The 144,179-nt window shown below is 33.8% G+C and overlaps 1 protein-coding gene across 1 annotated transcript; it reads right to left on the bottom strand.

The window, feature by feature from the left end:
• Positions 1 to 34,030: 34,030 nt before the first annotated feature.
• Positions 34,031 to 135,382, bottom strand: LOC114338213 (uncharacterized). Its single transcript, XM_050641346.1, has 2 exons — positions 135,225 to 135,382; positions 34,031 to 37,299 (listed from the first exon to the last, which is right to left on the bottom strand). The coding sequence occupies exons 1-2, from the start codon at positions 135,237 to 135,239 to the stop codon at positions 34,207 to 34,209; spliced, it is 3,108 nt and encodes a 1,035-aa protein (XP_050497303.1). The 5' UTR covers positions 135,240 to 135,382; the 3' UTR covers positions 34,031 to 34,206.
• Positions 135,383 to 144,179: the final 8,797 nt, after the last annotated feature.

Here is a 144,179-nt window from a genome sequence, read left to right as displayed (position 1 = left end):
GGAAAATACCGTTGACTTTTTTCAGTAATACAATAAATAAATAATTATTTAAAAGCAACAATACAAAATAGGACATAATAAGAGCAAATAAATGAAGAAATGACCATATACATAAGAAACACTTATTATTGATTTATCGAATATTTGGTCAGTTTTGATTGATTTGTTTAAAGAACAGACTTCCAGAGTGATCTATATAGATCCTTCTTCTTCTTAAGGTGCCGAGACCACTTGTCGATCGTTGGCTCTCATGTTGCCCAACATACCCAGCTAACCAGATGACGAGAAATGATGTCACCGAGACGTCATTTTTAGGTCACTTTTCGTCATCTTGGTCACACATCACAATATGACGTTAAAAAGACGTCATTTTGATGATGTTTGTACGACGTCACATTTTTACGTCACAGTGACGTCCCTGTTTGGTGATTTTTGTTCCCGTATAAGTTAGGAGCAGATGTATATTTGTTAGCATCTGGTTGACTTAAAATCTCTGCCAATTATATGCTTCACGTTTAATGCCGTTTTAAAGTTTCAGGAATATTTGAACGATATATTAACAACCATGTCTGCTGTGTATTTTGGAAAAGATGTTTGATGTTTCCTTTCCAAAGTCTATGCCTAGATAAAAAAGTATAGATAATTTTCTATATAAGGCATATTAGGAACTAAAATATAGTTTCTCGTATTGTGGTAGATGACGCTTTTAGTCGATTTTTAAATATAGCGGGCAATAGGCAATCTCGTTGAAGATTGCAGCGCCATTGCGTATTTAACTCGAACCTTTCAAATAGACATTAATACATAACCTTACATTTCCTTATTTCCGTTGGCTTAAAATAAAATCGTGTTTGTTTTTATTCAGTTATGGCAAAAAAATCTAATTATTATTGTTGTGTGCCTGAATGTGATTCTTGGATAAAGCGTGATAGTAATTTATCGTTTCATTCTATCCTAAAAAGGATAAATAAGACAGAGTTTTATTCAATGGCACTCTACTTAACAAACGAAACTTATGGAAATACCTTCTAAAAATGGGAAAAGAGCCTAGTCCGTATATGAAAGTGTGCAGTTTACACTTTAAAAATGAAGATTACTTTAAGGGTATGTTTATGTATTATATAAAGTAGCTATTATTAACAGATAAATATTTATATTTTAGGAGAAAACTTGTCCAAACTGAGAAGATTGAAAAGATGTGCTATACTCACTTGTAAGTTGCCAAAAGGAGTCAACATATTGTCAAAAGAACTCCCCACTAACTCTACCCACTGAACAACCAAGTATTCCAGATGTTGATGTTCACAATAAAACAAATGAACCATCAGAGGAAGAAATTTTATGTGTTGATGCACTATTGCAATTAAGCGATGGAATAGTAAAGTCTTTTAAAGACTTTCAAGTTCAAGTCAACACTCCAAAAGTGGTTACATTATCAGATATAATAAAGTCAGATACCATGCTATGCAGTTTTACAGGATTGCAGAATTTCCAATTACTGGATGGTATAGTGTCATCAGTTAATTTAGTGTATAAAGGCATTAGAAGTCATAGACTAAGTGTAAGACAGCGAATAATACTAACAAACATTTGTAAAATTGAAGTTGGATTTAAGTTGAGGCAAAAAGAAAAAGACAACGGAAACAGTTTTCAAGTAGTAGCCGTGATGGGGATACTTCAGTGGTGAAACGTCCACCTCTATTAAAAATTAAAAAAGTTGCTGGTGAGTCTACACTAGTTAAACAATTCAAATAAATAATTATTTTTCTTTATACAGCAAGATCTCCATCAGTTAAAGAACCTCAAAACACATGTCAAAAAGCAGCAGCACCTCAAGAACTTCAAAACACACGTCAATAATTGGTCAATCCGTCTATACAGATAGATGCTAAAGGTAAAATGTACTTAATACAAGTTTATCATTGTTGTGATAACACATATTTTTTAGCATATCAGACACTATTGCAAAAGCTCACTGGTATTCAACAGCAAAATACCCAGATCCTAGCTCTGTTGGAAGAAAATAAAAACTGTACAGCAATAAATGGGGATAGTTTTCCAGATTTTCCAGTTACAATTCCCATAACATCAGATGAAGATCTTTCAGTTTTAGAGCTTTTTTTAGAAAATCACGCAAATGTTGTAGTAAGTTATGAAAAAAAAGAGTTTATTAATAGATAAAACTTCCACCCATATATTTTTTAGATCTGTTTTTTGACAAGAATTGGAGGTGAAACTGTAGTTGTCAAGACTAATAGGATTTTGAAATATATATAGCCTATAGCTTTTATGGAAAGCGTGATAAAAAGGAGTTTCGGAAACTAAAGCTTTTCAGTGTTATAAGAGGTATGTATACTTGATATTTTTTGAGTTGGTAAACATATTTTTAATTTTGTTGTGAGCTAACAAGACAGTATATCTGTGTCAGTAGTATTCACCGAAACTTTAACAGGTTGTGAGTCTCTAACAGCTGGTTAAATTGCAATTTTGACTGATCGATATAACCAGAATTACAATTTCGATATATAGAATGGTCGAAATTGTAATTCAACCAGTTGTTAGAAACTTAACAAACTGTTAAGGTTTTGATGAATATGGCCGTATGTGAAGTATCAAATGTGTAAATTTCCAATAACTAGATATTATGTACTTGAGAGGAAATGATATTTGTGTTTAGTCCCAAACTGCATAAAATATAAGGTGTATTAATTTCTAAATAAAACTATTTTTATGCAAAATATATTATTTAAGTTTGTTCTCTTTTAAGATTCAGTTAAGCAAGTATTTAAAACTGCTACCGATTATGAAATAGAGAAAGCGACTAACGTGTGGTTGAAACATGCTCCACAGAAGAGAGCCCAAAACAAAACTATTTAAAACTATTTAGTTTTTTAAAAATGCATTAGAATTACATTTTTGTTTTTTAAACTATTTTAGTAAAATTTAAGTTTGTTAAATACTTATTTAAAATATTCTTATTTTATTTTTATTCATTTATTACTTAAAATATTTGGTAACTATTTCCAAGTTATTTCACAATGTTCAAGAAAATAAATTTAAAAAACAAAGTGGGCAAGAGAGAGTATTACAGAAGAGTTTCTAAACAGGTTTCTGCAGAAATGAGGGACATTTTTTGTAACAGTAAAAGTATGGAAAAAAACAGTCAGACAATAATATTTTCTCAAACTGTATTAATGAAATAACCTGTAATGACATACATGACATACTGGATGCTGATTGTGAACAGAATATTGATGATCTGGAAAATAGCCATAATGACTATATGGAAAAAGTTGATGATTGTGCAGATTTAGACAACTTAGAGGATCATGAATGTACTGATACTGATGTTAATAAGTTTAATGACCTAAATATTGAACTAAAAGGTGAGCTACTACTGAAAATATTCCACAGTCTTCTGTAACAAAATTACTTAATATATTAAAACCTTTCCATAAACATCTACCACTAGACTGTCGGACTTTGCTTAAAACTCCGAGAACAGTAAATACAATAGCATTGCACAATGGAGAGTATGTTCATTTTAATATAAAGGACACTTTACTAAATATATATTCCAAATGTCAACTTCTGACTAATATTTTAGAATTATCTGTTAATATAGATGGTTAACCTTTATTTAATAGTTCCAGTAAGCAATTTTGGCCAATATTATGAGCACTTTCTTTTACTTCATGTTGGAATATTTATTTTATGTTCATCTTTTTTTGGAAACAAATTTGGATATGATTTGGTCAATAACTCATTGTCAATTTTTGTATCACATGCTATAAAAATATATGGAGCTGAGTTTGCAGTATATAATGTTCACATTTTGTCGCACCTTGCTGATGACTCTAAAATGTATGGTGAATTAGATTCATTTTCGGCATTTCCATTCGAAAACTTTTTGGGTCATTTAAAAAAAATGATAAGGTCTCCAACAAAACCTCTTCAACAGGCTTACTGTCGATTAATTGAATCAAATAATCATTTAAAAATAAATTCGGGAACAAAAAAAATACAATGTTCGTATGAACATTTCTCATGTCTCCGTTTACATTTTGATAAAGATTATAAAGAATTTAAAAAAATTACATTAGATGGGTTACAGTTGACTATTCATCCCTATTCCTATTCGGATTGTTATGTTTTAACCAACAATGGCTTGGTTGTTCAAATTCTGAATATTCTAGATAAACAATCTGATATTTATTTTGTTGGAAAAGTATTTGAAAATTATGATTCTTTGTACAGTTATCCTTTTGATTCAAAAGAGTTGAATATATATGTAGTAAATAAACTTTCTACAATCTACAATACAATATTGGTTTCTACATGAAATTGTGACAAAATGTATGCTGTTTCCAAAGGAGGGTACAGATAGTTCTGTATCTTTTCCTTTATTACATTCATATATTACATTTAAATAAAATACAGGAAGTTAAGTAATAAATGAATAAAAGTTAATTTTAGCAATATAGATTTGGTTTTTATGGTAATAGGGATCTACATTTTATGTATGTATTTGACAAAAGCAATTGTATATTTTTTTTAGTCTATATATTATAGTAATCTATACAATATAAAAACTGTTGTATGTCATCTATTACTTGTGACCATATTGTAAACTGGCCTCAAAATCCAAGGCTATTTACATTTTTCGAAAAGCAACCTACACTACAAATTTTATTTAACTAACTCTGGACTTTATGACCAGTTTACAATATCTGGTCACAAGTAATAGATGACGTACAACGGTTATTGTATTGCATAGATTTATAGTTATATTTTAATGCAATGTTGTTTTTGTTTTTATATTTTTTATTACTAATAAAATAAATAATTATATATTATTCCACTGTTTTATTATTTAATTTACAGACACGAATTACAAGGACTTAAAAAAAAGTTAAGCCACGTGCAATTTAAGGTATGTCTTAAAAGGCGATAACTCATATATTATTTGTTATCTTAAGTGCACACTTGGTCGCACGTTTTACAAGTGAGCTAAACCAGTATATTTATAGGTATTCTACAGCGCCAAATCTGAATGAAGTTACAGTACTGACCTATCAATGACCAATTTTTAACCCCAGACATTTCCGTCTGTGCCGTGAAATAGACGTCATTATCACGTTACTACGCCGTCAGAGGATGACGGATTAATAACGTCAATTGCTGACGTCACTGGGCTGTGACTTTTTCACGTAATAAAGACGTCATAATTACGTCAGTTGCTGACGTCAGTCTCAGGGCTGCTTTATCCATTAGGCAATATAGGCAGCTGCCTAGGGCGGCAAATTGTGAGAGGGCGGCACAGGGGCGTCATACAATACATTATATATGATGTAATGATAAAAAAAATGAAAGTATTTTTTGTAAATTTCAGTCATTTTCAGTTTCGGGGGGGGGGGCAACGGGCAACTGCCTCCCCTAACCCTATCAAATGACGCCCCTGGGGCGGCAAAAATACTGTACAAAAAATATTTGTATTTAAAAATTAAAATCGAATACCAAATAAATATGTATATTCATCATTCATCCATCAATGAAATAGAAGTGGGCATTCGTTTTTAAATAAAAGAAATTGCATTCATATCAAAAATAAAACAAACATATAGCATTATGTTATCTTAAACATAACACTATTCATCCAAAAAAACGGAAGTCATAAATTTAGTGATTATTGGGCCGCCAAAAGCTCGGCAAACACGATGATTGACTGAACACAGCAATATTGCACATTTGCAGAAACTAAAGATTAAGTAGGAATCGAGTTAGAGTTGGGATTTTCAAACTGTATTATTACAAGTACATAACATTACATTCGTGTCGTCGCACTGATATACTCCAGCCAGGGAAATACGCAAGAAATAGACCATGTTCGGGACAATGAAATATCAAGGTAGCTGACTTTTTTAGTTATTGTTGACTTGACCTATAAGATGAAAACCTACATGTTTCCTGCCTAGAGTTCGTGTTTTTTAATTATTAAGAATTTAGTGCAATCAACGCGATTTTTTTCATTTTTTGCACTCAATTAAAAAGCTAAATAGTTGACATAAAATTACAAAATTTATTTTTTTAGAACATTGAAAAACCTTCAAAATGACGATTTCGAAATTTAAAAAGTTAATTTGTTGCTTCGTAAATTGCAAAATAACTGAAAATCGTTATTTATTGGGGTATTGGGGTACATAATAAACAACCAATACTTGAGACCAATCCATTAGTTAGTTTAAAAGTTAGGTATTCTATTTGTTTATCCCAGAGACCTTTGTTTTGCAATAACAAATGACAGAAAATAATGAAGATGCGTATGCCAAATGAAAGTAGAAAAGTGATACTATCAAAATGTATTAAGAAAAGATAAAAAATTATCTAATGTAGTAAAAAATATTAGTTTATAAACATTTACAATAACATTAAAAATTTTGTCCGTAGAAAACATCTCCTTAGATAGGTATTCGGAAAGATGATATTTTACTCGAATTTAAAAAAAAAAATTTTTCTCTGATTCTGGCTTTGGTTTAGAACTAGAACCTTTAGCCACGTAATTGTATAACTTATCACTAAGTCAGGGGAGTAATGTGTAGTGTGTCTGTTGAGTAAATGTCTTGTTACTTTGCAAAGTCGGCGTCATGGTCTTTGCAAAGAGACGCTAATTGTTTCCGAACGTCTGCGGTCCCTCCGGTGAGTACCGATCCCACAAGGACAGAAACTATCTTCCATTTATTAATTTATAATAAATGAAAAATTTCTGCCCCTGGTAGGATTCGAACTCCCGACCTTTCGTTTCAAAGGTATTTTTTAAAAATGTAGTTCAAATGATGACTATTCATAATAAGTGAAGGGGGAGCTTCTGCGTTGATTGCACTAAATTGTTAATAATTAAAAAACGAACGCGAACTTTAGGCAGGAAACATGTAGGTTTTCATCCTATAGGTCAACAATTAAAACAGTTGTCAGCTACCTCGCGGGAGCCGAAAAATGCACGAGTTCAAAAACTAAAAAAGCAACTTGAAACTACTACCATTTTCTATATCTTGGGATCTACTCATTCTTCTTTCAATTTGTATGTACTTTTGTGTACATTACAAATATGCAATTTGTCTAGACAATTATTAATTAATAAACAGTCTAATTTTTTTAAACAATTTTTGAAAAAATAATCTTTTCTCAAAAATCCATTTTTGGTAATGATACTATCATTATTAATCATAGAAAAAGTTAAGGTATATTTTAATGAATAAATTTAATAAATTATTTTCAATAAATTATTATGTAATAAAAATAATTTATTTATTAAAATATACTTTAACTTTTTCTATGATCATTAATGATATGATTAAGAAAATAGATATTTGGAAAAAAATAATTTTTTCAAGGAATGTTTAAACAAAGTTAACCCTTTATTAATTAATACATTTATAATAAAATTGCATATTTATGTAATCTATGTAGAAATTACATACAAATTAAATTGTTAATAATTAAAAAACGGAGGTGTACTCTAGACAGGACACGGGTAGGTTTTCTTCCTATAGGGCTACAATAACTAAAAAAGTAGTCAGCTATAGTCGGTTCGCTAAACTCAGACACAACTGGCTAGTTATTTTAGTACGTATTTTTTTTGCCAAAATTGACAAAATTACTAACTATTTAGTAATTATTAACTATTTAGTAATTATTTTTTGCCAATTTTACTAAATTGGCAAAGTTAGGTACAAAAATCACTAGCTAGTTGTGTCTGAGTTTAGCGAACGGACTATACCTGAATATTTCAGTTATTATGAAAATGATGTAACAGTGTGAAACAGCTTCAGTGAAATAACAGTTAAAAAATAACGGCTACTGTTATCGCAACACATTCCTATCCTATATTTACACTAAAGTCCTTTTACCCTATGACGGCCGATATGTAATTAAGATATGATCAGTGGACCTCAAACAGTGGGGCGTTAATATTTAATTCCGATTGCTTGAAAAGTAAAAATATTTAATTTCCTGTATTTTATGTTCGGTGATAATATTGGATTTTACTATATCAAAATAAAATGATTACAATATGTATATACAGGGCGTGTTAAAAAAAGTGGGGAGGAATATTTCGATTACTCGAAATTATTTGTCGACATCAAATGTTCATGAAGGTCTCTATAAGTCTCTATTTTGAGTAGAGTGAAAATTATACGAATGGTTTTGCATGCAGTAAAATTGGAAAATACTTGCCAAGTTGCTGGTATGTCCAAATTTGAATAAAATACATCCAAGACTTTAGTTTCTGCAGACACTGTATTAAATATAACCTTGAAACAAATTGGTACTAAATCACTTCCGAGTTTTCAACAAAACAAAAGGTTTAAACATGTGTAGTCCAGTAATTAATACCAAAGCTATTGAGAGTACGCAGTCCAGTAATTAGACCGAAGGTACTTTATCGTTTAACTAAAACACACCGCAAAGTCCGAATTGAATTCCTGAAACATTTCTTTTTAGCAAACGATATTTTTATTTCACCACCAAGCATTTTACAGGGTTGAGGAAGGGTGTTAGAGTACACTGAACTGTGGGAACAAACCTTTGAAATGTTGTGTTGGCAGCAGTGAGTGACAAGTTTCTGTCCTTTGTAAGAACTGTCATGTCATATAGTAATATTGTCAAAATAAATGTATGGCGTCTTTTTATAATAGTAATATGTAACATTACGCTTGATGTAAAATAAAGAATTTTTTTAATACATTTCCAAACAATACATTCCTTATTTAAGGGACCGTTCAAGTATTACGTAACGCAGGTTGGGGTAGGGTCAAAAATCTTCAAAAATTGCGTTACTTAGGGGGAAGGGGGGTCAAAAATCTTCAAAAATCGCGTTACGTAATACTTGAACGCTCCCTAAATAAAAAATTCTGCTTGCATTTTTTTTTTCGCAAAAATGGTACATTTTTGAAGGGCGGCTACTAGAGAATTGCCTAGGGCGGCAATTGACCTAAACGCGGCCCTGGCAGTCTAGTCATCAGATGACGTACTTGTGACGTAATTTTGACGTCATCTGGTTAGCTCGGTATTAACAATCATTGCCTTATTTACAGCCACACGAAACAGTTCAGTGCTAATTTTCCCAAACCATTAACGTATGTTCTTAAGCCAAGAAGTTGTACGGCGACCAACACTTTTTCCCCAGTATTTTACCTTGCATGGCAAGGTGAAGTGTGTCATATTTTTCTGGGTGACGCATTATATGACCAAAGTATTCCAATGTAGTTCTCAACTTTTGTTCAAACGTTGCAAAACCCTTTCGTTTGTGACTCTTTCTACCCAACTGATCTTCATAATACGGCGGTAGACCCACATCTCAAATGTTTCTAGGTTTTTTAAAACCGATTGTGTCAGGGTACATGCTTCAATCCAGTAAAGTAATGGTGGGAATATATAACATCCAACCATTCTTATGCGAAGTTCCAAATTGAGATCATGACTGCACAGGATTTTCTTAAATTTCATAAAGCTTGGTCATGCTTTGACAATTCTACTTTTTATTTCTGTACTAGGGTTCCAGCTTTCATTAATATGAGTATCCAGATATACAAGATAACTTACGCGTTCAATTGAATCATTACCAGTTGTTACGTTATTGTTATTATTGTTTACGGCTGCCTGTTTAATAACCCTAACCACACAAAACATTCCAGGAATGTACTATCAAAGTTCTATTAATGTTTGAATATCCTGGACATTCAAGTAACATTCGGTGAACAGCTGATTAAATTATTGGTGGAATGTTACCACAAGACATTCTATGAACATACTACCAATGTCCTATATTTTACGTGAGGCCATTTACTATTCAATTTGCGTTCATTTTCAAATTTGCCGCGCGTATTCTATGTAAGTACACACACCGACTATATCCAGGGAATGTCTAAAAAATATACTGTGAATGTCCAAAGAATATTAGTAGACATTCATGGAATGTTCCAACAAGACATTCAAGGAATGTTTAAAATGCTGACACAGCAACGAGAAAACAAATTGGAAGTCTAGGAAACTGAACATTAATAAACCTTGCTTACGCTTTCGCCTCTTGAAGGTTGGGCTGCTCCTTTTTTTTGTTGGGGAGCTGGAAGTGGGGAAGAGTAATGTCAACTGCAAGTTGGGAGGATTTTTTGTTTTGGACTGACAAATCAACACAAGCTTACGCAAGGAGAAAAGCAACTTGGATGTTACCAGCTATACATTGGAAATAGTTGTTGAGTCAGCGTTTTTGGCTTGCAGCTTAATATTATCTCTAATATCTAAGAGCAGTTTCTTCTAGGACGTCGTAATACTTATTCAGGAAGTTCATTGTCAGTCCACTGTAGAAGCTTGGCTCGGGAGGAATGGAACTTTTTTTCCCTATCCCACCTCGTAGAATCGCCACTGGTACTAAGACATAATAATACAGTGTACAATTTCTCTAAAGTGTCATTATTAGTTATATCAAAGAATACTCCATCCAACAAGAAGCAAAAGTACCTGTCGGCTCCTTTGATATTCAGGGGACAGAAATATCCGTCAGAGAATGCTAGGGGTAATACTTCGCACCACACTGAGAAAAGTAATGAAGAATTCGTTCAAAACAGTAGGAAATTTGAGTTACACTGAGAAACAAAGTAATAATTAAAACTATAGTGTTTTTAAGTTGATCTATTTAATATGAATTGTATTTTTTATGTATAATTTAATATAACCCATATATCAATTTTGTACTGATAAGTAAAAAGGTTTTAAGTTAAAAATATCGATTTTGACTAAGTTTTGTAAACTTATATAAACGTGATGAATTTTTAATGCTTAGTTTAATTTAATAGTTAATTTCAAAATAGAGATTAAAATTTCTATCGATTTCTATTACATTTTTTCGTACTGGAAAACTTGTCAAAATAGATATTTTTGACCCAAGACCTTTTAACTTAGTACAGAATTATACTTTCAAATTTTCTATTAACTTTGTCTTATGTTGACAACTTTTTTGCTTCCTTTTGAGAAATTTCTTTGAATGTCTCTTGACCTCCAACACCACCATATTCTCGCTGCACGAGGAAACTCTGCGGCTGAGGCTAGAATGACTTTATTCACCTTCGATTTCTTTCTGTGTATCTGAGGTTTCTGGAAACTCTGGTTGTACTGTACCAAATTCAACTTGCCTGGATATATAACAATTATTCCATCACATCTAGCATCTAATACCTGGGAATTAATCTATCAGCTGACAACAATATCGAAGAAGAGGTAAAAGAACAAATCATTAAAGCCAATAGAACGGCCCGATGCTTAAATGACACAATTTGGAAAAACAAACACGTAAGAGTGCAAACAAAGACCCCAATAAGTCAGTTATTAGGCCGTTATGACTTATACGGCCGAAACAAGACCAGATACAAGCAAAGCACACAGACATCTGGAGACCAACGAAATGAAGATCTTAAGAAGGATTGCTGGAAAAGGACTACAGGACAGGGTAAGAAGTGAGGAAATCAGAAGCATATATGTGGGGTAGACAATATAAATACCTGGGTAAAGAACAGAAAAGAAGAGTGGACTCAACATATAAGCAGGATGTTTTAATCAAGGATAGTAAGAATAGCCAGGGACATGTCACTGTTAGGCAGAAGAAGTATAGGACGCCCAAGGAAAAGCTGTAATGACAATTTAAGGACAGAATGAAATGCACCGTTGAAGAAAAACAGGCAGTACTGCCTATATGAAACAAAGAAGATATCAGATCTAGCATCTAGCCACCTTAACCTGTTTCTTATTTTGTTTCCAATAGGATACACACCTAATTTTATCGTATATACTGATTCCTAACATTATCTTTTTTAGTTATTCGCTAGTTCTAGTTATTAATAACTGCGGGTTTAATACGGAACTTAACCTAACCCTAATGAAGCTCTGCTTTCACACAAAATTTTCCAGTTTCAGCTGCATATTAGCTTCTCTCTAATTGTTACCGTCTGACACAAATCTTATGCCACTCTCACATATGCAGCTGACACTCCGTTCCTACTTCGTACCAATAGGTTTCTGGTAACTTTGCTATATGCCTTCTCAAGATTAATAAACACTATGTGCAAGTCTTTCTCTTCCACTCGTAAGTGTTTCCCTCAGCTGACATAAAATAAAAATTGATGTTGTGGACCTGCCTTGCATAAATTCAAAATTACTTTTATTTCTAGAACCGTACACACTAAAGTTTGTTAGATTTCAAATGTATTACGATGACGAAAACTTATTTTGAATAGGGTGCTAAGACAAATACTTAATGATCTGAACAAAATTAGTAAATGTTTGTTAACTGGAAATAAAATAATACTATTGCAAATTACATAAAACACTAATAAAATAGCTATGTTTAAATTGTTTTTATTCTTTATTAAAAATCTGGGAATAAATAATTTTAATAGATAGGTACGTAGATATATGAAATCACATAAATGTTTGAAAATGAATCACATAATGTTTCTCTCATTGCCCTACGATCGTTTACCTGCTACGATTTCTCGGTACTGAAAAGAGAATTATTTGTTCACGATCTAGTGGGGCATCCCAGTACGAACTACGAACCACACAAGAAAATCCACCTTTGCGTGTAGCCATCACAATGAGAGTTTATTTTAACAATAGATATATTTAATAGTATTATCCTTTTTTCTACAATAAGAAAAGATTAAACAACACAATAATAATTATACAAATACATTCACATTATTTGTTAGGTTCAACAAACCGTTGTTAGGGGTTAGGTTGAGAAATAAGAAATAATACATGAAACATTGCGGATCGTACATGCGCAAAGACGTTTGGATCCTGAAACCTGAAATAGTCGATGCTTTCGCTTCTTGTTGGATGGAGTATTCTTTGGTTATATTTACAGAGACTTAAATTGACCATTTCTATATAGATGGCGCCAGTCGCCATACTGAATGTACTGTGTCTTTTTTATGTGACTTTTTTCTGAAACATTTTTACTTATTGCCGTAAAGATGTGGCTTATCAATTTATTGAAAATACAAATACAGAAAACCTTGAAGATTCCCATTCAATGCATTTCTTGTTCACCACTTATTCATACTCTTTTCATAAACCTAGTTAGTTTACATTACATTATTAATCTTCTTAATCTGGACCTGCGCCTTCTTATGGGAGTATTTACTATCTATTTATTTTCGTATTAGCGATCAAACATAATTTGCTTGAATGTTGATATTTACATTTATGATTTTTTTATTAGTACCAGAACATTTTTTTATCTCTTTTAAAAATGCAATTTGTGAAGTAGTACCCTGTAGTAATAATGGTAGAATATGGTGTATTTAACCCGTATAAGATTTCTTTAGTTAATATTCTACAGTTTCCGCCGATGTCCTAGAGAGGTCGCTCCATACATTCTATTTTTTATTTAAACTTATATCTACAATGTAGTAAGTTTTACCTACCTCAATGATCACTGTTCACCTATATACCTAGGTGAAGAAATAAAGCACTAAAATCGGCCTTCCCTCCGAAAAAAAAAACGACAAGACGGATCTTAATATTATTTCTTTTTTCATTCGATTCGTGAATGCGCCAGGAAACTTTGTGGCCCCGAGCCATGATATAATATTGGAAAACTGCATACAAAAAAATGCATTCTTAAAGTGCATCTCAAACAGACAATAAAAAAAAATCAGAACTCGTCAATTATCGGCGGAAATGAGTTAAGTTTTGTTACTCGGGCGTTTTTGGGGTCGATGAAAACGAATATGACGTTGAAAGTGATTTCCGGAATACCTGGTGCCCAGGGTACCTACTGTTTACCTCGTCTTGTGGAGTTTTCGGCAAATTCATTAAAACATTAGTCAAAAATCATTACCCGGGGTTTTTGTGGGGTCCCAAACGACCAATATGATATCGCAAGTAATTTCCGGAGTACCTGGTGCCCAGGGTACCTACTGTTTACCTTGTCTTGTGCAGTTCTTGGCAAAAAATTTATTAAAATAGTCAAAATTTATTACTAGGGGGTTTTGTGTCGCTGACGACGAATATGACATCGGAAGTCATCTACGGAGTACCTGGTACCCAGGGTACCTACTGTTTACCTCGTTTTCTGCAGTTTTCAGCAAATGTATTAAAAAATTAGTCAAAATTCATTACTTGGGGGGTTTTTGGGGTCTCTTTCGACGAATATGACATTGGAAATGATCTCCGGAGTACCTGGTGCTCAGGGTACCTAGTTCTTCTGTAATGATAGTAATGATAGTAATGATTTTTGGCTAATTTTTTAATGAATTTGCCGAAAACTCCAGAAGAAGTAAGTCCCCTGAGCACCAGGTATTCTGGAGATCACTTCTGATGTCATATTCGTCGTTAGCGACCCAAAACTCCTAAGTAATAATTTTTGACGATTTTTTTAACAATTTTTTTGACGAAAACTCCACAAGACGAGGTAAACAGTAGGTACCCTGAGCACTAGGTACACCGGAGGCCACTTTCGACGTCATATTAGTTTTCAGCGACCCCAAAAACCCCCCGAGTAATAAAATTAAACACATTTTCGCCGATAATTGACGAGTTCTGAATTTTTTTTATTGTCTGTTTGAGATGCACTTTAAGAATGCATTTTTTTGTTGTAATTTTTCAATATTATATCATGGCTCGGGGTCACAAAGTTTCACGGCGCATTCACAAATCGAATGCCAAAAGAATTATTAAGATCCGCCTTGTCTTTTTTTTAGGAGGTTCAGTGCTTTATTTCTTCTCCTTCAATGATGTTTTTAGTCACTCTAATGGTATGTGGAGGTCCATTATCATGCATGAAAATTAAATTTTCTTCTGTTTCACCTCTCCAGAGCCTAACTACAGGTTATTAACATAGCTGTGAGCAGCTAAAGTTGATTAGATGGAAATTATAGGAGTTTTTTTACGGATAACAATTCCTCTCCAGAACATTACACTTCCCCTTTTATATTTGTGAACAGATCTGACAGTTTTCGTTCTTGCTTGTCTTCCTCAACATCTAAGTACACGATTTTGTGGGTGATCTGATTTTGCACAAATCCTGACTTTTTCTGAAAATAGCACATTTTGTAAATTCTCAATGTTCCATATTTGGTGGTGAAGACACCAATTTAGGCGATCAATCTTGTATTGCCTGGATAACTCGAGAACCCATAACTGTCTCCTGCTGTATACCTCTTGGCACGAACTCTTCTTCTTATCCTTTCAACTAAAACAGTTACACCTGTAGCTCTTAATATTTCTTTTTGCATTCGATTCGTGAATGCGCCAGGAAACTTTGTGGCCCCGAGCCATGATATAATATTGAAAAACTGCATACAAAAATGCATTCTTAAAGTGCATCTCAAACAGACAATAAAAAAAATTCAGAACTCGTCAATTATCGGCGGAAATGAGTTCAATTTTGTTACTCGGGGGGTTTTTGGGGTCGATTAAAACGAATATGACGTCGAAAGTGATTTCCGGAATACCTGGTGCTCAGGGTACCTACTGTTTACCTCGTCTTGTGGAGTTTTCGGCAAATTCATTAAAACATTAGTCAAAAATCATTACCCAGGGTTGTTGTGGGGTCGCAAACGACGAATATGACATCAGAAGTAATTTCCGGAGTACCTGGTGTCCAGGGTACCTACTGTTTACCTTGTCTTGTGCAGTTCTTGGCAAAAAATTTATTAAAACATTACCTAGTCAATAATTATTACTCGGGGGTTTTTGTGTCGCTGACGACGAATATGACAATTCGGAAGACATCTACGGAGTACCTGGTACCCAGGGTACCTACTGTTTACCTCGTTTTCTGGAGTTTTTGGCAAATTTATTAAAAAATTAGTCAAAAGTCATTACTGGGGGATTTTGGAGTCTCTTTCGACGAATATGACATCGGAAATGATCTCCGGAGTACCTGGTGCTCAGGGTACCTACTTCTTCTGGAGTTTTCGGCAAATTCATTAAAAAATTAGCCAAAAATCATTACTTGGGGTTTTTGGGTCGCTAACGACGAAGATGACATCGGAAGTGATCTACGGAGTACCTGGTACCCAGAGTAGCTACTGTTTACCTCGTCTTCTAGAGTTTTCGGCAACTTCATTAAGAAATTATTCAAAAATCATTAGTCACGAGATAAACAGTAGGTAACCTGGGCACCAGGTACTCCGGAGGTGACTTCCGATGTCATATTCGTCATCAGAGACCCCAAAAACCCCCGAGTAATGAATTTTGACTAATGTTTTAATGAATTTGCCGAAACTCCAGAAAACGAGGTAAACAGTAGGTACCCTGGGTACCAGGTACTCTGTAGATCACTTTCGATGTCATATTCGTCGTAAGCGACCCAAAAAACCCCCCGTAATGATTTTTGGCTAATTTTTTAATGAATTTGCCGAAAACTTCAGAAGAGGTAGGTACCCTGAGCATCAGGTATTCCGGAGATTACTTATGATGTCATATTCGTCGTTAGCGACCCCAAAAACCCCAGAGTAATTATTTTTGACCATTTTTTTAACCATTTTTTTGACGAGAACTCCACAAGACGAGGTAAAGGGTAGGTACCCTGGGCACCAGGTACACCGGAGGGCACCTTCGACATCATATTAGTTTTCAGCGACCCCAAAAACCACAGAGTAATAAAATTGAACACATTTCCGCCGATAATTGACGAGTTCTGAATTTTTTTATTGTCTGTTTGAGATGCACTTTAAGAATTCATTTTTTGTATGCAGTTTTTCATATTATATCATGGCTCGGGGTCACAAAGTTTCACGGCGCATTCGCAAATCGAATGCCAAAAAATTATTAAGATCCGGCCTTAATTCCGATCCGATATCCGATATCCGAGATCCGATAATTAGATCCGATATTAAGCGGCTTTTGGAGCTGCAGGTGAGAAATGGTTGGGTGTCTTTCAGCTGATTGGACAATTAAACGATTGTGGCGAGCTGTTATTACTTTTCGGCGACTTTTCCTTGCTTTATTTTTGAGCGTTCCTAGTTCCTGTTACCTAGCATAGGTTTTGGACAGAACGCCCTTTGTTACTCCTAGCTCTGCAGTTATGTCCCTCTGATAAAATTACTTGCTCCACAAGACCAATAATCTTACGCGTTGTAAGTTCTATAACCCCACGTGAGGCATATTCTCATTTTTGAACGCAAAAGTTAGTTTATTTATTTTTGTTCAATTTGCAACTCAAGCAAATAACCTATACCGTACCGAGCTGTACTATCTGATTGTCTTGTCAATTTGTTTATATTCAATAAAAACCTTTCTTCGCAACACTAACAAGTTTTTTTCAAAAGAAATAAATATTGCTTTGAAATACATAGAGATTCCATATAAGTTTGGTTGTGTGTATATATCCAAATAGACTAAATTTTAATAAGTATGAGTATTGCTTACATGCAACTTTCAAGTTTTTCTTTGTCCAGGTCCAGGTTTTTACACATATAGATACTGTGTTTATTCATGTTGAAGTGTGGTCTAAAGACCTACACTTTCTATATTTTTCCACAAGTCGGCTGCCCCAAGTAGAAACACTGTATATCCATTTTTTTCAAAATCGCTTTTATTGCATTTTTGGATATGGGGTGTTATTATCTACCATTTACGAAGAAAAAAAAATAAAAAAATTTGCAGAACCACAATTTATGGTTGCTATGAAACACTGTATATCACATTCCAACTTCACTTTACCAATTTAAAACACATTATATCCATATTCCCAAGTATAAACACTGTATATACGGGATATACAGTGTTTTTATTTAGTTTTGGGATTTACAGCGATTTACCGTGGAAATCATAGAGTTTACATTCGCCAAAACTCAATACTGTCGATATCATCAAAATTACATTTATGTTGTTTATATATTCTCTAAGACCGTTGCACAGTGGTTCCAAATGCTGAAAACGTGGTCATGAGGCGAAGAAAAAAGTCCGTATCTAGGGATTTTCATGTTTACAGTTGTTTTTTCATACTATCGTAAAGTCGTAATACGCAGGTATAAGGATCAGACTGGATGTATTGTGGTTCACAGCTCAGGAACAAGTGAGCCATGTCCGAGGTTATTTTGGCCGGCAGAGAAAGTCTAAAAGAACGCTTATATTGAAAACGCTAACGTTTTGTGGTTTATGTATCAATTTTATCGCTATAAAGCAGATTCTTCTTTTTTAAGTATGTAGTAATGTAAGATGTAAGTTAACTTAAGTTTTAGTAACAATAAATGCCTTAAATTTGTTACTACATAAATAGTGAAAATATACTTGAAATAATCAAAATTTTGTAAAGATACATTCAAAAAGTACAAAATTCTGCATAATTCTGCGACTAATGTTTATTAGTCTTAAAATATATTGTAAGAAGATACAGAATCACTTTGGTTTAGCTGCCTATAATTGCCTATGCATTTCTGGCAGTTGTTTGAATACAAAAGTAGAAAATGACGCATATTACATGATTCTGGCGATTGTGGAGTATTTATGGGTGGTTGTACATAAGTAATAGGTTCTGAATATTCTACTTTATAATCAAAATGTATTTGTGATCAGCAATTTTAAAAACCACTTATAATATAAATTTTTAAACACATATGCATTTAAAATAAAATTTTCGAAATTCTTTCGGCTATATTTAATCCGCCATTTTGTTTTAATAAAAAGTAATTTTAGATTTGTAATCAACGACCTTAAATTACCAAATTTTGACAAAAAAATTTGCGTTTTGATTGATACTTTCAATTTTTTTCCGCCATGTTGGATCCGCCATTTTGTTTTTCAGAAAAAATAATGTCAGTTTCGTAATCAGCGATGCCAAAAACCCTTAAGAACGAAAGTAATTCCGAAATGTATAAACAATATACGCTTTTAAAGGTTCATGACCACGTTTTCGGCATTTGGAACCACTGTGCGTTGGTTGAAGTTGCAATCATTACACATTTTTTAGTGGTTTGTTAGTTTGTGTTAAGTGAAGTACAAAAATTTGTCTGCATATTATAAATATGAATAAAAATCGAAGAATTCAGTTAATACTAGATATGTGTCGAAATCTGGACAACAATGACTGGGGAGAATCATCCACAAATGATACTCAAAGGTAAACGATTTTTTTATAGATAATATAGAACTTTTTATTCTTCTTCTTCTTCTTCTTCTTCCTCTTCTTTTACTTCTTGGAGATCATTCGATCTGTTTATCTGCCTGTGGCAGCTTCAGAATGAAGCATCATAAATAAAACTAAAAATAAAACTAACATAAAACTACATATCATAATTTATGGGCCATTCCACGAACATACGACTATTTTGGATTACTTCAACTAATATTTTACTGCGCAACATAACAAGTACCAAAGTAAATGGCGCTAATGATTATTCCAATAAACAACAATGTAATTTGCAATTTACTTTCGTTCTTCTTATTTTGCACAGTAAAATGTTTGTTGTCGAAGTAATCCAAAACAGGCGTATGTTCGTGGAATAGGGTATAGAACTTTATTCTCATTATTGTTTTGGTTTTAGGGAGGAGCAATCTATTTATACCAAAGCTGATAGCAATAATGGATACCCTCAAGAGATTGATGAAATGCTTAGACGTGATTTGGAGGTTTCATCTTCAGAAGGGGATAGTGATGATAGCATTACCGACCCACATTACCAACCTGACTCGAAGCCTGGAAACGTGAGTGATCATTCAGATTCGACATCTGAAAGCATACTTACTGAACGCCAAAGCATACCTACTGAACGCCAAAGCATACCTACTGAACGCCAAGTCACTAAGAAAAGGAGACAAATGTCAGCTATAGAAAAAAGTAGAGATAACAAAAATAAACATCCCATTTTGCCTAGATGCCAGTGCCGGTTTATGCACTGGGCGCTTGGGGCGGGCGCCCAGGGGCCCGGGCCCCGGAGGGGCCCGTACGGACCCCTTCCTTTTACTAATAAAAAAAAGTAAAGTCCGCTAAATAATCTACTTATTTTCCAAAATAGAAAAAAAACGACCAAATACCTACGATTTCGAAATGGTCTGATTTTAAGACATGACTTTATAAAAACTGCGAACTTTTAAACCAAAAAGTGATTTCTTAGAACGTTATAAAAACATGTTTGAAGATGTAGAAAAAGCTTATTATAGAAGATTAAATAAAAGCAACTTTTATAGAGGAAAACCCAATGGAGGCAAAGAAAAGAGAGATTGGCTAATATACGGCGCAAGTGTTAAAGCTGTTTATTGTTACCCATGCAAATTATTTTCAATTGAAAAAATAGTTTAACTGAGTTTGGATGGACCTACTGGAAACATTTGAATATTTTGCTCAAATCTCACGAAGAAAGTAAATTTCATCTGAACTCTATGGTTACATTAATCATTGATTGGAGTTATAGACGCTGTCTTGAAAGAGCAAGTAAAATGCGAAGCTAACTATTGGATAAACGTCCTAAGAAGAGTTGTTGTCACTACTAAATGACTTGCTTCTCAAGGACTAGCTTTCCGTTGATGCAATGAGGATTTAACGAGTTATCATAAAGGAAATTACAGTTGTCTTGTATACTTGGCTAAATTTGACTACTTCTTAGCTGAGCATTTACAACGGAATGCGAATAAATGAAAAGGTTCAGTTAGCTATCTGTCTCACCAAATTTGCAATGAATTTTTGGAAGTAATGAAATCAAAGCTTGTAGAAACTTTTGACGCTGTAAATGCTTTAGTTAAAAACTAGGGATCCATCAAACCTATTTTTTCCAGTTAAGCAATAACAGAGACGAAAAGACAAAGACACTGCAGAATAAAATCTTTGAGACAGCTCTATTGACACTGATTTTGACAAAAACTTTGGAACGAGTTAATGCAAAAGCAATACGTGATCGTGAAGAAACTGTGGACTTAAACGTGTCAATTGGAGTAGAAATAATGGCTAATGACAATCTATTTTGAAATTTGTTGGAGACGTAAGAAATATGTCAAGCGAAATTGAACTAGAAGCCAAAAATATTTTTTTTCGAAGACGAGGATATATGCTACAAAGATGTTACATCAGCTGTTAGATGATTTTCTACGGTAGATAAAGAAGCAGTCAAGACGTGAATTAATACTTTATATGTGAAATATAAAAGAATATGTTGATGAAACCAAAAAGAACTTGCATAATGGAATTACCCATTCTATAACATTATGCCAAAATTAAATAAACATTTATAAAATTTGGTATCATCCAGGATGTAAATATTGTACCTAAAGGTAACATTTCCCAATATTTTACCTTTACTGCGAGTTTATTTCACGATACCAATTTCTAATGCATCAGGCGAGCGGTCTTTTTCGGCTTTAAAAAGAATAAAAATATATTTAACGCCAAATTTGGGTCAAGAAAATCTAGACGCATATCACTATTGTATTATAGTAAATGAAGACCTAGAGCAACTGAATTGTGATAGTATCATCTGACAGATTGCTAATGCCTAATTAAGCAAAAAAGTGATCTAATTTTTGTCATATGTATTTTTTAGAATATATTTTTTTGTTTGCCATGTGTTGTTTTGTGTAACTTTCTATTTTTTTTATACATTTTTAAATGTATTTTTTGGAATATTTTTACGTTTGCTATTCTTCTTGTTTGCTAAAAATTGTGTATGGATTTTACGGGTATAAATACATGAATGTGCTTTCTTGTAAAAAAATCTGACAACGAATAGCAATTAAGGGGCCCCCAAATATTCAGCGCCCAGGGCCCGAAGTTAGGTTAAACCGGCACTGCTAGATGCACTGCCAAGTGTAAGAAGTCTTGCTCTCAATTCAGCGACGAATGCCGAGCAGATATTTGGAATGCATATTGGGACGCAGATTATACAACTCGAAGGATCTGGCTTGCAAAATGTGTTTCATTCAGACCTGCTTTCCGTAGAAGAGTTCCAGTAGCTGCTAATAATGTGTATAAGAAAAATGAAACAAGGGTATTTTATTTAGCTAAGAAGGATAACACCGAATTTCTGCCAGTATGCAAGCTATTTTTACTCAATACATTTGGTTATACCAGTGATTCGGTTATCAATGAATTAGCATATGCTATCAAAAAGGAGCCGCTTAATGCATATGTAAAGGAAAATCGAGGTAAGAAATCCAGTAACGTCTGTAACAGGGACATTATAGTAAACCATATAAACTCTTATAATCCCTGCGTGAGTCATTACCGCCGAAAAAATGCTCCTTTCACTAGATATTTGCCTTCAAATTTATCAGTTGCTTCAATGTTTAATGACTTCAAATTAAAGCACCCAGGTATATGTCAAATTGAAACTTACGGCTTAGCACCCAGGTATATGTCAAAGCAAATGGATTCATGCTCTGACTGTTTAGAGTACAAAAATTTTGTAGAAGCAAGCAGCACAGGCATAGAAAACTCGGTCGAATCTTCTACTAAAAAAGCTCAATGGGAGGCACACAAAAAGAAAGCAGATGATGCTAACAGATATTACAAAATTGATGCAGAATTACCAGAAACTAATAAAACTAAGTATTTTTCTTTTGACTTGCAAAAAGTATTATTGTTACCAATGATGCCACGAAACAAAGATGTCTTTTTTACAAGTCGTTTAGTTGTTTTTAATGGTCTTCGCTTCTTTAAAAAAGAAATCAAGTTCCAACTATTCAGTGGTTTGGCATGAAGTATTTGGCGGTCGTGATGCATCTAACATCATCGATGCAATATATGCTTTAATTAAAGAAGAGCGTGATACGAACAATTTTGTTTTTTGGGCAGATAATTGCACTGCCCAAAATAAAAACTGGTATTTGTTTACTGCATTAGCGATTATGGTAAATAATGATACCCATACCTCTCATGTAAACAACATAACATTCAAGTATCTTACCAAAGGTCATACACACATGACTGCAGATGGTGTTCATGGCAACATTGAGAAACAAATTAAAAAAGCACGAGATGTATTTGACTTTCAAGATTTATTGTCTGTTATAAGACAATCACGAAAAAATTTAAATGTACTTCAAGTACAAACTTCATTCCAATGGCCAAAAAAAAGAAACGGCAGCATCGAAAGGGAGATGAAAATGATCCTATGAAAACATTTTTAATAAATCCCATAGTAGAAGATAACTTTTCACGAGGCTCTAGCTCCCTTAAATTCAAAACCAACTTCGAAGATGAAAACTATCAGGAGCTTGAATTCCTGCAAGTCAGGTTCGTGGTGTCAAATTTTCCACAAAGCACCAACGTACGAGGTGTTCGTAAAAGCAAAAAAGATGAAATAATACAGAAACTTATTCCTTTGATGCCTGAGAACAGAAGATCCTTTTGGCTTAATTTGTCGGTCGCTGAGACAGCAGTGGACGATCTCCTCCATAATCGTGGATTGCAGCAATTACAGGACAATGGCCATTAAAATGTTTTTAAACCAATTATTTTATACGTATATTTGTTAAATTAACGTGAATAAAGTATAATTTGTAGTACTTAGTATCTTTGCAAATTGGAATATTTTATTTTATATTTTTAGGTTTCCCAAATAAAAACACTGTATGTGTTCAAAACCTAGTCAGGGCATAAAATACAGACATAAAAATATTTGCTAAAAAACAAGAGTATTTTATGCTATATTAATGTGTATTCACTTTTATTTTAAACAAAATAGAAATTTGAAAAGCAGAGCCCTTCACGTTTCCTGCTCTGGTGAACAATTTTCGAATTGGCGCTTACAGTGTTTCTACTTGGGACAGCCGAAGTTTCCTTATACCTATCAATATGAAAATTTGTGGAAGGACATATATTCATATTCTTCCCTGTCCTGTGCAATAACAATTTGACCATTTACATAATGCAGTGTGTAGAGTGTAGAGTATTATCGTACTATCGATAGTCCCATTCTCTTACCTTTCTGTTTCTACTATACCAGCGCCTCATCAATGTATATGTTGAATAATACTGGAGATACACAGCATCCCCATTGACCAGGAAGCCTTCCTATGTTTTATTTCACAATTTAATTTTGTAGTTAGAGTTTCTATACCATTCTTTCCACCCATGCTCTGAAATCGTCAATACAAACCAAAAGGAAGAATAGATAAATGTCGGGTTTAATGCAAGAGTCTAAACCCTGAAATGAACAAGAAGAGAACAAGGATTTAAATATATATCATATACCGAGACTGTATTTATGATGAGCTAATATTACAAAAAACTTTCGAATAGAATAGATCAGGATTCCTGTGGTTCATAGACTTACAAACAGATTTGACACAATTCAGTTGGAGGAGGTTTTCGAATTCCTGCGTGACGCATAACACAAAAGCACAATACACTCCTTTTTTCGTCTACTTCCTGTGAAATAAGGATTGTTCATCTGTGAGTGTTTTTCTGCTGTGATTTTACTAGATTGCCTGCAATCTTAGTCTTAGTATTTTTATGAGAGATATGTCTTTATCCCCAGATATCTGTCTGTCAGTGTCTGTATTTGTAGTATATCTCTTAGTTGTACCGCCTGCTCCAAATATTGTTTTCACATATACCACCGAATATTCCTCTCGGGATTTTTCGTTCAAATATGAGTAAGAAGATTTCGCCTGTCTTGTTTCCAGATCCATATGTCATAATGATAATATAGGGGTTTTGTATGTTGTTATTTTTGTCTTCAAGCTTAAGCTCATACTTTTTATGTGCTTGCACAGCCCAAAAAGTAATTGTTTTTGCAGAATTCTCCCGCGTTTGGTATCTTTCGTTATGGAGTTCTCATTGGTCATCAGGGAGCCTAAGTAGGTTTGTGAATTTGTCCAGCACTTTAAAGTTAGAGTTATTAACAGTGAATTGGGAACCAATGTTTTTTCGCTCTGTTATTGGGTGTTGATGCAATCATTTTGGATTTTTGTTATATACTTGTAGGCCTATATTTTTGAGGGATTTAAGAAAGTGGTTTATATTTCTTCTAGGTTGTCTGTTTTACGAGCAATTAGGTCTCGACTAGATCATCTGCATAGGCCCTTATTTGTCAGGATTTGTTAAAAATATTTCCTCTGTTGTCTCTTCTGGCGTCTCTAATCGCCTTTTCCAAGATTAGATGATAAAGAAGACACGCCATCGCATATCCCCGTCGCAGTCCGACATACGTTTCAAACGCTTTGGTAAAAGTTCAAATTTCTTTATTTGTAACTTTCTTAAAGCTTTTAAATTTGAGAATACAAATACTATGACAACATAAATATAAGTTTATGCAAAGGTGTTTAAAACCAAATTTCCAAAATTGCGATTTCGACCACAGCGTTCAAATAATAGTGTTTGTGACAAGCTGAATTGTAAAATTGATGCATCTAACAGAAATCATGATCTAAATTCAAACAAGATGTTATTCGAACATCATCACAGGAAGACAGAAAAGGCAATGAATATTTTAAAAGAACACATGGTAATTTCCCAATGACCTACAGAAAGTGTTATTTTGCCAACGTTAGTGCATTCGGACATGTTTTATAAAAGATAGCTTTCATGTTATAACTAATATGTCCATGTGTGCAATACCAGCAAAACGATAATGTGCATGTGCATGTGGCATGAACGTATCGCACCCAGGTGAATTAATGCAATAATTTCATGTTTACTTTAAGTTTTTAACACGCATAATTTAAAAATAAATTATCAATATAGAGTCAGGGGTGGCCAAGCTCCTTGATAGCCAGAGCCACTTTTCATAAGTTAAAATTTTTCGCGAGCCGCAATTATTAAAAACGTATTCAAAAAGTATGTAAAGAAGGTATGTACAATGTTTTTTAACAGAACTTTTATTTATTGAAAACAGAAATAAAATTACGAAATATTAAAACTTAATTACATTTTTGTTTTCCTTATTCTTCTTCTCGGTGTCCTTATGCCCAATAAGAGAGTCGAACTTTGCTATCACCTATCCATCTTTTACCCATTTCTTTCACGCCTTCCGACCTTCTTCCCATTTCCTTTACCTGTTGCGCTGTTTTCCGTCTCTTGGTTCCGATTTCTTGGATTTTTTCCATCTACCTCTTTCTAGGTCTGCTCCTTCTTCTTTTCCCCTGTATCTTGGTATCTGTCACCTTCTTTACTAGTCTGTTCTCGTTCATTCCAGTTATATGTCCAAACCAATTCAGGTTTCGTATTTAATTTTTTTTTCTCTGTTGGTCCCTGTCTTAGCATGTTTCTAATGTTCTCGTTCCTTTCCCTGTCCAACATTTGTTTTCCTTCTTTTGGTAATTCTTTAAAATTTGGTGAATAATTTGTGGTCGCACTTCTCAGTAATTCTTTCAGCTTCTGGTTAGTTAATACTGATATGGCCCATATGGAATTAAATGGCCCATATGGAATTAAATGATCCATACAAGTTCGTTATTTATAATATGGAAATAATTCGACAAGCATCCTTTTTAAATTACAGTATGTACTTCGATTTTGGTGCAAATTTCCAAAATTCGGTAATCGGCGTCGACTTATAGTTTTATTTTCGAGCTTGATCTTCTTGCGTCTCTATTAATTTTAATTCAATAGTCATATATTGGTAATACATACAAAAATTCACCTTATGGACTATGTATATTTCAAACGAATTCAGAAAAAAATGAAGAGACGTTTTAAAATATTTTAAGCCTTGAAATAAATTTTGGACTTCGGTCAATATTCCTTCTGGTTTTTTTATTTACTCGTTAAGTTTTTCTAGTTTAATATTGTAACAAATTTTTTTAAGTCGAGTAAAATGATTAAATATACAAATCGGTCTGGAGTGGGTTGATTACTGACTTTTATGTCACGCCACTTTTAATATTGTTTCGCGCAGTTTTCGAATTGTTATATCACTCTTAGCTTGGATGGAAATGAAATTTGTTACAAAGTTGCATTTGGTCTTTCATATTTGTTGTCAGTAATTTAAAAGACATTCTGAAACACATATAGAACGATAATAATTTTTTCAAATAATAACACAAAATTGAAAACGATCTCAAGTACATTTATCGAAAGCCACAAGCAATTCTTCAAAGAGCCGCATGTGGCTCGCGAGCCGCAGTTTGGCCACCCCTGAATAAAGAGCGACAATTAGGTCGGATAAAACTAAAACCGTGTGATGATATTTATGTTATGTAACTATTGTAATACTTAAAAGCACACAACATACATTCGTTGTGTTCAGTCGCAGTTTTGGCCCTGCGATAGTGACTTCGGACTTAAGAGGGGCTATGGTTTGAAAATTTCCAAATTTTCGATTTTTTGTTTTAAATGAAAGTACATAACTTCAAGAATACTCTCTGAATATTTCAGATTAATCTGAGCAAAATTACCAAAAATACAGCATGTTATGTTGAATATCCCTACCTTCGAATTACTTTGCAGCAGCTTCATGCCAGCGCGCTTGAGCATAGTGATAAATGTTCAGCAGTTATTCCCCTTCTCTTTTGTAAAATACACCGCGATTCAAAAACATATTCCGGTGTGCATCACTTTACGATTTGACGGACAAAAATAGATTAAAAAAAAAGTTGTCAAAACTTTTAAAGTCTTCTTTAAAGAAAAAATTCAAATAAATTATTTTTGAATTTTTTGTTGTACATCATCCAATGACCAGTTCTGATGTCTACCACAAAATCCATTTTTTGAGGTGTCTTTGAATTGTATTGAATATGTTTGTTTAATTTAAAATTAAAATATTTCTACCGTAATTTCAAAAAAAATCACAAAAATGCACTATACTAAATTTACAATCAAGATGCAGCAGAAATAAACAAACCAAGACACGTTAAATGCTACTATTAGGAGCACTCCCGAATCATAATAATTCACAATGTATATACATTGTAAATCCCAAATCATGATTTCCAAAGTTTTTACATTGTAAATTATGATTCGGGAGTGCTCCTAGTAGCATTTAACGTGTCTTGGTTTGTTTATTTCTACTGCATCTTGATTGTAAATTTAGTATAGAAAGACTGATTTCAAACCATACCCCCTCCTTAACGGAAAACGTAAAAAATATTTCAAGCTTTTATTCCAAATGAACTTAAGAATATAATACTATCTTCAACGCATAATAAAAAATGTTAGGTTGCGGAAATGGAAAAAACCAATTCTATGAATTCGAGTTTATGGCTGATGTTTTCTTCTTCTTCAGGTGCCATTTCCGCTATTGAGGTTGGCAATCATCATAGCTATTTTAATTTTTGAGGCAGTAGCTCTAAATCTAAATAGTTGTTTTGACCTGTATTTAAACCATTCTCTCAGGTTCTTCAGCCATGAAATTCGTCTTCTTCTGATGCTTCTTTTTCCATCGATCTTTCCTCTCATTATGAGTCGCAGAATGCCATACTTCTCGCCCCGCATCACATGCCCGAGATACTGTAGCTTTCTTTCTTTAATTGCAAGTTCAACTTCCTTCTCTTTACCTATTCTTCTCAGTACTTCATTGTTCGTAACTCTATCTTCCAAGGAAACCTTAATAATTCTTTTATAGGTCCACATTTCAAAGGCGTTAAGGCTCTCATTATCTCTAGATTTAACGTCCGTGATTCCACTCCATAGTATAGTACACTGTATACGTAACATTTTGTTAGGCGTACTTTAAGAGCCAATGTTAAATCTTTGCTACATAGGACCTTTTTCATTTTGATAAAATTAGAACGCGCTTTTTCGATTCTGACTCTGATTTCTGCAGTGTAGTAAATTTTTTGTTATACTTAAGTAGTGTTCCTAAGTAAGTGTACTGTTTACTCTTTCGATCTGCTGGCCCTCTACTATCAAGATTTCTCATAGTAGAGGGCTGATTCTTTAATCAACATAAAAACATTGAATGCTTTGAGAGTGTCTGTAATAAAATATAGTGCCGATTTAAATGATGGTGTTAATAAAATTACTAGGAATTTTATAGATTACTCTTTCACCCTGAAGTGACCTGGCTTTCTAAAGGATTATGTTTGACAAGATTTTATTTACCTTTTGGAAGGGTTTTACAGTTTTTGGATACTAAAGATCACTACTTGAAATAAAAGTTAATCAGATTGAAACCACGCATTTCTCTTTCCCTAATCCTGGAAAATTGGCCAAATAATAATGATGCTGAATCCTGGGAAAAAACCAGAACTAAATTCGTACATGTGTATTAGTTTATTTCCAATTCTGTCAAAACTACTAAAGAAAGAAAGTCAAAACTACAAAGGAACATGGCCCCGTGGAGGAGATTCATCGTGTGGTAGAAAAATCAGGAATGATCTAGAAGACAAAAGATACTGTAGTGCAGACTTTCAAAACATAAGCAAGGCGCTTCATAAAATATGGCCTGAGCCTGAAGCCTTACTTTACAAAATAAAACAAAACTTACCAAACCCCTTCTATGAAATGAACAAAACTTATCTGGGTATGTGAAACTTTAAAGTCAAAATAAATACAACCGAAATAAATACTCTCCGAAAGCCAACCCTACATATCTCTGCAGGAGTACCACAAACCACAAGGAGGCATACCACAACGCTTTACCAAAATGTATGATAATATCGAAAACTCAAAGAAACAACGAGAATCTCTTCATATACGGAACCAATGTCGAACGAGTAGACGAATACGCATATGTTGGAACAATGCTCAACTCTAAAAATGATTAATTCCAGGATATCAAATTCAGAATAAAAAGGGCTAGTGCAAATTTTAACAAAATGAGAGTATTCTACACAAGACATTAGAGTTGGAGCTAAGAGTTAGGTTGGCTAGTTGCTAAATTTACTTGACTTTGTTTTATGGAGTGGAAGCATGGACCTTGCATGTGGCATCAGTGCAAAAACTGGAATCATTCGAGCTGTGGGTGTATAGAAGAATTCTGAAATTATCGTGGACAGAACACATCACAAACAAAGAGGTTCTTAGAAAGATGAACAAATAAATGGAAATCTTAAAAATACAATCAAAACAATAAAATTGAAATATCTCGGACGTGTTACATGTGAAGAGAGATACAACTTGCTCCAATTAATTGTGCAGGGAAAATTTTAAGGAAAAAGAAGCATAGGTAGATGTAGAGTGTCGATGCTGCACAACCTGAGAGAATGGTACGGATTTACGTCAAATGAACTTTTCAGAGCAGCTGTATCTACAGTCCAAAGAGCTACGATAATTGCTGATCTCCGTCGCGCAGATGGCACTTGAAGAAAAAGAAGACCTGCAACCAAATCAACGCTAGTTGCAACCTATGATGATGGCACTATTATTATGCCACCACATACCAGACCTTAGCTGCCTCTAGAGGCTTACAAATCGCTCTCCCCAAAATTCAAAACTGGTTACACCTTTGGCGTAAGACAGCAAATGTTCAATCTGTTCATGTAACGTTTGCTATGAAACAACGTGACTATCCACCAGTCAGACTTAATGGACTTCAGATTCAACGCTCCGACCACGTTAAATACCTAGGGATACATCTGGACCACATATTAACATAGCAGATGTACATCTTTGCTAAAAGGAAACAATTGGGTCTGAAACTAAAACAGTATTATTGCCTTATTGGAAGAAAATCACAACTAACACTAAAAAACAAACACCTCCTATGCAAAACAGTCATAACACCGATTTGGACTTATGGTATCCAATTGTGAGGCATCGCCAGTAACTCCAATATAAACATCCTTATAAGGTACCAAAACAAGATACATACTACGCATATTAGTGAACGTGCCATGATATGTTTATACACAATAGCATAATTCGTAGCGATCTTAATTTCTCAGCGTTAAAAAGTGATAAAAAAGTTTAGTGTATCCTATCGGGAACAAGTACAATCACACCCAAACAAACTATCAAGTGATCTAATAAGCTTACCAGGAGAAAGTAAAAGACTGAAGAATCAAGCTATCTGACTTACCTACTAGGTTTTAGCTTTAATTAGGGTGGTAAAGTATTTTTTAGGTTAAGGCAAATATTCTTTTTGACGTTTGAAAGGTGAGTACTCAATGAAATACTGCGTAAAAGTTATTTTAAAATATTTAACAATAAAACACTGAAAACGTTTGTTTTCTCAAGTAACGGTCGAATCCATCAATTATTTAAAATATTTGCCTAATTCATAAATTAAGTAAACTGAGAGTCACTAGAGACACCTAATTTCAATATAGATAGATTGTGTGGATAAGTTTTCAAAACAAATTGGGAAGCACTTCTGGTGCCACTCCTATCGGAGATTGAAAATCATCAAAGTTATCCTGATCTTGTTTACAGCTGATCTAAAGAGTTCATTAGTGGTGCAGCCAAACCACTCTCTCAAATTCCGCAACAATGAGATTCTTCTACGGTCTGGATTCCGTTTTCGTTCTATTTTTCCTTGCATTATATTTTGAAGTAATTCGTATTTATGTCCTCTCATCAGGTGAACCAAATATTCGAGTTTTCTTCGTTTTATCGTTAACAAAATTTCTGGGTCTGTTCCTATCTTTCGTATTACTTCAAAGTGTGTGACTCCTTAAACTCAACTTATCTTCAGCATTCAACGGTAGCACCACATTTCGAAACTTGCAATATTTTTTATGTTGCTCTGTTTGAGAGTCCAGGCCTCTACACCGTTTAATAGCGTGGCAAATACGTAGACTCTTAGCATTCTTAATCGTAGAGGGATGAGTATTGAGTATATCTCTGTTGCAGAAGAATTTTCTCATCCTTATGAAGGTGGTCCTGGCAATTCGGATACGTCTTATTATTTCATTGTTTAGGTCTCCAGTTTCGTTTATTAAAGTTCCCAAGTATTTGTAACTTGATGATACTTTTTCAATTTGAATGCCGTTTATACTAATATGTACTGGTTGTGTCATATTTTTACTGAAGACCATATACTTGGTTTTTTTGATATTGATATTTATGCCATAATTATTGTTGCAGGGAACATTTATGTTTGTAAGTAATCCTTGTAATTCTTCTAGTCTTCTTGCAACTAGTACAGTGTCGTCCGCGTATCGAATATTATTTACAACCACTCCATTGATTACGATTCCTTCGTTTGCTTGCAAAAGGGCTTTCTGGCAAATGCTTTCACTATATACATTAAATAGCAGTGGTGACAAAATGTATCCCTGTCGTACTCCTCTACGTATTTCTATTGCTTGTGATGTTTCATTTTCTATTTTGATGTTAGTTTTCTGATTCCAATATAGATTGAGAATTATTCGCAGATCTTTATCATCTATTTCCTTTCTCTCAGGAATGTCTCAGCTTATCATGGCGTATTCTGTCAAACGCTTTTTCAAAATCGATAAAACATGCATGTACTTCTTGATTAACCTCTAAAAGTGGCATTTTAGGCATCTTTGTGTAAGAACATTCAAACCGAAGAGAGTTTGTCGAGCACCTAGTCCTTTTCTGAATCCCAGCTGTGTATTACTAATATCTGACTCCAACTTTTGATAAACTCGGTTTTGAATGATTTTCAGAAATATGATAGAAATATAAAATCAATGTATAATGCTCGATTTCGTGATGCTCTGGGAACACGGGAGGCCCTTTTTCCTGTGAAAGTGCTATTCCAGATATGCAGGGATGTAAATTGTAACATATACGTATGCTTTATAGATTACCAGAAAGCATTTGACAGAGTAAAACATGACAAATTATTAATTCTAATGCAAGAAATTGGAATTGACAACAAAGATCTAAGAATTATCAGAAACATTTATTACAATCAAACGGCCAAAATCAAAATAGAAGACCAGTTAACTGATAAACTTGCAATAGAACGAAGAGTACGACAGGGCTGTATTTTATCTCCACTACTATTCAATATTTACTCTGAATGGATATTTAAGGAATCTTTAGCTGATTGTGCGAAAGGAGTATTAATAAATGGTGAATGGTTGAATAACATTAGATATGCCGATGACACCATAGTTTTTGTCGATAATCTGAATGATTTACAGATATTAACAAATCGTATAACAGAAGTCAGCAACAGATACGGACTAGCTCTTAACATAAAGAAGACCAAATTTATGACAATTAGTAAAAAACCAATATTAAACGCTCAACTTACAGTCAACCAACAGAATATCGAAAGAGTTGAGCAATATACATATCTGGGTACGAATTTAAATAGCCAATGGGACCACTCAACAGAGATTAAACAGCGAATAATAAAAGTGAAAGCAGCATACGTTAGAATGAGACCCATTTTCAACAGTCGACACATATCATTAAAAACAAAATACCGTCTGTTGAAATGCTACATATTCACAGTTCTTGTCTACGGAATGGAAGCGTGGACAATAACTGTTGCATCTATGAATCGGCTCGAAGCTTTCGAAATATGGTGTTATAGGCGCACCTTACGTATATCCTGGGTTGACCGAATTACTAATGTGGAAGTCCTGCGTAGAATGGGGAAAGAGTGAGAAATTCTCATAACCATCAAAACAAGAAAATTAGAATATCTAGGACATGTAATGAGAAATCAAGAACGTTACGGCCTTCTCCAACTGATTCTCCAAGGGAAGGTAAATGGTAAAAGAGGACCGGGAAGAAGACGCATTTCCTGGCTTCAAAATTTATGAAAGTGGTATAACATCACTACCACTGAACTGTTCCGCGCTGCGGTCAAGATAGCCATGATGATCGCCAACATCCGGAACGGATAGGCACTTTAAGAAGAAGAATGTATAGGCTACCAAAAACACATTTCAGGGTAGCTAATACGTTTTTTTTGTTTAAATAGACTTGAGCAGGAGGACATTATGGAAACTAAAAATATAAGTAAGTAGTCTCGATTTTAACGAGAATCAACATCTTTTGTCAAATTTTTGATTGGTAAATTCGTTGAAAAACGTTTTTAATTATCTCCAAACTCGATTTTCGTTTTTCTTAGTCATATTAAAATTAATTGAGATGATCTCCCCTTGCCTTTCACAATATAGCATTATTTCTTTAAAAGAACTTCACTTCCTACTCGGAATATGAAAGTTGTAATATTACAAATAATGTACTCAACACTAATCCCTAAAATATAAAACTTATGAATAAAAGTTAAATATATCTTTATTTAAACAATCTAAATTAAAATAAATAAATATTCGTACAATAAATTACTACTTTTTAAGATCGTACAATACTATTTTTCAACAACTACGCCATTTTTTTCAGTCACATTGACACATCAATATTTTTGAGCAATTATCCAAAATAAAAACTATATTTTAAATTTGAACCGTTTCACTTTCTTTTGATTCTTCCTTTAGTTCACCTACACTTGCTTCTTGTGTTTCTTTTTTTAGTCTTTGGTTATTACTGAAATAGAGGGCTATTCTGCTGTTATCAAACACTGGTGTTTCGGGTTCTGTGTCTGATACTTCATTAGTTTCAATCGGCTTAGGTTCACTAATCAGTTGGTTGTCATCTGTAGCAGTAATAATGTACTGATTAGGAGACGAGTATTGTATTTCGGTATCTGGTTCGGTATCTTCATTGGTGGGTACAGAGTAATGTATACCTTCTTCTGCTAGTTCAGAAGTCTTCACTATTTCATCTTTAGCCAATTGTGTTCCCTGTCTAATTTCATCATCTGTAAGCTGCTCGACTACCGATGAGATAGTATCGTTAGTAACAAATTGTTGCTGTTCCAAACTTTTTTGCAGCTGAATAATGGGTTGCCCAGCATTGGATCCTTTAGGTTGTTCAATGGCAGCTAAAATGGACTGTAAGAGACCATCGTTAAGAACTTGTCCGTGTGGTACTTGAGCTTGACTTCCGTCAGAAGACTGAATTTGTAGAGTGTAACTACCTAGACTACCTTGTAAGGGTATGTTATTAAAATCGATACTTTCTGATTGAATTAATTCACTGTTTGGTCCAAAGCTAGCTGCTACGCTCTTACCGTAAGTTTTTCCTTGTGCATCTTGAGATTCATGTTCAAGTGAATTGGCTCTTATTTCAGTGTTTACTTTCTGACTCTGAGATATTGTTAAATCTGGAACTCCATATACAGGTTTAATTCCTATCTGCGCTTGGGGAACAGGTAATGATTCGGGAGCTCCATAAGTTGTAGTGACAGATGAACTACCATGTCCAGTACCAATATTTGTGGTCAAAGATGAAAGCGCAGCGGTATAACTATTTGCAGAAGGCACTCCATATGATAAAGATGGCAAGGACTGTGACTTGCAATCATAAGGGCCATTATAATTAGTTTGTCCTTGTCCTCCACTTGTTAAATCGATAGTAATACCTGGATGACTGTAGTCGAGAGATACTATTTCATTACCACCACTGAATTGGCTTGAACCATGTGATTGACTTGAACTGTATAAATTGCCACCTTGCAATTGACCTGTTTGATGTTGATTATAAGATCCATCAACTATGTTTAATGGTGCATGATAGCTCGTGGTGCCAGAAGACGTTCCATGGTTAACATTCTGGTATGAGATTGCAGAGTGGCCGTTTGATCCAAAGGTGTTAGTCAGAAAACCTGCATTGGAATGTTTGGGTGGTCCTAATTTTGGACCTGAAAATAGAGGAGTTCCATAAGAACCACTAGGAGCACCATAAATACCACTGGGGGGAATTAAGCCGATTCCAGAAGATGAAAAGGATAATCCTTTGTATCCACTGCCTCTATGGGAGCTGAAAGAACCATGAGAATGCTGGGAGGAGCCAAATGACGTACTATAAGAATGTCCTGAAGCATAAGAATTGCCAGATTGTACTGGTGGTTTGTATGAGCCAGAGGGTTGACCTCCCAAGATAGTGGCTGCTCCATTAGGGAATATTTCGTATCCTATACTCTTTACAGTGTTGACGTTTTGACCGTTTAGTCCAAGAGCTGAAAAGCCTATATTAACATTGGATTGATGATCGTGATGTGATAGGTCATGTTGTCCATGCCCATGGGCTTCTTCACCAGATGCGCTTACAACACCCCCTGATCCTGTTACTGTATTTAAAGGAGCACCATACGAATCGCTAAGCGCTTTTTGGGGTGGAGGTCCGTATGAGCTTTCTAATTCGAGATTTGCTACCGATGCGTGGGAATTAGACTGATGTTCGATATGTGTATTAATTGGTGGTGGTGAAAGATCCTTATTGTAGGACAAGTCAGTCTCAATGTGTTGATCTCCAGCTGGTGCTCCATATACTGGAGTAGGCTTTCTAGAAATTAGTCCTGGTATAGGTTGCCAACCATCATATTTAATATCTGGGGGTGTTGGAGGAGCTGGAGCTCCAGGATGTGGAGGTTGTGGATGTGAAGAGGGTTGAGGAGGTCCATATTGAGGTTTAGGACCTCCCAAAATATCATTATCAGGTACACCATATTGCGTAGAAATCAGATTAACACCTCCATGATTGGTATGACCAACATTCGGCACTCCGTATTGACTAGAAATTACTCCTGATAAGTCTATTTCCAATTTTGGTACTCCGTACTTATTGTTTAGACCACCACCGCCGCCAAATGAACCTTCATTAGAAATAATATTATTACCATTATAACTTGAAGTAAATTTAATGGGATTGTAATTATCTTTAAAGTATCCTACGGGTGGTCCATAAGTACCAAACGGCTTAGAGGGATATTTTGGGCCTCCAAAGTTTTTATATGGAGGTTTAAATCCAAATTTAACGTTTGATGGTATTGGTTTTCCTGGTGGGCCGTATTGGAACCTTGGAGGACCATATTGAGGCTTTGGTCTTCCCGGACCAAAGGAAGGACGTGGAGGTCCAAATGTATTGATAGGAGGTCCAAAATTATTGTTTATTGGTCCGTGGCTTACACTTGGTGGACCATATGTACTAATCGGAGGACCAGGTGGGATAAAGTTGTTATTTGGAGGACCGTAACTGTTACTTGGTGGCAAGAAATTCACTTTAGGTGGTCCGTAAGTGTTTCCTAAAGGTGATAAACCGAAACCAAGAGAAGGCAATGCTATAGTAGGTGGAATGTCTGGAGGAGGCGCAGGATAAACGACATTATTAGCAGATCCATCAGGAACTCCATACACAGGTATAGGAAGGTTTGGGTTACTCGGTTCTACTGGTAAATACGAGTCCCCTGGAACTCCTCCTGGTAATGGCACTCCATATTTATCACCGAGTGAAGCTTCTCTTCTATTTCCACTTTCTTCTGAAGCTTCTGCTACGGAATCTACAACTTCTATTGTAGAACTTGATTTATTAGCGTCGGTCGTTTCTGCAGAAGATTCGTTTTGTTTTTCTACTTTCAACGGATTATTGTTCACTACAGCAGCAACTTGTTGCCATGTTATAAACATGCATATAATAGCAACAGATATCTGAAACAGAAAATAATTATATTATTTACCACTCTAGAAAAAAATTGTTTTAATATGTAACATTAAAATAAAAATTCTTTTGCGAATATAATACATGTTTATATGTTTATACATAATAATTTTGCTTTAAAACGAAAACTAGAGACGTCTTATATTTCAATTCATTCAGAGAGTACCATAAACACCCTAACCGGTTTCAAGGTCCTAAGCTATTCAATATATTACAAGCCGCAAAGGAAAGCATAGGGGTCAGAAAAATTAACCTGAATGCAACAAAAATACCAAAGCCTTGGTTCAATATTGAAATAAGAGATCTAGCGTATGAGAAGAGAAAAGCATACCTACAAAGCACTAACAAAACACCAAACAATTACCAACAATACAGAGACACAAGAAATTACATCAATTCTAAGATAAGAAATATTAAAAGGGAATATTGGACACGCTTTATCAAAGAAATGGAACACGATTTGTAAGGGGCGCAAAGAAAAGTTTGGAAAATACTAAAAAATAGGAAAAAACCCCTTAACGAATATAGAAGTTTAAATAAAATAGAAGCAGTACAATGGACCGCCTATATAGAAGAACTATATAAGGAAGATACTATAATACCTGAAGAAGAGGAAGAAACAGGAAATGAAGACTAATCCAACATAGACACAAAACTAGAAATTACAAAAGAAGAAATAAGGAATAACATACGTAAACTAAAAAAAAAGAAAAGCACCAGGGCCCGATAGGATACCAAATGAACTCCTGAAATACGGAGGAGAAACCTTAATCGAAAACATAGAGATCCTCTTTCAAGAAATAATATGTAGCCAGCGTGAACCAGACCAGTGGAGGACGAGTATAACAATACCTATACACAAGAGAGAAAACAGCAAAGACCCTAGCAACTACTGTACCATCACCTTTCTGAGCACAACTCTTAAACTCTTAACAAAAATACTTGCCAATAAAATAAATGAAGAATACACAATTAGTGAGGAACAACAAGGTTTTCGGAAAAATAGGTCCACACCACAATAGACGTCATATTCATAGCCAGACAAATTGCTGAGAAACCACTGGAATATAATAAACCTGCATTTATGTGCTTTATAGATCTGACTAAAGCCTTCGATTGTGTAAGATTGGAAGATGTGCTAAGATTGCTAAAGGAGAAAAATCAGCCCAACAAGATGATAAGGATAATTAAAGATATTAATACGAAGAACAAAACCAGAATAAAAGTCGACAATGAACTAACATCGGAAGTAGAAATTAACTCGGGAATCAGACAAGGGGATAGTTTGAGCCCATTGCTTTATAATTTATTCATGGTCAAAATCATAGAAAACGTTAAAGTTACTGGAAAAGGATATAAGATGGCGGAAAAACAAATAGAAATCCTCTGTTATGCTGACGACGCAATCTTAATCTCCGATAACGAGGATAACCTACAGCGAATGGCACAAACTTTCAATACAGTGGCGAAGAACTACAACATGAAAATATCAACAGCTAAGACAAAATCCCTGGTAGTGTCAACGGAACCCATAAGAGGCAAATTAGTAATTAACAACGAACTAATTGAACAAGTCTCGAAATTCCAATATCTGGGAATCGAAATATGTAGTTATGGAGATGTTAAAGAGAGCGTCCGAAAGAGCAAGCAAATAAAGCCAATTACTTGTCAGGATGTCTAAGGGATGTCATCTGGAAAACAAAGATATGACGCTGGAAGGGAAAGTACGCATATACAAATCATGTGTAAGACCGATCATGACGTACGCGATAAAAACAAGATGTGACACAGCAGAAACCAAGAGGATACTGAGAGCATCAGAAATGAGAACGTTGAGGTCAATAACTGGGAAAACACTGAGAGACAGAATACCGAACGACAGAATAAGAGATCTCTGTAACATACAAGATATAATACGGTGGGGAAGACAGAGACGACGAGAGTGGAATCAGCATGTGACAGGAATGGACAGCAAGAGAATAGCCCGTATAGCCAGGGATTCGAAGCCAACAGGCAAGAGACCAATAGGAAGGGCCTTTAAAAGGTGGCGAGATAGCTGGCAGTCAACATCACAGCTACGAATACAAGCTCAAAATCGGTAAGGAATAGGCCAAGAGGCCTATTATAAGAAGAAGAAGAAGAAGAAGAAGAAGAAGAAGAAGAAGCTATCACCATCAGAGAGTGTATATTTTATGACTTTCTCTACATGAACAAAAACCAATCCGACTGCTAGTACCAAACTACACCAAATTACAACAAGCTAAAGTTTTACTTCAATAAAATTAAAAATAATATTAAAATAAAACTTTTATTAATTTCAATTTTCTGGTAACGCCTTCGCGGTTTTGCAAACCATGCGAATGCTGAGACAAATAAGGCTAGGAGAGATCTAAGAATTGCATCTCACTTCCTGCCTGCTCAGCGTGGCAAAAATTCCAACGAAATTTCGAGGAAAGTACGTGGTACCAAGTTTTCGTTGGAATTTTTGCCACGCTGAGCAGGCAGGAAGTGAGATGCAATTCTTAGATCTCCCCTAGCCTTCTTTACCTCAGCATTAGTATCGTTTGCAAATTATAGAAACCGTAGAGGCGTTACCAGAAAATTTGTCTCAATAAAAGTTTTATTTTAATATTACCTTTAATTTTATTGAAGTAAAACTTTCGCTTTTCTTCACATATGTTTATACGTTTGCGTAGTGTTTATGTGAGGTTTTTGTTTGTATTTGGAAGAGTGTGGGTATATGTGTAGTGCTTAATCAAAAACAACTATTTTTTGGATTTTTCATCTTATTTAAAATCGTGCGTCGATGAAAAGGGTCATGAAAGGTAAATTGAGAAGGGGACGTTTAAGAAATGGTTAAATACATGTTAATAGTTTCTACAAAGAGCAGGTGATAGCAAAATAAAGAAAGATTTCCGGTTATGGACTTTTAAGTCTGGCAGTACTATATATATTATGAATTTTCAGTCTTCCAGTCCTGACCCTCTGGAGGGAGTGTAGTGGTCACCGTGATGTCATGTATTGTCCGTCTTTGAAGATATCTGTCTCTTGTCATTTCTTTTTACTCATACGTAGGTCTTCCATCCATTCTGTTCCAGATGCATCTTGTTGGGAAATTTCCTCATGATCTTCAGTCTTTCCATGTTTTCTGTGTCAAATTTCATTACACAACTAAAGTATTTATATTGTTGGAGATGGACTTTGTTGGAGAGTCGGTCAATCATGGTTATGTGTGTATGATTGTCATGTAGTCTATCCACTATCATGATCTTTACCTTTGATATGTTTAACTGCTGACTGTATATTTGACTTTTGTTTCCAACTAGTCATGTGATACCAATAAATTATTCTTGACTACAGTGGAACTTCGATTAGTCGGATTGATCGGGACCGCGGCCGATTCGTGTTATTGAAAATCCGGGTTAACCGGAGAATATGGTAAAATTTATTTAAATAAATATAAATAATAAACAAATACACATTATAATTGCAAAACCATGAAATAGATATGCACAGTACATCTAAATTACGTACAGTTGTATACAGTATTTTTTATTTCTTGGTAAAAAACTAAAAAAGTCAAAGTGAGAAAATGTTTGTTTTGTCTGATGAAAATCGGTCCGGGTTAGCCGGAATTCCGAGTTATCGGAGGCCAACTTATCGGGGTTCCACTGTATTTGCAAGAAGAGCTGTATCATCTGCAAAACGTAGGTTGTTTATTTTTCGGTCATTTATTGAGAGTCATTTATCTTGTAAAAGGTATATTTAAAATCCCTAAAAAGGGCTATATCACAACCAAACGTTTACGGAATTAATATTCCATCATCAGTGTTATCACAGGTTTACATGATTTAAGCCACCAAAATATACCTACGGGTAAAAACCCTTGAGTTGTTTTTAAACAGTTGAGGTTACATTATATTATCTGATTTTAAAGGATGTTAAAAATATTTCCGGCATCACGTGACATCAACCATATTGGTTGGAAAATTTGTAGGTATGACCTTACATGGCAGAGGTTAGGTGACAACTCAGTTGTTCAGTTGTCACCTAAACTCTGCCATGTAAGGTCCTACCTACAAATTTTCCAAACAATATGGTTGATGTCATGTGATTCCAGGGGTTAATCTGGAAATATTTTAACATCCTTTAAAATCGGATAATATAATATAACCTCAACTGTTTAAAAACAACTCAAAGGTTTACAGGTTTATATTTTGGTGGCTTAAAGCATGTAAACCTGTGATAACACTGATGATGGAATAGTGATTCCGAAAACGTTTTGTTGTGATATAGCCCTTTTTAGGCCTATTTAAATATACCTTTTACAAGATAAGGTTTTTATTTTTTTTATATTTATTGAGATGCCTTTTTTCACATTTTACAAACGCTCTTGTTATAATATGCTCCCCATATACATATGTTAAATAATTGTGGGCGCAGTATACATCCTTGTCTGATACCTTGTTCTTAATGAAATTCATTTGAGAAGGTGGCAAGTACCTTAACTCTTCCAGTAGTGTGTTCATATACTTCAGGTATAAACGAAATTGAGTGTTTGGGTACGCGTACTTCTTATAGGTTATGTAATAAATGTTTCCATTTGACCCTGTCCAACGCTTTACGATTACCTATAAAACAAATGTATTGTGGGATATTGAACTCCCTAGATTTTTCTATTATTTGTCTTATGTTCGAAGGTGTTCTCGAGTAACTCTACCTTTGGTTAATCCAGTTTGCTCTTGGATCTACAAAATCTACTCTACTAGCTGCAAATTTAATAAGTATTTATAAACGTAGGAGTACCAAACTGTGATTCCAAAGCAAACAAGTATTTGCATCCCGCTTAATTTTAAGAATCTACTATTTGCTGCATATGTCGTGGTATTGGGACATTTCTTGCATGAGTTAGGGTTTGCTCACTACGGAGAGCAATGAATTGTATCCTCGCTCCGACCCTTGCTCCCTGGTATTTATATTCGTGAATTCTCGCATTTAAAATATGTAATGTATTTATTTTACATAGCGATCGAAACTATATTATCGATCGCTATGTAAATAAATACATTATTTTAAATGCGAGAATTCACGAATATAAATACCAGGGATCAAGGGGCGGAGCGAGGATACAATCCATTGCTCTCCGTAGTGAGCACAAATTTAGTCTGGGTTATCATTGATGTAGTCAACGCTTTGTTGGTTTTCGTTCCAGTTGCTAATTACTAGTAAGCATTAAATCTAGTTTTGCCCAAAGGTACTTTACTACACTCAACAAATTTAGATTTCTGGTACTTTTCATGGTTTTTGTCTTATTAGGGCTTATTTTAAGCCATACATTTAGGTTCATTCTGTAACTATACAGTGGCGGATCCAGAATTTTTTTATTTGGGGGGGTCATCGGTCTTGAGGGTGATTTAATTACTTCTCTCTGATGCAAGGTCACTTAGTCTTACCGACCCTAGTATAAGGTGGTTTACAATTATGGGGGGGGGTCATGACCCCCGTGACACCCCTCTGGATCCGCCAGTGTAACTATAGTCAGAACGTTGTATTTCTGACTGCGCCATTAAATTGATCATAGACTTAGTTTATCAAGTCACCTACATGCTTAGCTTAAATATAACTGATTTGAACACGACCTTGGTAAGACTAGAATAAAACAACCTATTGAAATGGGAATATAAGCAAAAGGATACATTAAAAGAAGAAAAAACGAAGGTTGTGCACATACTAAATGCAAGATATAGCTCAAAACTAAAAGAATTCTTGGTAAATTAAATAATAATAATAATATGTTATGGCATTTTTGCCGGGGAGATCCTTTCTAATTGTTTCGGCGCCAATTATATCTTTAACCCTGTTTCAAGTAACTAGTGTCGGGGGACCGACGGCTTAACGTGCTCTCCAAGACACGGTGAGACGGCTCGTATCATTTTTAGAAATGAAAAATTGGATGTCTTTGGCAGGGCTCGAACCCACGTGCACTGGCGTATGAGGCTAGCGATTATGCCGTGTCGCTACGGCCGCTCACGGTATATTAAAAAAAAAGTCTTAAGAAGATAGACCTGGATCCCGCGTACCATAAAAAAGTTTATTTATAGCAAGCTGAAAACTTGTTAATAGCTTAACGGTGTCTAGTCGGACACACTTTGATGTATGGGAACACTGTAACAGGGGAAGTTTTAATTGTGGAACGGATCATCCTGACAAGTTTATGATTGTGAAAACTAGCAGGTTGTTTTTAAGTTTATTCAATAGCAAACTTTATAGAATATATGATAAAATGTTTGTCCGACAACTACGTTGGGCGTTGGGCATTACGAGGAGTCTCATTGAGAGTTTAATGAAAGGCCTATTTCATACATTACGACTTCGGTCGTGATGACAAACGGTCGTAACGACAATTTGTCGTACATTCCATTAGTCCAATACAACAATGTACGGAGCCTTTCACACAAGACGATCACGACTAACTGTCGTGCCGTTGCTCTTCGGCTGTCGTCCGGCCGTGTCGTGCCGTACTATCAGTGAACCACGGGCATAAAGCAGTGCTTCCATACTTAACGACAGTTAGTCGTGTAGTACTAGTGAATCCAGTGGCACGTACCTGCATAATGGCAGACAATATAGATGGGGAATTTTTACCTACATAGATACAATACATAGGTAAGCATCTGGTTGGTACTATTTTATTGTGAGGACAAAAATTTCAGAATTAACAATGTTTATGAGTTTTTCAAAGTGCCGAGGAATAGACCCTATTATACAATGCATTATTATCAATGTACCCTATTATAAAAATTAAATCATAAATGTTTCATCGGGAATATCTAAAATTTCTTGTTAATATTTTAAAGATTCTTTTATAGCACAGTTTAGTGTCCAGTGACATAAACGTAGATGAAAATTGAGCCCTATAACAATAATTATTGTTCACCAATTTAATTGTATTTATTGACAAAATAGGTATATATTTTTTATACAACATATTATTGCTACTGAACTGGGACAACAAAAATGAGACAGCAATCCTTAAAGCAAGCATTTAATTTAATAAGCAGGGATTACCAAAGATGAGCAGGGCGAACAAAAACAAAATTTATGTAATTTAATGTTTTGTATTTTGATAACTTTTATGAAGAAAAGTTTGGAAGTACACCTCAAGAAAGGCTGAGCGAAATAAATGACATGGGTGAACAATTAAGAAAGATTTTAAGAAAAGAACTGGTAGAAGCAATACGAAAATTAAAGGTAGGTAAAGCTTCAGGGGAGGATGAAATTGCACCAGAAATGATCAAATACTTAAGAGAGAAAGGGAAAGACTGGCTGTGGACAATATACAAAGATGCATGGAAGGAAAAAAGGATCCCAAAAGATTGGGAAAACAATTTAATACTACCAATATATAAGAAGGGCGAGGAAACTCTTTGTCACTGACATGCGTAAATAATTAAAAAATTGATTTTGGTCATTCCTTAAATCTCCAAAAAGTGTATGATATAAACCTACTTCTTCTCTTCTTCCATTGATTGGATGCACCCAATGTAGGCGATTACGTCTCTGTCTTTTTTTACGGCGATAAATTAACCATAAAGCCAAAATTTTTGCCCGATTCATTCTACGCCTTGTGCTCTCTACGACAATAAGATGAATACTGTCGTGAAGTGTGAAAGTCCGATGAGCACGACGAACGGTCGTACGACTATTTGTCGTGACGACCAAAATCGTAAAGTATGAAAGAGGCGTAGGGTAACAAACCAATTAGAAGTTCTGTCCGACAAAATACATGGGACGTTTTCGTAGTTTGACGTTCGAAACCTGTAACCTGTTCCACAAATTAAACTTCCCCTGTTCCAGTGTTCCCGTACATCAAGGTTTGTCTGACTAGACGTCGTTAAGCTATTAACAAATGTTCAGCCTGCTATTAACAAACTTTTTTTGTGCGCGGGATCCAGGCCTAAGAACTAATTCAAAAAATTTCTAACCAACTTTAGATATCAAAATAATTAATATTGAGTAATTGATCAAAAGAAAAGTGAAAAAGAATGAGTGTTACATTTAATTTATACAATTAAATTTAAATTCGATAAATGCTCGTTTAATTTATTTAATACTTGGTCTAGAAACAACCAAGTAATTAATAAATAACTCACTATAATGTTCATATTATATGGTTACGTAAATACATTTTATGGAGGTGAAACGGTGTATTAAAATATTTATTTTGTGATGTAATAATCATTACCTTTGTATAAATTTGCTAAAATTTTTGTATAAAGCGTTGTTCTATTTTACTCAGTAATTATATTACACGATTCCAAAAACTGGCAAATGATGGCGATCAGGAAAAAAATATTTCTAATATTGGGGATCCATCAACAGTAAAGCATAAATTGCATATGAAATAATTGTATTTAAATAATAATATGGCTAACAGTGTATTGTTCTCCAGTACTCCAGTGTATTGTTAGCAGAACAACAATGCACTGGAGACCAAGAAAAGAAGCATATATTATCGAAGTAGAGATCGAAGTAAAATGGATCGACAAAATTGAATGCAAACAGCATAAAACAGAAATATATGGAAAAGACAGAGGAATACCTATATCCAGCAGTGGATAGATCCGGGTTGAATGATAATGAAGGCTATCATGAAAGAACACACAGAGAGCAATATAGAAAATAGGAAAGCAAGAATTGTTACTAAGTTGGGGACCTGGTATATCAAAACACCAACTAGAAATTGACTTCGTAAAGTTAAATTTAGATTTCTTAGCTTTAAGCAAAATAAGAAAGAAAGGCAAAGGAGAAACAGAACTAGAAAATGGACATTTGATATGACACAGGGGAGTTAATGAATAATAAAGAGCAACAGGAGGTGCAGGTTGTATAATACATGCCAATAAAAGAAAATTATTGCGGAAATAGGAAGCTATATCAGAAGGAATAATGATAGTATAAATTAAATATTATAATGAGTTAAAAAGAGATTAATCATAGTTCATGAACCAAATGAGGATGAAAAGCGTAACAAAAAGAATGTTCCTAGGAAGACATAGGAAATTGGAAATAAAAACAAAAATGACCAAAGGAATGCATGGAAAAGAAACGCGAAGAGATAATAAACAAAAAAAAAAAAAGAATGTGTGTTTACTTTGTACGCACGTAAGAAGTTATACTTCTATTATATGATTTCAATGAAATAAATATAGGTACTTAAAACAGTTTATTTGTATTAAAAAAAAAAAAGAATAACAATCGTCCGTCCGTGTTCGGATTCGAACCCGGCACCTCCGCGTTACGAAGTCGAATGCTCTACTTACAACCCATCAGAGTTTTGTTTTGACGGCTGATCGGACGTAATTACAAACGACGGTGACAAATAGATCAAGTGAAGTATATAATTTTTGTAAAAATGTTTAATACTTATTATCTTATTCCCAGGAAGACAAATCCAAAGACACAAAAATTATAATAAATAAATATATTTACTAAAAACACTAATATATTCTTTTTAGACCTTAATAACGCTGATATATACCTAACTTGGATGATTTAGCAACTAACAACATAATGTCTGTGTGCGCATGCGCCGAGGTTTATAAAATTTCACTCTCGATCGTAAAGAAGTATAACTTCAAAAACAAGGAAATAATAAACATATATTATAGAGAAAAAGATTGGTCATAAAACAAACATGAAATTAAACATAAAGACATACACAAATATACAAAGCAGCAAAAAACAGAAACGAACCATCAATAATAGACTATTGTGTGGTGAGCGCTAATAAATGAAATAGAGTACAAGACACAAAGGTAAAAAGAGTGGTAGAGATTGGAAGCGACTAGTACTTGGTAATCATGACACTTAAAAGAATAGAAGAAATGAAAGAAAATAGGAGAAGAAAGGTAAATGAAAAAATAAATGGCTATAAGCTAAAAGAAGAAAGATACAGGAAATATACCAGGAAAAATTATATAACATTTTAAAGTATACTTAGAGGGAAATGGGAGCATCTGAAAAAAACATAATAATAGCAGCACAAGAAGCATAAGGCAAGACAAAAGGCAAATATAACCATAAGAAGAACCGAATTGTTGACAGAGGAGATACAATCAAAAATATATAGAAAAAAATTATAGTTGAAGAGATACTTATTCATAAAATGGCCCGAGGATTATGAAACTTACAAGAAAACATGGAAGGAAGTCAAAATAACACTCAAAGAAGCCAAAGAGAGTTCATGGGAGGAATTTGGGCAAAAATCAAGGACAGGGAAAATCAAAAAATTTTCTATGCACACTGAAATCAACTAACACAAAAGGGGGTATACACACCGACGAATATAAAAGATAAAAACGAAAATATACTAACAGAAGATGAAAAAACAATGGAAAGTTGGCGAGAATACTAAAGAGTTAACATACATGGATACGGAAAACCTAGATGAAGAAAAAGGTACAAACAAAGAGCAATATTATAGAACCCATAAAAAGAAAGCAGTTAGAGAAGGCAATTAGAAGACCTAAACATTAACAGAGAGACAAAAATAAAAACTATGGAAATGAGTTTTCTGAGAAAAAATAGAAAAAGAATAGAAAAAATCAGATACAAAACAATTATAAAAAACCTACAAATATAACTCATAAACGATAAAATCGCACAACGAGAACTCAGATGGTACGGGCATGTATGTGGAATGTCGGAAGGACGTACAAAACGAGAGCAAGGAACAAACCAAGAGCAAGATGGATAGAGGGTGTCACGAAGGAAGTTTTGAAGAGGGATTTAGTATCTATGGGAAGAAATACGACATCGAATACATGCCAGGAAAATGGAGACAAATATGCATAGCTCAACTAAAACCTCCTTACACCTAAAGGTAGAAAGATTTCGGATTAAGTAAGTAAATAATTAGAATCAATAGTATATGAATAAGACAAAATGTATGATTATTAGTAAACAACGATATAAGCAGGTCCAAATATTGACCCCGTATGGTCATGTTATACCGGGTGTCCACTTATATTTTCCCCCATTTTAACTGCCTATAACTTCTAAACGGCTCAAGATAGAAATATGCGGTTTTCGCTGAAATGTTTTACTTTAGTAAAAGTTTTGTCTGAATGGATTAAATTTTTTATATCGCTTTCAAATACGAAAAAAATGGCGGATTTTTGAAAAAAACGTTGTTGACTTTTTTTAAATGGAACACCCAGTATATTTTTCTGTAAATTGAAAGAAAGGTCATTCACCTATCCACCGATATAGCGTTTTTCAAAATCGGTTGTCAAATCATTGAGTAATTAATTTTTAAAATGAGAGGTGCAACGTGGATATCACATACCTAAATAATATAACTAAAAATGATATTGTTATGTGATTTCCACATTGCATCTCTCATTTTAAAAATTAATTGCTCAGTCATTTGAAAACCGATTTTAAAAAAATTTATATCGCTGAATAGGTAAATGACTGTTTTTTTCAAGTTACAAAAAAATGTACTGGGTGTTTTAATAAAAAGAGTCAACAAAGTTTTTTTTTCAAAAATCCGCCATTTTTTACTTATAAGCGATATAAAAAATAGTCATTTGCCTAAAAAATTGAAAAACCGGTCCTTTACCTATCCAGCGATATAAAAACTTTTAAAATCGGTTGTGAAATGACTGAGCTATTAATTTTTAAAATGAGAGATGCAATGTGGAAATCTCATAACATAATATCAATTTGCTCAGTTATGTTATTTAGTTATGTGATATCCACGTTGCACCTCTCATTTTAAAAATTAATTATTCAGTGATTTGACAACCGATTTGGAAAAACTTTATATCGCTGGATAGGTGAATGACCTTTCTTTCAATTTACAGAAAAATATACTGGGTGTTCCATTAAAAAAAAATCAACAACGTTTTTTTCAAAAATCCGCCATTTTCTTTTTCGTATTTGAAAGCGACATAAAAAATTCAATCCATTGAGACAAAACTTTTACTAAGATAAAACATTTCAGCGAAAACCGCATATTTCTATCTTGAGCCGTTTAGAAGTTATAGGCAGTTAAAATGGGGGAAAATATAAGTGGACACCCGGTATTATACAGGATTGCGAAAAAGTCTGGCAACACGTTATTTTCTCGGAAATCGCTAAAACGATTTTTATAGATTTTGGTGGGTAAGGGTCTTTTATTGCGGAAGATATCATAGTGGTAATTACATTGTTGTCAAATATTCAGTTTTTCTGGAAATCTACTGAACTTTCTTATTTCAAATTGAACACCCTGTATATTTTTTAAGTTTTGAAATCCTTAAGAGATACTGATTACTTTTCATATGATATTCCCTATACCTTAATTCCATAATTTTGGAGTTATTGCTACATTTATTAAAAATAATTTTAAACAATTTATAAAAATCAATTTTTTCGGCCCGGGTAGATATTATTTTAGGTTCTTTAGACCATTGGGAACAAAAAAGGTCTGTCGTAATTTTTCTCTCAAATTAATCGTTTTCGAGTTATAAACAATTTAAAACTGAAAAAAACGAAAAACGACGATCGTCAAGGTTCAAAAACACAAGTAAAAAAAATAATTTTTGAAATTACAAAGTACTCAAATTCAAGATCAAACCTTCTTCTATCAGATACCTATAATAATTGTTGGCACGTTTTATTCTAAAATATTGTTTTTTTTTAATTATTACTGAAGCGCATATGAGAGAACGGGCGATCGGGCTGCATTAACAACTAAAAAATAATATTTTAGAATAAAAAAAGACCAAATTTCTCATTTGTAACTGATAAAATAAGGCTTAAACTTGAATTTAGGCACTTTGTAGTTTCAAAAAAAATATTATTTACTTGTGTTTTTGAACCTAGAAAATAGTCATTTTTCAATTTTTTTCAATTTTAAATTGTTTATAATTCGGAAACGATTAACTTTAGAGGAAAATTACAAAAGACCTTTTTTATTCAAAATGCTCCAATGAACCTAAAATAATATCTACCTGGGCCAAAAAAGTTGATTTTTATAAATTGTTTAAAAAATTTTTTTTAATAAATGTACCAATAACTCCGATATTATGGCATTTTGGTATAGGGAATATCATATGAAAAAAATCAATATCCATTAGCAATTCCAAGACGTAAAAGATATACAGGGTGGTCCGTTTGAAATAAGAAAGTTCATTAGATTTCCAGAAAAACGGAAGATTTGACAACAATGTAATTACCACTATAATATCGGTCGTAGTAAAAGACCCTCACCCACCAAAATCCATAAAAATCATTCTAGCGGTTTCCGAGAAATTACCGTGTTGCCAGACTTTCTCGCAACTCTGTATATAATATTTATATTGTATAATATATGCCAACATATAATAAAATATTATATATTGCAAGCTTATAGCCTTACGTGACTTACGGAAAGAAGAAGAAGACATGTAGATTACAGTTCCTTTGGCAATAGCCAGGGTATTAATTTGATATAGACATAGTATTATGCAACGAGCATTTAATGATGGTAATTATGATGCGAGTAGGACGGATACGACAGGAGCCGAAAAGCGGCGAGTTTTGTATAGAATCAGAGCATGATAATGATAATTAAATGCAAGTTGTATACACGATTTTTTCTATTATCATTCACAACAAAAAATATAATCAATTGATTTATTTTGTAACACAAACAAATTAAGTAGTTAATTTGCCGCAATAATTTGCAATTAAATTTTCGATATCCCTATTTGACATTGCTCATTGCGCATGTGTCACCTTCACGACAGAACGTCATCTCGCGATTCTATTGGTTAAAAATCTGTATCGTAATGAAAATATGTATCATAATAGCTTTGTTCGCGGAGCCGATCACTGACCAGTCCACGACAAAATCGCATGCGCACAAAATAAGAAATACATTAAGGCCCGGCCTTTTCACCACCTCCGGATAACTAGTTATCGAGAAGTTTATCTGACAGATTATAATGTAATCTGTCAGACTAACTAGTTATCCGGAGGTGAACAGACTGGAATTAAAGTGCGCATGCGATTTTGTCGTGGACTAGTCAGTGATTGGCTCTACGAACAAAGCTAATAAAGCCCATTATTACAGGTATTGAAATTATAATTGATGGATTAAGCCGGCCACTCACGGTACTGTGGCGTCGTTCAATTTTGTCGAATTCGACTAATTAGCAAAAATTTTGATCGCGTGTGTGACCGTGCATCCAACAAAATCGTACAATTTGACCATATGCAGCGCTCACGCTACTAATTAAATCAATTCAAGTAAAATTGGGTTAATATTACCCCTCCGTGAGAAGCCCATAATCGAATTAGAACGTCTTTTTACCATAAGAGGGCTTTCGTGCCCACGTTGTCGATGTGATCGATTTTCGATACAGGCAGTAGGTCAGATAGCCCGCCATTTATACGTAGTGGTATTTTATACTTGTGGACGAATCTGGGAAAATATGGCATAGAAGTTAAATATTCTACATAAACATCATTGAACAAACAACAGAAAAGTTACCAGTAAATCTCTAGAGGGTATTTGAGAAGCCGATTGATATAAGATAATATAAATATATACCACGTGGAATTTGCCGTGAGGGAGTTAGTTTCACTACGTATCATATCCCAGGTAATATAATTAAATTATTTATTCTTATAACATCGCTTTTGGAATACATATACATCATTTTTTTGTGTCACCAAACATAGTAAAATCGTAGTTTCATGTCCTTCTATCATTTAACTTACATTTTTTGTATGACATAGCCGGTAGTTTTTGTATCATTTTTTTTAAGTACAATACAAAGTGCTAGTTTTGAGAAATGGTACAGACGCGCAAGCGCGAAAATATCTTGAAGTGACACTGACTAAATTGACAAGTTTGACAAGGCATAACCCAGTGGCGTAGCGTAGTGGGGGCAGCAGGGGCGGCCCGTCCCGGGCAGCACATTTTAGGGGGCGGCAAAATTTAACAATAAATAATAAAAATATTTTGTAAATATTTGAACCATTTTATATTTTTATCGCAACTACAAATTCGGACCGATTAAAAGGAGCACGGAATTTTTCATTACTTATTTTGTGACGAATTCGGGAAATTCTCCTTCTTTTAATGATAGTTTGTAGCAACTGGCAACAACGTCTATACTGACTTGACATAAGATTGTGCGCTCAGAAAGTAAATGCTTTGCAGAAATTCGTGAGCGTATTCAACAGCTACAGAATTTAACGGATAAGTTAGCTTATCTAACGCCGGCTATATTATTAGATCCAGACAAAACTGAATGTAATTTAGACTACGCATCTGACAAAATTGACAAGCAGGATTTCAAGCTGGAAAGACTTCTACTGCGGACTTTCGTTGCTGCTACAGGCAACGGCAAAAAATTGATTAATGCAGACTCACTTAAATTTTGAATTATTTAAATTTATTGTTAAATCCAAGCAGGAAGATACTCTGTCCAATATTTTAATAATGTTCCGAATATTTTTCACAGTTGCTATAAGCAATTCCAGTCTGTGAGAGAAGTTTTTCAAGATTGAAATTGATTAAAAAATATTTAAGATGGACAATGAGTATTCTAAGATTAACTAATTTGGCTATTTTGTCTAATGAGCAAGAGGTGTGTGAGGCGATAGATATTGACGGTGTAATAAAAGACTTTGCTCTTACAAAAAGTAGACGTATAAATTTTTAATTGAAGACGGAAATCTTGTTTTTATTTCTAACAAATAATCATATTACTTTTCAATAAAAATAAAAATATAACATTATAGTATCGTTCAGTTCTAATTAAAAATTGATTTTATTTAATCTTGCCGATCTTCAAGGTGTACCTAATCTTAAGTGATAGGTACCTAAGTTATGTCAATGGATCTAATTGGTTAAAGTAAAAGAATTTTTATAATAATAGACGTGATTGTTAAACTAAGATATACGTTGTTTATGTAAAACCTAACCTGTATAATGCAAAATAATGATGACTGTTCTCTCCGAAAAATTCTCTATAATTAATGTATGTAATGTATAGTATACTTATATTAAATTAAAATACCTAAATAAGAGGGCGGCATAATTGTCTTCCGCCCCGGGCAGCCGACACTCACGCTACGCCAATGGCATAACCTAATGTTTATTAACACTAATATTTATTAGTACTATTACCTAATTAGCACTATTACCTAGTGTTTATTGACAGTAATGTTCTGTTTGGGTCCAGTGGGGGTGGATGTAAGCTGTCGCAATTATTATACGGAGAGGGCCTAAATTTCTCAAATATTTATTGCTATAGCCACATTTTATTTTTGGAATAGTTTGGATAGCAATAGGATAACTCATACACCATTACCTAACCTTACAGGCACTAGCATAGCAGCCGTTTTGCTCTCTTCCCAACAGACTTCCAAATTCGCTGGATTTTGGTAGCGCCTTGAAGGAACACCCTTATAGGACTTTCTTGTAGAACCATCTGTTGGATAAGTTAAGCTTGTTTTTTTATCTATATAAATATATTGATTCTTGCCCTCATGTATTTAGAACCCATGTAAGCTTTTATATGCATATGATAAGTACCTATACTACATATAGTTTTTTGTAATTAATAAGCGAGTTTTGATTAACAAGCTGATATTTTAAACAGAACAAACCAGGTAATGGTAAATAATAATAAAGTAAATTAATCTAAAATTTTGTTAAGGGAAGGGGTCATTATTTGTAGAGGTTTTAAATAAAGTGAAAAAGTTGTATGTTAGGAATTTTCAAATAATATTTGTATAAAGAGCATCTGACCGTACTCATTTCTCTCGATAGCTTTGTATATCTCCCAGTGTCTGTGCGTAAGTATAGTATTTACACACAGACCTGGCATTTAGTTAGTTTGAATACCTGTCAGTCCTATTGATTATTGGATTACGTAACTAACCTTAGTGTTAAGACCCTTTAGCTTTTTTACTGACTTTGATTTTGTTTTCTCTAGTACCTTTTTGCTTTGCGCAGTAGCAGTGATATTTTATTTGTTAGTGGCTGTCAGGTCGTATTCTACTTTAACACCATTCACTGCTACTGTTAATCAATTTTGTATAGTATGTCAAGTATTGATATAGAGTATATGTTGTTGAAATAAATAAGAATATATTTGTTGTTACTATTTTTTTGCTTTTATTTCAGTTCCTACTAACAGTAAATATAGCAGGACAAGGTAATTATTGATTTTTTTTTTATTTCCGGAAATGGTATCAAGTGTCATTTATTTAGTTTATTTCTTTTCGTTCGTTACTTTAAAAACCTCGAGCAAATTTCTCGTACTTCTGTCTCGAGTTGACGCCCATATTCTTCTTCTTTACTTATCGTACTTTTCATATCCTGTTATTTCCAGTGGTCTCTTCTAGTCGCATTGACTTTTGTATTACAAAGGTCTCATTTTCTCGCTTGTTTATATCATATCATTATCTAATATCTTTGTTTTCACATTTCAAAGCCAATATTCAGTGTAACAAAGCTAGCCCGAATCGTCACTTGAGAGTTTGTGTCTCTCCGTCAGTTTTAATTGGTTCCTCTGAGCTAAGCCGTTCTTAAGTAGTATCTTCCAGCACTTTCTTCCAATTTTTCCCATTTCTTCAGTTTACCTCTTCAAAATCCCAATATCCAGAGTATTGGGTTACACACAGACAGACTGTCCTCTCTGCTGCAGTACTCTGTTTGTGGCCAAATTGTACGATTTTGTTGGATGCACTGTCACACACGATCAAAATTTTTGCCAACTAGTCTAATTCGACGAAATTGAATGACGCCGCAGTACCGTGAGTGGGCCGGCTTTAAAGTAAAGGGCGCGTCCAAAGTCCACGTTGGTTTCCGAAGTCAGCGCTGAGCCCGTGTGCAAATAATCCTTCATATTTAGACGGAGCTGCCCAAAGTGCACCTGCGAGCTGCTATTAGACCCGGCGCAAATTGAACCTAAGCCAGACACAACCTGCGCCGGACCCGTTCATTTATTTTTCTAGCTTGCTGCATATTAACACAAGAATCTACAGGTCGAGCAAGTCTCGTAAATTTCACGATTGCGAGCCACGCTTCACGCAACCGTGTTTGCGTACTTGTGTTTCGAGTTGCGTGGTCGTGCGGAGTTATATTTACCAAATTTAAATATAATCGTTTCTACTGATTCATAATAATTCATAACCCATATAGGTATACTATTCTCAATATGGCTACTGGGTGTAAAAGATAAATCTTATTCTATCTGTTCTTCATGAGTTTTAGATAATTTTAGTTTTATTTCTTTGTAATTTTGTGTTGTACAAAGATTAATTTAACATTTTCTCTGGAAGTATTAATTTAGAAAGATAATATGCTTCATTGGTGTTGTGTTTTGAAGTGTGAAATGCAAAGTAATTGTGATAAAGTCAAGATAAAGTTCACTTTTAAACTGAACTAAATAAGGTATCTGAGAGACAACAATGGTTAAATGCAATACAATGTACAGGTTTTACTAGCGAAATGAAAATTTTCCTGTCCTGTCTGCTGTAATCATTTTATATCTGGTAAGTTACAATTACAACAGTAACGATTTTTGAAGATGTTAACATTTTAATCTTATAGGAAAATAGGAAAACCAGCCGACTTAATCGAAAATAACAATCTCCAGATTGGGTTCCTTCAATAAATATGGGCTATAAACACAATGAAATAAGTTCCCCAAAATCTAAAATGGAGTGGTATCAAAGTAGAATTAAAGGAAAAAATATTCATATTGAAATTATTTATAAGGCACTGGACTGTCTTAAATTCTACAATAATACTAGGTGGGTAAATGATTTTAGACATTTTTCATTAAGAGTACATTAAGATTAAGTAGATTTTCATTCAGTAGATTTAAGACTTGTTTACACGGGTAGAGTAATGATGCAAGTACTTGATAGAGTAGAGTAACTCTACCTGTAAAAATGCTCAGCACAGTAGAATAGCTGGTAGAGTGTATAGTTGGAGTTAAAGTAGAGTGACTAGCAACCTATGGCAAAGTAACTACTCTATGACCACCACTACTGCCAAAATGTCTACTCGGCTGCACACTCTATCCATGGAATACGCTCAATTATGGCAGAATAGAGTAGGTAGGAGAGTACATGGGGGCGCTGTCATTCTAGCTGGAATTGTGTTTTGTGTAAATAGTGAAAATGAAGTTCACCGAAGATGAAACTTTAAAACTTGTAGAGCTATAATACGGCGAATACCAGTGTTTATGGAATTTAGGTAGTGTATACTACAGAAATAAAAGTTTGCAGCAAGCTGTGGAGGATGAAATCGTCGAAAGAATGGCAAAGGGGTCTTTGGAGTAAACGAGCTTAAGCAAAAAATTAAGAATTTAAGGTGCACTTATAATCAAGAGTGTTTAAAAATACAAAAATCGGTTTCACTATACTAGCATCAGTACTATACTTGTACTCTCCTCATGTGAATGGTATCAAGCCATTTTTGGTAGAGTACTACCGCTACTCTACTCTCCTCAAAACTCTACCCATGTAAACAAGTCTTTAGAAACAGTGGAAAATGAGGTAGCTAGTAGAGTAGTAGTAGAGTAAAATATACTGGTTTAGCAAATTACAATGTTTTAAGTTAATACAGTAGCGATCAACAGGTAGCCAAAACGTGTTCCAAGATTGCCACTGTAATTTTGAATATTTTTTCGAGGTATTTGGCACACGTATTCGTAAAATAATAAATAATGGCGGTACAGAGCCCAATTTGAAAAATATATTAATATGTGGAAATTACTCTGTAATTATACAATATTTAAAAAACGAGCCTGTACCGCCATTAAGAAGAACAAAAAATACACTTTCTTCAAATAAACTTTTTTATCCGATGCCTAGATTTTGTGTAATTTTGGAACTACTAATGAAATAAAAAAATTTAGTAGTTCCCAAATAACACAAAATCGGATAAAAAAGTTGTATTTGAAGAAAGTGTATTTTTTTGTTCTTCTTAATGGCGGTACAAGCTCGTTTTTTTATATTGTATTTAATTACAGAGTAATTTCCACATATTAATATATTTTTCAAATTGGGCTCTGTACCACCATTCTTTATTATATTAAGAATATGTGTGCCAAATATCTCGAAAAAATATTCAAAATTACAGCCGCAATCTTGGAACACATTTTCGCTACCTGTTGATCGATACTGTTTCCTCTTAAGATAGTTTTAATAGTTATTTATGATATAAGTATTAAAAGTACAATTTTAAGACGCGCATGTGAAAGTTAACTTGAAAAAATAATTTTATTAATGTTTTGACTTCCACATCAGATGTCATTGTCAAAATACAAAATATTCATTATTATTAGGTTTATTCTAGCAAACAGTCAAACTAGTCAAAAACCGTCAGCAAACAGTTGGTCAGTAAAAGAACATAATACAGTCACCAGTGTGATCCCCTCTACTCGCGCTGGTCCACTATTCGCTGATGGTTTCAAACTGTTTGAAACTGATGCTAGAACAAACCTATTATTATTATGCATATCATTATCTGTAAATAATATTTCTTCTGATTGTTAATTGTAAAGGATAGAAAAATTACCATTTATTTTATTTTTTTTTAGAATCAGCTGAGAGAAGTGGTCTACAAAAAACCAGGAAGGAAACGGAATATGTGGCTACGAAAGGCAAAAGAAAGGTTTACAAAGCAAATGTGACACATTTTTTTGAAATATTTAGGAATATCAGTAAATTGCATTAAAAAAATGTATGAAAAGATTTTGTTCAATAAAAATGTTTATATTTATCAAGGATGTATTATTTGGTATGGCCACATATCGTCAGTGATGTAATAATACATCCTATCTGTTTTTTTTTTCATGAGTTTTGTAAGAGAGACTAAAAACTTGTCTTAGGGTCACCTCCTGTTTTCATGTGATATTTTTTGACTTGTTTTGTAGTAAATTAAACTATCTATGAACTACAAAACAAGTCAAAACTTACATTTGAACACAGGAGGTGACCTTAAAACATGTTTTTCCATCTCTCATACAAAACTCATGAAAAAACAGATAGGAGGTATTGTCACATCAGCAAGGATGTACAGTGATGAGTGCCCTAATAACCGGCAAAATATGGGCAACATATTTAGTTGTGAGATAAAAAGAAATGAAACTAGTCGAGCTGGGAAATTTAGCGAAATTAACCTTTAAATTTACGTTATATTGATCCCACCTTTACACATATCGGAGGAGTATGTCAACTAAAACTGTCACTGTGACAGTGGTAGTTTCCAAACTCGTCTGATACGTCTGAAGGTGGTACACAATCAATACAATCTAAATGTATAAGTTAATATCGCTAAATTTCCCAGCTCGACTAGTTTCATGTCTTTTTATCTCACTACTTAATACATCTTTTGTGCTATTTTGCCGGTTATTAGAGCGCTCATCACTGTATTTCTGGTATATCCAGGGAATGTCTACAAAATATATTTTGAATGTCCAGAGAACATTTGTGGACATTCATGGAATGTTCCAATAAGAAATTCAGGTAATGTTTAAAATGCTGACACAGGATTTTCCTGGGATGTTCAGGGAACATGTTTTCGGGGATATTCCAGGAATTTTTCAATGTCTGTGTACCTTCTATGGACCTGTATGGAATATTTTGGTGTTATTACCGCCGCACTCCACTTGCGATTTGTAATCAGGAAGATTGAACACGACATTGTTTCAAATACAAGTCAATCCATTTGTGACTAAATAATCATGGATTGACTTCTATTTGAAAGAATGTGTTCAATCTTCACAACTACAAATCGCAAGTGGAGTCTGGCGCTTAGGGCTACTTCCTCTTTGGTATTATGTATTATACTACAGAAATCAGGAACTTTCCTTCTAAATATATGTATGCATCTTGGCCATCAAACATATTCTTCGAAACATTTTTTTAAGGGGTTACATAGGTCTTGTGGGTAAAAAGTGACTTTTTAAAAAAACTATATCTCCAAAACTGAAATTTATTTTTATTTATAATTGAACATGTAAAAGTATAGTACTTAAGGTAGTCTCAAAAAAAGTTTCAGCCAAAAATATTCATTTTTGTAGAGTTTAATTTTTTTTGCGTTGGCAGCATAACTAAGTCCAGTCTCATCTGAAATCAAAAAGTTTCTTGTAGTTTATACCTCTGGCTAGAATATGAACGAAGGAATTAAAAAAAATGAAATTTGAAGATTTTACATAAGTTTAAACACATTTTTGACCCCAATTTTTCTCATTTTTAAAGTAGTTTTTTTTATAAAACAAAAATGACCTCATCTAATAAAAAATCCTTTGTTCATTCACTAGCCAGAGGTATAAACTACAAGAAACTTTGATTTCAGATGAGACTGGACTTGTTATGCTGCTCACCGCAAAAAAGGGCTGTTGTCGAAAAATTGCAGTCAACTCTACAAAAATGAATATTTTTGGCTGAAATTTTTTTGAGAGTACTATACTTTTACATGTTTCAATTATAAATAAAAATAATTTTTAGTTTCCAAGATATAATTTTTTTAAAGAGTCACTTTTTTACCTGCAAGACAACAACTTGTTGATTTCAAATTGTAACAGTTGTTTTGCAAAGTATGCTGTTCTCTTGTATTTTCTGTGTTATCTTCATCATACAATTACTTCATCTAAAAATTTTCTGCGAAAAAAAATAAACCAAAAGTTTAACCACCTTCACACCACAGAATCAAGTTACACAAATTTTCAAACACCTCACCTGACACAGCGTCTCAAGTACGATTGCGCGAATTGGTAAATATAACTCCGCACGAGGCACGACCACGCAACTCGAAACACAAGTACGCAAACACGGTTGCGTGAAGCGTGGCTCGCAATCGTGAAATTTACGAGACTTGCTCGACCTGTAGATTCTTGTCATATTAACACAACCCAACCCAACCGTTGTCTATCGACGTGGCGAATAGAGACGGGCAAAATCAGTGCGGACATGTAACGGTTACTTTTGATACCGGTTCTCAGTGGTACTGAGTACAAATACTGATTACAAAATACTGATGTATCTGATCCTTGTACTGAATTGAGTAGGTAACTTAAAATCGGTATTTCCGTACTTGTAACTAGTAACGTTTTAAAAATATCTTACACGTCCCTAGTAGTCGTAGCGGTATCAATTTCGAAAATATCGAATTTGATCATAAGCGGGTGCATAAAAAGATATCTTACACTGAGTATTTTATTTTTGTACATAATACCTACATATTTAAAATAATCTCTCCCCTACTGCTCGGTCATAACTCATATTCCTCAATTTACTGCTCGGATCACAATCATTTACAATTACTGCAGGATCGCAATTATTTACAATTACTACAGGTCATAATTAATAATCCCTCCGCTACTGATCGGTCATAAAAAATAACACTACAGACTGCATATTTCGTTTTTAATTTTTAAGCATAAAAAATGAAGTATGTAATAAACAAAAATGTTATATGCCGCCAAGTTGAATTTGATGGTAATACGATATTTTTATCGATCATGGTTTTAAGTAACATGAATAATTTTTCACCTTATTTTTCTAATAATGCATTTCTATAATAATTCTAATAATTTTCTAATGTTTTTGTAAAGGCATAACTTTGATTATTAATTTTGTATCGCCGCTTATTTAGTCTACCAAAAGTTATCAGAATTTAATGAAAAAGACAACGCAGTTTTCAGTCGGGGTGTTGACTATGCTAATATTTTTATTTATCATAATAAATTGTACTTAGGTACCATCCGTATTCATTTCAGATAAGTCCATCTCGCAAACAAAAACAAGTTAAAATGAACATCTGGCGGTGAGTCACGCGTCCCACGGCCAAGAAAACTGTACGGCTAGTGATATGAGTCGAGAATATTTCCAAGCGAATATTCGCGAACATTGGAAAGTTTCCGAGAATATTCGCCTATAAAAAATGGAAATATTCCCCTGACCGCGAATATTCCCGGAAACTTTCAATGGAAAATTCTCGAGAATATTTCCGGGAAGTTTCAAGAATGTTTCCGAGAACTTTCCATAATATTCCCGAGAACTTTTGAGAATATTTCCAAGAGCCTTTTGGACATAAGAATAAGTGAGTAATTTGAATTTACATGGAAGTAGCGCTATATAATTCACACGTCCGGCGAACCTATACCACTGCCAAGTACAAAAGGAACATTGTTTTGAACATTACCTTCATTATTTTTATACTAAAATGCCTAAAGTTATACTAAAATTAAAATAAAGATGCACTAGAAATAAACAAACCAATACACGTTGAATATTACGAGTAGTCTCGAATCATGATTTAAAATGTATAAACTTTGCAAATCATGATTTGGGATTTACAATATATATACATTGTAAATCATGATTTGGGAGTCCTCGCCGAACATTCAATTTTATTTATTGTGATTGTATATAGTGTTATATTTCTATTTGATATGAAAATTAAATTTTGATAATTATAAACAGAATTCAATTTAATATAAAATATTTTCAATTTTCTCAACCACGGGCATATAAATTTAGAACAACCTGTATACAACAAATTGTTATATTTAATTTTAAGAAGTGATTAAACGAAACTCGGGACAATGCGCTTAAAATAAAACTCAAGTGAAATCGATAATAGGTCATTATCGTTGTTCGCGGAAGGTTCGATCATTAGCCGATGCTAAATAAGACTTAGTGGAAATAGAGAATAGGTCATTAAATTTTGTAAATAATAGAAAGTAATTTTAGAATGGGAATTAACTATTTTTTTGGAAATCCATTAAGCATATTTAGAAAGATTAAAAATGGGTTTTGAGGAATACTGCGAATGAGAGTTGGGGGTGGAAGGTTGATTTGTGAATCTGGAAGGGATATTTAGAAAGTAGGTGAATGACTGAAAAGAGAGAGCAGAATGTTTTGAGCTGTCGAGAAGTGAAGTCCAGTAGTAGACGGTAGTGTACGGAGAGTGAGAAAGCCGGTGTAGTTCCGTGAGTGTGGAGTATCTATCGTGGAACGAGAGGTAGGCCAGGTTGAGAGTAAAAGAACCTCCTTGAGCCAAGAGTGTCCCGGTAGCTGATTGCAGTTTCGAAAAAAGTAGAATACAGCATCACGACAGAAGCAGGTACGAGAGCTATACGAGCTAGTTTTCAAAGGAGAACATTACTGAAAGCCAGGACGAGGGTTTTTGATCGCAGCCAAGGATAGCAGGAAACGGGTCTTGTGTGAAGACATCCTCAGTTCACCAGAAAAAGGTCAGTCTCATTTGTTTGGACATGAATGTATGGGTTTTTCGTATTAAATACCACATTATAAATTGAAGAACATAATAAATAATATCAGAAAAGCTTCATCAAACTTAAATAGAATTGTTGCTAATAAATCCTAATAGTTAAATGTTAATAAAAACTTTCAATTGGAAACCAAAAGGAAATAAGATTCCCATTTGTAAATGTTATGTTTAAGAAAAATAAGATCTAGCAAATATTAAGCAGTGATTGCCATTTACATAAAATAAACAATATTTTGATTATAATTGTAACCCATATGTGTGTATTATTTTACTCTTTTCTTTCCTATCCCGATTAGGAACCATTGAGAAATACTTAGAAGCCACGAGAGTAAGTAATTAATTTTATAATTCGCCCTGAGATTGAAAACATATTGATATGTGATCTGGTAAATTAATTAGATTATTATTAATACATTGATTAAATTAAATGACATATAAGAATATTATCTCATATCAATAATCAAGATCACATCAATAGGTATAAGGCATGGGAATATTTTAAAAGAGAAATAATAAAAAAAGAAAAAATTCAAAACTACAATAAAGTTATACTATCATTAAAGCTTCCTGTAAAAACTGGATGGAGTTCAATTCTTAATTGTATAAATAACATACAAAACTCTCTGGATGATGAAATATTTTGGATAAAGTTGTAAAAAGTAGCAGTTGTGCTAACGACAATTGTGAAATGGATTAGACTTTATTGGAAGGCAATATGTGTAAAATATCTCAGGTTGTCGAGGCATTTAAGGATACAGAAAATATTTTTACCCAGAATATTCCATTACTTCCAATCAATAAGTCTGAGGAAAAGGAATGCTTATCTAAATTAGAAAAAAGAAAAAAATGACAGTGAAGCCTGTGCACTATGCTTGATTCTTCTTTAACAGGAGCCTCACTGGTGAAGAGCATATATTAGCTATGCAGTCTATAGACAAGATATTAACCAATCATCCCAAGTCTGTTGACAAAAAAGAAAACATTTGTACAGAACTAACAAAGTACTGTGCAAAAGCAGACCTTTGGTCAATGGATTTTATTGTGCTTTCAGCACGATCAGTAGATTGTTATACAATCCTGTGACAAGGAATGTGTACCAAAACTTCTTTGGCAATTTAGACAAAGATTTGACAAAGATTTGGCAACTACAATACTGGGGTTACCAGCTTCCTACGCTGAAACAGATCGTAGTTATAGCACATACTCTTTCATACATAATAAAAGGAGAAATATATTGACTATAGATACAGCAGGGAAGTTAATAGCTCATAATGAAAAACTCACTAAAGATCATAAACATGGAAAAATGGTATGTGATGAGAGTCTTTCTATAACTCAACTGTTGGAAGCAGGGCAAGACTCTAAGTCCATATCAGAAAATGAAAGATTAAGCGAGACGGAGAGAGACTCTTCATTATATTCTCTTCATAATACAGAGTCCAGCTTGTGTGAAGACAATTTCGTTGACTCACAAGACTAGACTCTTACTTATTTATATATTTTATAATTATAATTCCTTAGAATTTTGTAGTGTCTTTTATTATTACATATCTGTTAAGAAAAGAGTTCCTGCTTTGATACTATATAGGAATACAGATTACCTGAAGTAAGTTCCTATATAATCAATTTTGGTTTGGTTATTGTATGTTATCTTTTTTATTTTAATATATTTTTAAATAAAATACCTTTTTTATTTTTAATTATAACGACCAATAACAAATTATCAGAGTATTTTTTTAAATTAAGTTAAATTTAAAAATTTTGGACATTTAATGTTTAACAGATTTTTTCTGTAGTCGTAATACCACAACAATAAGTAAAGCTAACTACTGATTTGTATAATTTATTAAAATACTTTTAATAAAAATGCAATATTTCCATAAGTTTCCGAAAGTTTCCAATATTCCCGGAAAGTTTCCGGAAACTTTCCGGCGTTTGAATCTTCCCGGAAATTTTACATCACTATGTACGGTGATGACAAACGTTCCCCAGTGAGACCTGCGAACGAATGCACTGATAGTAGGATGCGCAAAACTGTCTACGCAGTTAGCCGGTGCAGGTTGTGTCTCGCTTAGGTTCAATTTGCGCCGGGCCTTAGGATTATTCGCACACGGACTCAGCTTTTTGACTCGGAAGCCAGGGTGCGTGCACTATGGACCCGCCCTAAGAGTAGAAAAACAAACTATTTACTTTAAAATAACAAAAATATTATTAAGATTAAATTATGTTTGTAATAATGTGTGTAAAAATTTTCCGTATCTTTACAAATGTGTCAGTCAGCTTTACGTACGACCAGTCGTGTATTAATAATGGTTTTACAATCAGTAGAACATAAAATTACTTATCGCTTTACTTGTAAATCAAAATAGAACCTGTCATAAACAAAGGTGCTACTCTCTAGTCAAATTCTTCACCACTTAAAGGTTATTATCCATAAATTCAAATTTCCTTTTCCAGCACACGTTCGAAAGTCTTAAAAATAATAAACGTTATTCTTTTATCGGTATAGAAAGTAAACAAAATTGCTTGGTTGTTCTACATCAAGACTCTTAAGGAGTTGCACATACGTGGATTAGTGAAAATATGTACGTATTTATTATCTCGTATAGTATAGGTACAGCATTGGTGTTCTTCTTTCATTTATTAAAGAGTTTTACTTCAATCATAATTATTATTAGACGATAAAGTAAATTTTACTGCCGTCAGTATATTATTTTTTGGTCCAAAATATTTAGTCCAAAATATAATCGCTCATATTACCCGTATGCGCGCCAATGGTAAATATTAAATTCTTACTTGTATGTCAAAAAATATACGATAAATACGTCTTAAAACCCACCAAATTTCATTTGCATATCTCATGCGGTTTTAAAGCAATAAATAAATCGTGAGTTTGTAAGAAAAATTTCAACACCCTCCATCTCAGAAACGAAGCATTTGCGGACATAGGTTTATAAAGCAAACTGTCATTATTTTTTCATGTACAATTGAAACGCCTTGAAGTTTGCAACACTTGTTTAAAAACACCCTGTATTCATGAAAAACATGGGTAATTGTTAAAATACCTAACTTTTTTATGGTCCAACATAAGCGAATGAATAAAAAAAAACAATCTTGAGAAAACATGAATCTATAGCTGGGTTTTAATTTGAGTATTTTATAAATGCTAGAATATTCCACAGGTTAATGCGAAGTTTGAGAAAAAAACACAGTGTCATTGGTACACCCGGTATACAATGAAAATTTACCCGTTTAGTAACAATAATATTACAACGATATTGATAATGAATAAGGCTATAAAATATTAAAAAATCACTTAAATCGGACAAGAGGTTTAGGAAATTCGAGACATCAAAAATGACCCATTTTTAAGGTGTCCGGTTAATTTTGCACCCCAGTGTATAATAATGGTGTGGAAAAAAATTGAGTATGTTGAAAGCTTTTTTGGTTTCTTGATAATAATTTTGAACACTGGTTCATTTTGCGATAGGTAGGTTGCTAACCTCGCGTATCAACCATCCACTTTTATCCGGCCTTGAGACCGGCTGTCATAGCTACCAAGCTACTCAATCTACCCGATAGTCATCCCAAGCAGTGCAAAGAACAGAAAAGAAGAGTGGAATCAACACATAAGCAGGATTTCTGAGTCAAGGATAGTAAGAATAGCCACGGACAAGTCACCGTTAGGCAGAAGAATCATAGGAAACGATGGAATGGCAATTTAGGGACATAATGAAAGGCACCGTTGAAGAAAAACAGGTAGTACTGCCTATATAAAAGAAAAAGAAGAAGAAGATAAAATTTTGCTGTGTATTTATTAACTGTTTTAAAATTGGCCCAAACTCATAACTTTGGACAAGGAATAATATTTTATTAATTATTTTACATTTTGTTTATATTTGAAATATTTCACACCCAAGAGGGCAGCATCAACACAAACAAAAATAAAAGTCGAAGGACTACATACGGAATCCACGGAATACTTATACAGAAAAATAATATCAGAGAAGATTGCTGAGAATGGAATATTAGAAAACGATAACATCGATGAAAGCTGGCAAAAACTTAAAGATAACATAATCAACGCTGCAACAGAATCACTTGGAGAGAGAAAAGTAACGAATACTCACATATTAAAGAAGAAAACCCCGTGGTTTAGAGAGAAAGTTAAGATAAAATGTGAAGAAAAGAAGAAAGCCTTTTTACAATAGAGAACGAAACAAACACAACAGGCATACAACCACTACAAACGAACCAGAAACGAAACGAATAATTTAGTGAGGCAAATAAAAGGGAGCACTGGCAGAGTTTCTCAAAATAGATGAAACACGACTTCTACGGAACACAAAAAGAAGTATGGAGAATGATCAGAGGGCAAAGAAAGGAGATGAACGAATTAATAAAAGCGAAACACATTTAGAAGGAAACATGGGCAGAGTACTTCCGATCTCTATTTGCTAAAGGCGACGATAATGAACCAACAACACCTGAAGTTACAACAAACGAAGAAATAAACATCGAGGAGGGAGAGGTAAAGGAAGCATTAAGAAAATTAAAAAATAGAAAATCTCCAGGAGATGACAGAATATCGACCGAACTCCTAAAGTACGGAGGACAAGATCTAACTAAACAACTATTAAAACTAATACAAAAAATAATAGAACAAAACAGAATACCACAAGAATGGAGATCAATCATCCTAATACCTCTCTTCAAAAAAGAAGACAAATCGGACCCGGAGAATTACATAGGAATTAACTTATTAAACACAACATTAAAATTAACAACCAAAGTGATAACAAAAAAATTGAATGAAATTATAACCTTAGCAGAAGAACAACAAGGTTTTAGGTCGGGAAGGTCATGCACTGACGCTATATTTATAATGAGGCAAGTTCAAGAGAAATCGTTGGAATACAACAAACCGGCTTATTTATGTTTCGTGGACTTTAAGAAAGCATTTGACAGGGTCACATTAAAGGACGTTATCTATTTGTTACACTCGAGAGAGGTACCTCTAGGAATAATTAAAACGATCGAAAACAACTACCAGAACAACACAATAAAAGTAAAAGTGGACGATGAATTAACTGACCCAATAGAAGCCAACAATGGGATAAGACAGGGGGATTCATTGAGTCCTTTATTGTTCAACCTGACCATGGACGAAATAATAAAAAAAGTAAAAACTACAAAAGGATACCAAATGGGAGAAAAACAACTGAAAATAATCTGCTATGCGGACGATGCAATACTAATCTCTCAAAGTGAAGATGATTCACAACGTATGCTGCACCAATTCAACATAATCGCCAGAAAATTTAACACGTTAATTTTGCTTCCAAAAGACAAAATGCATGGTTATAACAGCAGATCCAATAAGATGTAAATTGGAGCTGGAAGGGTAGATAATAGAACAAGTGATGGTGTTTAAATAACTACGCATCACACTATCTAGCTACGTAAGGCTCGAAACAGAAGTGGAAGATCAAGTGAATAGAGCAAACAGAGCCGCAGGTTGCCTGAATGACACAATACGGAGAAATAAAAATATCGGAAAAGAAATGAAAGGCAGAATTTACAAAACAGTCATCAGACCAATAATGACATACGCGGCAGAAACACGACCCGACACAGAGAGGACAAAAGATTGCTCGAAATAGCGAAGATGAAAGCCCTTCGAGAAATCGATGGTAAGACTCTATGGCAGCAGTACGCAACCCTGGGGTCGCGACCCCATGTGGGGTCGCAAAAGATCTTTATGGGGTCATCAAAAAAGTCAACAAGGTCCTTTACTTATCGAATTTTATTAAGGTTTATGCGTAAAATATAACCTCTCTTTACTTACACAATTACACGATGTCCTTGAAACGGAGAGAATTCAAAATAATTACGACTGTACGTCCTGTCCAGTCCCGGCGGAGGAGATTACTCCAACGTGTATTTGATCTCAAAGATGAAATCAGAATTGTTCTATTTGAAAGGGAACCAAAGCTAGCGGAATATTTCTTGAATGAAAATTCAAGGCAAGGTAGCTGGCAATAATTGGCTATCTTCGGACATTTTTGATAAACAATGATTTAAATCAATCGTTGCAAGGAAAGAGTACAAATGTATTGATTTTGGCTAACAAAATAAAAGCTTTTTGTAGGAAAATAAGTTTGTGGATATATGAAATCAGTGCTGAAAACTACGAGATGTTTGCATGTTTGGAGAAATTTTCTGAAGAAAACAATATAAAGCTCGAAGAAGAAATTAAAACCAAAATCATCATGCATCTTACAAAACTTAAGCAAGACTTAGTAATACGATTCCCAGATACATCGCACGGCGACCAATGGATAATTAATCCATTCACTTGTGATCTTAACACTGTGAAGATGAACTTAAAAGAAAAGGAGCAGCTGATCGATTTATTGTCCGATGAAAGCCTTCGATCTATTTTCAAAACCACGGATCTATCCAAGTTCTGGATAATGATGGAAAAGGAATATCCACTGTTATACAAAACATATCTGCTGAAATTGCTGCGATTCGCATCTACATACCTGTGCGAGACAGCTTTCTACACATTGACTGCTATAAAAACAAAATATCGCTCCAGACTTAACATAGAACCTGATTTGAGGGTGTCTCTTTCTGATAATATATCACCAAGAATTAATATACTGACTGCACGTGTGCAAGCACAAGGTTCACATTAGTTTGTAAACTTAGGTATATGTACCTATTTTTTTAAAATAAAATGTTAAAATAATTGTTTGTCTCATTTAATGCCATCATAAATATTATGTTAAATGCATAGTTTGCTCTAATATTACTTTCCAAAATAAATAAACTCTTCAACATAATTTACGAAATAAAAACAGCTAAGTACAACATGGATGATAATTCAAGTTTCCTTAATTTCGTCCTCAACCAACCTTTGCACTTGTTAATTTAGTGATTTTTTTCTGGGGTCGCTCATAACTCTTTCTTTAATTTTGGGGTCGCAATATAAAAAAGGTTGCAGACCGCTGCTCTATGGGACAGCTAGAAGTACAGATATACGACGGAGATTCAAGGTGTGTAAGATTAATAACTGGCTAAGAAACAGAAGAAAAGAATGAAATGACCACATAAGCCGAATGACAACAAATAGGATAGTCAGGACAGCGAGAGACGGTTCCCCAATAGGAAGACGATCAGTGGCAAGACCACGGAAACGATGGAACGACAACTTACTAGAGGCACATTGAAAAAACAGACAGAGTCATGTCTATACAAAAAGAAGAAGAAGAAGAAGACATTTTGTTTAAGTCTCGTATTGCGTATTACTTCTTCTGCTTCTTAAGGTACCTTCCTCTTTAGAAGGGTGACAATCATCATGAGTCACTTCTGCTCTAAATAGCTGGTTAGACAAGCAACCAAACCACTCTTTGAGATTGGGCAGCAAACGACTGAGATTCGTCTTTTTTCAACGTTACGCTTTCAAAAAAAATTTCCCTGCATGATATTTTGCAGAAGCTGGTATTGTTTTCCTCTCGTCATGTGGTCAAGGCCTTGTAGTTTTCGTATCATTATTTCATTATTCAGTTCTATGTATTTTGAAAGTCTTCGCAAGATTTCTTCTTTCGTGGCTCTGTCTACTCGTATTGATAAAGCCAGAAGCTTTTTTAACGATTTTAGGAAGATTATCTGCAATTATTAATATCTCTCTGTCTCTTTAGACGAAGCAACGAAGCATTAAACCTAGGAATTTTGTGCAGTAAGATGAATCGTCATGCAACTTTTTGCATTCGATTAGAGAGAGTGTCAGGCAACTTTGTGAACTAAATTCATCTAGGGCAAAAATTTTTGTGCATATGAAAATGCATTTTAAAAGTGCATCCCGAAGAGGTGAAAATGAAAAATTTAGCACTCGGGAACTATTGATGGAAATGAGTTGAATTTTTATAATCTGGGGTTTTGGGGATCGCTGAGCACGAATTTCATATCGGCGATGGTCTCCAAGGTACCTGCTGCCCACGGTGGAACTCGTCGCCTAGAGTTTTATGTTATAATCATTAAAAATCAGTCAATATCCATTACTCTAAGGGTTTTAAGGGTCGCTGATCAAGAATTTCATGTGGTCGATGGTCTCCAAGGTACCTGGTGCCAGGGTGGAGCTCGTCGTCTGGAGTATTATGTTATAATTATTCCAAATCGTTTAAAACCATTAAGCGGGGGTTTTGGGGGTCGCTGAGAACGGATTTCATGACGGCGATAGTCTCCTGGGTAACAGGTGCCCAGAGTGGAACTCGTCGCCTGGAGTTTTGTTATAATCATTCAAAATCAGTCAATACCCATTACTCTGAGGATTTTGGGGTCGCTGAACAAGAATTTCATGTGTTCGATGGTCTCCAAGGTACCTGGTGCACAGGGTGGAACTCGTCGTCTGGAGTTTTATGTTATAATTGTTACGAATCATTTAAACCATGGGGGTCACTGAGAATGAATTTCATGACGGTGATGGTCTCCAAGATACCTGGTGCCCAGGGTGGAACTCGTCTGGAGTTTTATGTTATAATCATTCAAAATCATTTAATATCCATTACTCGGGGGTTTTGGGGGTTGCTAAGCACGAATTTCATGACGGCGATGGTCTCCGAGGAACATGGTGCCCTGGAGACCATCGTCGTCATGAAATTCGTGCTCAGCGACCCCCAAAACTCCTCGCGTAATGGTTTTAAATGTTGTAATAATTATAAAATAAAACTCCAGACGACGAGTTCCACCCTGGGCACCAGGTACCTTGGAGACCATCGAACACATGAAATTCTTATTCAGCGACCCCAAAATCCTCAGAGTAATGGTTATTGACTGATTTTGAATGATTATAACATAAAACTCCAGGCGACGAGTTCCACTCTGGGCACCAGGTGAACAAGAGACCATCGCCGTCATAAAATTCGTGCTCAGCGACCCCCAAAACCCCCCGCGTAGTGGTTTTAAATGATTTGGAATAATTATAACATAATATCCAGACGACGAGCTCCACCCTGGGCACCAGGTACCTTGGAGACCATCGACCACATGAAATTCTTGTTCAGCGAACCCCAAACCCTCAGAGTAATGGTTATTGACTGATTTTGAATGATTATAACGTAAAACTCCAGGCGACGAGTTCCATCCTGTGCACTAGGTATCTTGGAGACCATCGCCAACATTAAATTCGTGGCCGGCGACCCCAAAAACCCCCCGAGTAATGGATATTGACTGATTTTTAATGATTATAACATAAAACTCTAGGCGACGAGTTCCACCGTGGGCACCAGGTATTGGAGACCATCGCCGATATGAAATTCGTGCTCAGCGATCCCCAAAACCTCCGAGTATAAAAATTCAACTCATTTCCATCAATATTTCCCGAGTTCTAAATTTTTCATTTTCACCTCTTCGGGATGCACTTTTAAAATGCATTTTCTTATGCACAAAATTTTTTGCCCTAGATGAATTTAGTTCACAAAGTTGCCTGACATTCTCTCTAATCGAATGCAAAAAGTTGCATGACGATTCATCTTACTGCACAAAATTCCTAGGTTTTGAGCTTTTTAGTGCTTCGTTGCTTCGTCTACTTGTCGTTTCCCCATTACTGAGGATTTTCTCATTTGTCTCCGTTGAAATTTTTCCAATGCTCTCTATGTTGGATTTAATTTCTACATTATTATCATGAATAGCTTTTTGTTTAAAATCTCGTCTCAAGTATTTAATTTTTTTAAATATTTCATGATGAAAACGGCCTAGTACATTATACAGAGAGGATCTAAATTATGAAATAAATTCGTTTTCTCTAAAATGGACGACTTTAGAGAAAAATCCCGAAACAGGTCGATTTTTATTTTCAAATTATAATTTTTTCGATTATATTTCATACTAGTGACGTCATCCATCTGAGCGTGGTGACGTAATCGATGATTTTTTAAACGGGAATAGGGATCGTGTGGCACCTCATTTGAAAGGGTGTTCAATTCTCTATACAGTAATATAAACAATAATATCATTATTTATACAGGGTGGCCAAAATAATAATTTTTGAATTATTAAATTAATTGACGAAAAAAGATGAATGTATGCAATTTATTTAACTCAAAATACATTCTATCGCCGTCAGAAAATAGAAAAAAAATGTTTATTTGGCAAATAAACATTGCTTTTCGCTTAAATTAAATGTTCAAACTGTCAAGAGGTAGGTGGGAGGCTGTTTGCGATTTAATTTAAGCGAAAAGGAATGTTTATTTGTGAAATAAACATTTTTTTCTATTTACTGACAGCCGTACAATATATTTTGAGTTAAATAAATTACATACATTCTTCTTTTTGCGTCAATTAATTTAATTCAAAAATTATTTTTTTGGTCACCCTGTATAAATAATGATATCGTTTATATTACTTAATAGAGAATTGAACACCATTTCAAATGAGCTGCCACACGACCCCTATTCCCATTTAAAAAAATCATTGATTACGTCATTACGCTCAGATGATGACGTCACTAGTATGAAATATAATATGCCAAACAATTGTAATTTAAAAATAAAAATCGACCTGTTTTAGGATTTTTCTCCAAGGTCGTCCATTTTAGAGAAAATGAATTTATTCCATAATTTAGATCATCTCTGTATACAGGGTGTCCAGAAACTCTACCGACAAACGAAGACAGGAGATTCTTCAGATAATTTTAAGATAATTTAACCTAATTCACTTAGTACGAAAATGCTTCCTAAGGGAGCTAGAGCTCTTTGAAGATGGCGTCTTGTAATTAGTTTTTCTTAAATACCTCCAGAATGCTTCTAGTTAGAAAAACGAAAATTGGTACACGTATTTACCTTCCAGAGATAAATCGATTCCATCCAGTGTCAATTTCTAGTACCAGTCATAGGCGTCCGTTTTGGGTAGGGCAACAGTTATTTTATCGCATAACTTTTTTAGCTTTAACTTGTATGCATTTCTGATACTGGATTATGAAATTTTAAAGTATTCTAGTACTAAAAGGTACTCTTGTTTTAAATCGGTAGGACACACCGTTTCTAGAAAAATCGATTTGAAAACTTTTCGCTTTTTGAATTAAAAAAATAATTTAAAAAAAAAACTGTTTAGAAAGACGAAAACTGGTTCATTTATTTATATTCCAGAGATAAATCGATTTCATTAATTGCGAATTTTGAGTACTGGTCATAGGCGTCCGTTTTGGGTAGGTCAACAGTTATTTTATAGCATAACTTTTTTGTCGTGAATTTTTGAGCATTTTTGACACTAGATTATTAAATTATGAGGTATTCGAGTACTAAAAGTTACTCTTACTTTATGTTGGTAAAATACTTCGTTTTTTGTTGAAAAGTTCTTTCAATTTTTTTTTCAAATTCCAAGAACGAAAAACTTTCAAATCGATTTTCCTAGAAAACGGTGTGTCCTACCGACTTAAAGCAAGAGTACCTTTTAGTACTATAATACCTCACAATTTAATAATCCGGTATCAAAAATGCATAAAAGTTAAGGACAAAAAAGTTATGCGATAAAATACCCGTTGCTCTACCCAAAACGGACGCCTATGACCGGTACTAGAAATTTGCAATGGATGGAATCGATTCATCTCTGAAAAGGTAATATGCATACCAATTTTCGTTTTTCTAAATAGAAGCGTTCTGGAGGTATTTAAGAAAAACTAATTTCATGAGGCCATTTTCAAAGAGCTCTAGCTCCCTTAAGAAGCATTTTCGGACTAGGTGAATTGGGTTAAATTGTCTTAAAATTGTCTGAGGAATCTCCTGTCTTCGTTTGTCGGTATAGTTTCTGGACACCCTGTGTAGCTAGATATATCTATCTCAAAATAACTCATCATAAACTTAAGTGATTAACATTGCATATGGGCAACAATGTTTACACTTTCTTCCATGGTAAATACTAATTTCTAAATTGCATACTCCCGATAATATATGCAAAACATAAACTCAGAAGTAAAATCCAACAAACAGTCCTGCTAAATTTTTTCCTGAAATTGAAAAGTATCAATTGGTATTTCTTTTTTCAATTTTTGTTATTTGGTATGGGATATGCATCCATTGGCGTCGAGTTTGTAAGAATTTTCCACGTTTTTATGGGTAAGGTGATAATAAGCTTTTCTATTCCAGGTAATTTGTTTTTGGATAGGGACTGGATTGCTTTATTTATTTCTTTCGTGGTCAATTAATAATTCCCCTGATTCGACTTCTTCTCCCCTATTTTTAACAATAAGTATCACAAATAATGAAAAAAACAAAAATAATGACAAAAATAGATGACCCCAGACGTAACTATAAATGGCAGTGAGATAGAAAAAGTTCACGAATATATCTACCTAGGCCAAATAGGCTATTGATTATGTTCAAAATAAGAGAGCTAAAAGGAACTACAACTTTAACTGGATTTTATTATCTCATATAGTCAACGGAACTCTAAATTTGAAAAAACCGCGGAGTGCTACCATTTACATAAGTGCGCTTTTTGAGAAAGGGGTGAATTAGTCCCTAGGCACAGGGTGAATTAGGGTGAGTTCTATGCATTTTTGGTAAAAACACGTCTACAGGAAAATTGTTCCAGGTTAAATTTACTATCGGATTAAAGTGAAAAATATTTTTTTTACAAAAATATATTCAAAAGAAATGTAAGAAAAAAACACGAAAGAAAGCAACTTTGCTTTTTGCCCCACAACTTTTTCCATGGGGATATAGGTATAGGCATTGCTTCAGCAAAAATAACTTCCATCCTTCGTCTTTAAAATGGAGTTTGGTAAAAGTCTCTATGATTTATAGTTTCCGAAATAGGATTTTTCAATGTTCGCCGCTCACAGCATTTTTGGGCAATTTTCCCCATTATTTTGCAAACATTGTTCTGTAACTTTTTGCTACGCATTTCTAGGTAGATGCAATGGTACCTACATTTAGTAGAAAGAGAAGTCAATTACCTTTAAAATGGTCTGCTTTATAAGGCTGCACGGCTCTTGTTAAGCAAGTTATGCATTTTTAAGGTTTTATACTTTTAATGATTTTTGATATTTTTGATGATTATTTTTTAAATTTCTCATTATGACTTTTTTTCTTGTACACTTAAGTATATACATTGTGGAATAAAAAAAGCTTATTTTCTTTACTTTAAAATGGTGTATTGCAAAAAATTCTAGGACTATTTTTAAACAAGATATCCATATGATATCCAAGGGTATCCATAATTAAAGAAAAATTTTAATTATTTTTAATTTTTTTTAATTAGAAGAATATAATTGCATATTATAACATAATTTTTAATTCCAAATAACTTTTTTTAATGAAAATAACACTTTTCGATATTGTGAAATATAAAGATACTTTACTCTTGAGCGAAATTCATATTTTTTAACATACCTCGTACACTATTGATAAAATTTTATATCTGATGATTGCATCTTAGGTTTTAGACTATGCAGTGCATTTTATAAAGAATAATTTTTTTCCTAAAGTTAATAATAAAAAGTTTTCCACATGTAGTGGGACCTATTAATTGCATGTGTATATGTCACATTTTGAAAAAGCATATCTTTCTTTTTTATTGTAAAATGTATATACCTAAATATACAACAACAAAATTTATAATGGGAAATTTAAAAATAATCGTAAAATATATCAAAAATCATTAAAAGTATAACACTTTGAACAACCATATCTTGCTTAAAAATAGTCGTACAGAATTCTACAATAGACCATTTTAAGGATAATTGACTTTTCTTCCTACTAAATGTGACTTATACCTAAAGCTACGTAGAAAAAAGTTACAGAACAATGTTTGAGAAGTAACAAGGAACATAGGCCAAAATCGCTGTGAGTGGCGAACTTTGACAAACCATATTTTGGAAACTATAAATCACTGAGACTTCTACCAAACGTCATTTTAAAGAGTAAAGATGTAAGTTTTTTTTCTGAGAAGCAATGCCTATACCTATATCCTTGTGGAAAAAAGTTATGGGCCAGAAAACAAAATTGCTATCATTTGTGTTTTTTTCTTGTTTTTAAAAAACGCACCCCTTTAAATGGTAGCACTCCACGGTTTTTTCATATTTAGAGGTCCGTTAAAACTATATAAAACAATAAAACCCCGTTAACGTTGTAGTTCCTTTCTAAAATACATAATCAATAGCCTAAAATCTCGAAACTTGACAAAGAGAACCAAAGTGAGGAAATTACTAGGAGAGCGAGACTAGCATGAGCCAAGTTTGGAAAACTTAGTTGGATACTTAAGAACCGCAAAATACTCCAATACCAATACTTGAGGTGCAAAGTGCTCAACCAGTACATCCCTCCTATCATGGCATATGGATGTCAAACCTGGACCCTAACCAAGGTGAATATGAATAAACTAGCCACAACAGAAAGAGAAATAGAAAGAGCAATGTTAGGTATACGACTGTCAGATAAAAAGAGGAACGACTGGTTAAGATCAAAAACAAATGTCGAGGACATAAGAACAAAAGTTGTCAAACTTAAATGGAGGTTCACAGGACACACTGCCAGACAAAAGACCAATGTTGGAATGCAACAATACAACACTGGAGACCTTACGAAAGTAAACGACCAAGAGGAAGACCACAGATGAGATGGGTTGATGATATTAAAAGAGTAGCCGGAACAAATTATAAATATGTTGCTCATAAAAGAGACCGATGGAAGGAGTTATGAGAGGCCTATGCCCAAACGTGGACGGCAGAAGGCTAAGAAGAAGAAGCAAAACACTAATATATTCTTGCCATCTTTCCAGCGCTTCTACTTTCTCGTTCAAAAGAGCTCCATTTTATGCAGTAATCTATTTTGCTTATTATTTAAAGTTTTTGTGTTACTATATTTGTAAAACATAATTTGTTCGTGTTCTCTGTTGAAGTTTTCCATTTATTCAAACTCTTTATTGACTTATTTGCTCTCTTTTGTTTGTTTTTATTTTTCCAATTGTTTCTAGTTCTTTTATTGATCGTTCTTAGACAGGCCATAGTAATTTTACTTCATATAAAACTGGAATTGGATACTTCTCTTTAATTGAAGCATCAGGCTCTTCGTCTCATAGGTCACTTTGCACAATGTTTAATATAAAAATTGTGTTTGCGTATCCTTAAAGTAATCTACAAACCAATCCATGGTTTTTCTCTTACCACAGTTCTCTCCAATAATTTTAAGTCCATGGTGAAAGGCCCACAGTTTTGTAATTGAGTTTTACCCTCTACATTTACGTACATGCAATCATCATCATCATCCAGCCTTCTGCGTCCAAAGCTGAACATAGGCCTCCCCTAATTTCTTTCAGTTTTGTCGATCTTGGGCTTTCTGCAACCAATTCCCAGCAATCCTTTTTACGTCGTCTGTCCATCGTGTAGGGGGTCTACCTCTACTTCTTCTGTCTTCTCTTGGTCTCCACACTGTAATTTTTTGGGTCCACCTCCCGTCCTTCATTCTGGCTACAGGGCCCGCCCAAGTCCACTTCAGCCATGCTTCTTGCTCTATGACATCTGTGACGCCTGTTCTTCTTCTGATTTCTTCGTTTCTGACCCTGTCTCTGTGAGTAAGTCCAAGTAGTGACCGTTCCATTCTTCTTTGGGCCACTCTAAGTTTCGTTGCTGTGGCCTGGGTTAACGATAATGTTTCGGCGCCATAAGTCATGGCTGGAAGCACACATTGGTTGAACGTCTTCCTCTTCAAATAATTTGGCAAGTTGCTTTGAAGATGTCTGATAGAGCTCTATATGCGGCCCATGCTAAGGTGATCCTCCTCTGTATAACACTACGTGGACTGCCTCAACTCTGGTGGCGAGATAATATAGCAGGAGACCTGAAAGCCATGAGCGTGGAGAACTGGATAGAGATTGCTCAAGACAGAAAAGAGTTATCGAGAAAAGAGTTATCAAGAAAGTATTATCAAGTTATCAAGACAGAAAAGAGTTATCGAGTCGGCTAAAACCCACGAAGGGTTGTAACGCCACGGAGTAAGGAAGTAAGTATTTACGTACATGTGTGTCAAATAAAACAATCTAAACACACCAATTACTGCAAGTAGCTAGCTTAAGTTGACATCTTAAGATTAAGAACTTACGATACTGCCCATTTTCAAATTTTCTTTTTTTAAGTGCCTCAGTAATTTTCTTGTGTACTACTGTGAAATATTTTTAACGTTGAAATAAAATACTAATAATATTTTACATCAATCAACCTTAAATAACTAAACGTATATTTTCACCCCTTATCATAAAATTTACAATGTATAAACATTCCTAATTTACTAGGTATTAATTGTTGTTTTATTTCCGGAAAACGACCATACACTGGACGGGAATCAGATTTATTGTGTAATTTCGAGAATTTACTAATTCGTTTTGACTGTTTCTCACGCACTGCTCCGCTTAAATCATCCAAAATATATTTTTATTTTCTAAGAAAGGTCCTGACATAACATGCATGGAAGTATCAAAAGAAAATTGATATAGTTCACGCTTATTGCTTTAGAAGAAATATTTTATTAACCGAACTGACAACACCTCTCATTAGTATAAGTACTGATAAAATAATTTTATATCAATTTATATATATATATATATATATATATATAACAGCGCTAACAGGCCTTATAGGCCTACGGCTTCTAAATTCTGGATAATATTTCTCCATTCTGTTCGGTCCTCTGCACTCTTTCTCCAGTCCTTCACCCCGATTTCTTCCAAATCCCTCTCTGCAGCCTCTAACCATCTCTTCCTTGGTCGACCTCGTCTCCTTTTTCCCAATGCTCTGTCATTCAATATTCGTTTGACGTTTCTAGTTTCTGGCATTCGAGTAATATGTCCCAGCCATCTAACTCTTTGGGCTCGTATTTTTGTCGTTATTTTTGGTCTCCCATACATCCTCATTACTTCTTCATTTGTTCGTCTCCTCCAGGTTTTCTCCGCTATCTGTATACCTCCAAAAATTTTTCTCAGGATCTTCCTTTCCCATATCTGTATCTTCTTCTCCTCTTGTTGATTCATTACCCACGTTTCGCTCGCATACAACACTGTGGGCCGTATTATCGTTTCATACATTCTGATTTTCGCGTTTATTGATACATTTTTTGCTTTTAATATCGTGTTTAAGGCACCCACAACTCGACTTCCCTTCAATAATCTTTTATCTATTTCTTTTTCTTCCCTTCCAGTACTGGTTACAGTCACTCCCAGGTATTCGAATTCTGCTACTTCCTTAAATTTATATTCATCTCCTTCTCCTTTCATTTTTATATAGTTATCCTCTTTATTTATATCTCCTTTCATTACCATGTATTGTGTTTTTCCTTGGTTGATTCTTAATCCATACCTTTTTGCTTCCGCTTCGAACTTTTGGAATATTTTTTGGAGATGTTCCTTTGTTCTTGTTAGGATGACTAGATCATCAGCGTAAGCTATAAACTGCTGTCTGTTGTTAAATATGGTACCGCTTGTATTAATTTTTATCCTTCTTACTATGTGTTCTAGTACCAAGTTAAATAAGTCTGTAGATAGAGGGTCACCCTGTTTCAGTCCTTTATTCACTGTGAATTGTTTTGAAAAATTTCCTTCCAGTGTTATCCTGTTTTTTGTATTGTTGAGCGTCATTCTCACTAATTTAACCAGCTTTCCTGAAATACCCAAGGATCTCATTGCTTCATATAGCATATCTCGGTCCACTGAGTCGTAAGCCTGTTTAAAGTCAATGAACAACATGTGTAGTCCCAAATTTTGTTCGTAGCTGTTGTTCTGTATTAGTTTTAATAAACATATTTGATCTGTTGTTGATCTTCCTGGTCTAAAACCTCCTTGGTATTCTCCAATGATCTTATTTACCTCCTTTTGCAATCTATTTCGGATGATTTTTGCAAGTATTTTATAGGCCACTTCTAATAGCGATATTCCTCTATAATTTTCGCAACTTGTTTCATCACCTTTTTTGTAGATTGGACAGATGAGTGCATTGTTCCATTGTTGCGGCATTTCCTCTTTTTGCCAGACTGTTAATATTAGTCGGAAAATTTTTTCTTGCAGCTTTTCTCCTCCTACTTTAAAAATCTCTGCCGGAATTCCGCTTTCTCCTGCGCTTTTGTTATTTTTTTGCTTCAATATTGCTTCTTTTACTTCTTGTAGTGTAGGTTCTTCTTCACGTTGTTGTTCTGTGTTATCCTGTTCATGTTGTTTTATTTCCTGGGGTTCTGCTTGTTTATTTTCATTTAATAGTTCTTCAAAATACTCCGCCCATCTGTTCAATTTTTCTGTTGTTTCTCCTAAAAGCACACCGTCTTTACCTCTACAATAACTTGTTTTACTCTTTGCAGTTCCTCGAGATTTTTTTACTTCTTGGTAGAAATTTCTTATTTCCTTGTTTACGTATGATTCTTCTATTGTTTTCAACTGTTTGTCAAGATGTTCTCTTTTCTTTTTTCTGCAGATTTGTTTTACTTCTCTTCTTGCCATTTTATATTTTTCTGTAGTATCCTGTGTATTATTTTTGTCTTTTTCTATTTTTGCTTTATTTCTACGTATCAATGCTATTTTACAATCCTCGTCAAACCAGTCTCTTCGTTTCTCTGCTTGTACTTTTCCTAGACATAGTTCCGTTGCTTCTGTCATCGCTATCTGTATATTCCTCCATTCTTCATCAATATCTTCTGCGGTGGGGTAACGAAGTCTTTTATTTATCTCTGCCACAAATTTGTTTGCCGTTTTTTCTTCTTTAAGTAATTCTATCCTGTATGTTAATCTTTCTTTTGCTGTTCTTGGGTTTCTTGGCAGCTCTTGTTTAAGTTTGGCTATCGTTAGAATATGATCGCTATTGGTATCTGCCCCTCTGTAGCTTCTGGAATCGGTAATTGCTCTGATATGTTTACTTTCTATTAATACGTGGTCTATCTGGTTTTTTGTCCTTCCATCTGGAGATATCCAAGTTATCTTATGAATATCATTATGGTCAAATCTTGTGCTTACAATTTTCATTTTATTTTCTGTTGCAAATTCAATTAATTTTTTCCCATTTTCATTTGATTCCTTATGCAAACTTTTTCCACCCGTTATACTTCTGTAAATCTCTTCTCTTCCTATTTTGGCATTCATATCTCCTACGATTATCTTTATGTCATATTTCTGAATTTTATCCATCAAATTACTTAGCTTCTCATAGAACTCTGTCTTGGTTTCTAGGTCTTTTTCTTCAGTGGGGGCATGTGCATTAATGATGCTAATTTTTCTGTACTTTCCTCTTATTCTTAAATAACATATTCTATCTGATATTGCTTGGAAGTCTATAACTAATTTACTTATTTTTTCTGTCACCATAAATCCAACTCCAAAATATCTGTTTGTCCCGCCACTCTTAAAAAAGGTTCTTTTTCCTATTTTGACTATTTCAGTTCCCAACTGTTTTGTTTCTTGTAAGGCCAGGATGTCTACTTTGTAATTCTCCATAATATTATCTAAATTTTTTAAGGCACCCTCTTCGTACGTACTTCGTACATTCCAGGTTCCAATTTTTATTATTTCCTCATGTTTTTCTTTATTTGTATCGTTTTTTCCCTCATTTTCCAAAGTCGTTATTCCTTTTTTTGCCATGTCAATACCATATTTCAGCCGCTGTTCTTCGTTTATTAGTTTTTTGAATTTTCTATCAGCTGGTCTCTCTCCTCGTCCCATATCCAGATTTTGCCATTTACTATTAATTTCTTGTAGCCGATTTTCGTTTGCTTACCTTTGCTTCTTTCTTCCTTTGCTATTTTAGTTATTTCCTTTTGTATTTCTTTTTCTTTCGATGTCAAATCGTTGTTTATATAGATACGGTCTTTATGCTGTTTTAGTTTACTTTTCTTGTTTAGGATTTCCATTTTATCCGTGAAAGTTTCTGTCTCTATTGCGCATACTGTTTCTCCTATTTTTGTTGCACTTCTTAGTTTTATTTGTGTTTGCAACTCTTGGGCTATGAAATTTTCCATTTCTTCTTTTAATTTCTTATCATCATTTGTTTGTACTTTCAACCCAGTTACGATCAAGCTTTTCTTTTTGCTAAATTTCTCCAGTTGCTCCATTCTTTCATGTAGCAATTTTACTTCTTTTTTTAGTTTTTGATTCTCTACTTTTACATCCATTAACTCTTTATTGGTTTGTTGTTGTTCTTTTCTTATTTGTTTTATTTCCTGAAGCATTTCATCATTTTTATTCATGAGCTCTCTCATCATCGTAATCATAACATTTTCCATGTCTTCATTTTTTTCGTTGCCTGCTTTGCTTGGTGACCGTTTTGTAATTTTACTTCTATTAAAACAATCATCCAAGTTTTCTCTTTTGCGTTTCGTTTCGTCATCGGTTTCACTTCCTGTGTCATTATCCTTTCTTTCCATTTTCTAAAAGTGCCCCGCTAAATGTTACAATTAGAGAAATCTGTATAGAATACAATATAAAATATAAGGTTAGTTTAAAAAAATAAACCTATATTAGACACAATCTATAAACTTAATTTAGAAATTAACTTTAAGCCAGTTCGTAATCACCGTAAAAATTAAAATTATTGATTTTTAATTCTCGCACTATTTTAGATTTATTTTATAAGTCCGACTCTGCACTGCGAAAATAAATCAAGTCTGTTTGACCCATCAAAACTTGAATTTCTTATCAGTGGTTTTATTTTATTTATATTGTTCGAATAATTATTGGCATCTAAAATACCTGTTTACAGTAAATAATGGAGAGATCTTACTTTTTCGATGCTTTGGACGATTTATTTTCACTCACTAGTGCACTTGTACTTTTATTTACACACTGTGTTAACTTGGCGATTTATCTATTCGTAATTCCAATGGAAATTGGATTATTCACGGAACAGACGTTAATCAACCTCACAATTTGCCTACCAGGACCGTTCTCCCATATATATCAATTTATAGCAACAATAATTTAAGAATATTGATTAGGTATAATATTAGAGAAAAATTGTAAAGATCAAACAAATACGAAGCAAAAATTGGAATTTTTAAATAAGAACAGGAATATGATAAGTACAGAAAATTCCTGTGATTCATGTATTCTTTGTATTTAATATGTTTTCATATAGTTCTTCCAGATATTTCACAAGCTGGCTCTCCCAGAAACCTAGCCAGATTCGTCTAAATTATATTCGGATTGTCTTTCATCATCATCATCATTCTCTTTGCCTTATCCCTATGCGGGGTTGGCTTCCCTAATTGAATTTCTCCATACAATTCTATCTTGAGTCATATCAATATTAATCCCCTTTACCAACATGTCCTGCCCTATCGTCTCCCCCCAGGTCTTCTTTGGTCTTCCTTTCCTACTCCTTCCAGGAATCTGCACTTCAGCAATTCTTCGTATTGGGTGATTAGCGTCTCGACGTTGAACATAACCAAACCATCTCAACATACGCTCTCTCATTTTGGCATCAATTGGTGCCACACCTAGACTTCCCCTAATATCCTCATTTTTAATTTTATCCTTTTTTGCTTATATTTATGCTAATTTCATCTTGTATGCTGCAAAAGAAAAAAGAATACCAAACAACTGGAAGGAATCCGTAACAAATATCCTACACAAGAAAGGGGACAAAGCAGACATAAAAAACTACCATCCTATAACACTCCTCAATGTAATGTATGAACTCCTAACAAAAATGTTAACCAATAGATCGATGACAAAATTCGACGGATACCAGTCGAAAGAACAAGCTGGTTTTAGAAAGGGATTTAGCACAAGTGACCATTTATTAAGTATGAAAATCATTATAGATAAAACGAGCAAATGAATACCACATCCCTCTATATATAGCGTACATAGATTTCGAAAAGGCTTTTGACAGTGTCGAACATTGGGCAGTGAAATGTTCTTTGATTAACAGCAGAATTGACCACAGATGTACAGACCTAATAGGCAATATATATAAAGAAGCCACAACAACAATTAAAGTATACGAAGGAACACAATCAATTCAAATAAATAGAGGATTAAGACAGGGTGTGACACAATATCACCGAAACTTTTCAATCAGGCTCTGCAAGATATCTTTAAAAGATTAGAATGGGAAGAAAAAGGTATAAAAATTTGTGGACAACGCTTGAACAGCCTAAGGTACGCCGATGACATCGTACTGATAACCGATAAAAAAGAAGAATTGTTTGAAATGATGAAAGAACTGGACATAGAAGCCGGAAAGATAGGCCTTAATATGAATTACAGCAAGACATCATAACTACGAAATCATAACAAATACAGATGAGGACATCACAATGAGGATAGGACAAGATGAAATAGAACAAGTTCACGATTATATATCTGGGTCAAATTATAAAACTTGACAAGGAAAACCAAACAGCAGAGATCAAAAGACGAGTTAGACTGGCATGGGCGGCATTTGGAAAACTAAGCTACATCCTTAAAAACAAAAGATATCCACAACATCTTAAGACCAAGGTATACAATCAATAAGTACTCCCTGTTTTCACTTACGGTTCCCAAACGTGGACGTTTACGAAAGCAAACATGGACAAGATCATAAAAATGCAAAGAGCAATGGAAAGGCAAATGTTGCATATAAGACTAATGGATAAAAAGGGAAACGAGTGGATAAGAGAGAAAACCAAAGTTAGGGATGTTAGACAAGAAGTTGCAAAGTTGAAATGGAGATTTGCCGGACACACTATAAGGCAAAAAGAAGACCGATGGAACAAAATTCTCATAAATTGGAGACCGTGGGAATATAAACGAAGCAGAGGAAGGCCACAAATAAGATGGGCAGATGATGTCAAGAAGCACGTGGGGTCTAGGTGGATAACTGTAGCGACAGACAGAGAAGAATGGAATATGATTGGGGAGACCTATGTCCAAAGATGGACCGAAGAAAGCTAATTAGATAGATAGATGCTGCAACTGAATATCCTGTCTTTTGTTGTCCAACAATCGTAACAAAGACGCTTTTTAAAGACATATTTATCTGCCACTGATGCCATATTATTCATGAGATATATACTATAATTTGACGTAGACTGTTACTAGATTTTCATGTACTTTGAAGCAGCTTCTGTACAATTCTTCTTCTTTAAGTGCCGTCTCCCAATAGAAGGTTGGATATCATCATCACTATGTTAACCTACCTACCGCTGCACTGAAAGCAGACCTCTTGGTTGAAGAATATCCGGGAGTGGACAGAAATAAAGAAAGCAGAACAACTATTTAGAATAGCTCGAGACAGAGACAGTTTCGCCATGTTAATCGCCAACGTCAAGGGGACTTGATAGGGCACGTTAAGAAGAAGAAGAAGACCGCTACACTGAGGAGTTCTATGGAACTGCATTTAAACCAGTCCCTTAAATTCTTCAAACAGGACACTCTCCTGGTTCCTATACTCCTTTCTTCTCTTATCTTTCCCTGTATTATCATTCTTAGTAGTTCATATCGCTGTCCCCTCATTACGTGTCCCAGATATTGTAACTTTCTTATTTTTATTGTGTTTATTACGTATTTCGCATTCTTTGTCTATTTCTCGTAATATTTCCGTGTTAGTTTTCTTCTGTGTCCATGCTGTTCTAAGTAGCCTCCTTTAATACCACATTTTAAAGGACTATAGCTTACTTACTTACTATAGCTATAGCTTACTATAGCTAAAACACATAGCATCTCAGAGCTCTTAGTCTCAGTTCTAATCTAAGGTCTTTATTGCAGAGAATCATTTTCATTTTTACAAGCACGTTAAACTTCTTGCAATCTCTATCCTGTCTCTTACTTCTATTGTTTGATCATTATTGTCTGAAATCCAGGTTATTATAGTAAATTATTATATTATAGAAATATTAGTAAATATATAATAAAGGCTAGATAATCGTAGCTCTATCAAAAGAAGACAACTTGCTCACCTTTGGCATCTCATTATATTTATTAATGTTGATTTTTATAATTTTCAGACATCCCTCAAAAAAAATATACAAAAAACTTCAAAACGGCTTCAGCCACTAAACAAATCAATAAAATATTAACAATAGGCGAAAGCCACAAAAAAATATTAGTAACAAAACCCAAAAAACGGGCATGAGGGGCCCACATCCTTGAGCGCCGAGTCGCCGAACTGGACATAGCCCAGAGCGGGGACTCGGCGCCCGAGCAAGCAAAACAGATCGAAGATAAGTCACTAGAGATAGCGGGAATAGAGCGCCTCACGCTGGCCTGCATTGATCGGGGTAGGATTTCATATGGGAGTCCGTGTACCCAAGACTCCCATATGATAAGCAATTTGCTGATTGAGAGCCCCTATAGCGCATCAGAGTGCTATCGGGGGGTAAGTGGATGGTCTAGAGCATTGAAGCGGGGTGGAGTGATTCCTGCTTACGGGAGTTAATACTCCTCGCCCCAATGAATTCTATCACCCGAATGTCATTCTCTAGGGGTGAGCAAGTCTCTCAGGCTGGGTTAAATCACTATGCTTGCTTGCTTGCTTGTATTTATCAACCCTTTTTATCGGTACATTTTCCAAATGTATGTTTGTTGGTATATTTGTTCTTCTTCTTCTTCTTCTTCAGTTTATTGGCCTCCACCTACTTGGGTATTTGGCCAGCTCATCGTCTCGGAACAAGGGAAAAATCCCTTATTCACTTACAATTTGGAGTTAGTACATTGTACAATTTGTTTCTTCTTCTTCTTCATCTTTTTCTTCTTCTTCTTTAGTTAACTAGAAATTTTGGTTGGTGTGGGACAAACATGACAAGATAAAAAAAATTTCACGCTAGGGGCAACCTCTCTTTCCTTGTCTAAGGGGGCAACTGTCTATCAATACACAATCTTCTTTTTCTTCTTTGATTTAGGAGAAATTTTGAGTTGGCATGGGACAAATACAAAAACTTAACTTTTTTTTCAACGACATTAAACTTTTTTCTCTCAAGGGCAACTGCCGACTACTACACAATCTTATTCTTCTACTTCTTTTTTAGTTTACTGGCAATTTTGAGTTGGCATGGGACAAATTCAACAAAGACACAAACTTTGCTCTCAGGAGCAACTGCCGACCATTACACAATCTTATTCTTCTACTTTTTTTGAGTTTACTGGCAATTTTGAGTTGGCATGGGACAAATTGGTATATTTGTTTTTATGACACTATTTTACTATTATTGGCCTAGGTATGGGTGTTAGTAAATAAGTATGAAAATTTCTTTCTAATTCGACATGAAGAAATTATGCCGGTTTGCTGTATAACCATATATCCGCAAATGCTTCGTTTCCGAGATACGGGCTGTTGAAATTTTTATTTCAAACTGCCAATTTATTTATTGCTCTAAGGCCAGTTGAGGTATGAAAATGAAATTCGGTGAGTTTTAGAAGGTAGTTATTTGACATTTTTTGACATACAATTAAGAATTTTGTATTCATCATTGGCGCTCCTACGGGCAATGGTCTGAATTTTTTAAAGGAAAAAATAGTATGCCACTGAGATATTTCGAATTAAAAATTATTTTTAAATTTCACGTCAAATTTGTGATAAAAAAAACCTTTTCTACCTTTTTTTCATATGGTGCACCGTTTTTATGTAGAAAAATAAAACATCTTGACACGTATTTTTCATATTTTAATACATTATCAAGAAATATCCAATATAATAATACTAAACTGGAACAATAACAGAAAATATTACTAATTAGATTTTAACTAGGGGCAGAGCTACAACAAATGTTAAAAATGGAATCCTTTCTTTAGAGATTACAGAAGAATTTTATATTTATCATTGGCGCGCGTACGGTCTGAATTTTTTTAAGAGAAAAATAGTACGCCACTGATATTTGTCAAATTAAAAATAATTTTTCAATTGCTGGTTTAATTTACGAAAAAAATCTTTCTTGCCTTTTTTCATATGCGTCGCCGTTTTTATGCAAAAAAATAAAACATCTTAACGTTTACAAAGTCTTTGAACTAAGTTTCTATGCATATGGAAACTACCTCAAATACTTTGTAAGCGTTAAGATGTTTTATTTTTTTGTATAAAAACGGCGCCTTGTATAAAAAAAAGGCGAGAAAGATTTTTTATCGTAAATTGAACGGGGAATTCAAAAATGATTTTTAGTTTGTCATAGCTCAGTGGTGAACTATTTTTTTCTTGAAACAATTCAAACCATTACCTGTACGCGCGCCAATGATGAATATAAAATTCTTCTGTTACCTGTAAAGGAGATCATTTTAAATATTTCTTGCAGCTTTGCACCTAGTTTAAATCTTATTAGTAATATTTTCTGTTATTGTTCTAGTTTAGTATTATTATATTGGATAGTTCTTGATAATGTATTAAGAAATGAAAAATACGCGCCAAGATGTTTTATTTTTCTGCATAAAAACGGTGCATCATATAAAAAGGCAAGAAAGGTTTTTTATTAAAAATTAAACGTGGAACTTAAAAATAAGTTTTATTTTGAAATATCTCAGTGGAGTACTATTTTTTCTTTAAAAAAAAATTCAGACTATTACCCGTATGCGGCCAATGATGAATACAAATTTCTAAATTGTTTGTCAAAAAATGCTCAATAACTACCTTCTAAAACTCACCCAATTTCATTTTCATAGCTCGACTGGTCTTAGAGCAATAAATAAATTAGCAGTTTGAAATAATAATTCCAAAACCCCGTATCTCGGAATTATTACTAACTTATTTACTAACACCCTGTATATACCAAAAGGACTTGTAGAATGAATTTGTATACATGATAATAAGGAAAGTCAACTAATTGTAAAGTGACAGAAAAAATGGATACCTTGGAAGCATTTAAAGCTAACAAAGGACTGCTCTAAGGAGATGCGCTGTCATTCATTCTATTTAACCTGATAACCACTTAGCAAAGAGAAAAGAATACCTACTGCCTTCTCCTTATAGTGCCTTTTTAATCTCCCAACGGAGCGGAGGTTGACAATAATACTGGCTTTTTTATATTTGAAGTTGTTTCTCTAAAAGTCATTAGATTTACATTAATAACACTCACGGAGATTCTTAAATTACAGATTTCAGATTAAATGAAAACTTTAGATTTTCTTCATTGCATCTTTCCATATATCACAACAAAAATGGAAAGATCCATGCTTGGCCTAACTTTGAGAGACAGAATACGAAAGGATGAGATACGGCGAAGAACTGGAGTGGAAGACATCATAAAACGCATTAAGAAGTTGAAGTGGAAATGGTCAGGATTAGTGTTGCCCAAAATCGGTCTTGGTCTTGCATTTTCGCAAGACCAAGACCAAGACCGCCTAATTTTAGCAAGACCAAGACTAATACTGACATTGCAAGATTTGATCAAGAACAAGACTAACCCTGCGAGACTCTTGCATCTTGCAGTTAGGACCGAGTGTCATTTAGGTAGTATAATATTTCGGGTATATGCTTAGATGCATCGAGACTCTATGAGACGCAAAAAATATCTAACAAAAATTTGAAAAATTGGACTTATGCGCATAACGAACAATACCATAAGCATACATAGCGAATCAAAATATCTATTAAAAGAACATTTGCCACATTTGATACGTACTCAGAGGTCATAAGTGCAATGTAAAAATAAAACATTTTGAACACGCTTTCCCAGCAGACGATTTATTCGCTTTGAAATTAATTGTCCAGATTTTGATAATAGCCGCCAAAACATTTTAAAAATATCGATACATTTTTGGCAAAGTAACGTAAGTGACATTTTTGAAAATCATGTTTTTCCGTTAAACTAACGCTATTATTGTTCAGAAGGCACTGCCAAAGTGTAGTAAACCTATACATATATTATGTTTAAAGTACTTCTAGACTTACTACACTTTGGCAGTACCTTCTAAGCAATAATCGTGCTAGTTTAATGGAAAAACATGATTTTCGCCAAAAATGTCACTTACGTTACTTTGCCAAAAATGTATCGATATGTCATCGTAGAAGTAACAGTAGGGTATTAGACTATTGGACTAGGGAAAGTAGCAATATCCTAATTAGGGTATTAGATAATTTGGATAGTAACGAGTATAAAGAATTGTATTATGTACTTTGTATTAATTCTTGGTCAAAAAAATTAATATATAGATAAAGTAACAATAACGTCAAAGCAATTGCGTACTGTTCTGTAATTTAATTTGTATTGTATTTTATTTTTTATTTAAATAAATAACAAATTGTATAACTCTTTTATTCCACTTCATATAAAGTCAATCCCTTTCTAGACAGATAAATGGTCTTTCAGGTCAACTTTATGTCATTAATTTGGTTTTTTGTATTTTAACAATGTTTTAGCACATGTAAGATTATTAACTGCAAACGTTTATTAGAACAGACTGACTCCCGTGGGCTATGGATAGCTCAGTTAGTCGGAGCATAGGCACGGATCGCTTAGATCGTGGGTTCACACCTTACCCAATGTCAGTTTAGACATTTATTAATTTTATTGGTCATTACTATGGCTGTGTTAATTCAATATTAAAATGTACCCACTCTGTTACAGTGTACAGATTCTAAAGAAGACGGTTAGGGATGGCGTCTATGCGTCGTGTTATAGTCGGTGTAAAGAGAGGACGTATTCGAAATATTGAAATAACTAGTAATATAACATTTGTTATTTCATGATTTCGAATACTTCCTCTCTCTTACACCGACTATAATACTGCGAATAGACGCCATCGGCACTTTTAGAATCTGTGAAATGTACGTTATTCTAATATCTAAAATAACGCTTAACAAACAATTAGCACTAATAATGGGTAACTGCGAGGCTTGCAAGACCAAGACCAAGACCAAGACCAAGACCAGGTGTATTGGCGCAAGACCAAGACCAAGACTCTCTAAGTCTCGTCTTGGTCTTGCATTTGGCCAACACCAGTCAGGATAAGTCACATGACAGAGAGACAACAGATCGACAAAGAAGATTTTAGAGTGGCGGCCAAGGGCAGACAAGGGAAGTTGTGGAAGGCCACCTACCAGATGAACGGCTGACATTAAAAGAATAGCGACAAATTGAGAAGGGTGGAGACATCTTGAGAAGGCCTATGTCCGACAGTGGACAAATTGGGATGTGTAATGATTTCCATATATTATAAGCATCCTCTGCATCATTTTCAACCCTCTAAGCAATTATATTTTTAACGTAATTCTATGAGCCTCTTCTCTCGTTCTTAGTTCGTAGTACGAACTATACTATCAAATTATAATGTCCAATTTTTGCATTAAAATCTCCTATAATGTCCATTTTGATCTTATCTTTGGCCTTATAAGAAGCCATGAGAGCATGGACTTAAATCATTTTAAAATTAAAGTTTCGTGCTTGAATTTTTAGCATTACTATTCCTTTTTAAAATTTGAGCAACTAGCATTAATTTTATAATGGTATTGCTCATAATAAACACTACTCCGTATCAATGGTATAATTATTTGTCTTCTTCACTGAAGTAAACCTTGAGGTTATTTAGTGATATCTCTCCATTTTTTGACTATTGTACATCACTATCACCAAGTATTATCCATATTTATCTCTACTTATCTTTGACAGATATACAGGGTGTCCCGAAAAGATTGGTCATAAATCATACCACAGATTCTGGGGTCAAAAATAGGTTAATTAAACCTCACTTACCTATATACAATAGTGCACACAAAAAAGTTACAGCCCTTTGAAGTTACAAAATGAAAATCAATTTTTTTTCATATATCGAAAATTCTTCGAGATATTTTATTGAAAATAGACATGTTGCATTCTTATGGCAGCAACATCTTAAAAAAAATTAAAGTGAAATTTGTGCACCCCATAAAAATTGTATGGGGGTTTTGTTCCCTTAAACCCGCCCAAACGTTTGTGTACGTTTCAATTAAATTAATATTGTGTTACCATTAGTTAAACACAATGTTTTTAAAACTTTTTTGCCTCTTAATACTTTTTCGACAAGCCAGTGTTTATCGAGATATTTTGAATATTTCTGTCGAATCCACCACATATTTGTATATGGTTAAGTACGATTATAGAGACCTGTTAATAATCTGAAAATTTATTTATAATTACATTATTAGGTATATTTGGAAAAAGGAGCCACATCTCGATAAAAGGTGACTTATCAAAAAAAGACTAAGAGACAAAAAAGTTTTAAAAACACTGTCTTTAACTAATGGTACCACAATAATAGTTTAATTGGAACTTACACAAACATTTGGGGGGTTTAAAGGAGCAAAACCCACAGAAAATTTTTATGTAAATATAATAAAAAAGAAGCCGCATCTCGATAAAAACTGGTTTATCGAAAAAATACTAGGTGACAAAAAAATTTTTAAAATCGTTGTGTTTAACTAATGGTATCACAATAATGAATTAATTGGAACGTACATAAAAGTTTGGGGGGTTTAAGGGAACAAAACCCCCATAAAATTTTTATGGGGTGAACAAATTTCACTATAATTTTGTTTTAAGATGTTTCTGATATAAGAATGATACATATCCGTTTTCAATAGAAAATCACTAATAGTTTTCGATATATGGAAAAAAATCGATTTTCATTTTGTAACTTCAAAGGGCTGTAACTTTTTTACGAGCACATTTGTACTAAGGTAAGTCAGGTTCAATTGAACTATTTTTGACCCCAGAATGTGTGGTATAATTTATGACCAATCTTTTCGGGACACCCTGTATATTCCTTACATATAAACGTTACAAAACCATAATTCGCCCAGTGCTGTCTTCCGAAACAGAAATATGAATAATGATGACGCGACATGAAAATTTTATGATGCTATGAATTCTAAAAAACGTATAGGGCTTTTCATTCACAGTCTTTTGTTTTGAGCTTCTGTCATATGTCGTATTATCATATATGTCGTATATTAATATTATACACAGATTATACAACATATGTCAGAAGCTCGAAACAAATGACAATCGATGAAAAGCCCTATTGGGGAAGTATATATATGGCGAAGTTGGGAATAGGATCTCTGGATAAGGCCATGTTATTTAGAACTCTATGTAGACATTGTTAAAACCATTAAAATAAAGTGCCTAATATGAGTGGGGCACGTGATGTGGATAGACTCTTCTAAAGCTATTAAACTAAACAAACCGGTCTTATGAAGAAGGGGAAGACTCAAGCTCAGATACTTGGAAAATATGGAGGAAGATTTAAGAGAGATTTGAGTGGGGGAATTAAGAAGACATTTCCATCCTTCCCTGTATTCTGTATTCGACAAAATGGAGGGCTTTCTGATGTAGGGCAAGATTAACATACAGTATATTTTCGTGCTCCATAATCTACGAGTATTTTACTCTATATATTACTTTTTGTACTAATGAAATAAGTAAATAAAAAAATGTTTTTGAAAACAAAGTTTATATAATTTATAATTTTGTGGATGTCACCATAATCGAATTATTTTTAAAACAATTATTTTAATTCCGTTAGATAAACTAACAAGGGCTAATCAAATAATATCCTTGTTGGTTACTAGACCATGATTAAATAATTTATTTATTGCCATTCTAAAATAACCAACCAAAACGTTGGCAAGCAACATTAAACAAAGAGCCTCTTTTTAATAATTAAGTCATAAAAACGCACAGTCAGCATCCATTAGTAGCAGGTAATAAAATATTAGTCCTTTTTATTTCTGAAACAACCTGAAAACTTTCCTTAATTATTTGGTTTGTAACAACGAACACTTACAGATAAAATCTGAGCTAGTTGGCGTTACGAGCTTAAAAAGCCATATCCTTTATTATGACTCTCGGTTCATCACTTTGTATCTACTATTTATGTAATTTTGTATGTAATTTTCCCCATAACCATTAGTGAAGTCAATTTATTAATAGAAAGTAAAGAATTATCATGAGGTAGAATATTTAATCTGAAATATTTGTTTCTTTGGATGTATCATCAAAACATTTTTTTAATGCCCAGAATAATTTTCTTGAGTACCTCTCGTTCAGACACGGTATCCGATACTACCAAAACTGCCAAAACATAGAGAGCGCTGTGGAGACGGCATAAATTAGAATACAGTAGAACGTCGATAATCCGGACGTCAAAAATCCGGACCGTCAATAATCCGGATTTGTATCTAGCAAAAATATCTGATTCTTTTAAAATAAATTAAGAACTTCGTTGCGAAAAACGAACCTCTACCGCAGTTCAAAAATATTTTACACATTTTTTTAAAAGCCCAAATAGTGTCTGATGTTTGTACTGTACACATGGTGCTAAATTAATTACAATACAGTGTTTAAACATAAAAAAATGTTTTGATTAATTTCACCTCTAGATACTTTACTGTACAAGAGAAAACATAAAATTTTAAAACGTTTGTTGTACTTTAACGTGTATACTGGCCTTTTTTTCAGGTAATTTCGATAATCCGGATAATTTAATAATCCGGATGGGGTCCGGTCCCAATTAATCCGGATTATTGACGTTTTACTGTAGTTCCAAGAATTACATGAAACACACTGAGGAACCGATAAAGAGTGACCAGATCAGAACAAATGTAATGCACAGGGTATAAATGAATGGACACTAAAGAGAAAAAAGAATGAAACACTCGCAACACTATAACGGCGAAAAAGGGGAAGAAGATAAAGAAAAAGAACAAGAAGAAAATTTTAAATTACATACTAATAGTATCTAGAAAACAAAAATAATGACAGATTTGGTACCCAACTAGAACATCAGTATTGGTGGCAAAGAAATAGAACTCATAAATAAAAATATAAATACCTAGGACCTGAAATTATGATTGGACAAGGCAACGAAGCATTAACCCAGGAATTTTGTGCAATAAGATAAATCGTCATGCAACTTTTTGCATTCGATTTGTGAGAGTGTCAGGCAATTTTGTGAACTAAATTGATCTCCGGCAAAAAATTTTGTGCATGAGAAAAAGCATCTTTAAAGTGCATCTCGAAGAGATGGAAAATAAAAAATTTAGGACTAAGGAAATATTGACGGAAATTAGTTCAATTTTTATACTTGGGTGTTTAGGAGGTCACTGATCACGAATTTCATGACGGCGATCTAAATTGATCTCCGGCAAAAAATTTTGTACATGAGAAAAAGCATCTTTAAAGTGCATCTCGAAGAGATGGAAAATAAAAAATTTAGGACTGAGGAAATATTGACGGAAATTAGTTCAATTTTTATACTTGGGTGTTTAGGAGGTCACTGATCACGAATTTCATGACGGCGATGGTCTCCGAGGTACCTACCTGGTGACCAGGGTGGAACTCGTCGCTTGGGACGACCGAATAATTCGCGGGACGATCGAATAATTCGCGAAATGAAGATTGGATCGAAAACTTGAAAAATACGTGTTCAATATTTTTCAAAAACTCTCCAATGACACTAAACACGACCACTCCACTACACCCCCTGGAGGTGGGGTGGGGGTTACTTTAAAATCTTAAATAGAAACCCCATTTGTTATTGGAGATTTGGATTGCTTACGTAAAAGTAAGTAACTCTTATTCCAGACATTTTTTATAATTGAGGATAGATGGCACTATAATCGGAAAAAACGATATTTCGTGATACCATAGGTAAATTATAGAAACGGTCTAATAATCTCGAGAAATACACTTCCAAATAAAAAACCAAAAAATATGTCTTTTATATTTTTTAAGAACCTATCGAATAACATAAAACACGACCCTCCACTCCACCCTCTGGAGGTGGGGTGGGGTGTAACTTTAAAATCTTAAATAGGAGTCCCCATTTTTTTATTGCAGATTTGGATTCCTTACGTAAAAATAAGTAACTTTTATTCAAGACATTTTTTCGAATTATAGATAGATTGCGCTATAATCGGAAAAACACTATTTATTAGCGCCATCTATTAACAATTCTAAAAAAAAAATGTTTTGAATAAATATTACTTATTTTTTCATAAGGAATCCAAATCTGCAATAAAACATGGGGATTCCCATTTAAGATTTTAAAGTTAACCCCCACCCCACCTCCAGGGGTGGAGTGGAGAGTCGTGTTTGATGTTATTCGATAGTTTCTTGAAAAATATTAAAAACGTATTTTTTGGTCTTTTATTTGGAAGTGTATTTCTCGAGATATTAGACCGTTTCTATTATTTACCTATGATATCACGATAAATCGTTTTTTCCGATTATAGCGCCATCTATCCACAATTCGAAAAATTTTCTCGAATAAAAGTTGCTTATTTTTACGTATGCAATCCAAATCTGTAATAACAAATGGGCGTTTCCGTTTAAGATTTTAAAGTTACCCCCACCCCACGTCGAGGGGATGAAGTGGGAGGTCGTGTTTAGTGTCATTCGGTAGATTTTTGAAAAATTTTAAAAGCGTATTTTTCAGTTTTTCGATCCAATCTTTATTTCGCGAATTATTCGATCGTCCCGCGAATTATTCAAATGGTCCCAGGCGACGAGCTCCACCTTGGGCACCAGGTACCTCGGAGACCATCGCCGTTATGAAATTTGTGTTCACTGACCTCAAAACCCCCAACTATAAAAATTGAACTCATTTCCGTGAATATTTCCTAAGTTCTAAATTTTTCATTTTCCATCTCTTCGAGATGCACTTTGAAACTGCATTTTCTCATGCATAAAATTTTTTGACGGAGATCAATTTGGTTCACAAAATTGCCTGACACTCTCTCGAATTGAATGCAAAAAGTTGTATGACGATTCATCTTACTGCACAAAATTCCTAGGTTTTGGGATTTTTAGTGCTTCGTTGCTTCGTCTAGATTGGCAAGGGATAATTAGACCCATGAACTGAAGAGAATAATCGTTGGGTGGGCACCAGGTGCAAATAACCTTAAAATGTGTCTTCTTTTTAGAATCTGACAGTTATTCGGAATATGACGATTGAGAAGGGGACAAAAACAATAGTCCAATAGAAGATAGTAGTAGCGATAGTAATCATGATCTACAAAATGTTGCAGATGTTGATTTAAACGTGCCATTAAAGAAAAGGGCAAAAAACATTTGGTACAGCGATTTAGATAAGAGGTAAGTAAGAAAACGAAAAAGGAATGCAGGTGACGAATACGTAGGTTATAAAAACAAGTTAGGAAAAGCAAGAAGTTTGCAAAGTTATATAATATATGCTTGCAGATTTCAGTGTCAAAAATTTACCGATGAACAAGGGCAGGAAATATTTTACTTTTTATGTAATATACATTACATTTGTTTTCGTATCCAATGTAGTTTCTTAATAATTATTCAAAAAATTACGTGTTTTTTTTTTTGTAGAAGATATATTATTTATTTACTGGTAGTAATATTTACGTGTACCATTTTTACTCTAAATGCTCTAAACGACTAAAATGGTGCATGCACATTTTATTAAAAAAGCCGTCAAAAAAAGTGGTTGTAAACATTACACATGAAAACATTAAGAACTTAGTCATAATAATTTGCTTAGATTTTAAAATTTTGTTTGGTCTTTTTCCGCCATTCCTATAATTTAACTCTCATTTTCTGAAAACTATCTAAATATCACTTTTCCTCTTAGCCCCTCAAATTATTAAGCTATAAGTTAGGACCAAATAAATACAAAAACACATAAATACCTACATCATGCTCAATCGTTCAATCACCAGACAACTGTACCACAACAAACGACAAGACAACAAACTTTCTCATTATACTACAAAACTAATTTACTAGAGGAAAATTCCTCTTCTGTGTCCTTTGCGTAGGACGGAAGAATCTTTTCGTATTTGATCTCTCTCAGAAGTAAATAATATGTTAAAAATATCGACGTACTTTCCCAGTAATAGACATTTGCAAGAAAACTTGTCATCATTAAAGTTGCTAATTCCTGTTAAAAAGAATAAGCAGCTCCTTTTTCTAAAACATAGTTCTATGCGAGGCAATAAAGCACTAAAATCGGCCTTACCTCCGAAAAAAAAACGACAGGACGGATCTTAATAATTATTTTTGTATTCAATTCGTGAATGAGCCAGTAAACTTTATGACCCTGACCCATGATATAATATTGAAGAACTGCAAACAAAAAATGCATTCTTAAAGTGCATCTCAAACAGATAATACAAAAAATTCGGAACTCGTGAATTATCGGCGGAAATGAGTTCAATTTTGTTACTCGAGGGTTTTTGGGATCGCTGAAAACGAATATGACGTCGGAAGTGATCTCCGGAGCACCTGGTGCCCTGGGTACCTACTTTTTACCTCGTCTTCTGGAGTTTTCGGCAAATTCATTAAAAAATTAGTCAAAAATCATTACTTGGGGGTTTTCGGGCTCGCTGAAAAAGAAGATGACATTGAAAATAATTATCTCCAGAGTGCCTTGGAGACCTACTTTTTACGTCAACTTCTGGAATTTTCGTTAAATACAATCAGTCAAACCTCTAAACTTGGAAGTTATTGGATTCATCGAAAGTAAATTTCTGAATGTTAATGGTGTTCAAGATATGTAATATACAGGGTGTAACAAAAATACAGGTCATAAATTAAATCACATATTCTGGGACCAAAAGTAGTTAAAATGAACCTAACTTACCTTCGTACAAATATGCACATAAAAAATGTTACAGCCCTTTGAAATTACCAAATGAAAATAGATTTTTTCGAATAGATCGAAAACTATTAGAGCTTTTTTATTGAAAATTGAATGTGGCATTCTTATGGCAGGAGCATCTTAAAGAAAAATTATAGTGAAATTTGTGCACCACATAAAAATTTTACGGGGGTTTTGTTCCCTTAAACGCCCCCAAACTTTTGTGTACGTCTCAATTAAATTGTTATTGTGGTACCATTAGTTAAATTCAATATTCCTAAAACTTTTTTGCCTCTTAATATTTTTTCGATAAGGCAGTTTTTATCGAGTTGAGGCCTATTTTTTAATATGTTTACATAAAAATTTTATGGGGGTTTTGTTCTTTTAAACCCCCCAAATGTTTGTGTACGTTCCAATTAAAATATTACTGCGGTTAAGTTAGTTAGACACATTAGTTAGACACATTAGACACATTAGTTAGACATTAGTTAAACAAAGCGTTTTTAAAACTTTTTTGCCTCTTTGTATTTTTTCGAGAAGGCACCTTTTATCGAGATGTGATTTCTTTTTTAATATGGTTCAAAATATACCTAAAAATGTAACAATCATACATAAATTTTCATATTATGTATTACCAAGTCTCCAAAATCGTACTTAACCATATACAAATATGTGGTGGAGTTGACAAATATTCAAAATATCTCGATAAAAACTGACTTTTCGAGAAAGTACTAAGAGCCAAAAAAGTTTTAAAAACATTGTGTTTAACTGACGGTATTACAATAATAATTTAATTGGAACGTACACAAAAGTTTGGGGGGGTTTAAAGGAACAAAACCCCCATAAAATTTTTATGGGGTGTCCAAATTTGACTATAATTTTTTCTTAAGATGCTACATGTCCATTTTCAATAAAAAATCTCTTATATTTTTCGATATATTGAAAAAAATCGATTTTCATTTTGTAACTTCAAAGGGCTGTAACTTTTTTTATATGCACATTTGTACTAAGGTAAGTTAGGTTCAATCAAACTATTTTTGGTCCCAGAATATGTGATTAAATTTATGACCTGTATTTTTGTTACACTCTGTAAATTGCAGTTGGTTTTAATGCGAATTTATACAAATACGTTTATTTAAAAAAATACAATTAAATGGATGAGTACATAGATGTTTATATTTCATTATTTTCTTCTTCTTCTTCTTCTTCGCTTTCCAATGGATTTATTAGACTATCTGTATTAGTACAATTTACTCCTGTACAATTTTTACGTGCAACGGAGTATTAAAGGCCATGTTTACTACACCCACATGAATTACCGCAGTCAGTCTTGCAACTAAAGAATATCATATTCATTATACCAGACATTTGAGTTATTTTTATGGGAATTAACGATTTATCCAATAATTCCCGTCCCCACTGTGTTGGATCCAAACTGTCTTCACCTTCTCCATACATCAAACTTTGGACTTGGAAGTAAATCCTTCTTAAATGTTGGGTGAAGGCATCTACAGTAGGAAGTATACTGTATTAGCCACATACTGTGCCTTGGTGTTAAAATGGCCAATGTCAATTTTTTGCGTTTTCTTTAGTCAATATTAAATTTTAAATAAAGCTGTACAAAAAAGTAAAATATTGACATTGGTCCTTTTAGCACTAAGCCACAGATATTATTTTAAGCGGGAGATCGTATGTTTTACTGTCTATTCTCTCCTTCTTTTCATACGCAGTGATACCATTGTTAAAGACATAAAATCAAACTCTATGAGGTAGAGGTTGCTCAGAAGATCGTTTTCAATATTAAATATGTTCTCAGCGAGCACAAAAACTTCCAAGTGACTCAATTATTTATCAAAATTATCGAAAACTCCAGGAGACGAGGTAAACAGTAAACAGTAGGTACCCTGGCCATCAGGTACTCCAGAATCACTTCCGATGTCATATTCGTCTTCAGCGACCCCAAAAAACCCCCCGAGTAATGATTTTTGACTATTTTTTAATGAATTTACTGAAAACTTTAGAAGACGAGGTAAACAGTAGGTACCCAGGGCACCAGGTACTCCGGAGATCACTTCTAACGTCAAATTCATTTTCAGCGACCCCAAAAACCCCCGAGTAACAAAATTGAACTCATTTCCTCCGATAATTGACGAGTTTTGAATTTTTTTATTGTCTGTTTGAGATGCACTTTAAGAATGCGTTTTTTGTATGCAGTTTTTCAATATTATCTCATGGCTAGGGGTCACAAAGTTTCCTGGCGCATTCACAAATGGAATACCAAAAGAAGTATTAAGTCTTGTCGTTTTTTTTTCGGAGGTTCAATGCTTTATTGCTTCGCCTATTAGCGAAAATGTTTGAAACTTTTCGATATCTGATAAAACGACTTTGTATGAAGTGTCTCAGAGTATTCTTTATCAGTTAAAACTCTTAGTTGATCGATTAAAATTTCGCCTGTGGGAGTGCGGTCCTGAACCTAGTTGATTAAGTACACCTAAATTTAGTCTCGAAGGTTTTCATCGCTTTACCATAGTAAATCTTTAAATTAATTATAAGAAACATAACCAGTAGTTTAGTTATTAGTTATGATTTGATTGCCGTAAGTACTTTTATCAATATATTTACGGTTTCATCAAAATCTTATAGAATTTCAATCCAGTCATACAGTTTTGTAAAGTCAAAGGTGTTTAACAAAAACTTGTTTTTTGGCTTATCTTCGATAAGTTAAATACTTTGTAATTGGCAGAGTCGTACTGACCCAATTACAATATAATGAAACGAAATAAGAAAATTAAAATAAAAAGTATTTAACAATTTTATCCGATGGCTGGTACTTCTGACTACAGGGGTCCTCCAATGTTACCCGATCAACAAACACCATCTTACTCTACAATTACCCAACAGAAAGCAGCTACATTCCCTTCGAAACTACAAGCCGTTATTATCCCAGAAGGAGACACACTAAAATTAGAAGACTACGTTACAGCAATAGGATCACTAGTACAACCCAAAAATGTACTTTTTTCATCACGAATTTCTAACGGCAGAATCTGCATCTATCTTTCCAGCAAAGAAGTTGTTGACACTTTTTTAACAGACTACGGAGGTATAAAAATAGGAGATAATGTTATCAGAGCAAGAAGACTAGTCACTCCTGCTAAAAGGTTACTGCTGTCTAGTGTCTGTCCGTCTATTCCTCATCACATTCTCGAAAAATATCTTGCCGAGAAGGGCTTTCATCTTCTTTCACCGATGTCTTTCTTAAGAGCGGGAATTCAAGATCCTCAATATAGTCACGTATTAAGCTTTCGTAGGCAGGTGTACTATACACCTGCCGACAATCTTGTTATTCCTGAATCAATTCTCATTGACTTCGATAATACATCTTACCGAATCTTTCTTTCTGATGGACTCACTTGCTATCTCTGTCATCAATCTGGTCATATCGCCTCAACATGTACCTATATGGCCATCCAGTCAAACCCGTCCATACCTACATCCCAAACTGACCAAGACTCTATTTCTTCCTGTAATGCAACAGCTGAAGACAAAAATCACTCTGTCCAGAATCAAACAGAAAACACTGGTGAAGTAATGGACTCCCAAGAACTCCCTACAGAAATTACTATACCGAAACGTTCTCACTCTGAAATATCGTCTCCACTTGATACACCACCGGTAGAAAACACAGAAATAGATTTTACAAAACCTAAAGCAAGATCAACAAAAAAGCCAAGAGTCACTAAATCTGATACAAAAACTGGAGAAACAGTTTCTACTGAATCACTTATCCAACCAGCAAAGGAATTTATTGATAAAGCTTCAACCCTGTTTGAATTAAACTATACAGAGATAGTCAGCTTTCTGGATGATGCACACGGTTCCCCCAATCCATTAAGTATCGCACAAGAATACACGAAAAACATAACAGGACTATTGACAATGGTAACAGAGATCTACCCCAAACTCGAAGACAGACGCATTAAATCTAGAATTACACGAATAAGGAAGAAAATGCGTCGTCAACTAAATCTAGATAAAACTGAAGGTGATAACTCCGAAGATACAGATGTTTCCCAAGAATACCTCAATTAAAAAAAATCAATAAATGTGCTACGCCTGTGACGCCAATATAACTGTAGGTCACATTGTTATAGACTGTCCATTATATCATCTGCAAAGACAAGCTGGACTGGTCTACCATGTGATATAAAGTGTGCGTTAAACAGTGCGGATTGTGATAAAATCATTAGGTTTTTAAAGGAAACTAAATTATATAACCAAATATGAGTACTACGTTTCAGAACAACCATAAATTAAAATCAACTTTGTAAAAACTCTGTAAAAAAAAAACTTTGTAAAATAGTTTATATTTTGTATCAAATTAATATGTACCATTGTACCACCGCTAATAACCTTTTATGGTTGATGCGGGTTATTTCTAATAAAAAAAAAAAAATCTCGCCTGTAAAATTTAATTACGGTACATCAAGGATGACGGTATATCCATTATCCATTAAAGCATCAAGGTTAAATAATATTACAAATGCGGATAATACAATGCTATTTGACAGTTATTAGAGCTTTATATAAGCAACATTTTTGAAGCTACAGATGAAAATGATTTTGAATATCAATTTTTGAACGCGGTTTTAAAATCTTGATATTATTCGTAGGAGGCGATTTTAATTTTTATTTATTAAGCTCAACAGCCTTGTATGCCTAGGGCTAAAGTGTTTACATTTATGATTACACTTTATTTTAGTCTTATAAATTTTATTTAACACGTTAAGCCCCGCGTGAGGCAGCATATGTGCCTACCTTCATTTAAAATATTTTGAAACACTGTTATCAATAATCACTTTCGGTCTATTACTACACAGCATCATTGTGTAATAGTCCGAATTTTAGATCTTTTTTTGTTTTAGTTAAGACGGCTTTATTAAGATTTTTTTATTTATTTTTCTGTGCTTATTGTAGTTGATTAGAGATTATGTGTCTCTGATTTGAATTTGAATATCCGTTGGTATAAGTTGCTATTCTGTAGACTTTTGGTGGCATAGCCATTAGCCTCCTTTATAATTGGCACATCCATAAATAGTATGAAGTTGTGATTTTCTTCGTCCATGGTAAATCTTATAATCCTTCTTTCAGATTGGTCTATTAAAAATTTGTCTATTGTTTCACATTATTAACCACACAGCCACAATATTGTGGCTGTTTGGTTCTGTGTGTACACAATATTTCATGTAGGTATATTTATTATTAGCAAGTAAACTATGTTTTTCTAATTTTAGTTCAAACACTTTTAGTAGTTTCTGAAACACAGACTATAAAAAATTGTAGGGCATATTATTCGTATGCATATATACGTTAGCAGTGGTAGACTGCGCTTCCTTTATAAAAGCTTTTTAGTATTTTCCTGACAAATAAAGTAGAACTAAACAAAAATACGTTCTCTTTTGTCTTGGCGTGAAAGTTACCTGTGAATTTTATTTTCGAGTTATTGTTCAAAATGAAACATAAAGGGATTGTCGTTTATCTCTTCAAACTGGAGAATAAATCCATCATAATCGTTTTTAGCGGAAACGAAATATAAAGAGACGTCGTTAAAAATTTTCCATTCTGCCAATTCAAAGATTATTTTCGGCGATATCATGTATACAGGTTGCCCAAGCGTGGTCTTCGCAAGAGAAAGATACTCTTGAACTCATTTGATGTCAATTTATCGTAAATTACCCCATCGAAAAATATTTCCTAAGGGAAATAGACATTTTTTAAAAATGGCGCCCTAACAACTGTTTAAGAAGGTGAAAGTTATGACTCATTGTAAAAAAAGTTTGAAACTTTGATCGCATGGGGTACTATGATAATTTAAGAATGCAATGGTCCAAGTGTTTTGCTTATAAGCTAAAAATATGTAAGTTTATATAAAAGGTACCACCTATTCCACCTATATACCTGGCATAGTAAACTAAACTTGAAATTATGGGTAGATTTAGTAGGTGATTTAGTAGGTAGATATGGGTAGGTGATCTAGGTGTTGGAGGTCTCGTGCCCTTAAAAGGAGGAGAATTTCTATTTAAGGTTAGCTCCCTCTCTAGAGTCAGATTAATACTAGATCATATAACTGTAAGAGACTGATTTTGGGGACGAAAATATTTAGTATGATTTTCAGGTGAAATTTCAAATAGACTAACATGCATGTTATCTTTAATTTGTGTCTTTCAAAATACCATTAGTGAAATGGTATGTTTTTCAGATCTTACTGTAGGCTGCCGAGGCCTGGAGCTGACAGAGATGCTCATGAAAAAACTAGAAGTATCCGAAATACGGTATATCCTGGACTGAACAAGTCATGGACATCTCCTTTCTTTATATAAGAACTTTTGCGAGTTCATTGGTGGAATGTTGCTTCTATGGAAGATTGTCACTCCATCTGTTGCTCCGTCGACTTCTTCTACCACTTAGTGACTTGTTCCTTGCTATTCTAATGACTCTTGTGTCCACCATTCTAGTGATATGATCAGGGCCGCCGAGAGGGCGGTACAGTCGGTACATTTTACCGGGGTCCGGCGATGTAACGTCGACCAGACCAAAGACGTAATTTTTCCCGTTCTTTTGCTCTTCACTTTATGTCCATAATGCGTTTAATTAGATAATACTCGGCTATATTTAATATTATGACCTTTAATCGATTTTGTTCATTTTAACAGCAATAAATCACCAGGAGTCAAATACTATAGTGCGGTCAGATAAAACTATGGTATGGATATGGAGATTAAAAATATATCAGGGCCTCTAGAAGATTTACAAAAAATCAGAAAGATCTATGTTGATTAGTTACCAGAAATTATGGAATAAATCCAGAATTTACATCAAATAAAGAAAAACGGCGCAAAAAGCCTGAGACATTTTTTGATGATTTGCCTGGGCCTAGTAGTGATGAGACTGAAAATTTTGAGCCCGACGCAATATTTTGCTGGGAAATTTTTTTTAATATTATATAATAAGCAATTTAACCAGAAGATTTAATGCGGAAAATAAAATTCATTCGCTATTTAATATTTTACGGATATTCCGAAATAAAGATGACGACAATATTGAGAAAAAAATTGATATATGTATTGCGCGAGTTTTATAAAAAAGACATCAGTGAAGAATTGATAGATGGAATTTTTCATTTGAGAGCGATATACAAGGATAATATTGGTGAATCTCAAAATTAAAAATCTCAAATTTGAATCGTTATTGCGTTAAGAATATTTTGCACATTACCAGTGACAGTCGCAGAAGAAGAAAGATCCTTTAGTTTTCTTTTTCGCATAAAAAATGCTATGAGGTAATTATAGCTACAATGAAACAGGATCGGTTAGCTGCCTATCAAGTTTGTGAATTGAGAACAATTTGGCAAAATCATGCGATTTTTCGAAAATTAGAGACATTTTTGCTAATCAGAAAATTCGAAAAGCGCCTGTATTATAAATATTTTCACTATTATAATTATGATCAAAATTTAATAAAATTTGTATTTGAAATGGTTATTATTATTAATTATTTTATTTCTATAAAAATGAAACAATTTTTCTCGCTCTTCACTTTTTGCCGGGGGTCGCCCTTCACTTTTTGCCGGGGGCTCGCCCTTCACTTTTAGCCGGGGGCCCGCCGTTCACTTTTTACCGGAGCCCGCTCATCCCTCTCGGCGGCCCTGGATGTGATGTTCTATTTTCTCTTTAGTGTCCACTCATTTATACCTTGTACATTACATTTTGTTCTAATTTCGTTACTGATTATTCGATTTCTCAGTGTGTTTGCTTTGATTCTTCTGAGTAATCTCATTTCTACTGTTTCCGGCATATTCTGTGATTTGGCTGCATCGGGTCTTGTTTCTAATATGTACGTCATTATTGGTATTACACTAGCCTAAAAGATTCTTGATTTTATCTCACCGTAAATGTATGGTAGGGATGAGAAAAACCTACCGGTTATAACCTAAAACCGGTTTTTTACTCCGCAATAAGCGGTTTTACCGGTTGTTTTTTTTGTCCCGGTTATAACCGGTTTTTCATTTTAAAGTAATAACCGGTGAAAAACCGGATAAGTGAAAAAAATAATGAATTGAGAAAAAATGGGAAAATTTTTACCCACCCACGCGCGAATGAGAAATTTTAAGCTGACCGAAACCGATTTGACAACATTGATGACTGATTTCTATACTGATGGATTGACATCGATTAGAAGGGAGTATCGCAAAATATAGCTCAATGTAAATGTAACCTATTGGGTATTGACTATTGACTAAAAAACCGAAAACCGGTTTTTAGAATAACCGGTTTTTTTGACCGGTTATATCCGTCAGGTTAAACCGTAGGTGGAAAAGACCGGTATAACTGTACTTGATCTTTTACTTTTGTATCAACGTTTATAACTTGCTCAATGGTAATTCCATCTAATTCCAGTTTGCATCTTTTTTGGTTCTTTACTGATTACTATTGTTCTACAGTCTTCTGAGTTGAAAGCGTCATGTTAAATTATTTTGCTCTTTAATTAAATAGGAGAACTATTCTTTGAGACTGTAGTTAGTGCTAGAAGGCAAATTCTTAGAAGTAGCAGTGCAGGAAATAATCAACATTTTACTCATTTCAGCAAATGGTTTTAAGAGACAGAATTATTAAAATGTAAAATGAAACTATTCCTAAATTGTCATACAGCCATATTCGAATAAATGTTTGTTTATATAAATGAATATTCAGTAAAATATACCGGATAATGTTTGTATTCAAAACCATATACACCAGTTGTCCAGTTGGCAATAATATTATAATTTCAAATAACTTTTTATTAACATAAATGAAACTGAATCCCCATAAACCAAATATCTACTGGTTTATTACCGTTAGTAAAGATATTCTTAAAATAAATGTGCATAACTTTGCATACATTTTGAGCGTGACTACTTTCACTAACTAAAATATTCAATTAAAGATTCTCGATGGGGATTGGTAAATGAAAAGTTTAGATTTTGGATTTTACTAATAAAATTTATACTAATAATTTATAGCACGATTGACCCTTAACTGGAGACGTACCGTCCGGTAGACTGTATCATAAACATATTCTAAAGATTATTGCGAACAACTCCACCCATCGGCATCACGCTTTATATGTTCGTATGTTCTTAATACTATTGGTTGTTTAGCAGTCGCCTGATTTGGAAAGAGAAATATGCACTCCTTGCAAAGTTATCATAAAAATTCAGTTTTTACTAAGGGGCCGTCCATTAATCACGTGATGGTTTTTTTGGCATTTTTTAACCGCCCCCCCCCCCCATTGGTAAGAATTTTACCTGAACTAAAAAAGGTAGAGTCCGAATTGGCTCCCATAGACAAAATTTATTTTACCTAAACATGTCGAAAATATCACCCAGCGTTGTCACTTCTTTCAAATTTTCTCTTTTTGTTAGAAACAGATACCTTCCTAGAAATATCTATGGGAAAGGAGGAAGACCTAACCCTTCGGTCTTAACTTAACTTTCGGGTATTAGAGTGTAGAGCGCAAACCGGCCGATTTCAGGTAAGAGCGCAAAACGGTCGAGCGCATACCGGCCGACACCGATAATTTGTGTTAAAATTGCCACATATGCCAATGTTGAACTAAAACAAACTCTAAAAGTATTTGTCTAAAAGTATAATTTTCCTATAAAAAGTCTATATCACTATGTAAATTTCCTAAGCAGTATACATATTACACGATTTGGCAACAATGTCTAATGTTTCCGCGATTATATGAAAGCCTACCCGCATTCATGCGGGAGCCAATTCGTACCCTTCTAAAATATACCTGAACGAAGCGGAGCGAACTCGACTTCACCCTTGGTGATACATGGTGAGGTTTACGACTAACCCCCTCCCCTACGCCCTATATCCCTATATCACGTGTATTTTTTAGGATCTACAAAAAATCTATTTTTTAATATCTATAAAATACACATATAGTAGGTAGAAAAGTATCAACTAATTTTTTTATAAAAAATTAAAGACTGCAATAACGTTTAGAGGTAGACAAAAAGGTTGCAGGTTGTTTTTGACTGACAAAAATAATGAAAAAAATGCGAAAAACATTTTTGTACTAAATTAGTATTAAATACTAAATGTATTACACATAAGCATTATTTAATGCACGGTATCCTCGGATCACTAATGAGCCAGACTTTCTTCAACACCAATAACTGGATAAGCATCTAGCAAGTCAGTTGTTGGCGCAGTGCTTTATTGAAGATCAACATCAGTTTCATCAAGCCACTTTGCGTCATTATTTTCGCACACTACGCAGAGAATCTCTCTCGATCTACCGTTCGATCGTTGCGTGAGGATGCAGGAAGGACGAACATTTTGCATCTCTAGAGTGTTATTGCTCAGATTCAGTTGCTTGTGGCAAGTATTCACATGCGCTTTAGATTTTTTCTTTGTACAGAAGTCCAGTGCACACCGCTGACATGTCCTTTCAAAAGTGATGATCCTTCTGTAGGCTAGGGCAATACAGGTCATAAATCAATTTATATTCAAATGGGAAATAAGCCACAATTTTACCTAAAAATGATTTTATTAACGTTTCGACGCCCAAGTCGGGTGTCGTTGTCAAAATACAAAATAATACCCGACTTGGGCGTCGAAACGTTAATAAAATCATTTTTAGGTAAAATTGTGGCTTATTTCCCATTTGAATATACTTGATTATAAAAATGCCACAAGAAAATAGCTTCAGAACAACATAAATCAATTTACCAAAGCTTTCATACAATGGAGTAATTTCGAGAGACCGTCGCAGAAGAAATGGAGCATAATGGATCTTGTCATCATGGTCTTGAGGCTCTGGAATATATAGGCCACCGGGCGACTGCAAAATGGGGTAAGGAGGTATAACGAAGCGTTCCGGAAGAATGAATCGTATAGAACTCCGCATATTATATACCTAAAGCAAATATTGACTTTCTCACACATGCTCGCTATACCACTTCTGGGAAGACAGATCTGGAATAAAACTTTCAACAATGTTATCTGGCTTGACATACTCTGTTACGACGCCATGGTCGCCAATAACCATATTACTCCATACTTCTGAGAGAACTTCACCAGCCTTCTGAAAGTTCTTTTTTTCAAGGTTATGATCTTTTGTTCTCCCTTGTTCATCCAAATGGGTTCCATAAGAATCATGCGAAAGTGTAAGTCCAGATAATTCCCGGCTGAAAGGCACCATACTTCTCTCAACGCGATTGAACGCGCTTATACCAGGTGCATTTGTAAAGATAAATATTTGTAAAGCTAGATATAGATCATGCTTGACAAAGTTGTGTAGGGCATGGGCAATACTTTTGAAGTATTGATACATGAGCTAAAATATTGAATTTGTTAATAGAATAGTATAATATTTTGATCACCATGTACAAAATTTGATAACAATAAACATATGTTTGAATATGTCAAATAATCTATTGTTAAGATTCAAGAAGAAATGTGCCTCCGATTCTTACATAGATTCGTAGATATTCAGTGCCAAAACAACAGAATAATTCCCACGACTTTACCAATTTATCAGATAGTACGTATAATACATATGTTAAAACTAAAAGCCCATATCGAAGACGGCAGAGTCCTGACTAGTATTCCTAACTGGAAACATCTGGTGGTGCATTCAAATAAAAATTAGTTAACAAGAGTCCTTTCTTATATTAGGCACTTAAAATAATTACCATGTAAAGTATCCCGTGTCGCTACAGAAATTTGGGTGGAACCAAAGAAAATTAATGTGTTGTTGGTTTATATAACATTAGAATGAGAAATAATTTCTTATCAGTCACACCAATGCCACTTTCGATTTTTGTGTGCATTTGACGAAAAAATAAATTTATGTAACGCCACTTTTCAGTTAAGTTTCGGGCATTTTGCTTAAAAAATAAATACACATGATATTATTACTAGACCTCCTCCCCCCTTGTGATGTTTCGTGATTTTTTATGGAACCCGCCCCCCTTTCGAGCCTTACGTGATTAATGGACAGCCCCTAATCTCTCAAGCACGTCTGTGTTCGTATGACAAGAGCCCGTTCACATGACAGACGTTTAACGAGCGTTTTGATAACGCACGATTAAAAGCGTTTTAACTCATTAAAACGAGCGTTAGCATGTGAACGGTCTCAAGTATAATGTATGTAGTTATACTCGCGCGTTATCAAAAGGCGAGTTAAGCGCTTGTCATGAGAACGGGGCCTTTTGGACTATTTACTAGCGTTATCGCCTAAAAAATGCGTATTTGAAGTATTTCCTATTTTTTCTCTAACGATCAATGAAAAGCCACGGATTTCAAGAGCTTATATAAGTTACTGTCAATAATCTTTCCACTTTTAAATATACAGGGTGTCCAGAAACTCTACCAACAAACAAAGACAGGAGATTCCTCAGATAATTTTAAGACAATTTAACCAAATTTACCTAGTCCGAAAATGCTTCCTAAGGGAGCTAGAGCTTTTTGAAGATGGCGTCTTTTAATTAGTTTTTCTTCAATACCTCCAGAAAGTTTATATTTAGAAAAACGATAATTGGTAGTCATATTTATCTTCCAGAGATAAATCGATTCCATCTATTGCGAATTTCTGGAACCGGCCATAGGCGTCCGTTTTGGGTAGGGCAACGGTTATTTTATCGTATAACTTTTTTGTCTTTAAATTTTAAGCATTTCTGACTCTGGATTATTAAACTGTAATACATTCTAATATTAAAAGGTACTCTTGCTTTAAGTCGGTAGGACACACCGTTTTCTAGAAATATCAATTTTAAAACTTTTTATTTCTTGAATTTGAAAAAAAAATGAAAAAAAAATTTCAAAAAAAACGTCGTATCTTACGTCTTATTTAACTTAAAGCAAGAGTACCTTTTACTACCAGAATACCTCACAATTTAATAATCCAGAGTCAAAAATTAAAGACAAAAAAGGTATGCGATAAAGTAATCGTTGCCCTACCTAAAACGGTCGCCTATGACCGGTATTAGAAATTCGCAACGGATGGAATAGATTTATCTCTGGAAGATCAATATACATACACATTTTTGTTTTTTTAAATATGTAGAAGAGTTCCGGCGGTATTTAAGAACAACCAATTACCAGACGCCATCTTCAAATAGCCCTAGCTCCTTTAGGAAGCATTTTCGGGCTAGGTGAATTGGGATAAATCTTCTTAGAATTATCTTCGTTTGTCGGTAGAGTTTCTGGACACCCTGTATATAAGAAAACGGTGGTCTCATGAACGGAGACAGCATGTCTCCGTTCGTGTGATAAAATGAGGTATCTCCAATTAAGGGTTAAAAACTGTGTTAAGCAACAATAAAAAGAGCAACGTAAAATGATATTTACAAAATCTATCTGCCACGGAAACCACCGAATACTCGCTGTGGAAGGCAACAAGAAAAATTAACCGACCACAACTCTCTAATCCCCCTATCCAGGCCAGTAACGGACGATTGGGCTAAAAGTAACAAAGAAAAAGCCATAGTCTTCGGCAAATACCTGGAGGAAGTGTTCCAACCACATGCTCGAAACAACAACTCTGATACTGAAGATAATATTCAAATGTATTTAAAATATCCATACGAATCAGAAGCACAATTGTAGAAATTCACATCCAAACAAGTTTTCAACAAAATACAAACAGATCTTACTCCGAAAAGGTTCCCAGGGTTCGACTTAATCACTGAAAGAATTATAAAAGAACTTCCCAAGAAAGGAGAGCAGTATTTGACTTAGATTTTAAACGCAATCTTTAAGAACAGGTTGCTATCCCCGTATATGAAAACTGGCACCATTCATCTTAATCCCAAAATCAGGCAAGCCTGTAGAAGTAATTCAGTCCTATAGACCTATCAGTCTACTTTCAGTGATGTCAAAGGTTTTTTAAAAACTATTACTAGACAGATTACAGCAGAAACAGCAGCTAATACCCAACCGCCAGTTTGGATTTAGACACAACAACAAGCTACCACTGAGCAAATTTACCGAGTCTGCAATTCCATAAACAAAGCCTTAGACATGAAGAAATACTATTCTGCAACCTTTTTGGATGCCTTGCAGGCTTTTGATAAAGTCTGGCACACTGCCAGTCCTTCCTCTCAACTACTTTTAAATCCTCAAGTCCTATCATTCCGACCGCAATCTCCTTGTTAAAGTAAAAGATCAGAGCACTAACTTATATCCATTCAAAGCTGGAGTACCTCAGCGTAGTGTCCTTGGCTCAGTTCTCTACCTCCTCTACACAGCACATCGTCGTACAATTCAAAACATCATCATAACTACATACGCAGACGACACAGCAATCCTTGCGGTTCACTCAAACCCGAACATCCCCGATCAATCTCGATAAAATAAAGGTTTGGTTACAAACATGGCGAATTAAAAGTAAACGAAAGCAAGTCAGTACATACCTACATATAACGTACACTAATCGAAAAGATAGAAGCCCAACTCTCTCATTAAATAATCTCAGTATGTACTACAACAAAGGAATGATTTAAAATACCTACACTAGGTTCGCTTTCAAGATGCAGTAGAAATAAACAAACCAAGACACGTTAAATGCCACTAGGAGCACAACCGAATCATAATTTACAATGTATATACATTGTAAATCCCAAATCATGATTTCCAAAGTTTATACATTGTAAATTATGATTCGGGAGTGCTCCTAGTAGCATTTAACGTGTCTTGGTTTGTTTATTTCTACTGTATCTTGAAATCGAACCTAGTTAGGTTTATTTATAGCTGCATAATATTTACAGACAGTAAGAGTGTCGTTGATAGACTAACTAACGTACATAAGTCCCAACAACTCAATCATATAGAACTGGAAATTATGACTCTTTATAATAAAATTGCAAATTTAGGAAAAAACATTATATCATGGATAAAAGGACACGCAGGCATTAGGGGTAACGAAATAGTAGACAGGCTAGCCAAATCCGCCCTAGAAATAGGCGAAGAACTTCGCATGAACTTACTACCCATTTCGGATATTGATGTTATTAGTAGACGACACCAAAAAGAAAATTGGCAAATATTATCGAAACACGAGAACTGGTAGTAATCACAAACAAATGCAGCCTGAAATTCCCATTAAAAGATGGTTTCATTCTGTATCAAATCGCCATTTCATAAGAGTTATAAATAGATTGAGATGTAATCATGCTCTTACCCCCCTTCATATGTACAGTTTGGGTCTCACAGAGTCACCTAACTGTGAGTGTGGAAAAGAAGGTGATTTTCTACATATTCTCCTCGAATGTTCACATCAATCAGTAAATATAAACAAATTTTATGATAATCTAAATATATTAAAAATTCCACTTCCCGTCTACCTGAACAACTTGATATTTTCTGAAGATATTAATACATTAAAAACAATTTACGAACATATCAAAAACTGTAAATATAGATTGTAGCAATAAAAAAATTTACCCTGTATTTAAGAAATTTTGTTAAAACAAAGCAGGCATGTTTGTTAAAACAAAACAAACATGTTTGTTTTGTTGTTATTTTTTTTAAACCCTGTAGACTTAACTAATTATTGTATATTATAATTCAAAAAAGAAAAGAACAAAAAAAGAGAAAAGGAAAAGCAAAAAAAGAAGAAAAAAACAGAAAAAGCAAAAAAAGGCAAAAAAAAGAAAAAAAAAAGGAAAAAAAAAAAGAAAAAAAAAAGAAAAAAACTAAGGAGATGTAAACCTCCGCGATGTTGAATCGGGTTTACGTCTTAGCGTAGTAAAAAAACAATTTATAAAAAATAACAATAGAAAAAATAATAAAAAAACAAATTAACAATATAAAAGTAATACAACAAGAAATACAAAAAAAAATAAAAATTTACAAAAAAAAAATGTACAACCAAAACAGAGTATTATTTAGATAATAATTGTAGATAATAATGTTAGTTTGTTATGTGTTTAGAGTTAGAAATACAGAAAAAATTCCTCTGATTGAAAAATTAAATTTGTTTGATTTTAAAATAACAAAATGTCTGGCTAATTGGCTCGGCCAAGGCCATCAAATTCACACACAAAAAAAAACCTAGTTAGGTATGCACTTGGACCGCAGATTAACGGGGAAGAAACACATATTCACGAAAGTAAAACAGTCGGGACTGAAACTCATTAAAATGTACTGGCTGGTAGGAAAAAGGTCACAACCGAATTTGTACAACAAAATTCTAGTATACAACGCGTCGACATCCAATCGATCAGATCGACAACCTTGAGAGATTTCAATGGAAGACCTTTTGCATTATCACAAATGTCCCGTGGTACATGCCCAATGAATACATTAATCGGGATCTTCAAATAAAGATCGTCAAAGAAGAAATGGTCCGTTACTCCCAAAAATACCGACAGATGACTGCAAAACCACCCCAATAGGCTAGCGAGCAAACTTATATGAGGCTCCAGGCAAATAGAAGTCTAAAGCGCCACACTCCAAGCGATCTACCAACAAGACTTTAGTTTTTACATGTTCAATTTTTTTTTAAATTCACTATACAAATTTATTAGAGAGCCACAAATAATTTTGTTACTAAAATTATGATTTAATAGCATATGTTATTGTCACTGGACGGACACTATCCTGTCTTTTGTAATTTAATTAAACAATTTAGTTATTGTAATCATTATTACAGATTTGAAAATAAATCGGATGTTAAAAAAACTAATAATCCCCGCATGCTATAAAACCATTAAAAATATTTCGGTAAGTAGTAAAAAACTAAGTAAACAAACACATTGTAGACAAAAATATAGTAAAATCTATGGATATCGAAGAAAGTGCTTAAGTTCAATATTTGAGGAGATTGTTTCAAGATAACATCAAATAATTTCTAAACATGTCTAATGTCTATAAACGAATTACTCACGAGTAATAAATCATTCATATGAGTTAATTGCATAGCCGTACCAAAAATATGTATATGCTGGGAATAATAAATAAAGGTTATAAAATAAGTACACAGGCTGTTTGGTAAAGAATGGACCATAGCTTAAACTTAGATTCCTGGGGTTAAAATAGGTCGATTTAAGCTAACTTACTTTAGTACAAAAGTTGATAATAACCGAAATACAGGGTCACTCAACGAAAAATGTACGTAATATCAATAAAAATGTTAATTCAGACAACAAACGCAATTCTTAAAATTTGTCCAATTCTTGGTTTTATTGGAACAACAAATCGATGTTCATCAATTCATTATTTTCGTTAGTTGAGCCAATGTATTACGTTTATTGAATGGACGAACATTCATTATGTATACCATAATATCATTTTATTGATATTACGAACTCAGTTCATTGAGTCAACGAACACTATTTATTGAAACAACAACGTCGTTAATTGACCGACGAAGACCATTCGTTGTGCCAATAACAGTGTTATTTCTCCTAACGTATTTCGTTTATTTCTACAATTATTTCCGTTTATTGTTACAATTAATTCCGTTCATTGGCACAATAAATACGGTTATTCTTACAAGCAATTCTATTCATTCTTACAATCAGTTTCGTTCATTCCTACTATGAACGTATTTTATATTAATAATTACTGAATGCATTAGCCCAATGTATCATATTAATTGATTAATAATAATTTTTTAAATCCCCTTTTTTGTATAATAATTTCTCATAATTATTTATTTTATTTATTTATAACTTATTTATTTATTTAACTTATTTATTTTTAGTACATAAGCAAAACGCTCAGACAAGTCGATTTTTAAAATTATCAAAGTATATTATAACATCAATGTTTCGAACTTTACACGATCCCTCTTCAGGTGACAGGCGTAACTTTGATTTTTTTTAATGGGAAAGTACATCATGTGATAGCTCATTTAAAAGTGTTTGAAATGGTGATTTCAAAAATGTATAACACTTATCATTTTTGAGAGCGCAGGGGCAAAATTTCGATCGAATTATTTTTAAACGCATTCATTTTTTTGGAATCCTGAGAAAACTAATAAGTATTTTAATTTAACCGCAGAATAAAAGACTACATTATTACTGAGGGCTGAAAGTCCCTTAGAATAAACAAAAAGTTTCTTTTGAATAGTATATTTGAAATAAAAAAATCATACTAAATTTTCTATTTTTCACCCCTGTGACTTATTAAAATAATCATTATAGAAGTTCTCAGGGACGTCAGACCCTCGATAATACTGTAATATTTTATTCTGCGTTTAAATTTTCAAAAATACTAATTATTTTTTTTTCATTCAGGATTCGAAAATTCATTTTCAGTTCATCTTATAAATAACATCACAAGACAATATTAAAAGTAAACACTTACAAACATAAGACACTGACAAGTTTATTTTTAATTAGAATGTTCTCCCGTATTTACCTTATCAGAAAAAACTTACTTTTATTCAAATATAAAAAATAAGTAATATCTTATCCTTATCTTCCTTCTACTACGGACTACACTTGGAAACAAAATGCAATTATTATTCGGCACTTTCAAGGAAAAGCCGTTACATTTCAAATGGTCAAGCAAAACATTTATTGTCTCAACAACCACGATTATTGTCACAATTAACGCATTGATTGTGGGAATTAAAGGCAGTAGTAGATTAATTAATGCATTCGTTGGCACAACAATCAGTGTACATCTATTCAATAATCATATATTACTCTATATTAACAACATTTGTACATTGTTTTAATGAAATCTGTACGTTGTCACGATAAACCAAGGTAATTGCTTGTCATCTACGAAATCAAGAACGTGAGTTGCTGCCACAATTAACAGTATTTATTAAATATACGAAACTAAGTTATTGGCTGAATAAATTGAGTGTTATTGATTAATGTACTCTAGTTATTCTCACAATTATTATTCAATCATTGTGACAATAACCAAGTACATTCGTCAATGTCTAAAAGTTCGTTGAAACAACAAATTAAATTGTTGTGAGAACGAAATACTGTTCAATAATCACTGTTAATCAATATTACGAACTAAATTTTTTTGAGTGGTGTCAAAGTTAAACTTTTATTTTATTTATTTTTAAATATTTCCTGACAAGCATGGGACAACAACACGAAATTTGGTAAGTGGTGCTGGTACTGTACACCCTACTAAATTATGTTAAACAAACGTTTCTGGCAACAACCAGAGGCGTACAACGGGGGAACTTGAATGGTTGGCCCATCCCAAATTCTACGCCACTGGCGGAATTGCTATTTTAGTGCAATTTTTTGATTGCCAATACTGTCTATGTAAATAACATACTCTTCATCCGTAACGATAAAGCCATTAGTTTTCGAGATATTTGAAGCTAAAAACGAAAGAGCATAATACATACATTAATCAAGATAAGTGTGCCTTTTCATTTTTAACTTCAAATATCTCGAAAACTAATGACTTTATCGTTACGAATGAAGAGTATATTATTTACATAGAAAGTATTGAAGAATCTAAAAATTATACTACAATAGCAGTTTCGTCAGTGGCGTAGAATTTGGGAAGGGTTAACTATTCACTATCCCCTGTCATACGCCTCTGGTATTAACCAGAAACGATTATTTAACATAATTTAGTAGGGTGTACAGTACCTACACTTTTTGCCAAGTATCATAAGGATATGTCAAATAGTTTTATAGTACCGGGCACAAATATTTCTTAAAGTTTTAAATAAAGAATAAATTATTAAAAAAAAAGAATACTTTAAAATAATTCGACATATCCGTGTCATACTTGGCAGAAAGTGTAGGCACTGTACACCTTACTAAATTTTGGTAAATAATCGTTTCTGGCTACTACCAGAGGCGTACGACAGGGGAAAGGTTGACCCTTCCCAAATTCTACGCCACTGATGAAACTGCTATTTTAGTATAATTTTTAGATTCTCCAATACTTTCTATGCAAATAATATACACTTCATTCGTAACGATAAAGTCATTAGTTTTCGAGATATTTGAAGTTATAAATGAAAAGGCACACTTATCTTGATTAATGTATTATGCGTCTTCGTTTTTAGCATTAAATATCTCGAAAACTAATGGGTTTATCGTTAATAAAAAAATTGCACTAAAATATCAATTCCGCCAGTGGCGTAGAATTTGGGAAGGGCAACCATTCACGTTCCCACGTCGTACGCCTCTGGTAGTAGCCAGAAACGTTTGTTTAACATAATTTAGTAGGGTGTAGAGTACCAGCACCTTACCAAATTTCGTGTTTTTGTCCCATGCCTGTGAAGAAATATTCAAGAATGAATAAAATAAAAGTTTAATTTTGACACCCTGTATTTCGGTTATTATCAACTTTTGTACTAGGGTAATTTAGCTTAAATCGACCTATTTTAACCTCAGGAATCTCTAGGGCCCATTCTGTGCCAAACACCCTGTATAAATAAAATGTATAATAAGTAAAAACCAGACAATTCTTGGTAGAACTTATTTAAAGAATATTCCTTTGTCTATTGACTCTCAAAAGAAAGTTTTCATTTCTGTCTTGGGCTGCTGGGAAAACTAATTTTGTTTTCACCCATTTTACAACATTAAATTGAATTATCCATGTCTCTCTGTCCGTCGACCTGTCCGCGCCCTAGCAACACGAAAACAAATACTTTCAGATTTTATATCACTTTCGGTTAAGCAGTTGTAACCGAAAGTGACACATTAAACTTGCAAAAATAGTACATGTAATATATCAATCGATAACTAAAAAGTCAAGCTAGAATATTTAGTTTCGGTTTTATCTCATGTCGGGTTAAATAGTTATGACCGGAAGTTTGGCAAAAATTACTCAAAATTAGTGAAATCGTATACCTATCAATCGTTCAAATATCGACTTCCGTTTCTGCTTCCGTCACGTTGGGTGAAAGCCTACGACTTACGAAGTCCAATTGCTTTTGTTCTTCTTGCTGTGTCAGAAGTACCTGAAGTTGAACTGATATATTGTGTTGAGACTCTTATGTTTACCTTATTTTTGTCTGCAGCCAATTAGTTAATTGTAGATTGTGAATATTGTACTGTGATTGTAAAGTAATTGTCCTGTTACTAAATAAAGTCGGCTTTATTGAATTTACAAGGAATTGACTAAGTTTTCAATATAATGGCATATAAAACAACATAATGTTGCTCTACATCCCAACAGACTGAAAACAATGGGAACCTTCTCTGGTTACACCTCCGAGGCTTCTACAATTTGCAAGCCATAACGGATGCTGAGACTAAGGAAGATGAGGGAATTTTACAATTTATGTCCCATCTGCTCAGCGCGGTAAAGTTCCAACGAGAATGGTTCCTTCATACTCCAATAAGAGTAAACAGGTCAATCAAAAATGAATAACCATTTTCAATTTCGTTGCAAAACGAAAATACAGCCGCATCATATTCTAGTCCAATCAGAGAGTGCAGCAAGCACCTCTAATGGTTTCGAAACTTATTAGTCTCTCATCAGGAGGCACATATGCTGCTCTCTCTGATCCAACCAAAACAAACTCCAGCGTTTGTAACACGGAGTACATCTTCCTTAGTCTCAGCATCCGTTATCTTCTTTTTCTTCTTCATGTACCATGTTCTTTCAGAACGTTGGTTACCATCATAGCTATCTTAATTTTATTCACTGCCACCCTAAATGGCATGCTTGTATCAACACCATACCAATCTCTCAAGTTCTTCAACCATGAGGTTTTTCCTCGTCCTGGACTGCGTTTGCCTGCTATTTTTCCTTGCATGATATTTTGTAGCAACCTATATTTGGGACCTCTCATTACATGTCCGAAATACTCCAGTTTTCTCTGCTTGATGCTTTTTATGATCTCAGTAGTCTTGCTGAGACGTTCTAGTATTGTGGAGTTTCGAATCTTCTCCGCCCCGGAAACTTTTAAAATTCTTCTATAGCACCACATTTCGAAAGCCTCAAGGCGATTTAGATCGATTTTATTCACAGTCCAGGACTCGACACCATAAAGTAAGACCGAGAACACGTAGCAGCGAAGTAGAATGCCAATTTTAGGTCTCTGTTACATAACACCCTGGACATCCTTCTAAAAGCGGCTCTAGCCTGCTCTATCCTAGATCTAATTTTGCCGTGAATTTCTGCGTTACAATTTAATTGCTGTCCAAGGTAAACGATTTTATCAACTCGCTCAATTTTGGTATTATTTACATATATAGACGGTTTTATATGCTGTTGTTTACTTATTACGAGTATTTTGGTTTTCCGTATGTTCAGATCGAGACCTGCCTCCCTACAACTCTCAACGACACTATCAAGTAGTGTTTGCAGATCTTCTTGACTAGAAGCTAGGAGTACTGTGTCGTTCGCATATCGCAAATTAGTAATGACTTCACCGTTCACAAGTATTCCTTCTTGATTTTCAGAAAGTGCTTTTCTGAAAATTCTTTTGGAGTAAACGTTGAAAAGCAGGGGTGACAAGAGGCATCCCTGCCGTACTCCTCTTTCAATATTAAGAGCCTTTGATTCCACACCATCTACTAAAACTGATGTTGTTTGATTCCAATATAAATTTGCAATTATTCGAACATCTCTGCCGTCCAAGCCAATGTTTTTTAGAGCTTCGATCAATATAGAGTGCTTAACACGACCAAATGCCTTTTGGAAGTCAATAAAACAGTATATGTCTACAGATACATCTCGACATTTTTGAGCAAGTACGTTCATTCCAAACAGTGCCTCTCTCGTTCCAAACCCGTTACGTACACCAAACTGTGTGTCATCCAGGTATTCCTCGCATTTATTGTAGATAGGATCATGTGTTACCTTCAGAAAAATTTTCAATAAGTGGTTTAACAAACTGATGGTTCTATAATCAGCACAGGTTTTTGATGTTGTCTTCTTAGGTAGAGCTATAAACAGTGAATTAGACCAACCATTAGGTAGTTGTCCGCTGGTATAAATGGTATTGGAAAACGAAGTTATAGCCTCTAAAACATTGCTATCATTTATAAGCTTGTATATTTCAGTTGGAATTCCATCAGGACCAGTCGCTCTGCCATCTTTTGATGATTGTATGGCTTTTATAACCTCAGAGCGTGTTATTAGGGGTATGTCGCAGTTAGTAATATCGGGAGGTGAACTACTCCTATCGTCTTCGAATAGGTTCGTGGTGGTCCGTTATGCCTTGCAAATTGTAGAAGCCTCGGAGGTATAACCAGAGAAAGTTCCCATTGTTTTCAGTCTGGTGGGATGTAGAACAACATTATGTTGTTTTATATGCCATTAGATTGAACACTTAGTCTTTTGCTAGCAGTTGCCGCTAGGGCATCTATGCCATTTCGTTCGTTGCAATCCGTGACTACACGCCTGGGTTTGTTTTGGTTGGATCAGATTGAGCAGCATATGTGTCTCCTGATGAGAGACTAATAAGTTTCGAAACCGGTAGAGGTGCTTGCTGCACTCTCTGATTGAACTAGAATATGATCGTGTGAATATGCGGCTGTATTTTCGTTTTGCAACGAAATTGAAAATGGTTATTCATTTTTGATTTACAAGGAATTGTGTATTATATCAGTAGGCGCAGAACAGCAATTATATAAAGACTAAAATCTAGTACAACATCTGTATGTAAACAGAATATGACTAACTATAGGAACTAACTAGATGATAGCGGCTAATAGCAACTATTTCAGTCTACTTCAAGTTTAGCGTTGTCAGTAGGAACAGGAACAAGGTCTTGTACTTAAGTGTGATCCATTCCGTAGTGATGTATGAAAGCGAGACATAGACCTTACCTATCAAGTAGTAAGAAGCCGTCAGAAAGTGGTAAAGAAAAATTCTCAGAAAATCTGATGGACTAGTTATAGACTACGAAAAAGCTTTCGACACTATAGAACACACGGCCGTAATAAACGCAATGCAAAATTGTAGAATAGACAGCAGATATATTAACTTAATAAAAGAAACTATGAACCAAGCTACAGCTACATAAATAAATGAAAATTAATATACGAACCCTGTACCATTAAAGAAGGGAGTCAAACAGGGAGACACTCGATCACCCAAACTGTTCACCTTAGTTTTAGAGGACGTTGTTAAGAACCTAAATTGGAAATATAAGGGAATGAACACCAATGGCCGCTACCTCAGTAATCTACGATTTGCGGATGACATAGTCCTGATAGCCACTGGCCTACAAGAACTGCAAACCATGCTTTCAGAACTACACACCAAATCTTCTAAAATAGGACTGAAAATGAATTTAAACAAAAAAAAGTCAAGCACTCCGAAGAAACCGTGACAATAATAAACGACAAAGTAATAGAAAAAGTTGAAGAATATAATATATACTTTGAACAAAAAATAATACTAAACAGGGAAATTCAAACGGAAGAAATAAAAAGTAGAAGAAAGTTAGCAGGGGCAGCATTCGGTAAACTAAACTAAATACTCAGAAATCAGCAAATTCAACTACATCTTAGATCTAAAGTTTTTGATGAATGCATAATTCCGATATTAACATATGGAGCACAAACATGGTCAATCACAAAAAAGAATATGAACATACTCAGAGTCACTCAACATGCGATGGAAAGAGCAATGCTTGGCATATCACTTAAGGACAGGAAAACAAACACATGGATAAGACAGAAAACCAAAGTCACCGATTTGGTACAAAAATCATTAAAATTGAAATGGGAATACTCTGGACATGTAGCTAGGAGCGATCTAAATAAATGGTACAGAACAATTCTAATCTGGAGACCATACCAACACAAAGGACCCAGATGCAGACCTTCTATGAGATGGACAGATGATCTGAAATGGACTGCCGAGAAAAATTGGCTACAAGTAGCGTACAACAAAAAACAATGGAAAGGAAGACTTGAAGAGGCTTATGTTCACATGTGGACGTGAATGGCTAGACGAAGAAGAAGAAGGAGAAGAAGTTATAGACGGTGAAGCCTTGAGATTAACGACAAACCAGGAAATGCACCTGATCTTTGCAAAACCAGGCTTGGTGACTAAAATAAATAAAGAGCAAATCAGCAAATGAGCTGGCCCCTTACAGGCGGTAGAGGGGGAAAGTGTAAGAACCATCAAGAAAATGTTTCTGGGTTGGCAGAGAGGAAGAAGAAGAAGAGGATGATCCTGACTCCGATTAATAGAGGTTGTGCTTAAAAAAATTGGGAATTCGACTGTGGCTGTAGCGGGACAACAGCAGAGAAAAATGGAGTGATATCGTGAAGCAGGCTGAGACCCTTCAAGGGCTATAGCACGATGGGCTAAGGTATAGTCTAGTCGCAACATAGGGGGTCCCGTGGGCACTTTTAGGTCGCCGCGATTTGATGGTGGTATTATAGGTTTTTGGGTCGTTGAATCCAATCGAAGTGGTCTGGAGTGGTCACAAATGTTGTACGTTTAATTGTTATTAACAAATTATGGTAAAAATAAGTGTTTTTCAAAAATTATTCGAAGCCCTGTAAATAAATTCATAGTGGTCTTCTCTGGTGTATTTTTGGTCGCTGAATCGAATGCAACTAGTCGCGATTACTCAAAATGTGTTCTTATTTTGTTAATAACAAAATAGTTGTTTATTCTCCGAAAAGCTCGAAATGCGTTATCTACAGCCAGTTTGTAGTCTTTTTCATAGTATTTTTATACGCTAAATCGATTGCCGCTAGTCGTGATAGCTTAAACCACGTTCCGACTGTGTTATTAATAAATTATTGCAAAAATAATGGTCTATAGTACGTTTACTCACGGTTTTTGATCTAAATTTTAAAAAACCAACTGGAATGACATAAATTTTGGCATGCATGTAGCTAACATGTCAGACAAAACAAGTGATATTGCGCTGATGTGTGCTTTTACCCTGGGGGTGATTTTCACCCCGTTTCGGGGGTATAAAAGGAACCTTTTTAAAATAAGTATGGAATTGGATAAACTGATTAATCCTAAGCATCTTTTTTTTTATACAGTTTTTTCACCAAGTCAATACTTTTCGAGTTATTTGTGAGTAAATATGTTCATTTTTCAACAAAAAAACAAAAATAACTCGAAAAGTATTGACTTAGTGAAAAAACTGGATAGAACAAAAGTTGCTTAGAATTAATCAGTTTATCCACTTCCGGACTTATTTTAAAGGATTCTTTTTTCATCCTCGAAAAGGGATGAAACACCCCCAGAGTAAAACCAGACATCGGCACAATATCACTTGTTTTGTTTGACATGTTAGCTAGGTGTATGCCAAATTTCATGTCAATCCAAGTGGTTTTTTAAAATCTAGAGCAAAAATCGTAAGTAAACGTACTATAAACCGTTATTTTTGCAATAATTTATTAATAATAAAGTCGGAACGTGGTTTAAGCTATCACGACTAGTGACAATCGATTTAGCGTATAAAAAATACTATGAAAAAGACTACAAACTTGCTGTAGACGACGCATTTCGAGCTTTTCGGCGAATAAACAATTATTTTGTTATTAAGAAAATAAGAACATATTTTGAATAATCGCTACTAGTCACATTCGATTCAGCAAGCAAAAATACACCAGAGAAGACCTTAACACTATCAATTTATTTACAGGGCTTCTAATAATTCCTGAAAAACACCTAATTTTAAAATAATTTGTTAATAACAATTTAACGCACCACATTTGGGCTTCCAGACCACTTCCATTGGATTCAGCGACCCAAAAAACCTATAATACCACCATCAAATCGCGGCTAAAAGTGCCCACGGGACCCCCTATGCTGCGACTAGACTAGTAAGGTAAAGAACCAAGTAATCGTCTAGTACTCGAACACAGGCAAGCAAAAAATTTAATAGTCGTTGTTAATGATTTGAGAAGTGAAGTAAAATCTTAGAAAGATGTTTAGTCACTGAACACTTTTATTGGTAATACAGTTTAGTTATTTTTTAATCGAAGTCATCTTTATATACATATTAATTATAATTTTACTCTCTTTCTAAACTGTTTACATTTTTAACTCAAAAGAATGTTTGTTTTCCAAAAAATGTTTGATGTAGTACCCTTTCTGACCAAGACACCGGTGTCCGACACCGGTGTCTGCTACCGGTTTTCAATTCAGCAAAGCATGAGCCACTAAAATCAGCCAGACACTCAAAACTGGCTCGTCTGGCTCGTCTGTTGTAGTCTTCATTTACATTTCAAACAATTCATTGCTGCACGGTGGCGGACACCGGTGTCAGACACCAGTGTTCCAGTCTGCAAGAGTACTTAGGCTATTGTATTTTGTCTATTGTTTTTTATCTGGTTTTTGTGAGTAAAATTTCTTCTATGTAGTCTGTCCAATATATGTTAAATTGCAGTCCTTACAATGTACTACGACCTGAGTGTCTGTCTTTATTGATGCTGATTGAATTTTTGAAGTTATACTTCTTTACAATCGATAGTGAAATTTTATAATACCGGGCGCATGCGCACACAGACCGTATGTGGTTCGTTGCTAATCTTTCAAGTATGTATGTATCAGCGCTGTCAGCGCAAATATGTCATTAAAAGGATATATTAGTGTTTTTATTAGTGTATTATTTATCATAATTTTTGTGTCTTTGGATTTGTCTTCCTCGGGAATAAGATATTTTATAATAATAGTAAGTATATTTAAAGTATTTTTGTATACTTCACTTGGTCTATTAAATTTGTCAGTATGTATGAGAAATCTTGTAACCTGTCAAAGCAACGGGAATATAGTTCAGTGGTAGAGCGTGTGACCAGAGAGCGAGAGGTCCCGTGTTCCAATCCCGGACGATTCATATTATTTTTTTTTGTATCGTTTTAATAAAAAAAATTTAAAAGTGGTAGGTAAGAAAGTTAGTTTAAAATTTAAATAAAATACAAATAACCTGTTAAGTATATTTTTTTCTTTGAAATTATATAATAGAAGTATAACTTCTTACGTGCGTACAAAGTAAACACACATTCATTTTTTCAGCCAACTACAGGAAAACTTTTTCCTTGTTGATTTTCATATAAAACAATATTGAAAATTGACGGTCAGGAAATAGAGATAAAATTTAAATGAAGTATATGAACGCAATGATTTATTTTCTTTCTCCTCAACAAATATTATGTCTATAAGATCTTACAGATATTGTGGTCTATTGCACATATTGTTTCTTTGCGTTATTTTTCTGTGTATTTTATATTCAAAAGCACTTTACCTTCGCTGCAGGAAGTAGGCCACCACTCAGTAATTTACATTTTCTTCTGAGGTGCACAACTTGTTTGTTCATAGTAATACATACCGGCCGTATGACGTGTGAATGACCTACACTTACTATAATAGTTTGTTCTTTCTGCTTGCTTCTTTTTTCTATTCTTATAATCCAGCATGTAGCTTACGTTCGGGTCATTCGTAACTAATGATAATTTCGTTTAATTGGTAGGTTCAAACGTAAAACATGCTGTTAAGAAAATCATACGCATAATACTCATAATAGTCATGATAGAGAATAAACTATTTAATTATTTATGTTAAGACATTGCCTATTTATAATGTATTTTTTTCCATATATCATATCTGCTACATCTTTGAGAAAAGTATATAAATTTTTTTATCTTTTTTTCTTCTTCTTTTTCTTTTTGTATAGACATGACTGTCTGTTTTTTCAATGTGCCTCTAGTAAGTTGTCGTTCCATCGTTTTCGTGGTCTTACCACTGATCGTCTTCCTATTGGGGAACCGTCTCTCGCTGTCCTGACTACCCTATTTGTTGTCTTTCGGCTTATGCGGTCATTCCATTCTATTCTTCTGTTTCTTACCCAGTTATTAATGTTATCCACCTTGCATCTCCGTCGTATATCTGTACTTCTAGCTCTGTTCCATAGAGTCTTACCATCGATTTTTCGAAGGGTTTTCATCTCCGCTGTTTCGAGCAATATTTTTGTCCTCTGTGTCGGGTCGTGTTTCTGCCGCGTATGTCATTATTGGTCTGATGACTGTTTTGTAAATTCTGCCTTTCATTTTTTTTCCGATATTTTTATTTCTCCATATTGTGTCATTCAGGCAACCTGCGGCTCTGTTTGCTCTATTCACTTGATCTTCCACTTCTGTTTCGAGCCTTCCGTAGCTAGATAGTGTGATGCCTAGGTATTTAAACTCCATGCATTTTGTCATTTTGAGGAAATTAACATGTTAAATTTTCTGGCGATTATGTTAAATTGGTGCAGCATACGTTGTAAATCATCTTCACTTTGGGAGATTAGTATTGCATCGTCTGCATAGCAGATTATTGTAAGTTGTTTTTCTCCCATTTGGTATCCTTTTTTAGTTCTTACTTTTATTATTATTTCGTCCATGATCAGGTTGAACAATAAAGGACTCAAGGAATCCCCCTGTCTTATCCCACTGCCGGCTTCAATTGGGTCAGTTAGTTCATCTTCCACTTTTACTTTTATTGTGTTGTTCTGGTAGATGTTTTCTATCGTTTTAATTATTCCCAAAAGTACCTCTCTCGAGTATAACAAGTCAAGTTATCTATTTTTGTCAAATATATTAGACAAAATAACCAAAATGGCCATCTGCAGAACATTAATTAGACCCCATGTTACCTATCGTTATGAGACCTTGGTAATAACAAAAAGAGATGAAGTGCAACTCGTGACATTCGAGAGAAAGGCACTGAGAAGAGTTTACAACCTGTTGAAGAGTAAGACATGAAGAATCAGGAGAAAGAACGAGATTTATAAATTTAATGGAGGGTACGATAAAAAGTTAGACTTGTCCAGAGACGAGAAGATGCAAAATCAACAAAGAAAATATTACAATGGAAGTCGATAGAATGACGAAAAATAGGAAGACATAGAATGAGACAGTTCGATAACGGAGAAGACCACACGAAAACTATGACTGTAAGACAATGGAGGAGAATCTTCTATCTGTTCTCCAATTTTGAGTTGTTTAAAGCCAATGTAGGTATTAACTATATTTAAGTAAATTGATTTAGATTTGGGGGTGGGTTTAAAGTGGTTAACAAATATCAAATTCCTGGAGATTTTAACAAATCGAGGGCTGAGAACAATAAGGTGCCAAGCTCCATTTCATAAATTTTTCAGGAAACAAGTTTAAATTGTGATAACGCCTCACGTTAGATAGTGTCGTAAGTAAGATTCTAATGTGCAATTTTGTAACATAATATTTACTGACGTCTGCAGTGTACTTGGAACCTTATTGCGCTATAAGCCTTGTACTTGGAAGCTTATGGAATTATAAGATAAGCATTTCACAAAAAATTTAAAATTTTTTAAAGTTTTTAGCGCACTTGGTGAAATTAAGGTATAAATTTAAAAATAAATCAAATATTTATTTTTAAATAGAAAATCCTAAGGCAAGTTACAGTTTCCTACTACTCTTTCAATAGTTTTTATAAGCGCTTAGGGGGGAGGGACAAAAACCCTGGGTACACCACTGAACGTATATTTGTTTCGTTGAAATCATATAATAGAAGTATAACTTCTTACGTGGGTACAAAGTACACACACTCTTAATTTTTCTAAAGTACTTGTCGCTTAGAACCTTATTGCCCGAACCTGAAAGTATTTCAAGTACTTGAAACCTTATTTCATCATTGAATACACCGCCATCTAGAAACAATTCAACGTTTTTCAACTATCATTCGATGCAGAATTCTTTATTAAATACAATTCTTTTAAAAACCGATTTTGTACAAAATGTCGCTTGGAACCCTATTGCTCTCAACCCTCGAAATATCTTAAAAAAAAATTTTGAATACGACCACTTGGGTGGTGAGTAACAAAATTAATACTTTAACAACATTAACAGAAGAGCAACATTGATTAGATCTGAAAGATTATGTACAGAGGCTGTATCAGAATCTATTATGCGAGAACAGCCAAAGACATTTATAGAGAAGACAAAATGAAAGAATAAGTAAAGCGTTGATTTACAAAACTAGGTAAAGTAATTACACAGTGGTATTAGACAAAGTAATTCAATAAGCCCATTACAATGTAATATTACTATGGATGAGTTATTAATCGAAGTAAGCAAAGGAAAATAGCACATGGAAATTAGTAAAATACTGTTATGCGGACAATGCTGTTCTGATAGCAGAAAATAAACACGATCTTCAACGGCTCTTATAACGTTTAATAACGTAACTTGTGAGTTAATTTATCAAATAGCAAAATTAAAATTTTCATCCAAAATGTTTAAACAACAATAAAGTTAAACCCCCTACTGATAATCCAAGGAAGTTCGCATATAGATCCATTAAAAACTCACGGTCAGGAAATAACAAACATAAAATTTTTGAAAGTGAAGTTATGTTCATATTCAACGTATTTTACCCAAAGAAATGAATATTTTAAAAATCGAAAAATTAGTGGCCGGTATTTTTCAACTGGAAAATTTGGGGAGGAGTCAATAGAAAAGGCGTACCATCCCGTGTGTATCGAAATTTTTACTGAATCATAATTTTTTATTAATCCTTATTAAAAAAAGTGATTTTTCATTCTTTTCATTTTTGTGTAAAAACTACGCATTATAGATGAAAATGTTCAACAGACGACTTTTTTAAATACACTTCTCTTTAAATTTAGATTGTATAAATTAAAAAATGTTTATAAACAATTTTTTTTTCAAATTAAACCCAAAATTGTTTATAATTATTCTAATAAACAATAAAACACATTGCGCAATGTAAGTTGTACAGTCCTCTCTTTTTTTAAAAATATGTGTTTTTTCATAACCTTTCAGATGATTTGTTTTGTTTTTTTTTTATAAAGTTTAAAACGGCGCAGATGATTTGTTTATAAAGAGAAAAAATTTTTTAAACGTCTTTTTTTTTGTTTTTTTCCTAAAATTATTTTTCTTGGATGGAACAAAGTTTTTTTAGGTTTTTTGGATCATTCCAAACAGAAAAGGTCTTTAGTGACTTTTCTTTAAAGTTGATAGTTTTTGACATATAAGCGATTAAAAATTGAAAAATTGCGAAATCGGCCATTTTTAACCTTCAAAGACTATGTGAAAAACAGAAAATTTGAATGTTGCCAAGGTAGGTAGATATTCTTTAAACATCGATTGATGAAATCCCGAAGAGTTTTTTGCAATACAATATTCAAAATTCCTTTGTTTTTTAACTGCTAATCGAGCGTGCGCGATACTATTTTCCACCGTTGCATGTGTATACAGTATGGTGCAAATGAGAGGAATAAATTCGTTATTTCGTAAACCGGCGACTTTAAGGAAAAATCCCGAAACAGGTCGATTTTTATTTTTAAGTTATGATTTTGTGGCATATATGGTATACTAGTGACGTCATCCATCTGGGCGTGATGACGTAATCGATGATTTTTTTAAATGAGAATAGGGGTCGTGTGCCAGCTCATTTGAAAGGTTCTTTAACTCTCTATTCAGTAATATAAACATTTAAATAATTATTTATACAGGGTGTCCAAAAAATGTTTATTAAATTAAATTATTTGACAAAAAAAGAAGTAGAAGGACACCCTGTATAAATAATTATGTAAATGTTTATATTACTGAATAGATAATTCAAGAAACTTTCAAATGAACTAGCACACGACCGCTATTCTCATTTAAAAAAATCATCACGCCCAGATGGATGACGTCACTAGTATACCATATATGCCATAATATCATAACTTAAAAATAAAAATCGACCTGTTTCGGGATTTTTTCTTCAAGTCGCCGGTTTACGAAATAACGAATTTATTCCTTTCATTTGCACAATACTGTATGTCGGTATAAAACAGTGTGGCGCACGCTTGATTAGCAATTAAAAAGCAAATGAGTTTTGAATATTGTATTGCAAAAAACTCTTCTGGATTTCATCAATCGATGTGTAAAGAATATCTACCTACCTTGGCAACGTTCAAATTTTCAGTTTTTCACATAGTTTTTGAGGGTTAAAAATAGCCGATTTCGCAATTTTTCAATTTTTAATCGCTTATATGTTAAAAACTATCAACTTTAGAGAAATATCACTACAGACCTTTTCTGTTTGGAATGATCCAAAAAAATAAACAAACTTTGTTCCATGCAAAAAAAGATAATTTTAGGAAAAAAACAAAAAAAAAACGTTTAAAAAATTTTGGACCCACTTTTGGTCCTGGCAACATGCAAATTTGTTAAAAGGGGTCCTTTTTGAGTAAGATTGTGCAAAAAATCCGAATCGGAATATTTTTCCTAGCGGATGCGCAGAGGCTTTCTGGACTAACATAAATATGATTGTTTAAAAACATTAAAATTTGGGAAATTACGAAGAGAATAACATCAAAATGACCTTCTAAATATTGACAAAGCACCTGTACAGGCATTTGAAAATGACCTGTTTCTGAACAGATGAAATTGTTTAAAAACTACTCGGCCGATCGAGCCCATCTTTTGCTCATATAGTAAAGACATACCTAATAGTCCAGAGCGCATCTGTTTTGAGATGGACGTTGAGAGGTGAGTCATATTTTTTTGCAGAAAAGTCTTGGGATTAACTCATATAATAATAATTGAGTTATCCTCCCACTCAAAGAGAGCCGGAACATTGATTAAATAATCAAAATGTCGAAAAATTAAGAAAAAATTCCATTTTTTTCTTCGTTTTTTGATTATAACTTTAAAAGTATTAATTTCCGAGAAAAGTTGCAATAACGTAAAAGTTGCGTAATTAAATTTTCAACAATATAGGATTAGCTGAAAATTTTAAAAATTATCACCCTTGTTGCAAAATAGCAATAATTGCGAAAAAAAACTTAAAAAACAAGTATTCGCATTTTACGCTTTTTAACCATTTATGCTACACTTAGGAGCTTCATATTTTACTCGGAAAAAGTTTATGATACAATAAAATAATACTGTAAATTTTATTAAGATCGGTTTAATAGATTTTGCAAAATAAATTTTACAATCCAGCTTTCGCAAAAAAAATTCATTTTTTCAAAATGTTGCAGGACTGAAAATGAAGTAGATAGCAAGTTGATTTTTTTACATATAGAAAAATACTGTACCTTCCATTGGCAATTTGCAAAATTAAAATCGGTTAACTACCACGGCCGTCAAGAAGTTTTTTAAATAAACATTAATTTTGGGTGCTACGCGCAGGACAGCGGTGTTTGATTCACACAAATTGATGTCCACCAATATTTCTTCCTATCTTTATCTAATATATTATTTTCTTATTCTATATTTTGTTGTATTTTAATATTTTAATTCCACAAAAATCAACCTTATTTGATTATTGTTTGTGAAATATTGTTTAAACAATTGCATATGTTTAAAAATAATAAACGTTTATTCTCTAAGTTAAAATAGATGAACACAGAAAGTTTTTGCTAAAAAACCGTAATTTCAAAAGTATGTGTTTTTATTCTGCAATAAACAAATTTATTTATTTATATCAAAAAGTACTAAAAATTAAAATTTATCAATCATTATCAAAGGTCATTGGAATGCCCAATCATAGCAAACGTATCCGCTGTCCTACGCGTAGCACCAAAAATTAATGTTTGCTTAAAAAAAATCATGACGCCGTGGTAGTTAACTGATTTTAATTTTGCAAATTGCAAATAGAGGGTACAGTATTCTTCTATGTGTAAAAAAAAAGTCAACTTGCTATCTGCTTTATTTTCAGTCCTGCAACATTTTGAAAAAATGAATTTTTTTTGCTGGATTGCAAAATTTATTTTGCAAAATCTATTGAACCGATCTTAATAAAACTTCCAGTATTGTTTTACTATATCATTATGTTTTTCTGCGTAAAATATGAAGGTCCCAAGTGTAGCATAAATGGTTGGAAAACGTAAAATTTGAATACTTGTTTTTTTTATGGTTTTTTCACAATTATTGCCATTTTGCAAAAATGGTGACAATTTTTAGAATTTTTAACCAATCCTATATTGTAGAAAATTTAATTACGCAACTTTTATGTTGATACAACTTTTCTCGGAAGTGAATACTTTTGAAAGTTATAAACAAAAAACGAATAAAAAAATCGAATTTTTCTTTAATTTGTTGACATTTTGATTATTTAAACAATTTTCCGGACCTTTTTGAGTGGGAGGATGACTCAAATATTATTATATGAGTTATTTCAAGCAATTCCAACATCCAAATGTACTAATATTTTTACAGATGCGCCCTGGTCTATAAAAAACATTATGAAATATGTTTTAATTTATTTTTTTTATTTTAATAATTATAAACAAAAAATACTTAATTTCGAGTTTAACTTGCAATAACTTCTGTGTTTATAATTTAGTTTAGAAAATCTCATTTTAAAGAGAAAGTATATTTAAAAAGTCGTATGTTAAACGTTTTTTCAAAACACATTTTGTGAACGAATATTGAAGACAATGAAAAAAGTCGCTTTTTTGCGTAAATGAAAAACGAGGACGCAAAAAAAATTTCGATACCCACGAGATGAAACTTCTTTTCTATTAACTTCCCCCAGATATCCCAGTTGAAAAATACCGACCAGTAATTTTTCGATTTTTAAATACTTCGTTTCCTCGGGTACAAACAGTATTTTTCATAATTATACAATAAAAATTAAAATGTAAACTTTTAGTACGATATAGCTAAGATAGATATTTTTTGTTTATGTTAATTATATTATTTATTGACAAATACTTAAATTGGTAAGATAATAAAATGTACATTGTTTACAAATAAAGTAATTAAAATTGATTAATCCAACAACTATTTAAATTATTAATTTGGATAATAAATATATTAAGAAATCTTTAAAAGATTTTTCTGTATATATATTCGGTAATAAATATATCATAAATTTATTTTCGATTCAAATAATAAAAGAATTAATTTTTTATATTACTATTGTGATAATAATATATTAATATATATTTGTCATAATTTGGTTTTAATTTCCTAAACACACCAATTGGCTTTTTGATTTTTTGAAAAGAGTAATTTTAAGTTTGCGATTTATATTTGTATCGAATTTTTTTCACAAATTCACATAAGATCCCGTTTCTAGAAGCCCTTAAATCCTTTAAATGGCAACATAAGACACAAATCACTGTCATCACTACACCTGATCACTATCATCCATCACTGATATCGAAAATTATTACCTGTTGAGACTTCATGGTAATCCAGTCAGAAAAATCACATAAGGATCTTGAAAACTACACTACATAAACTCTTAAGTATGATCGTTTTTGGAAAATAAGCTTGAAGTGTGAGGAGTGATGGTTATATAGATTTACTGTTGAATACGCCGAAAGAGATGAACACCATCCCCTCTTTAAAAGGCTTAGTTGACTATACTAAAGTTGGGATATGATCAGACGGACATATAGAGAAAGTAGGATATCAACGAAAGTAGCCATACCCACTTGTGTTGTAAAAAGTATCACAGTATTCGTATAAAATCGTATTTTTTCTTCAGGCCCACACTATTTCCATAATATATTTCAAAATAGTCTGGCTTACCGGTTAACGAATAATACTACACTAAAAAAAATAATACCGCGAAATAATATACTAAACAACAATTTTCAAATAATTTATTTTCATTTTAATGTAATAATTCTTGTTGTCTTCGCTAATGCCATTTAACTATGGCCATTTTTACAACACTAAGGGTCGGTTTCACCAACAAAAAATAAATCAGTGAATAGTTATTCGTCGAATAAGATTTATTAGTCGATTAAATTTTATTGCGTTTCAATAACTACTTGTAATCCTCAGTTAGTTATTCGTCAAATAAGTTCAAAGTATAATGATTTTCCACAGACTGTACTCGTTGACACAAGCGAATGACAGTTCTTCTTCCTAATATTAGTTTGTTGGCCTCCACCTCTTCGGTGTTTTGCCAAGCACATTGCATTATTTTCCACTGTAATCCCACGTGACCTCTGGTTGGCACATAAACTAACAAAGAGGTTATGTTTGTAGGTATCTATTTTTCAATGATTTTTCATTGTTTATAATCATCGTATTTTGTCTATTTTGGATTTCGTTTCCTGTTTTTGTGAACTTTATAAACTTAACCACAATGCAAAGTGATTATTTAAGGAAATTATTATTGGAAACTTCAGATGTTGCGAGAAAGGTAGGCGAAATAATTTTTATTTCTTGTTCATTTTGCCCCGTTATTTATCAATAATGATGAATTTTGCAAGCAATAACATTATTTCTTTTATTGTTTTAGATATTTATTGAAGCTGAAAATAATTGGGGATTTAGATCCATACCCAATTCAGTCAGAATTGGATTTTACAGTTAAGTGCAGTCCATCAAGTTACTATTATAGATATTTATACATATTTGGTGGAGTCTCACAGTTGCTACTCTAAGCAGCAGATGAAAGCATACAAAAGCCTTCAGGCACATAAATATTTTACAGCTGGATTTGTTATGAATGGAGTAAAAATTGTTAATGATTTCCTGATTTCCATATTATTGTAGGAAAGGTATGCCTTTATTTTATTTATTCACCATTAAGAAATATATGGATAACAGTATTAGTAAATTGAAAAAGACTGCAAGACTTGTACACACTTCTGAATAGGTCAAAACGGCAAACAGGTGTATGTTTTCAAAAAACTTTTTTTTTTTTTTTAAAAACTTTACACACTATCAAAAGTTTTTTGAAAACATACACCTGTTTGCCGTTTTGACCAGTATTAGTGTCTTTTGGATAAATTGGTTCTAAATATTAGATTTATTTACGTTTATATATCTGTATGAAACCAGACATATCGTCGTCCTAATCTGTAAACTGCGAACTCCATAATTCTCTGAAAATGATTTATTACTGCCATCTATTTGAATTACTGTCATGATTGTTCTAAAATTATATTGTATGAATGTCTGATTTTAAATAAAATATTCTCAATCATTGTAAAGAATGCAAATACTCTAATAAAAATTAATTTTTGTAGTTAAAGAATTTCCAAAAAAATAAAATATTTTTTTTAGGTGAAGCATTTGCAAAAAGCTAATGCTAAACGACTAAATGCTTGGGTGGGGTGATAGCCAGTTCTGATGACATAGCAAATGCACATTGTATGCATATGGCTAAAGTATGCCCAGGGCAAGACAGATGAAGAAGAACCCAATGCATGTACATTTACAGCTACATGGTTTGGAGATAGCAACATATGCATTCTCTGATGAAAAACTAATGAGTTTTGAAACTGTTCGGTCAGAGTGCTTGTTGCGCTCACTAAACGAACTGAAATATGAGATGGCTTTGGCATTGTGTTGCAGCGATATGAAAACGGTTATTCATTTTTAATTATAATGTACTTCTTCATCATGAGTAATTATGTATTGGTCTTTTAAATGTGTATTTATTTTTGTAATTAGTATCAACTTGTAATGATAATGTACATTTATCGTTTAAGGTATGACTATGTTTTGACTCTAAAATAAATGTTTTAAAAATCGAATCCTGCCTCTTTCTGTTAGTAACTACCCATGGATATCACAAATTGTGCTTACTGATAGGTTTGTTCGTAGAATGATCAGCAACTCTTGCCAACCATCAGACACATGTGCATTCTTAGTCTATGAATGATAACTATTAACTGCACAACGCTAACTGTTAACTTCTCATGCATCTGATGGTTGGCAGCAGTTGCTAATCGTTTGTGTCGTACTACGAACAAACCTATTAAGCCGGACTCAAACAACTTGTGTACTTGGCGAATAATCGTCACTTGCGTATAGTGGCAATGCTGTGTGAGCGGGTTACTAGTACAATTATTGTAGTATTTGTCAAACACTAATAATAATAATGTTAATACTACTATTAATTATCAAAGAATTGTTCTAGTAACCCTCCCAAAAGACATAGTAACGCAAGTAACGATTATTCGCCAAGTACACGAGTCGTTTGAGCCCGGCTTTAGGTCTCGATCCCGTGTACCAAAAAAATTGATTAATAGCAAGCTGAAAATTTGTTAATAGCTTAACGGTGTCCAGTTGGAAAAACTTTGATGTATTGTAACACTGGAACAGGGGTAGTTTTAATTGTGAAACAGTTTGGCCACTCAGATTTGGAACATCAGATTACGAAAACATCCCATATATTTTGTCAGACAGAACATCCAATTGATCTGTTACCCTGTCATTAAATTCTCGTGCAAAAATCAGACTGCTACTGCTGTTACTCACCAACATGATTCATGTAGTTTGACATGGTCTTCGTGTTCTACTAATTAAAATGCCCAGTTGGTGATTTTTTCACCAGTCTGGTTTTTGCATGAGAGTTTAATGAATTGGTAGCAAATCAATTGGAAGTTTTATCTGACAAATTACATAAACATTTTCGTAGTTTGACCTTTCAAATTTTTAACCTGTTCCACAGTTAAAACTTCCAGTGTTCCCATGCATCAAAGTTTGTGGGACTAGACACCGTTAAGCTATTAATAAATTTTCAGCTTGCTATTAATCAACTTTTTTTTGGTAGGCGGGATCCAGGTCTAATGGAATAAATAAATAACAAAACAAATTCCCTGTCAAAACTGCATTTATTTTAAATAGAATGAAAAACAAAATAATATTGTTTTAACAAAATAGGGGATACATGTTAAAATTTAGTATTAATAAAGTTTGTCACATTGGCCTAAAATTAATGTCACTAGTTATGTTAGTGTTACATATAAATAATTATTGTAATAATATTAATAAAAATCATAATTCCTAGCATGAGTGCGTCCTGTTTTTTGATAATTTAGTTAGGCGAGGAAACAAATGAGTTTCTAATAGGGCTTTTCATTGATTGTCATTTGTTTCGAGCTCCTGTTAGATGTTGTATAATCCGTGTATAATATTACTATACAAGGATTATACGACATATGACAGAAGCTCAAAACAAATGACTGTGAATGAAAAGCCCTATAGAGGGAACACGAAAAAAATTAACATTATCCGATCAGCTCGACTTCCACAGTTCACTACTATACAACTTACAGGCATGTTTTCAGCACTTAAAATCACCAAAAACGAAAAGTTTATAAAATAATCAATCTAATGAATGTCTTTAAATATTATATTAAGCTCAAAATCACGACAAAAAACAAATTAAAATTAACAGTATTCTGATCAGTTGGACTTTCACAGTTCACTACTATACAAGTCACAGGCATGTTGTCAGCACTCAAAATCACCAAAACGTAAAGTTTATAAAATAATTAATCTAATGAATGTCTTTAAATACTATATTAAGCTCAAAATCACGACAAAAAACAAATTAAAATATTAAAATTAACATTATTCTGATCAGTTGGACTTTCACAGTTCACTACTATACAAGTCACAGGCATGTGTCAGCACTCAAAATTACCAAAAACGTAAAGTTTATAAAATAATTAATCTATGAATGTCTTTAAATACTATGTTAAGCTCAAAATCACGACAAAAAACAAATTAAAATTAACGTTATTCTGATCAGTTGGACTTACACTATTAGTTCCTATACAAGTGACAGGCATGTTGTCAGCAACACTTAAAATCATTTGATATAATTACGTTTACCTGTTATAAAACATTGTAGATAAATTCAAATTAAACTAATGAATTTTCTTTATTATTGATATTTAAAGTGAGGTTAGCTGTCAACTTATTCTAAGAATAAATATTTATCTGCCCGATATTGGACTAATAACTTATTTGGAGTTTATTCATAGAATAAGTCTTATTTGACGTTGGTGAAACGGAGATATGTCAGTTTTATTGGTCGAATAACTTTATTCATTGAATAGACCGCTATTTGTCGATGGTGAAACCGGCCCTAAAAGTAGATATACATTAAATAACGAAAACAAATAATGATTATATCACTTTAGCCAATGTCTTCTCCTTCTAGTGCAGAAGCACTCCAATAATGAAGGTTGGTTATAACCATTTCAAATTCGTCTCTATCTTCTGCTTTTTGTAAAAGCGTCTGTGTGTTTAGCCCGGTCTAGTCGCGAATTTTTTCAGCCAGGATTTTTGTCGTCAAACAGGGAAACTTTTTCCTTATTTTACCCTTCATAATCAGCTGCAACAGCTCATACTTATCATTTCTAAGTATGTGCCCCAAATACGTTCTCTTACTCCTTTTAATGGTGGTCTCTTCCAATTTTGTGCAACACCATTTCGTTCGTAATTTGATTGGTCCATGGTATCTTCAAAATTCTCCTAAAACCATCATCATCATCTTTGGCTTTTACAACTCTTCGTGAATCTTTGCCGCGTTTATTATTGTCTTCCATTGGTTCCGGTCCTGTGCTACTACTTCCCATGGTCTCACTTCCATCTTCTCCACGTCTTCTCCGACTACATCTTTCACCCTTTTTCTATGCCGTCCTGCCGGTCTTCTACAGTCTGGTCTTTCCCAAAACATATTGCTAATTAGTCTGTTGTCATCACTTCGTACCACGTGGCCTGCCTATCTTAGTATATTGGACTTTATGGATCTCACGATGTTTCCCTGTCCGAAGAGAGTCTCTAATTCATTGTTGTATCCGCTCCTCCATTCATTTGTCACACTGTCCCTGCAAAGACCATATATAACTCGTCTAAACTCTCCTAAAAATCCACATCTCAAAAGTTTTCAGTTTTATCATTAAATCAACAATAACAGTCAAAGCTTCGGCACCATAAAGAAGGATCATCATCATCCAGCCCTTTGCGTCCACTGCTGGACATAGGCCTCCCTCATTTTTGTCCATTGTGCTCTATTTTGAACACTTTGCATCCAGGATAGACGGAGGACTAAAGATGGATAGAGTGGATATAATATTCACCACCCGATATCGGATTTTGCAAATTAAGTCTTTGGTTACTTAGAGATTTCCTCATCTTCAAAAAGGCTGCTCTTGATTGCTCTTTTCTTGATCGAATTTTTGATTTCGGATTTAGATCTTCCGTAATCCAAACTCAAAAGAATCTCATTTTGTCCACTTGTTCAATGTCTTCATTTTTTTATCTGGATCCTTGTTACGACTTTACCCCTCTTACTGATAACCATGGTATCTGTTTTCTTTATGTTTACTGTTAAACTATTCTTTATGTTTACTGTTCCCCAGTAATACAAATTTTGATCAGTAACATCTTTAGTAATGTCTAATAGGTTAAATCTTTTGTAAAACTGAGCGACTTTTAGAAACTTTATAGTTTTCGTGATATCTGCAGGATTGTTGAACATTTCCTCAAGAGTAGGTATTCAGTCCAATGCTTTATGCAGGTACCTGAATGGTTGGCACTCGGTGAAGATATGCTTTATTGTAATCGTGGCAAGTTGGACGAATTCTTGAGGACATCAAGAATCGATGGGTAATTTTGTATGGTTAATTCGTAGTGTTTTAATAATCAATGCTTCTCTTTGAGTTACGAAGTTCAGGAAGAGATGACCAATAAACGGTTAGTTTATTGTAAAGTAGCCATACCCACTTGTGTTGTAAAAAGTATCACAATATTCGTGTCAAATCGCTGTATTTTTTCTTCAGACCCACACTATTTCCATAATATATTTCAAAATAGTCTGGCTTACCGGTTAACGAAGAATATATACTAATAAAAATAATACCTTGAAACGAAAACTCCAATAGACTACCCCAGCTAATTGAAATAATATTACTCCAATCATCCAAGATAGGTATCGTTCACCCCAGCTAGCTCAGTGTCTCAGGGTGTGTGTTCGTCTTGTCTTAATCTTAGATATATGAACTCTGAAAATTTAGAATGGAAGCAAACAAAACAGTATTTTTAACTAGTCATGTTTATTGTTCAATAAAGATATAATAAAAATGTGACTCATTAAATGCATTAACAAATATATTCAAATTCTTGCCAAAAACTAACAATTGTAGATTATATTTATGGCGTTTGGTATTGGTTCGATGGTAACTTCTTGATGTCGAATGGTATTGCTGTAGACTTCTTTAGACCTGGGCAGATGTTCGGCTCTAGGCCCCTGCAGCTGGAGATAGTAGTCATTGCAGTCTAGATGTCATGGTCTTCATTGCTGTCAGCCTTAGTGTCATCACCGGTGATAGGCTTTATGCTGGAGGCTCCCGAGGGGAGAAAGTTTGATTTCCTTCCAAAAACTATAAGATAAAAACACATATCAAACATCAAGAAGTGAAAACCAAATTGTACCTTTGCCAAATAGTATTCAAAAACTAGTAGATGGCAAGGGTAAATTAAATGGAATTAAGATTGATACTACTAGTTAAAATTTGATTTACACGTGCATATATGAAAATTAGAAAGAAATAGGTATTTAAAATTGACCATGTGCTCGCAGACATGGAAGGTTAGGTTAGATACGTAAAAATGATTATAAAAAGCTAGGTATGAAAAAATTAACCCCAAGAGAATATTAAAGTTGATGGAAAATAAATTTAATCTTCGAATTTCATGCCTTTAAATAAATTAATTCTTCCCTTCCATTTTCAGTTTGTGTCAGGGAATAGGGATGAAGTGTCACTGTCATATCAGCGAAACACACAACACAGAACATGAACTTTGAAATACCGACTATGGAACACAAGATTATATCAGATGCTAGAATGTAAGATTATGAAGTATATTCAGTTGATGATTTAAATGTTAGATGAAAAGAGAGTTGCCTATAGAACGGGCGCCAAACAAGTTTTTAACGAAAAAGCAAGTTAAAACGAATACAGAAGATAATTATTAAAGAAATATTAAAGAAAATAAAGTAAAATAATTATTTAAAAATAAAATGGCAAAGATGTGACGTTTGTAACGTTACAACCTTGAGATACACTAAACAACAATCTTCAAATATTTTAATTTTGTTTAAATTGAGTTTGTTGTTGTTCTTTTTTTTTATCCACATAAAGTACCACGACAACTATGGCCAATCATACAAGAACACTAAAATATGATATATATTAAGTACCTAACGAAAACAAACAATACAGTTGAGTCCGCGAATCTTTACCCGTGCGTCATCATTTAAAGCATACGAAATAAGTCGATGATAAGTCGGAAATTGAAATTTACTAAACGCAACAACAAGTCACTTACTGTCACTTGCTGTTGCGTTTAGTAAATTTCAATTTCCGACTTATCATGGACTTATTTTGTATGCTTTAAATGTTGACGCACGGGTAACGATTCGCGGAATCAACTGTAATTACTATATCACTTTAAAAAATGTCTATTAGATCTCTATCTTTTTTTTCAAAGCAAATTGTCGTTCCATCATTTTACGTGACCTTCCCACTGATCGTCTTCCTATTGGGAAGCCGTCCTTACTGCTATATTTATCTTCATTCGTCTTATGTGGTCGTTTCATTTTAGTCTTCTGTTTCTTACCAAGTTATTAATGTTCTTCACCATGCATTTCCGTCGTATATCTGTACCTACTTCTGGCTCTGTCCCATAATATCTTACGATAGATTTTTCGAAGGGTTTTTCTCTGGTGTTTCTAGCGTTACTTTTGTCCTATCTATGTCAGGTCATGTTTCTGTCGCGTCAGTTATTACTGATCTCATGACTGTTTTATAAATTCTGCCTCTATTTTTTCCGATATTTTTATTTCTCCATATTGTTTCATTCAGGCTCTGTTTGCTCTATTTACTTGATTTTCCACTTCTGTTTCGAGCTTTCCGTAGTTAGATAGCGTGATGGCGTGATATTTAAACTCCATTACTTGTCCTAGTATCTTACCCTCCAGCTCTAATTTACACCTTAGTAGATTTATTGTTATAACCATGCATTTTGTATTTTTAGGGACATTAAAATGTTACATTTTCTGGCGGTTATATTAAAATGGTGCAGCATATGTTGTAAATCATGTTAACTTCAAGAGATAAGTAATCCATCGTCTGCAAGCAGATTGTTTTTGTTGATTTTCTTCCATTTGGTATCCTTTTTTAGTTCTTACTGTTTTCTTATTTCATCTATGATTAGGTTGAACAACAAATGACTCAAAGGAGCCCTCTGCCTTATCCCATTGCTAGTTTCAATTTAGTCAGTTCTTCTTCTACCTTTACTTTTTGTTGAGTTTTTCTGGTATTTGGCCCTGTCAAAGGCATTCTTAAGGCCCGCGAAACATAAAT

The sequence above is a fragment of the Diabrotica virgifera genome, chromosome 10 (genome assembly GCF_917563875.1).
Source record: "Diabrotica virgifera virgifera chromosome 10, PGI_DIABVI_V3a".
In the NCBI taxonomy this organism is placed as follows: Eukaryota; Metazoa; Arthropoda; class Insecta; order Coleoptera; family Chrysomelidae; genus Diabrotica; species Diabrotica virgifera.
The sequence above is the reverse complement of the archived record's forward strand: the minus strand, read 5'-3'. Positions and strand labels throughout refer to the sequence as shown.